This window comes from Rhipicephalus sanguineus, chromosome 8 (assembly GCF_013339695.2).
Source record: "Rhipicephalus sanguineus isolate Rsan-2018 chromosome 8, BIME_Rsan_1.4, whole genome shotgun sequence".
NCBI classification, from domain to species: domain Eukaryota; kingdom Metazoa; phylum Arthropoda; class Arachnida; order Ixodida; family Ixodidae; genus Rhipicephalus; species Rhipicephalus sanguineus.
In genome coordinates this window covers 125044467-125188645 of record NC_051183.1, presented here as the reverse complement: position 1 = coordinate 125188645, position 144179 = coordinate 125044467, and the positions used below count along the sequence as shown (strand labels likewise).

Here is a 144179-nt window from a genome sequence, read left to right as displayed (position 1 = left end):
GTCTTTTCAGAACGAATCCGCCTGACTCTTGTCGACACCGGATTTTATGTGGTCTAGGTGCCTTCGAAACGTTCCCGTTTCACATTTACTCATCCAAGACCTGTGTCCGAGCCTCTCCGTCACCGTTGCCTCCATCCATGCAGGGTTGCCGATGAAATTCCGGATGAATACTGACTGCCCCACAGAAATTTCCCTCGAGGAGTTGTACCCCCTGGTGTTCGAGGGTGTTTCCTCAGGCGGCTGGGGTTTTGGAGAGGTTAAATCCCAGATATCATATCATCAGGCGGCCGGGGCTGGAGTTTTGTGAGCGTGGTGACCATGTCGCGCCCGAACATTAATGCAGCTGGTGTTTTGCCCGTTGCTGTTGATACGGTGCTGTGCTGCTTAAGTAGGAACCGCGCCAGCCTGCATGCAAATGTTCCTGTTTGGTTCTTGGCTAACGCCTGTTTTGTTTCGGACACCATCCTATCTGCCCGGCCATTAGTGGCGGGATGGTAGGGGGCACTTGTGACATGTGCAACCCCATTCTTCTTTAGCAACTCCTCCGATTCGGAGTAAACAAAAGACGGGCCATTGTCCGTCACCAGCTTTTTGGGGAGCCCAAACGTTGCCAAACGGTTTCGCATTTCCTAGATCAATGTGGTAGTCTGGATGTTGCGCATGCAGCGCACTTCTAGCCACTTGGTGTACGCATAGACCACCTTTATCAACATACTCCCCACCACAGGGCCAGCAAAGTCCGCATGAATGGTGTGCCAAGGTGTCGTTGAGCGCTCCCACTGAGGCATAGGTACCTTGCCTGGTGCCTTTTGGTGCTGGCGACATATTACAGTTTCTTGCCACCTCTTTAATATCGCTGTCAACACCTGGCCACCAAAAGTAACTTCTAGCGCAGGCTTTCATGGCGACAATCCCTCTGTGGCTTTCGTGGGCCAGGCCCAACACGCACTTTCTCGCTTTCGCAGGGATGGCCACCATGCAGCCACTAATAAGGCAGCCCTCCTGAATAGAGAGTTCGGCCTCGAGCTTTCTGTACGGTGCAAACTCCTCATTGGCAAGCTTGCGCGGTTCGCCGCTTCCGACAGCTGCTTTCACTCGAGACAACAATGGGTCTTGTCGGGTCATTTCAGCAAGTTGGCTTTGTGCTAGTTCACAGCTTGGCGTGGAAACCAACATGAACACGTCTCCTGGCGGATAAGGCTCATCGGCCTGTGCTGGCAGCGGGAGTCTGCTAAGAGCGCCTGCGTTTTAGTGTCCTGGTGTTTTGGTGGCCTGGTCTGTACACCAAATTGTAATCATAGGGGCTAGCTCTAGACACCAGCGAGTCATTCTAGGCGATAGTACCGACGGCACTTGTTTCTTTTCGCCCATGATACCAATCAATGGTTGATGGTCTGTTATTACGGTTACGTGCCGACCAGCGATGTATTTGTGAAAATGGCTGACACCATATACTATCGCCAATCCTTCTTTGTCAAGCTGGAAATAGTTTTTTCTGCGCTTCCCAATGTTCGCGAAGCGAATGCTATGGGTGCCTGTCGGCCAAGAGCGTCTTCCTGAGCCAGCGCCGCCCCGATACCGTATGGTGACGCGTCTACGGACAAAAGAAGAGGCTTTATTTCATCGTAATGGGCCAGTACTGTGCAAGTGCGGACCATATGTTTGAGTTCCTCGAAGGCGGTTTCGTGCTCCGCTTTCTAGTTCCAGTGCGCATTTTTCTGTAACAGTTTGTACAGCTTGGCTGCGACATTTGCCCTGTTCCTTAAAAAGCGGTCGTAAAAGAATATCAGCCCAAGGAAAGCTCGGAGAGATGTTCTGTCAGTTGGGTTTGGTGCCCGAAGTATGGCCTCAATCTTGGTGGCGTTCACCCTTTTCGCGTCGATTCGGTGTCCCAGAAATTCAACTGACGTGATGCGAAAGTGGCACTTATCCTTCCTGAGGCGTAGGCCTCTCCCGCTTAGCCTTGATAAAACCTGTTCAAGACGATGCGCGTGCTCACAAGCACCTTTCCCGCTGATATGTCATCAAGGTAGACACTCACCCCGGGAATTCCTGCCAGTGTTACCTCCATCATACGCTGGAAGATGGCAGGTGCGGCGGATATTACAAACGGCAGCCGATACACTTTAAACAGTCCCTTGGTCGTGTTCACTCTGAGGAGCGCTGCTGTTTCGTCCTCGACTTCCAGCTGTTGGTAGGCTCGGTACAAATCCAACGTCGAGAAAGGGTTCCGCCACGCAAATTTGCGAACACCTTCGCTGTAGTTGGAGGCGGGTAGGAGGCCTTCTTCACCGCTGCGTTGACAGTGCTCCTGTAGTCACCAAACACACGCAATTTTCCATCATTTTTCCGAACGAGGACCAGCGATGTCGCCCAGTTGGAATGCTGTACCGGTGAGAGGATGCCCTGATGTTGCAGGCGATCAAGTTCATCTTCCATAGGCCCTTGCACGGCAAGAGGTACAGGACGAGCCTTACAAAACTTGGGGCTTGCGTCTTTTTCCAATTCCAGGTGAATCAAGGGGCCTGTGTAACCGTCAATGTCCTCTCTGAACACGACTGGGTGTCGTGAGATGACTTCGTTGATTTCATCTGTTGGATGTTCCACCTGGTTGATTCCGTGGTCCTTGATATGGAGAGGCGCGAACCAGTCTCGTGCCAAGAGGTTTCATCCAGCTCCTTTCATCACCAGCAACGGTAGCACGCAATCGTCTGACTTAAACTTCACCCGGACATGTGCGGTTCCCAGAACACGCAGTTCTGCCGACCAAGTGCGCACCCGCCGAGAGGAGGTTACGTTGCGGAGGCTTCGTGTTGGGGTTGCACTTACCCCATCCGTGACCACCCTTTGGGCGCAAAAGTACCGCGGCCCGTATGGTGCATCGTGCCCATTTTGCGACGCTCCAATCAGCGACGTAACTGTCACACACCTATTGTGGACATGCACGGGTCTACAATTAAGCCGTCGTCGTCACCTACGTGCAACAGGCCTCAGGCCTGGCCGACCACCCGACCTTGACCGCTGGATTAGTGGACCTCACCACCGCTCGTTAAAGGACTTCATACACGAAGCAAATTTATATGTGTATTTCTGAATAAATATTATGCCTAAGGGCAGACTTTCGAAAAAAAAAAGTCGAGTGGCTCCCTTGTAAGTTGGGGGCGTTCCTAGGCGGCGCTTTGTGGTAGGTCTCCTCGGTTATCAGGGAGCGTGCGGCACCCGAGTCAACATAAAATTGCGGGGATTTCCTCTCTACTTCTATGTCTACCAGGAACTTGGGGTCGTGTGTGCGCCCATTTGCTGCATGCAGCTCGTAACTGGAATCACTGCTGCAGCTTCATGATACGGTATTGGGTTGACACTGCGCGTATGTTGCTTGGTGTTTGCACGTGCTTCCTTTCCTTTCTTCTGGCGTGCAATGCACACATCTCCGATATGGCCCTCTTTGGAGGAAAAACGGCACTCTGCTGTTTTGAATTTGCGCGTCGAAGGGTCGTGCCAGCCGTCACATCGGTAGCAACGGCGTCGGGAAGGCGGTTTTTTTGTCTTCTTGCTTGTTGGGAGCAGCCTTGTTGATCTCCCCGTAGTTCGTTGCTTGTTTGACACCCCGCTGCTGCATTGACGCACTCTCCGTTGATAGGGCTATGTCCAAAGCGCGTTGCAAGGTCAGCTCCTTTTCTGCAAAGAGGCGCTGTTGGAGACGTTCGTCGCGGATGCCGCAAACGAACCTGTCTCGAAGCATTACGTCTTGTGGCAGCACTGTTGGGTTCCGTTGTGAAACGGGCTCTTGACTTCCCCCCGACGATGTCGATGTTTTAGGCGTAGCCGCTACACACCAAAGTTGAATTCCACTGTCAAACTCCTGAGGGCTGCGACATAGCTGATGATCGATTCGCCGGGGGTTTCGGTCTCGCCGCTGGAACACGTACCGGCCGTAAAACTCCGATGGTCTTGGATCGAAATGCCGTTGGAGAAGTATGACCAGCTCGCTGAAGCTGACCTCTACAGGGGTTTTCGGCGCGACCAGCGCACACGAAGTCTCGAAGGTGTCCGCGCCGCATAGCGTGAGGAGGAGGGCCCGTTTGTTCTCTTCGGTGCTGATGTCGTTCGCCACAAAGTAGAAGTTGACGTGCTGGATCCATGAGACCCAGGACTTTTCCGAGAAGGGCTCGATAGCGCCGTACATTCCTCCTGTAGCCATCGCACGTAACCTCAAAGCTGCGCTTGCTTCACAACTCCTGCCTCGTCGCCAGTGCTAAGTTGCGGGGTTTGAGTGGCACTCCTTGGGAAGAACCACACCGCTCGGCTGCTGGGTACGAAGTGCTTCTATTTCGAAAACGGCGCCTGTTTGCGAAGGCGCAGTTCGTGCGCTGGGTCCTTAGTGAAGGGAAAAACGTAACCTAATATGCCTTGTCGCTCTGGACGCGCGGCTCAGTGACCCCAAACCGGTGCTTGCGAGTCTCGGAGTGGCGGGACGTCTATTTGCCGTAGAACATCACACAAAGCCCAAAAATACAGCATAGAACTACTCGCTGAATGCTTCGCTTGAATCCGATTCCCACTAGGCGTTAAGCCTGTTATACCTCGGTGGCACGGGCGGAGGCACTTTCTTTTATGTTCTTTTCTTACAGCCTCACCATAACTTTTGTCCCACTAGGCGTGGGATCTGCCGATATTTTTTGTAAAATCTTTTTACTATTATCTTTCATCTCCCTTACCCCTTTCCTCGGCACAGGGTAGCCAGCAGTTCTGAGAACTATCTTCCCTTCCCTCCGCTTGGCTTTCACGGACCGTTTCCGCGCGGCTCCTTCTAATTTTTTGTCCCTCGACCAAAGCAATTTGTTCGAGAAGCAGTCAAGCCAGCTTTCTCATCTGCCATCCGCCTAAGCGTCTGAGTCGCCATTGTCTGCCTAACTCCGTCTTGTCATCCACGAACAAGTCGTAGCGTCGTACCGCTGACTCAAGTGGAAATGTTAATGTCGATTAACCATGAATCGAATATTGTCCCACATTATTACAATATTAATTATCATCGATGTTTACCTTTGGTTTATTTGACCGAACTGATTGAAAGTGTTCGATTAATCTGTGGAGAAGTGACGTGACAGCGTACTGTCATTACTGGCTTTTTGGACGTAGAAGAGATTAAAAGCGCCAACATGGCAGGAAGAAAAGAAAACATGACGACGGACTCTGTGAACCTGACCATACATGAACAAAACAAAGAACAGACACATGAACAAACACTAGGTGAGGTTTCAATCTGGTGAACGACGTCAGGAAATCCGTTACCTAGCTTCACGTACCCAAATGAAATCTCACCTAATCAATGCTTATGCTCGTTATATATTTACTTCTCGTACGTACACATTCTTGGTTTCTTCTATTTATTTATCCGTGGGTGGTCAGCACCGCCCTCGGGTTTTCTTTCCTACGTCCCGTGTTGTCGCTGCTGCTCCCTTTTTTTGACAAAAGTACCATGGCCGTTTATCGAGTGGCCGCGAAAGTACCAAGTACGCCCCTTTCGCCGACTATTGAGACGAAGCTGAACGGCAGAGGCCAAGCAGCTTGAGCTGGGACATCCACCAAGTACGCACACCCTGAGAGAATTCTGTCCGTGTGCCTCGCGCCTTGTTTGATTGTAGCCTGCCAAGTTTGGCACATAACCACTCTGGAGGATTGGCCAAGAGGACGTATTGTAGCCCTTGGATGATAACTACATTGTTGTTCACCTCCCTATCACTAAAGTAGAACAAAAATTACAAAGATAAAGAGCAATAAAGAGAGAAAAATTAAATTAAAAAAGGAAGGAAATAACTGCTAATGCAATAACGGAAGTCGGACATTTTGAGCCGACCAGACAGCTCAGTTTACCTGACCCGACCAAATTCGACTGTATGTATTAGGTACCTTTGATTGCATCTTATAATTATTTAATGAGTAGAATATATTTCCAGTATTTTTTAAAGTAGACTTATGTTCGAGTACGTTTAGTAGTAGAATGTACTTACACACAGCATCAAAAGCATCTCTGCGGCCATGTCCCGAAACAGAGGCACCGAAATTTAGAACATCATCTGCAGTTAAACCTCTCGTCGAAAACGGAATAACCAGCGCCTCGCGGCGCACTTTTTTCGCGAGGCAGTCGCGGCGCTACAAGTCGCATTAAGGGCAGTGACAAGATGTTACGCCACAATTCAGAAATCGTACAAGAAAGCTCAGAAAGAACCGCGACTTTGATGCTACGGCGAGTGAATGGCAGGTGAGTAAGAGGGACGATCTGTGTAGTGCCGACTGTTTTCTCGAGTCCCAAGTAACGACGTAGTCGTCGTGTCGAGCGATTTCCCTCTCTTCAAACTCACTGCGATTGCATTGCATTGCGCAGTCCACCTTGGCCAGCAAAATATCCGTGACAACATTTTCCATGTACTATGTGCCCTAGTTGTACTATGTACTATGTACTACATTTCCATGTACTATGTGCCCTAGTTCCTTCTACAAATTATTTATATTGATGTGTTTGTTATGGGGCACTTTTTAATCGTTGTACATTTCGGCGGCTGTGCTGCCATAAAATTTTTGCAGAGGAGCGTGACAATGTACGGGGCCGGCACTTGTTTTCTTCAACCGTGCAGCGCATCAACGCCTTGAATAAGGTTTTTGAATAGCAATGTACGGGAGTGTGCAGGGCACCACCTTTTTTTATCTCTTAGTTACTGTATCGAGATGATTAGTCACTGCAGATGCAGAGCTATATATAGGGTGTCCCAGCTGTCACGCAGCACAATTTAAAAAGAGGAACGGCGTTAAGCGAAGCACACCTACTGCATATTGTTCGTAGTAAACTGGACTAGCCACTGCTATTGTTTTCGTTAATGAGGCGTAATTAATTAGTCATTATTATATTTGTAACTCGACAAGTACTCACCTAATTGTCAAAATGCCAATGAGGAGTATCGAGGCATGCTCAAATGGCATCAAACTGCGCTATTTTCAACAACGTACTAAGTACGTGCTCATTTTTTCCAGCTGATAAAGAAAGCCCGCGAAATATGAAAAAGAACACGTGACTATGCACCCACCCGCTAAGGAAACCAGCGCCCTTAAATAAGCTTACTACGAACAACCGCTTTGCCTGCTCTCCGTTGCCAGAGACAGCGTTCCGCATTTTAGCAAGGGCGGGTGCCAACAATATGCGTCGCAGTTTCGCTGGGCTTTATTCCGTTTGATAGGACGCCAGTATCATTATCCATATCTCACAGCCGACTGTTCTCATTGATAACGCGGCAGGAGCGCTGTTCTGATTACGGCCTGACTGTTACACCAAGCGGTGCGTTTCCTCGGCCAGAGAGTATTAGATAGGACGATCCAAATATTTTTTCTTTCTGCATTTTTTTTCTTGGTACTGGCTACCTCATAGTGATCTTGTTTGAGGGCGCTGGTTCCCGATAGTCGGTGACAGCCTAAGAATAAATATAAGCTCCGCCCACGAGGCCGAATTTCTCATATTTTGCATGCCTCCGCGCTACAACCGAAGTAGCTCCTAAACAATGGCAATAATTTTCACGCATATAAACCTTATTTTGCGATACTGCACTAATATTGAAATAAAGAAAGCAAATCTAGACAAAATAAATTGTCAAGACACGGAATTCAGCGTCAGCATAACATTATACGTTTTGTTTAAATCGCACCCCTCGCCGCGTTCTTCTCGGAGTCTATACGAAGAAGTAATGTACATCTCAAAGGTGATGTTTCTCAGCAGTACCTATTATGGTATTAAAACAAAGAAAGCTAGATTTAACATAAAACTTAAAATAAAGGAATCGTTATTTTACGTTTTCACAGAACAAAACAGGCACATTATTAACATTTATTAAGGTCGTTTGTAATTTTTTTGCGAAACTCTCGCCGCCAGTTTTCTTCACTGTCTGCCGTAACTATGGCAACTGTGGCTCAAAGCGAAGTATGGCGAAATGGACTGAGATCGCCTTTGTGAATTTCGACTCTTGTGTTGCCATAAATACCGCATTCGCGTCCCTAGTCGCCGTGCTTGTATCGTGTTTAAGGAAAATGCCAAGGCTTGATTTGGCGTCTTGTTTCAACGAAATAAAAGCGTGTAGCACACATGGCGTTTAACTGTGGCGGCCATTGCATGCGCTGCCGTTACGTACACGCCAAGGAGATGTACGCGGCTAAATTGTCATTGTCTAAAAGCTTTACGTGGGATTGTTTCTCGCTTCGACAACTTGCACTGGTACTGCCATTACTGCCTAAGCCCTAGAACGTTCAAGTTTTTAATTAATTTATTATTTCCTTATTACATACCTGCGTCGCCCCAGTGGGCATTACAGCAGGGGGACCCACTTTTGCTAGAAGAGGGACCCCTATCTTCTATATATGTGTGTGTCTGCGCAAAGGTAGATATATATTTACGTAGATTGTGAAGAGGCTGTCATCGGTTGCCGCAAGACTAACAGGAAAAGGATACACGCTTCTCAAAAGACAGTTTATTTGTCAACGTTTTCATCGGAGACCGATCTTTATCAAGGCAAGATTTACGAGATTTTGATGCACTTCTAAGCATTGTCCTCCGTGCAGGTAGAGCGAGAAAAAAAATAAATAATAAAAAATGTTGAAATAAAAAATCAGTAGCCAAAAGACCAGGCGTATACACTCGGACATAGAAAAAACACGTGCGTCCTCAAAGAAAAAAAAAGGAAATGTCTATATAGATAATCTCGGTGGACACAATCAGTAAGTACATTCCTTTCGTACATTTTCAAGCCCCCCCTCTCCGGATCCCCCCTCCTCATTTGTTCGTGAAGCATAGTGAGGGGGTGAGGCTTCAGAAGAAGGGATAAGCGCTTAAAAAAAGGGTCTATGCACTATAAGCTTCACGAGTTTAATATAAACAAATTATCACTGCGTAATACATACACACAATACACACGAATGCTAAAAAAGGCACGTTAGACAAGAACAAGAATTCCAAATATGATATCGTGAAGTATGATGCAACGCCATTAAAAACAAAAGCTTCTTTTCTTTTTTTTCACTCAATAATTTTAGCGGCGTCACTTCAGTCACAATCACAATCCATGCAATCGACATGTCACAGCGAGTGCATCATTTCACGGTTTGTAGACAACGATTACCTCGCACTGCATTTCTCATTGCAAGGCGTTCGTGCATCGAGCGCGATACTTACGCGACGGGCACTTCAAGCTAGCACATCATTCTGGGCTGATGAAACTGTATTCCATTAAGATGACGCAAGTGCGCCAATAGGCACACATCGCATAATCACACACGCACCAAATGACCACAATTATCTTCTTATAATGCACACGCCACTGCATATTCTCCACACCTGGTTTGTTTACTTTCGCACTGTGTTGCGCTAACGGGCTGTGTTGGTCGCTTTATTTCTGTCACGCTTTGTCCGCACATACGTCACTTATATAGGCGAACAGCACGGCATATATCACAATAGATCACCAAGATTCCCACGTTGCGAGCTCCAAGTAACATACACACGCGCGCACATGTAGCAATTCTAATGCCATGGCTTTTGCGGGCGGTAAATCGTACACATACGCGCACATTCCGACTTACTTTCACCTCACTACACACGAATGAACGCGACGACAATAGCCGATGTGGTGACCCTCAGGTGATATTCTTGATGTATCCGAGCGATGGAGGGAACACACGCCATGTTGCAACTTGACGCTGCCGAAACGACGGAACGCACCAAAACGTTGTGAAACACTTCGAGCTGCTGCCGCTTCGGTGCACTTCAAACGCGACCCACTCACAAGCTTCAACTGCATCGGATGGCGACCGGCGAGGATGATGCTGGGTACGTGCGGTTAACAGTAGGAAATAGCTTCTTCTGGAGGAAACAAACACCGCAGGAAATTCGAATTGACGGATCTCGGTCTCGGTGCAGCGGTACCTCGCCTCTCGTCGCGAACGGCGCCATGTTGCATTTTTCATTGGTTCGTCTTAAACGTTACGTCATGGTAAAGAGCAGCCGTAGTTGGACGCGCATAATACAAATGGAGAGCGGTACAGCTTACTTTTTATTCTTAGCTTGTCACCGACTATAGTCACGCGTCACTTTTCATATTTCGCGGGCTTTCTTGATCAACCGGAAAAATTACAGCATATCCACGGGTGAATGATGAAGAGCTTGGGCGAAGCTCCTGAAGCAATCATGGTTACACCGTGAAATGTTCAGTGGTTTCGCCCAGCAGTAATCAAAGCGATACGCCGCTTTGATTACTGCACACCATCTAGCGTGCAGGGTGCCGCTGCTTTTTTTTCCCTTTTTTTCTTTTTTCTCTTTTTTTGTACACACATTGCACACATCTCTATGGGACAGCGCCATCTAGTATATCGTCACCCAACTGCAGTTTGTATGCATCTCTATGGGACAGCGCCATCTAGAATATCATCAGTCAACTGCAGTTTGTATGTACTTTTATGAGACAGCGCCATCTATTATACTCTTCGGGAGATACTGCCGACTCCCGGTTACGCCTGACATGGGACAAGGTTAGACTAAGAGGAGCTACGCCCCTGAAATAAGTATGTGTGCGTGTATATATACACGCGTGTGTTTATATACACACGAAAAATAAGAAATCCTGGGCCAGTCACATACGTATTGCTATGCGCCTGCGTCGTTTTACAATGATCGATGCTCTCTCGTGAATTTGTCGGCGATAAACCGCTTCTGATGCGGCAGTCTCACGTTCTATCGAGATCACTTGTAATTTCACGTTGGCACATTTCATTTTTGCCTGCATATGAACGCATGACATTGGTTGTTGCCTGTAGCAACCGAAGTGTTGCGTAGCTAAGCGCGTAAATTAAGGTCCAGTTACCGGCATGGAGGGTGCATCACGCAATGCGATAGATAGAAAGAAAGAAAGAAAGAAAGAAAGAAAGAAAGAAAGAAAGAAAGAAAGAAAGAAAGAAAGAAAGAAAGAAAGAAAGAAAGAAAGAAAGAAAGAAAGAAAGAAAGAAAGAAAGCAGGCCGCATTTAGAAGGAGGAGGAGTGCTCGAGTCTTTTGTACATAGATTTAGGGGCACGTTGACGAACACCAGATGGTAGAAAGTTCTGGAGCACACCACTACGGCGTCCCTCTTAATCATATCGTGGCTTGGGGACACAAACCCTAAGAATCATTATGTGTCCTTCTATCTCTTTCTTGTTGTCTCTTTCTCTCTACCTTTCGCTCTCTCTCTCGTCTCGTTTTGTCGCCAATCAGAGTTATCGCATCGCACACCGGACAAATCGGCGCTGTGAAAGAGGGCGCGCCAGCCTCACGTCTTCGAGGAGTGAAGCAGAGCATGCAGACGACGAAGAGAACGCGCCGGCCGCTGATGTTAATAGTTTCTTTGCGATGCGGCGCGGAGTTGGCGCAAGCTAAATCAGCTCCGCTGTTTAAATGCTTTATGGACGAAACAACAACAACAAAAAAACCGCATCGATAGTGAATAGCAGCTAAGCCCGTTACGGTTTAACTGTTCAGCGGATTCGGCTAAATAGATTAAAAATTATTTGGAAAATCTTCGCAGAATCTTCGCTTTGAGCTCTCTAAGTGATGCGTAATCGTAGAGTTTTAGGGTCGGAAGGTTTACGACCGTGGAGTTCAGTGGAATTTCGTTTTCGAGCACCGTTGGCATCGCGACGTCGTTCTTCTTTAGAGCCTTCGTCAGCGTTGTAATAAGCGAGGACCCGTGGTCATAGACGTCGTTACTCCGCAAGGGGTAGCTCCGAATCCCCTTACTTCATTTTCATGTCTCGCGCCTCCCTCCATAAGCCCATGTCCCACTTCTGTATTTTCAACAAGCATCTTGAACGGTTCAACGACAGCCCCACTCCACGATCATCGAAACACGCGCCTCGACCGAAATTTTCGCTAAGCCGGAATTTGCGTAATAGTCTAATGCTCGATGTCGACATTACACGTTATCCTACCGAGGGCTTTTATTTCATCGTCACGAAATATTTCAATAAAACCTTCAAAGAAAATGTTGTTCTTTCAATTTTTTTGTTCGCCGATACAACTTATATATCCAATATATTGATACTGAACGCTAATGGGTGTTTAGCCCAGTGGTTAAGGAACCTTGGAGCGTGGGGGACCGGGGCTCGAACTCTAGCACCGGCACGAAGTTTTGTTTTGTACATTTTTGTTAATGTCTTACGCGGTAGAGAGATAATTGATGTTAACATTACAGCGCAGACACACAAGATGCCGACGAGGAAAAGACACGACACAAGCGCTCAGGAATATGAGCCAACTAGACCCAAATAAAGTTTCATTGCATGGCAGAGGGATAGACGCACGAGTGCTATATTCGTCGATTAAGCACAGAAATCTTCGGGCGCGTTATCTGAAGGTTGCGGGTTCGGTCCCTGCCGGCGGTAAGTTGTCTCTTCGTCCGCTTTACGTTCTTGACATTTAAATCGCAATTACTGCGATACAGCTAAAACAGCACAATGAACGTCACCTATATAGACGTTCCTTGGCTTCATTATGTTCTGGCTTTCATTAAAGTGCGCATATAGAACTTATTCGGCCGCCACTATCAGCAAGACCATTGCCTCGTAGGTGATCGCCGAGCTCACTCCACCTTTGGCGTTGTCCTGAAGTTTGGCGCCATCTAATCAATCGCACATAGAGTAACATACAACGATAAAAGACGAAACTTCCGCAGGTCCCTGCGGCTGATTCGGGTCCGCCGCATGCCTAGCGGGTGTGTGGAATCTTCACAGCCTCAGAGATTGGGAACACAAGAAAGCAAATCTCGAAGGCTATTGTCTAGGGATTAGAAAAATTACACGGCCTCAGAGATCGTTTCCGTGCGAGTGCTCGTCCAGGAGGCTATATGTGGCGTTTTTTTTGTCAGGAAGAGCCAAATGCAGAAACCGAAACTGAAAAATTTCACGGGAGCGTAAAGCGTGCGTAAGTATCTAACTTCTAAAACAGTTGGAATTAAAATGGGCAATTCCTTATTGTAACGTGAAATCAAAAAGGCAGTTTCCAATCAAAAATGAGCCAAATGCTGCATCTGTTTCAATCCAACTGAGCCACATTCATTAAACCAGCGCTGCGTCAACAGTCGTGACCCAAACAGCCAACATGGTGTCATTCAATCCGTTTCATTTGTGTCCTCGTTGTTTTGCTATCGTGTTTACGTTCCACAATTAGTTTTTTTAGGGCGGGTTGGCACTTATTGAAGGACATTATGTTGTAAGGGCAAGACTCGAATATAAAGAGTAAGAGGCCGAATTTACTGCCTCTTTTTGGTCTTAGTGTTTCTTTTCAAGTTTAGCGCTACAGTATCATGTCGTTCTTGCGCTCCAAGGCGGCTTAATTGAAATAAAAGATATATGAAATAAGATATTGGGCACCGATCTATTCCTTGAAGAAGAAGAAGTGATTCCAAACGGCATGGCATAAAACGAGCTCAGAAGAAGAAGAGCTGGAGCACTTTTCAAGGCCTTCGATAGATGCCAAGAACAAGAAAACCATGCCGCCAGTCCAGAATACGGCGCCTTTTGCCACAAACCACCACTCGCTCTTCAAGTCTGGTCATCGCCATTACACGCATGAGACGAAGGACGGCACCAACGAAAGCACAAGAACGATGTTAGTTTTATCTCAAAATATTGCTTTACTCTACATTCGAATCGTTTTACACTTCTTTTACAAGCTAATCCAAGCCCAAATGAAATGTTGCAATCTATAAGAGTCAAATACAAAGTTTACTCCTGAATACCGACTGTAGTGGGCCATATAGATTTTAGCCGCAATATAGATTTGAGGTATTCAGTGGTCAGGACCACACTAGCAAAAAAAGTGTTGGAGCAGGCCCAACCATATTGGCAGTAGCAAAAAGAAAGTGCGCTTTTTTAGTTTCGGTTAAAGTGCATTTGGCTCCTTTGAAAAAAAAAAAACGCCCCATATATAGATTTTTTTCTTAACCAGCTGCTTGCATCGAGCACCTTCGTGTAAGTCGCCCCGCCAGAGCGGCAAGCACTCGGCGCCACCGCGTGTATAAGCAGACATTTGAAACAAAAATCACAATCATTGGAAGAGACGAGAACTTTAATTTTCAAGTCACATATTCTCAGTAAGCACATGAACATTTGTTGACAGCGAAGATGTTTTTAGGCAGGCGTAACTTGTGCTGCCTATCTTGTGTGGCAGTCAGGCACGGCCTGCCAGTCCCGACGTGGGAGCTCCACGCGGCGGCTCGTCCCCCGTATGGGGGCTCCGAGTCGCCCCTCAGGACCACATTAAAGTTCATTGTCTGTCTGTCTGTCTGTCTGTCTGTCTGTCTGTCTGTCTGTCTGTCTGTCTGTCTGTCTGTCTGTCTGTCTGTCCTGTCTGTCCTGTGTGACCTGTCCTGTGTGGCCTATCAGACATGTGCCACAGGAATTGGGTAAATACCACTACTCACCACGGGAACACTAAAAATGAAGAGAAGAGTTAGCCCAACAAAGTGGCATGTGTCACAGATATTTGTGCGACCTATAAAAAAACTATCATCCGCATAAACGAGTATGTGCCACAGAAATGGTGTGAGTCTCACTATTCACCACTGGTCCACTAAAGATGAATAAGCAAACAGCAAGCACAACACGCGGAATAGAGAAAGGCAACGACGGCGGTTACGAGAAGACCCCGAAACAATGGAAGACTTACGCCAACGACGACATGCCCCTAGACCTATGTAAGCTGCGAACGCTTGGTTTCAGGGCAAGTTTCTGTCTCTGAAGTTAGGACATCCGTGTCGTGCCTGTGACTGTCGTCGGTTTCACTCGAACCTCTCTGCGCTGGGAATAAACGTAGAAACGACCTAGCTTCACCTAGCCAAAGCCTAGCAATGACCGAGAAGCAACCTAGAAAGAATCTTCATCGCCTACCTAACGCCTAGAAACACCTAGAAGCAACTAGGTAAGCCTTCAGAATCGTCCAATTTTCGATGTGTCGAGCCTTGTACGGATTAAAGCAAGCTTCGACATTTTTTTTCCCCTCAACGTTTGATGAACGCACGGACAAATAAGATAGGTGCACTGCACCATGCGAGACATATGGCAATACAGGTGCCATACGTTGGCAACGAATTTTAGACAATGAATAAACAAATAGTCAACATTATGACTAAAAACAGTAACTGTAACCTGCAGAAGACAGCATTAAAGTAAAGCTGCAGAAGACAGCATTAAAATTAGCATTAAATAGGAAAACAACGCTCGGCTTTTGAAGCCCATAGCCTTTTTCATTAAGGAGTCGTTTCGGGCTGCACAGCAAACAAGAAATTACTCCTTAATGAAAAAGGCTATCGGCTTCAAAAGCTGAGCGTTGTTTTCCTATTTAATGCTAATTTTAACGCTGTCTTCTGCAGCTTTACTTTAATGCTGTCTTCTGCATGTTACAGTTACTGTTTTTAGTCATAATGCTGACTGTTTATTCATTGTCTAAAATTGGTTGTCAACGTATGGCACCTGTATTGCCGTATGAAACTGAAAAACGCGCACTTTTTTTGCTACTGCCAATATGGTTGAGCCTGCTCCAACACTTTGTTTGCTAGTGTGGTCCTGACCACCGAATACCTCAAATCTATATTGCGGCTAAAATCTATATGGCCCACTACCGTCGGTATTCAGGAGTAAACTTTGTATTTGACTCTTATAGATTGGAACATTTCATTTGGGCTTGGATTAGCTTGTAGAAGAAGTGTAAAACGATTCGAATGTACAGTAAAGCAATATTTTGAGATAAAACTAACATCATTCTTGTGCTTTTGTTGGTGCCGTACTTCGTCGCATGCGCATAATGGCGATGACCAGACCTGAAGAGCGAGTGGTGGTTTGTGGCAAAAGGCGCCGTATTCTGGACTGGACCCATAGCCTTTTTCATTAAGGAGTCGTTTCGGGCTGCACAGCAAACAAGAAATGAAGGCCGCTCGCCACAACTGTCAGCCATGCACGCACAGATACACATATGATGCAAGTATGATGCACGACGCAGCGCAGCTGTAGGTGCAGTAGTACGTACTTGACTCCGGATGGCATGACCGAAAAAAAGAAAATTGTTGGCTATCTCTTCTATCCTGCCTTCGCAAAATTTTTTTCCGACGCGTTTCACATCGCCCTTTCGAGAAAAACAGTGACGTGCAGTGGGCATGGCTAAACAGCATATCCACGGAGTGAATGATGATCAGTGGGCGAAGCTGCGGAGGTTCATCGGTAAACCGTGAATCTTCCGTGAATTCTGCCCAGTACATCATCACCGACGTGAGATCGGGCGCGTTTATACTAAAGGTTCGATGAGTTATGACGACTTGCAGCTCACTTTAATTTTACATGTACGCTGTGAATTTTCATTGTTTAGAAAACCATTGCTTTAGAAAACACCTTGCGTCTTTCGTTAAGCAGCTGGCGTCTTTTTCGTTTTGCTTTAGAAACATCTGGCGTTCTTTCGTTTTGTTTTACAAAACATCTGGCGTCTTTCGTTGGTTTATTTCATCAATCAGCGGCGTTTTGAACAAAATTTTATTGTTTAATCACGCACAGGAGAAATCTCACCAGGCACTACCTTGGAGGTAAACAATGGCTGCTAATGGGAATGAGAGACAGAAGAAGTCTGCTTTTAGCTAACACTTACACTTCTACAGAGACAGAAGAATTCGGCTTTTAGTTAACGCGCACGCTGCGAATTTTTTATTGCTCAACAACGCACAGGAGAAATCTCCCACCGGCACCACCTTGGAGGTCTAAGGGTAAGACTTGTTACTCACTACTACGAGCACGACGAGGGACGAACGGGTGCCGCCTTAAGGAGCTTCACCCCTAAAAAAGCAACAACATCGGTGCCATGCAGGCGCTACTGGCTAGGAGTGTTTATTCAGAAGAAGAATGCTTCATAGCCACCGCTAACAAACTTTCTTCTCAATTCCCAAGTTCTCGCTAAATGCGCTCATAAAAAAGGACCTCAAGCAATCTGCGAAGGCCACCAATGAGGATCCTAAGGATAACTGCGTTCTTCCACAGATTTGCACACACAAGCATTGAATTTTAATTATGTGTACCGGCATTGGATTCACAAACACAAACTAACGATGCCCTCGCCGTCTCACTTTCTCGCGCCAAGAAAAGATTTTCTCGCAAACGTGCGCGCAGCATTCCAAATTGGGGTTTCTTAATTTGAAGCAATTCACGAACATCATGCGCGAAGTGAAGAAGACAAAAAACGTCTCTGCGCCGAACAGCACGATGCGAAAAATGTCAGCGTAAAGCTTAAGTGACAAAGGATGAAAAATAGCGGAAAACACAGGACACAGCGAAAAGAAGTCGACGGGACAGGCTGACACAACTGAACAAAAACCTCGTTTGAAAGGCTTATTTTTTTGAAACGCTTATATTTTTTTTGAAAGGCTTATTTTTTTTTTTTTCGAAAAGCACTTTGAAAGGCTCATTACACAAGTTTGTGGCTTGCACCACACGTGTCATCTATCACATCCAAGGTCGATCCAAATAGGTCGCGAAGCTTTGGGCGAAAAGCGGTTGAGAACCTATTGCCAACGACACCAGCAAGGGGAATTATGGGTGCTGCGATTGAAGCGCGACTATGTTTGGAAGGAAAAAACACTAATGCCGAAAAACCAAGTTTTATTCAAGGGCGAAGGAAATTTTATGTTTTACAAATTACATTTATTTCCTGAACAATATTATGTAGGTGCAATGCGCCAAGAATGTAGGATAGTGTTTAATTATTACGAAAAACATTTTTCTTGGCACCCCCTGAAGAGAGGCGCACATCATTGTTATTCAGTGCAGCTCTTGCGGTGCATAGAAAGGCACGCTCGTAAGTTCGTCTGCGGCGACACGCCCCCTCAGGTGTTCTGGTGTTTCGCACTTGCATGCGTTCTGTGAATTATTGTGGTGAGAATTGGATTTTGGTGTGCGCGAAGTTGCGAGGTGCGTTTCATCGTTGGTGAACGTGTTGGCTACGGTGTTCAACGGACAACGGCACGAGGCGGCTAACATTTCACGCCGAACGCTTTCCTCGGTACTCGCGGAAACGATATGGTGTTCCAAGGATGCAATAGCAACACGCGTACGCCTGGCGAGTCCTCTCTTCTAGATAAGACACCGGGGCAACGGTTCTGAGTAGTGTGCTTGCTGGATTTTCATGGATCAGTATTCCTGCTGCCCGGTTTCCTTCGTGAACACGCGGTGCCTACTATATTTTCTGTTATCGGTGAGCAGATCGCTAAGTTATCTGTCGCGCTAAAATCATTGCAATTCGCATGTCTTGATGCGTTACACGTAAGGTCAATTTATCGAAACAAAAGGCAAAACATAGTGCACTTAGTGTACGCACTTTTTGTACTTATTATGAAATTTGTTGCTCATTGTGTAGGGTGTGTTAAATTGCGTTATTGTGATCATTGAATAAAACTGAAATATCATTATTTTGGCGTGACCAGGCGTCATTTCTTCTCGTTAGAACTGAAGCACACATGCAATGCGCTCTTTAGGTCCCCTGCGCATGTGCGAAGCAAATAAGCAACGCTGCATACATGAGAGGTACGCTGTTGCCTACTTTATTCACGCTGTGGAAGATGACACGAACGCGGAATAAAAGCTCAGAGAATAAAGTTTCCTGGTAAAGCCAAGGCGAATTGCATGAAGGTACACTTAAACACCGCTGTTTAGTCACGGGTTGATATTAGTTTAGCTAGCGTTGGCTTCAAGCGCATTCGCCAAGGGCTTGCCGGCTCGCCGTAGCGCGAGTCCTTAGCGATCAGGGGCCTAAGAAAAATATTTTGAGGTCAAATTTCGCGCTAGTGCCAGCAAAATGACGTCACTTTTTTACCAAATATTGCGTCACATCCGCTTTATTTTTTGTTCCGCCAGAAGTGTTCCTTCCTCACACAGATGGCGCTAAGCCCCATGAGCAGCTGATAAGCCACCATTTTCTGAACGTATGGGCTTCTATGGAAGCTTCGCTACCATTTACATTTACCTCGTCACATCCCTTTATCGTGTGGCAAAGCATACATCGGCCAAACTGGCCGTTGTATTAACGATCGCCTCAGGAAACACAGGGCCTCCCTTTCCATGAGTGATGGTGCTCATCTGCCGAGCCACTGCAGGCAGTGCGGGCGCACTCCTGCTTTTGAAAGCACTAGTGCTTTGGGCAGGGGCGCACAAAGAACGAAAGGGAAATTTTAGAGGCATTTTACATAAAGAAACGGGGTATGACTGTGCCAGTGACAGGTCAGTGCATCTATCTAGCAAAAAGATGATATTTATGAACGCGATCATGCCTAGCTAATTTTTTTATTATTTTTCGTTTTTGGGGAAACATGGTTGCTGACACGTGCGCGGAGTGGTTGCGTGATGGGTTTAAATAAGCCTTTTAAACGAGGTTTTCTGTTCAGTTGTAAGTGCCAGCATGTCCCGTCGATTTCTTTTCGGTGTGTCATGTGTTTTCCGCTGGTTTTTGTATACTTTGTGACTCTTGCCACGCCCACTCCCTGTTTTATTATGATGTATTCGGGTTTGACCAGCACGGACGGTTATCAACGCTCGACGCTGTCCGCGCCGCAGTGTTCGAGAAGCTTCGCGATTTTAATAAGTCGTTTTGTTAAGATTGCGCGCAGGACGCGAGTGGTCTAGATTATTCAGGAGATTATTCCGGAGATTATTCCGTCATCAGTGGACCGTTCGGCACGAAGCTGAAAAAAAGTTAGGACAGCTTGGGAAGGCCCAGAAATTCGGACAGCTGGAGGTCATTTAGTAACGCCGGAGGCAGTTTGCACAGGAAGACTCACCATAAACAACCGGATTTGTCCCGCGAACTTCGTAGTCCTGCAGCGTTGCCCGAGAGAGGTCATCCTTGGCATGGACTTCTTAAGCTTTCATGGAGCAGTCATCGATGCAAGTCGATAACATTATCCACAGAAAAAGCACTACTGCCGCACACTTCGCCTAGAAAGCGCGCCTTGAATGTGCTGGAAGACAAGGTCACGATTCCCCCTCGCTCCAGCGTCCTCGTTTCCGTCGGCACACCGAATTCAGCAGACCTGGAAGGCGTCGTCGAAGGCGACCAGCACCACTTGATTAACCGCGAGATTTGCGTCGCCAGATGAGTAGCCGAGTTGCGGGGGGGGGGAAGCAACAGTGATGCTCATGAATTTCAGCAACGAGTACAAGCACATTAGCAAAGGCACGACGGTCGCCTACATCGAAGAAATTGTTGAAGCCACCAGCGTTTTTGCCATCGCTGATTTTTCCGAGCCTACTCCGACAAACCAAGCTCCTCAACTAGTTTTCGACGTGAATCCTACCCTTCCGAAGCATAAGCAAGAACGGCTCAAAACCCTCCTCTTGCAATACAAGGACTGCTTTTCGTCGTCATCAGGAATTCGGCAAACCCCAGTCGCGAAACATCGCATCATTACAGAAGAAAGTGCCAGACCGCTCCCTCAGAGCCCGTACAGAGCTTCGACGCGAGAGCGCGAGGCCGTAAAGAAAGAAGTAGATGAAATGCTGCGCGACGACATCATCCAGCCGTCCAAGAGTCCGTATGCGTCACCCGCGGTGTTAGTGAAAAATAAGGATGGAACCCTACGTTTCTGCGTCGATTATCATCGCCTGAACAAAATCAAAAAGAAGGTTGTGTATCCTCTCCGACGTATAGACGACGCCCTGGATCGACTCCACAGCGCGAAGTACTTTGCGTCGGTGGACCTCAAGACCGGCTACTGGCAAATCGAAGTCTATGAGAGAGACTGAGAGAAGACTGCCTTCATAACACCAAACGGCCTCGTCGAGTTCAAGGTCATGCCCTTCGGTCTTGGCTCGGAACCTGGGACGTTCGAACGCGTTATGGATACAGTACTGGCAGAGTTGAAGTGGCAGACTTGCCTCGTGTACTTGGAAGACGTCGTTGTGTTTGCCTCACACTTCGACGAACACACTTCACGATTGCTTGAAGCTGTACGTCAAGCAATCAAGAGCTCCGGACACACCCTAAAGCCAGAAAAGTGTCGCTTTGCGTACGAGGAGCTCTTGTTCCTGGGCCACGTGATTAGCAAGTCTGGATTTCACCCGGACCCGCGGAAAACAGCTGTCATTGCTGCCTTTCCGCCGCCCACCGAGAAGAAGGCCGTACGCTGATTTCTCGGCTTGTGCGCCTATTACAGGCGTTTCGTCAAATGATTTTCAAGGATCGCCGAGCCGCTAACGCACCTCACAAAAACCGACGTGAAATTCAAGTGGGGAACGGCAGAAGTTAAAGCATTTCAAGAACTGAAACGACGTCTGCAGACGCCGCCGATACTTGCGCACTTCGACGAATACGCCGACACGGAAATCCCCACCGACGTAAGCAGCGTAGGGCTCGGAGCCGTTCTAGTGCAGAGGACTGACGGACTAGAAAGAGTCATCAGTTATGCTAGCCGGTTGCTACCTAAGGCGGAAGCCAACTATTCCACAACAGAAAAGGAGTATCTTGCCATCATCTGAGCTACATCAAACTTCCACCCTCTATCTTTACGGCAGACCTTTCAAAGTTGTGAGCGACCACCACGCCTTTGTTGGCTAGCTAATCTGAAGGATCCTTCAGGTCTCCTCGCACGGTGGAGTCTGCGACCTCAGGAATTTGACATTGCCGTCGTTTACAGGTCCGGACGAAAACACTCCGACGCCGACTGCCTGTCCCGTGCCCCCGTTGACCTCACCGCCACACGACGACCAGGATGGTGACAACTTCTTTGGAACCTTAAGTGCTGATGACTTCGCCGAACAGCGAGCCGACCCGGAACTCAAGTCTTGTGGAATACCTTGAGGGCAAGGCCACCGTTGTTCCAAAGGTATTCAAGCGAGGACTGGAGTCGTTTTCTTGAGGAATGGCGTGCTCCTAAAGAAAAACTTCTCGCCACTCCAGGCCAACTACCTCCTCGTAGTACCTTCAGCATTACGTCCAGAGGTTCTGAAAGCTCTACACGACGACCCGATGGCTGGACACCTCGGTGTTTCCCGCACACCGACGTCACCCACTACGTCAAGACTTGCCGAAATGTCAGCGACGGAAGACACCACCGAAAAGGTCAGCCGGACTTCTTCAGCCGATCGAGCCACCTCGCCGGCCGTTTCAGCAAATCGGGATGGACTTACTGGGGCCGTTCCCGACGTCGACTTCCAGAAACAAATAGATCGTCGTAGGTACCGACTACCTCACCCGGCACGCCGAAACAAGGGCCCTTCCAAAAGGCAGTGCCGGCGAGGTAGCGAAGTTCTTCGTTGAGAACATCGTCCTATGTCATGGCGCCCCAGAGGTCCTCATCACGGACAGTCTGCCTTTACTGCAGATTAAGGCAGGGGATTCTGAGTTATAGCCAGACAAGCCACGGCCGGACCACCGCCTACCACCCTCAGAACAATGGCCTCACCGAGCGCCTAAATAAGACCATCGCCGACATGCTGGCCGTGTACGTCGACGTCGAACACAAGACCTGGGATGCCATCCTTCCGTACGTCACCTTCGCATACAACACGGCCGTGCAAGAAACGACGCAGATGACGTCCTACACGTTGATCTACGGAACGAACCCGGCAACGACGCTCGACGCCATGCTATCCAACATCCCCGACGAAGAAAGCCTCGACGTCACCGTTTACCTTCAGCGCGCCGAAGAAGCACAACAACTCGCCCGCCTACGCATCAAGAATAAGCAGACGACCGACAGCCGCCGTTACAATCTTCGACGACGCTTCGTGGAATAAGAGCCCGGCGACCGTATTTGGGTCTGGACGCCGATACGCGGACGTGGGCTTATCGAAAAGCTCCTTCAGCGATACTTCGGGCCATACAAGGTTCTTCGACGTCTCGGCGCTCTTGACTACGAGGTCACACCGGACGGCATTACGAACTCCCAGCGACGCCGCGCATGACCTGAAGTCGTCCAAGTCGTGCGCCTTAAGCCGTTTTTTGCGCGTTAGTGAACCTGGAGACTTTACTTTTTCCTTTATTATTGTAATTTATTTGTGTATGCACTTGTTTTTTTCTCTTCTATGTTCTTTCACAAGCATCGGGACGATGCTTTTTCAGAGGGGGGCAACGCCACGCCCACTTGTTTTATTTCGATGTATTCGGGTTTGACCAGCAAGGACGATTATCAACGCTCGACGCTGTCCGCGCCGCACTGTTAGAGAAGCTTCGCGATTGTAGTAGGTCGCTTTGTTAAGATTGCGCGCAGGACGCGAGTAGTCTAGATTATTCCGGAGTTTGCGTTACCACCAGTGTGAAGAATGGGAAGTTCTATGCGTGATGTATAAAAGACGGCGCGTCCCAGCCATGAGCAGTTTTTCGACGGCCGACGCTCTGTTCTCCGCTATCAGTGTACAGTGTGTATTGCTGTAGTTTGTCTTTCCTTTTCCCGGCCACAAGTTCGGCCAAATAAAAGAGTTTCACCTTCGACACGCCGGCTGCTTCCTCCGTCGACGTCACGACCCCGTGACACTATGTACCAACTAGCCCAGTCTAACGCCGTGGTATAGCTTAAGTCACATACACAACGAGGACTTTGCAAAATCCTGAAGGTGTTCTTACCAAGCAGCCTCCAAGCAGAGCAACGTTCAGGCAGATGATCCCGGCAAGGGCACGAAGCACGTCAAGCACGTCATGGCACACCTTTATTGCGTCGCCTTGCTGTTGTCCGTACTTCGTCATTGCCTTATATGTTCGTGAACACGGATTGTGATAACGTTGACACTGCGCCGATACCATGCTGCACTTTTTTTCGCGGAACCGTCCAAATTTATAGAACCGTGCAATCGCAGACGACAGACTGATTTAGAGCCACAACTACTATATGAATATGATGCACACAGTAAGGGATGCCTGCGGAAATTTCGACAATCAGGTGTTCTTTAACGTGCACTGAGATTGCACAGAGCACGAGCCTCCAGCATTTGACTTCAATCGAAATGCGACCGCCGCGGTCGGGAGCAAACCCGGGACTTTCAGGTCCGCAGCCAAACACCGTAACCACTGTTCAACCGATGCGGACGAGTCACATAGATTTGCAGATGCATAGTGCACTAGAAAAAGGTACTAGTGTAGATAACTATACGGCCGTTTCCTTGGAGGCAGGTAGTGATGCACTGCGCTCTAGCGGGTACGTTGAAGCTACGTAGCTCCGCCACTTTTATGCCGGAGTGTCCACTCTTGTAATTCGTATGTTAAGGCGAAAACCTTAGATGCCTAACCAACCGCGAAAATTGACCGGCAGAGTCGGGGACAACACGGGGAATGCAATAAATGATCTCGTGATGACGTCAGCATGACGTCACAGATACACAAAACTTCGGTCGTAATTAGGACCTCATCATGACGTAACAGCGACGCCACATGATGACGTCGCCAAATGACATCTTAGCTTGTTCAATAGTATGCCGATCACGGAGGCAGTGCAAAGCCTCGTTAGGTGCAGAAAGCTTTCGGAGGCTGGCGGGGCACGATCAATACATCGACTGAGCGGAAAAGTAAACTTTCGCCTTCAAGTCGTCTTGGGTGAATGAATAAGGGACCCTGCGAGTTTTTACTCTATGAATCGCATGAATCTATGAATCGAACGCCCGCTTTCCAAGCAATGACGTACGCGCGCCCTCGAACATTGTGTAGTTTATATAATGCTCGCGGATTAAAACGAGGCGATTTAGAACTATGTACACAACTATGGCAGAGCAAGCGGCTGTGCCTCACAGTGGCCTGGTTACAACCAGAGTTCTTCAGTCATGCACCAGTAGAGAAACGGCGTTCCGAAAGCCTGACATCTACATGGCCAATTTTGTGGGGGCCTGCAGATCGTCGCGCCATCTGGGAGCTGCAGTACAGAACAATTCATCGCCGGCCCTACGGGCGCTCCTCGCAACGCGCTGAACGCCGGACGCTGCGCTGGTGCCGTCGCGAGCGTTTAAAGTTTGATTTTCAGTCACCAAATTACGCCGGTGTACAGAGACCTCCGCAGTTTTGGCTAATGGCGATTTCGGATTTTGATATACGGATCCCGTGGTGGCGTTCACGAAAAGCAGAACGGGTTCTACCGATGGAGCCATAGAGAAAGAAAAAAGTTAAGAGAGGACACTCCGCGAAATCTGGCCTCAGGAAGTACGTCACGACTACGTAACGAACTAGTGCTCTCACCAAACTCCAGAGGACGCAAGCGCGAAAAAAGAATAAGTTGTCATCAATCCAACAGAATTGTTTTTACGAAATAATAATTATACGCCCAACGTTGGCAGGTTCTTTATACATAAAAACAATTTACTCAACACACCTTACTTGGTTATTTTCATTCAGCCGTATTGTCATAAACACCATCTCAAAGCGACAAACCCATGCATGACAGCGGGAAGGTTTCGTCCACGTCGGCTGCGTCGGTGTTTTCGTGTGTGAGGCAACAGGTGAGGCACGTTTGCAAGAGAAGCTTGTAGAATGAGATGTTGTTGGGCTAGTTGGGTCATTCATTCAGAAAGAGGTTACAACTGCGCGAATAAGACACCATGTAAGTAACATAGAAGCCCGCACACACACACACACGTTGCTCTTCGTGTGTGTGCGTGTTTCTGACCTGGTGTCTTATTCGCGCAGTTATAACCTTTTTCTGAAGGTTGTAAGGACGGCGAGGTTCGCTAAAAAAACAGTTTGCGGCTCTATGCGGCAGCTAGACGTGAACATTGTGCAACGTATGCGTCAATCCAAGGCGACGCGTGCTGCGTCTGCCACCGATGCGAGCGTCTCTGCGCTGAGCTCGGTGCGAAACATTGAGGAGCGTTCGCTGGTCCTCGCATGCTTCACGGCGCGTTTCCCGAAGCCTCGGACCACGAATAAATCCTGGATTTTCTGGTATATTGTGTCCTGTGGTTTCTGTACGCTCTTTTTTTTTTCAGTGCTATATTTCGGTGAAACGCAGTCGTGACTCGCGACTTGATTGTTATGTGTATTTCACTTCTTCCTTCTTCAACTTTGTGCGCTGGGTTTTTGCCAGGGATCCTTACGGCCTAGTGTGTTATACTTCACCAGCTTCTGCCAACTCTAGCGATGTGTGCGTTGTCTGTGTTCTCTCTGTATTTGTTACAAATAATTTGTAAGCCGAGATGCATTTGTTGTCTACCTTGCATTTCTGTGCGGTGTTGTTCTCATTTTGTGCTTTTTATATGCTCAGCCTCTACCGTGCCTTGTAATAAAAACATTGCGGATACGCTGTGTCTTTTATTGATGTATAGATTGACCGCTTGTTCCAAAGAAAAACACAAGCGCGATAAATGAAGCCGTAGTGAATTATGATTTCCTGCATCTCTTTCTATTATAACTTAAATGAAATAAAAATTACGTTACGACATCAATTCGCACGAACCATTGAACTATACAAAATAGGGAATCGCTAATTGAAAACGACAAACAATAGCTTTGCCATTTGGGCGAAGAAATAAGTAACTTTCGCCATAGCCAAACGTCGGTTACGCACAGTAATTCAAAATTCGCGCCAGTGAAACCGAAACAGGAAGCGCAGGCCACTTGCTCTCACCAACCACCAGGTGCGCTAGGGTCGATTGGGCCGCTGGGGTCTATGGGAGTGTCCACTCTTAACTTTTAGGGGCGAAGCTCCTTAAGGCGGCACCCGTTCGTCCCTCGTCGTGCTCGTAGTAGTGAGTAACAAGTCTTACCCTTTGACCTCCAAGGTGGTGCCGGTGGGAGATTACTCCTGTGCGTTGTTGAACAATAAAAAATTCGCAGCGTGCGCGTTAACTAAAAGCCGAATTCTTCTGTCTCTGTAGAAGTGTAAGTGTTAGCTAAAAGCCGACTTCTTCTGTCTCTCATTCCCATTAGCAGCCATTGTTTACCTCCAAGGTAGTGCCTGGTGAGATTTCTCCTGTGCGTGATTAAACAATAAAAATTTTGTTCAAAACGCCGTTGATTGATGAAATAAACCAACGAAAGACGCCAGATGTTTTGTAAAAACAAAACGAAAGAACGCCAGATGTTTCTAAAGCAAAACGAAAAAGACGCCAGCTGCTTAACGAAAGACGCAAGGTGTTTTCTAAAGCAATGGTTTTCTAAACAATGAAAATTCACAGCGTACATGTAAAATTAAAGTGAGCTGCAAGTCGTCATAACTCATCGAACCTTTAGTATAAACGCGCCCGATCTCACGTCGGTGATGATGTACTGGGCAGAATTCACGGAAGATTCACGGTTTTTACGCATGTGAAAACGCAAAGTGACAACGTATAAATTAAAAGAAATACAAATATCTCGCTTGTGTGCACTGCGTTCCCCCTCAAAAGCTACATGTAGAAAATGAAGGAGTATTTTATATATCCCACGCAGAAAATACGGACGCAATTGTGGGACTACATTCATTAGCGTTAGGATACGTGCATTGTGGCTCTGTAGCCTTCGCTTCATTGCCAAGAAAAGTTGTCCGCGAATATAGCATGCCCAACGAACGCCAACGGAACGCGATCGTGGAGGTGCTCCGGCTTCGCATCGCCTCATGGTCCTCCTACGGTCCCCCCCCCCGCCCCTATCTTGCCTCGCGGCGCTGCGGCGCCGACGCAGGCAGCGTCGCGGCAGCGTCTTGATTGAAAAAACCGACCGCTCGCGCTGCACAACCGTTCACTGACCACCCCGCATAAATAGGCACTGGATTTTGACCTCCAAGGTAGTGCGTGTGTGCGATTGCTCCTGTGCGTGATTAAACAATGAAAATTCACAGCGTACATGTAAAATTAAAGTGAGCTGCAAATCGTCATAATTCTCATCGAACCTTTAGTATAAACGCGCCCGATCTCACGTCGGTGATGATGTACTGGGCAGAATTCACGGAAGATTCACGGTTTACCGATGAACCTCCGCAGCTTCGCCCACTCATCATAATTCACTCCGTGGATATGCTGTGATTTTTTTTCTTTCTCTATGATGGAGCCCATATACAATGGAATTTCTGACCTACGTCTACCTAAAGAGAGTCCGTCCCCGATCTGGTTGCACTGCAGCGTTCGACTAAGTATTTAAAAAGCTTTAGTCGTAACCTATGTCACAAAGAGTATCGCAGAAAGGAAATGACATTTCCGTTTTATCTTTTAACAAAAGGACTGTAATTTAAGGGGCAATCTTGAAATGGTACCGTTTAAGTATGCTGCAAACTGAAGCAGGGGGTGGGTTGTATAAAGTAATGTTGTACTCCGTACAGCAAGTGTTGGCAGCGCTGCTTCCACAGCGCTGCCAACGGTGCCACAGCGCTGCCAACGGTGGCAGCGCTGTGGCAGCGCTGTGGACTACATCATTGTGTTCCTACGAGCATGTCGTTTCCATGAATTTGACAAGTGTGGGCAAAGGTGTACTATACTGCCTTTACATTTCTGTTTTTGTAGCAGGTGGCGCTTGGCATCTTTTTTATCTGTTTTGCTTATTTTTGGACGGGCTAACTTCCGTTCTAAGGGAACCGGCCCTACGTCTTCTATTTGTATTCATAGTCATCTGCTCCTATGAGTTCTTTTAATCCTCTAAGTTTTCCTTTCTTCAAATGTTTATGCAACGCGTACTAAAAAGTATTTGCTTCAGTCATTGAATCTATCAATCGATTTAAATCAATCATTGAATCAATCAACGAACGAACGATTGAGTCAGTCAATCCGACGCTGTATATTCCAACATAATGGTAAACGGTTCTCCGTTTTTATTTTCGCTTGCTCACTGCGATTGTACTGAATGATACGGACATGTACGCACACATGTAATGAATTGCAGTGAGCCCGTTAGGAAGGCTCACATCTCATTGTCCCTCATCACAACATGAACGTGAAATGCTCATTGTTTCGTCCTCCGGGTTGGTGACAACACCTCGATGAGGTGAACAGCATCATCGATGAAATGTTAGTTTTCTCACCACACCTGACTGATAACATGCTCCACATATGTCTTTCACTTCTCAGCGGTCACTTGCATGATTCCTGCCATAGCAGAGGCTCCACGTCTTGGAGCTCAAACGTCTTGTTTGCAGTCGCTACGAAGCCCTTGACGTTGTTAAAACAACGGGTGGTAGGGGGGTTGGGTGGTAGGCGCACAACGGGGGGGGGGGGGGGGGTGGTAGGCGCACAACGGGGTGGCCAGCAGCCTCAGCGATGAAGTCCACGCGGTATCGTTCCCATCTTGTGTGTACATTGTCAACAAGCTTCATGAGCTCCGCCTTGACCATGTCGCTGGTTCAAGCAACACCCTTTTCGGAAAGGCAAACATGTATGACCTTTTTAATTCTACTCAAGCGCGGCACTTTTTCCTGCTTTACAGAATGAAATGGTGCGTTATCTATGACTATAACACTGCCTAGTGATAGTCGGGCGAGGAGCATCTGGCAGAACCTCTTTTACTAGCGCTCCACTCTTCATTTCCTATTTCCTCGTGCTAGTCGCCTGAGCTTTCCTTAGCTCGGAAGTCTTCCGCAGCGCCTTCGACGAAACCACGTCCGCTGCCGCAGTGCATCGCAATAAGTCTGCCGCCTTTGCGGCTGGGGTTTCGAAGACCAGTCGACAAACGAGATCAACTTACTTCGTGCGTAGACTGGATACTGCCGCCTATCCACATCCGGCTACGCGCGTAGCCGGCGTTCATCCACGTTTCATCAGCGAAAAAAATTGGCCAGCCCTGGCATCGCAGCTCAGCTTTTTGGCTCAGGTTCCGGCGGCGACGCTGCACAATGTGCGTTGCTTTTATGAGAAGATGCGTTCCGAGAGCGTGTCTTCTACTTGAAGCCAAGCTTGTTCAGCATTCCTCTGCATCGTCGTTGTGGACACTGGTAGGTAGCGTCTCGTCCTCTTTAAAATGCTGCACCACCTTGGCGATGATTGGAATTTCACCTTACTAAAAAAAATTATCCGTTACGATACTGCCTAACGCTAATTTGAGCGCAGCTTCGTGTTGGGGCAAGGCCAACTTTATTTGAAGTTCTGGCTTTCGCCAAAGTATCGACTACGCCATAAATCATAATTTTAAATGCGAAGCAGCTTTTGCTCAGAGATGTGTTCGGCGGCGGTGGTGGCGTCCGCGCTCCACTGCGCGTGCGCCTACTCTCTCTCCACTCTCCTCCTTTACGCAAGCGTTCGGTCGCCTTCTCTCTTCTCCTCCCCCGCGCTGCAGCCGCGATGCAGGCTCTCCTCCCACGTGATACAGCCGCGCCGCAGCCAAATACAGCCTGTAACCAACTCTCTCCTCTCCCTCCTTCATTTCATGCGTATATAAGCGTGTGCGTTCGGTCGGCCTCCGTCATTCTCGCTTCGCTCCCGTTCAGATTAGTTGTAGATCAACGTCGGCGCCACTCGTTCACTCGGCGCTAACGGAAAAGAACGCACAAACACAATATAATGATAACAAAGACACTGAATACAAACTTCACACACTAACGGAAACGCCGAATGAACGTATTTGTGAAGTAGGACAGCACCTACTTCGCCATTATTCGTCTTTCTGCAGATAAGCGAAGTACCCCTTACACATCTGTAAGGTATTATGTGCACTCTGTTGATGCTGCATGTGGCTGACGACGTTGAAGAAATATGGCTGAGGACATTGCAGTAGGTGGGAAGGATTAAACCACACACTCGTTGCGCAATTAGCATTGTGTGATGACTGGTTGTTATTTTACTGTTCTGCCACGCTATATTACATAGGTCAACGGGATTCCTTGCCTTACATGACGGCTATTTAGGGTATTTTTTCAAATAAGGTTCAAGCACCAGCGTAGCTCTCGAATCAATCTTAAAAATTTCATCGTATTTTTGCCGTCTTTGTTTGGGGTTCCACATGGGAGAAGACGAATCTTTTCGACGTGTGCGTGATGGTGGTTTGGGTCTGTTGCATTTGTTTCTGCGACATATCGTACATTGCTTCTTTTACCCTCGTGATGTTCGAGACCCTTTTTTGCGCATGGTCTGCCAAGTGCGGTTGGCCAATGCTTTGCTTGAGTTTGTCGTGTCTTCACTTAGATTGAAAGGTCGAAGACAAGGTTACTTTAAGGAGATTATCGAGTCTTTTCGCTTCCGGTGGGCACAATTTTCCTTTGAATATTTAGGCACTGTTCCCCACAAAAAGTAATATGAGGATTTATTAGACGTTGTTCTCCCCATTCCCTTGTACCGCTCTCAGTACTCTGAAGGAAAGAAGTGTTAATTTCAAGGGCTCGTTTTCTTTGTTATACACAATATTAATGAGAACTAACAGACAATAATGCCAAGGAAAGTATAGGGGATGTTTTAGTAGTAAATGTAAGGTAAATGTGAAGAAAGAAAAGTGGACGAAAAGATAGCTTGCCGCGGGCAGGGACCGAACCTGCAACCTTCGAATAACGCGTCCGATGCTCTACCAACTGAGCTACCACGGCGGCCATCCCCCCGTCCACTTTATAGGGTATATATGTACATTTAAACGTGGGAGCGTCAGTCAGCGCCGCCAGTAGCCATCACGGCGAGTGTGGAACACTCTTTTTCTGCCTGTTGGCGTCACGTAGCACGCGAACTTATTACGAGCTGGCAGCTGACCAATAATCCCTCGCATACTACCTGAAAGCATCAAGTCTGCCAGAACGAGGCCCTCGCTATGAATGAAGGATAGAAGTGTTAATTTCAAGGGCTCGTTTTCTTGGTTATACACAATAATAATGAGAACTAACCGACAATAATGCCAAGGAAAGTATAGGGGATGTTTTTAGTAGTAAATGTAAGGTAAATGTGAAGAAAGAAAAGTGGACGAAAAGTGAGGGGGTCCTGCTCTATGCACGGCTGGTGCAGAAGCCTAGCTCCGGTCCCAGCCGCAAATAGTCGTACCGTGTCAACGTCCCCTTCCCGTAGCGCGCGTCATCGCAGCTACGACGGGTTCGGGCGAATAAGGCAACAGGCTAGCACAACAAACAACACTTTATTGCTACGCTAGCAATAACGCGTAAATGTCGCGTAGAGGGATAGTCCGCTCTCGTAGAAAAACAAAGAGTAACGCTTACACCTTCGGTCGATGATCGGCTGGCGGGTCTCGGGGCGGTGAGGTGTTACTTCGCAGGTCAGCAGGGCACGAGCGACCGTCTGCTCGTATGCCCGGTTGTTTTATTCACCTCCCGTCTCCCTCCCCATCACGAGGGTTGTTTCCCTCGCCGGGCGAGTTCCCTTTCCCGCGAGCCGGGAAGCGAGGATTGGCGCGCGGAGTGACGGGGAAGAAGGGGTTGTCTGGCAGGAAAGGGCGACGGTGCTCCTCTTCTAGTGGTCCCTTGGCTACCACCCTCAGTTCGCGATCGCGCCAGCCTTAAGGAAAGGAAATGGGCGTGTGTGCTCTCCCACAAAAGATAGCTTGCCGCGGGCAGGGACCGAACCTGCGACCTTCAAATAACGCGTCCGATGCTCTACCAACTGAGCTACCGCGGCGGCCAATCCCCCGTTCATGTGCTACGTGACGCCAACAGGCAGAAAAAGAGTGTTCCACACTCGCCGTCATGACTACTGGCGGCGCTGACTGACGCTCCCACATTTAAATGTACATATATACCCCCAGGAGAAGTAAAGAAAGCCCTAAAGGGAATGCAAAGAGGCAAAGCCGCTGGTGAGGATCAGGTAACATCAGACCTGCTGAAAGGCGGTGGAGAGATTATGTTAGAGAAACTGGCCACCCTGTATACGAAGTGTCTCTCGACAGGGAGGATACCAGAATCTTGGAGGAATGCCAACATCATCTTGATCCATAAGAAAGGGGACGTCAAGGACCTGAAAAATTACAGGCCCATCAGCTTACTGTCCGTTGTCTACAAGCTATTCACAAAAGTAATTGCTAACAGAATTAATACGACATTAGAGTTTAATCAACCAAGGGACCAGGCAGGATTTCGTACAGGCTTCTCAACAATAGACCATATTCATACTATCAATCAGGTGATAGAGAAATGCGCGGAATACAACCAACCCCTATACATAGCCTTCTTAGATTACGAGAAGGCATTTGATTCGGTGGAGACATCAGCAGTCATGCAAGCACTGCGGAATCAGGGCATCGACGAAGCCTATATAAACATAATGGAAGACATCTACAGCGCAATCCACAGCCACTACAGTCCTTCATAAAGAAAGCGACAGAATCCCAATAAAGAAGGGCGTACGACAGGGAGACACGATCTCTCCAATGCTATTCACCGCGTGTTTACAGGAGGTTTTCAGGGCCCTAGATTGGGAAGAATTAGGGATAAGAGTTAATGGAGAGTATCTCAGTAACCTGCGATTCGCTGATGACATTGCATTGATGAGTAACGCGGGAGACGAATTACAGCTCATGATTACTGAACTGGATACGGAAAGTAGAAGAGTACGTCTGAAAATTAATATGCATAAAACTAAAGTAATGTGGAACAATCTTGGCAGAGTACAGCGCTTTGCGATAGGTGGCGAGACGCTGGAAGTTGTAAAGGAGTACGTCTACTTAGGACAGGTAGTAACCGCGGAGCCGAACCATGAGAGTGAAATAACTAGGAGAATAAGGATGGGATGGGGCTCATTCGGCAAGCACTATCAAATCATGAATGGTAGTCTACCACTATCTCTCAAGAGGAAGGTATATAACAGCTGCATCTTACCGGTACTTACCTACGGAGCAGAAACCTGGAGACTTACAAAGAGGGTTCAACTTAAATTGAGGACGACGCAGCGAGCGATGGAAAGGAAAATGATAGGTGTAACCTTAAGAGACAGGAAGAGAGCAGAGTGGGTCAGGGAACAAACGGGGGTTAAGGATATCATAGTTGTAATTAAGAAGAAGAAATGGATATGGGCCGGCCACGTAGCACGTCGGCAGGATAACCGGTGGTCATTAAGGGTAACTGACTGGATTCCAAGAGATGGCAAACGCGTGAGGGGGAGACAAAAAATTAGGTGGGTAGATGAGATTAAGAAGTTTGCAGGTATAACGTGGCAGCAGAAAGCACAGGACCGAGTTGATTGGCGGAACATGGGAGAGGCCTTTGCCCTGCAGTGGGCGTAGACAGGCTGATGATGATGATGATGATGATATACCCTATAAAGTGGACGGGGGGATGGCCGCCGCGGTAGCTCAGTTGGTAGAGCATCGGACGCGTTATTCGAAGGTCGCAGGTTCGGTCCCTGCCCGCGGCAAGCTATGTTTTCGTCCACTTTTCTTTCTTCACATTTACCTTACATTTAATACCAAAAACATCCCCTATACTTTCCTTGGCATTATTATCTGTTAGTTCTCATTAATATTGTGTATAGCAAAGAAAAGGAGCCCTTGAAATTAACACATATTTCCTTCATTCATAGCGAGGGCCTCGTTCTGGCAGACTTGATGCTTTCAGGTAGTATGCGAGAGATTATTGGTGAGCTGCCAGCTCGTAATAAGTTCACGTGCTACGTGACGACAACAGGCAGAAAAAGAGTGTTCCACACTCGCCGTCATGGCTACTGGCGGCGCTGACTGACGCTCCCACGTTTAAATGTACATATATACCCAATAAAGTGGACGGGGGGATGGCCGCCGCGGTAGCTCAGTTGGTAGAGCATCGGACGCGTTATTCGAAGGTCGCAGGTTCGGTCCCTGCCCGCGGCAAGCTATGTTTTCGTCCACTTTTCTTTCTTCACATTTACCTTACATTTACTACTAAAAACATCCCCTATACTTTCCTTGGCATTATTGTCTGTTAGTTCTCTCAGTACTCTGGTTGAACATGGAGAAAAGTGCTAAAATGTGTCAAAAGCATGCCTGTGCGTCCGGGAGTTCAAACTAGTTCTTTAAGCTTCACGCTGGTGTCTTGCCAGTTAAGACGTGGCGGTCTGAAAAAGGGTTCTTGTTCCGTGGGGTGACCGCTGCTTTTGATGTCGCAAACCAGAAACCACTGAGCATCTTTGTATGGAATGCTGGGTCGGGGTGTTCTTCTGGAACGTCCAGCAAATGACAATAAAGAAAGATTTTCTAATGGACGCGCAAAGAATAAGGCATTTGATGATTGAAAATGTTTTTTTCTCTCCCTATGATATTACAACGTTATCTGCACATTATTTATTTGGAGGGCCCGTATGGCTGTACATCATGCTGATGTTGATGTTCGATGAGCCATAGAGAACTTTCGCAAGTCACTGACTTCGTTTCTTGAATGGCAAAAATGCAAAAGGATGTACCCGACTGGGTACCTCGCGTGAAAACACTGTTGCATATGAAACAATTGTAGACAGAAGGTACTTTCATGTCACTGTTGAAAACTGAAGCCATGCAATAAACACGAAGAAGAACCAGCGTGGCTCTGCGGTATAATACTCGATTGTCAGGCAGAGGGCCCAGGTTCAAATCCCATTCGATCCTAGGTATTTCTTTCTCGTTTTATTTGTTCATGTCTATCGGTCACGCCACCGACGGCGACGCCGCTCAACGTAGGAACGGGCGCCTAAGGGCTGAGCTCTAGATGCCATGCACAACCCCTCGCAAGGCGCTCAGGTCAAAACCGTCCAGCCTCTTCGCACGATCACAGGCTTTCTGCCAAGCGCGCTTCTTCGGTGGTAGAGCTGTGACCGCGTTCTCAGTGTGCGTTTTCCACCGATGGACGTTCGCTCGCTCCTGGGTGTTTTGCCATCCTCTTGATCAGTGTCTCTCGACCTGCACTGTCCCCGCATTCTACGTGAAACCTCTCAGAATGTTTAAAGGTACCTCCTTCGCTAGCTTGGGAAAACCGCGCAAATTCGTTGGATGGCTCACTGCCGACGCAACTTGTGGTTCTTGTTGCAAAGACACCGCCAAATCGGGCGGCGCCATGTTGCCGAAAGGCGGCGCATTACTACCTCACAGGAAGCATCCGCAGAGCTGCGTCCATGTGGGTTTTCTGGATTAATGTAAGGAATGATTAAAACACTCTGTACACTGCTTTATAAACATGAATCCTAACCATGTTTCCAGTTTCTGTGCAGTTTGCAAAATACACTAGATTTCTAAAGTATTTGAGGGAATATATGCGGTGCTCCAGCAGCCCAGATTGGAAGAGATAGCCTTACCTATGACAGTGCTGCCAACAGCTTGTGAAATGGAGTATAGTTAAAGTTGCCATTTGAAAGTAGGCCTTTCCAGCATCGCATATATGGAAGAAATTCGCGTCAGGATTCAAGAAACATATCAATGTCGATTTCCAGAATGACTAATATCTGGATGCCAATTCTGAATATAGAGCTTTTCTTGTACGGGTATGTTATAACGAATGCTGACCACTTGGGGTGCCTCACAAAAAATATACTTGGGTAACCTTGGGCCTCCGTGAAATCACCTCTTGAACCAAAAACATTCTAAGAGAAAGCTGCCAGTTAGCCTTGCACGCCAAGTCATTTTCTGGTGTGGACAGCTGTCCTTTGCGGGTTGAAGGCTCATGAACACACTTATTAAAAAAATTACAGAAAAACGCAAGGGAAAGACGGTCATGTGTGGGCCGGGCCGTTAGCGCAAGATCCGCGGGACGCGTGTTTGAGACCCCTCGTATACGGCTTCGAATAAGCTAGATGAGGACGACATATTAGTCGGAAAATTAAGGAGTGCTTTCCCTATCGGGAAAGTGGGGGCAAGCGAAGATTTGCGTCTGCGTGCCTGACTTTCTTTATTTCCTTGATGCTCCCTTATACCTGTTTACGTTATCTATGCCGAAAATTGTACCTTATTTCACGTGTCTAGTAGTGCAACATTTCGCTTGCTACAGGCAAAAACAACGGTCATGCATTCATATCCATGCAACAATGAAATATGGCAACGTGAATTGGCGAGTGACCTCAGTAAAAAATCGGATTACCATATCAGAAACGGCTGGATGAGGAAGCATCAGTTACTGGAAAACGTCGCATGCAAATACGCTTCTGTCCGGCAGAAAAACATCGACAAGAAAAGGAGCCCCGTCTTTCTTATCATAATGCGGTGTCTTTCTAGATATTACAAGAATAAAAGTGTGCTGCACACTCATTGCATATCTCACAAGAAAATACTTAGCAGCTTCTTAATTTTGCATTTTTGTGTTTTTAGAAAAGTCTGCAGTATGAATGCAGAAAGCTTAATGGACTTCTTTGCTTGGTATCTTTTTCAGGAAGACTGAACAGTTCTGGCAAAACAGCAACGCTTCTGGTCCGTCTGTTTGTCTACAAGACGGTGCCTTCTGCGAACACTCCTGTGCCTTACAGTGCACTATATTGATGATCTTGTACATCTCTCAGCATTTAGGAATCTGAGCACTTGGACTGCTGCACTATGTTACGCACGGGGATTTGTCCAAGCTTTCCAATAATAGTGTGCATTTGAAAATTCGGCATGGCTTGAAAAGATACTGAATGCAAACTCATTTATTTACTAAACGTGATTCTTGACTGCTTTGCAGCTGTTATATATAGCCTGTTAAATTTTATTCAACCTCATGGCATGTCCAGTCCTTGGCTCTAACGTGCCAAGCCACCAGCTGTATTGATAGACAATTTTTAATTCAAAGCATGTTATTGCCCCATTCCGAGGTAACTTTCCTGTCATGGTGTTCGGATTCATTTTAAATGTGGTACTCTTGCTTGAGCCTTAAATTGAGCTGTTGAAACTGACGAGGAACTAATTCTCTGGTCGCAGTTGATGGCACTAGCTGCCATGTAAATATTTTAAGCCTATGTCGACTGTAAGCATATAGTACGGGTGAATCGTGGTTGTGAAATAATGCCGTTTCGAAGATGAACTTAATACATTTACATTACGTCTTAAAAATATGTGAATAAATGCAACTGTGTTTAAAAACCTTGACACCACAGGTCCTTAAACAACAAAAAAAATGAACTGCACAATTATGTGTAACATATTTTTATGCCTGAGGGCAAACTAATGCAATATAAGGAAAAAGGGTACACCGACATGCCTATTGCACCGTCACACATTTCTCAAAAGTGTTGAAAGCCTTAATTGACTTATCGAGTTCCCTTCATGTGTAAGCAGACACTAAGTTCTTTGTGCATGCCATCTCTTTGGATTGTACTTGCATACTGGCATAGCGAAGTGCGTGGTGCTTTGTGACGATTTTAGATGTGAAGCATCTTATGGCGGAGTTCAATCCGGTGGTGGTGGTGTGCGGCGTGACCACCCTTACTGCGCATGCGCAAGCCCTCTCCGCACACCTCTTCTCCACTACCCCTCTCCCTCTTTCCCCATCTCCGCTTCCCCCTCCCCCTTCCCCTCGCCCCTCCTCCTTTCTCCTCCCTCTTTCCACTTTTCCCTCTCCTCCCCCTGTCCACTTCCGCTCTCCCATCCCCCTTTCCACTTTGCCCCTCTCCACTCCCCGTCTGAAACGCGGGCTCGACATGCCGAAAAGGTGCTTCGCATCACGTCATGGTCACCTTTAGAGGGAGATGGTGTGATATGTTTGAACTTTACTTTCTCATTATTTTACTGTTGTGAATGACTGCTCACGTTGCATTGTGCAGTTTGCTTCATGCTTTTAATAATGAGCGTAAGTTCTGTGTCGTATGTGAAAATGTATATTTTTACATTGACATTGTGGATGGTATTGCTTTGATTCTAATAAAGTACTACAACCAGAATTTCTTGTATCATTTGAAATTTAACAATTGGTAATGCATTCAAAGAAAAACGGCCTTGTACACGTAAAAGAAATTGTTCAGACTGTGACATATAGGTCAGTCGTTCTCAGCCATCGATGTTTCGGGGACCCCTTGTGGACTGGTGGAAGTGATTAGGGACCCCGTGCAGTGAGAGGTAAGGGGGGGGGAGGGCTTATAAATTAGCACAACATGCAGCGTGAAATAGGTGCTCTGTGCTTCTCCGTGGCAAAGAATGGTCAAACTAAAGTGTCACACCAATTGGATCTCAACAGCTTGTGAATAAGTTGTGCGCTCTGCCGCCACATTTAAGCTGTTTGTTGCTACGCTTCCTCTTCAAATATGCAAGCCTGAAAAAAAGCACATGTCGTAGAAAATTGCAGTAAAAGCTTTACAGCCCTCTCAGAGAAGGGAAAGCATAAGTCAGCTCCTTCACAATGCAGGACCGTTATGCGGTGAAGCATACAAAAATGCAGAAGGGGCCGCTGTCACTGCAGATATTGGGCCTTGAAAAAAAGCGTATTTTGTTTTTTGTTCGATGATATGTTTCGGTGACCACCAGAAATGGCATCGCTCGCCCTACTCCTCTCCTTGAGAACCACTGTATGCTATAGATAATGCTTGTGTTCTCCCAGATAGGTTGAACCGATGATTCTTGCAAAACATGGCGCAAATAAGCGACAGGACAGTAAACGGAAACAGATCAACAGTGATCGAGCATCGATGGGTCCATCGTTTATTGATGATAGTATAATTTGTATAATAGATTTGGACATCAACTACAGGTACACGAGGCAGTAGGAGTGCACATGGCACCCACTTCTTTCAGTTTTCATCTGCTGCATTCATGTTCGTGCTCTGTGTAATCCCCAACACAAAAAACTCAAGATGTGTCCTGCCGTGACAAAAATATACTACGAATTAAAATGAAACCGTAATTTCCCAAGAACAGCTGTTTTGCTGAGGCATACAATGATGCCATTTTTTACAGGTACTGCACAATCTCTTTAGGAGGAGTGCCAGCCACACGCGGACATTCGCAATGGAGAAGTGCAACAATATTATCTTTTCTATATTTAAGGAGACATGTCACTCGCGAATTAGTGCACATCGTGCTTGACCTTGGTGCACGCATTTGGCATCCTTTTTAACGGCGGCGTGATGCGTAAGAGTAGAGGCTATTTAGTAAACGTCTCCGAGTATAAAAGCAATTGAATGCTTACTATGAATAATTCCGAAGCACTGTATGTCGTCGTGCTCAGCGCGCGTAAGTGCTGATTGCGCAAATATTCGCCTAACTGCTCACAGGTGTCACTGACCCTGATTGCAGCTCGCAACAGTACCTACACGCGCAATAAATGCACATGCTTGTTTAGGTGCACGCTAAAATACCCTTGGAACTCTGACATCGACGAATGTAACAAAAATATGCGACACATGATGGTCTTCGAACAGCTGAGAACGCGCGGCCGACACTTTCAGTTCGCCGCAAAAACAACCAACCTTGCTCAACAGCACACGCCTATAGAATATATATATACGTGAGTTTCGCTACCTAAAGGTACTTGTCACGCCGGTATCAGCAAATTTTTCGGTGAGCGAGACATCCACGATGTATGGTGAACACACCATACATCGTGGATGTATATTTTCTCTTGCGGCACGACAAACAACGAACCGAAGTCGGAGCCGAAGGTGCTAACGGTTTCCTTCGTGAGTTTATGGCATCGCGCAAACTATTTACTAACCTAATTCACGCGCAAACACATGCCGATGATGCAAGAAAAAAAGTTGCAAGCTTCTCCCTCTCGTTGCAAACCGTGAAAAGTCAACGAAGCATGCGGTGACTCTGTGGCGTAGTGGGTAGTGCCTGCGTTCGGTGCTTGTAGTCATGAGTTGTATTCCCGTGTCGTGTGTGATTTGTATGTTATATCATATGTGCATACTTATGTTGATGTCTATTTTCTAATTATCCCTCGAGGTAAGTATCAGATTGCCAATTTTTTTTTCGCAGCCGCTTTAGGGTCGTCTATTGACAGGACGCCACGCATAATCGCTGCAAGCTGTACGTAGCCAGGAAAAATATGAACTAAATTGCTGCGAAAGCCATGTCAAGGCTAATGTGTTGCATTCTCTGGGAGCCGCCTACGGAGTGTTACGACTCGGGTCCGGCGGGTCATGTCAACGGTAGCTGGCCCCCGCCGGAGTACCCGTTAGCCCATTTTGTAGCATTAGCTACATTGGCCTAGCCGAGCCAGTTTCTCGTGGATCCTCAAGAGCCGTGCTGCGCATGTGCGAGGATCAGTGATGTCACGCACCGGAGCCGGCACCTCCCTCGCACTCCGCCGCCGCCGCGCGCGACTCGCCGTCGCCGGTCTGCGCTTTCCAGAGGAGGGACGTCGTAGCCTTGGCAGACGTATTGGCGCCGGCGCGCGCGTAGCTATTCGCCTTCGCTGTGCAGTCGCCGTCTGACACTGCGCGAGAGCAGCTTGATAGCGCCTCTGACTGGCGTTTGCCAGTATGGTATAGCCATGGAAAAGGAGTACACAAATGCTGCTCAACGGCGCAGAAGAGCGGAGAAGCTTAACTCATCGGATCCCGAAGTAGTTACCTGGCAATATAAATATACATGTGCCACATATTATGTATACCGTGTGTGTGTCATTGGAGCAGCTGTAAGCATGATAATTAAGATAATCCTAGACAATCAGGAAAGCTAAGAATAATTAGCTGAACCTTTGCTAACGCTACGTTATCCTGGCATAGCCGAGCTAAGCCACTGCAACATTTTTTGCTGAGAGGAAGCTGCGTACGTACTAGAAAGAACAGAGGTTTATTTACATAGAGGCATGATGAGAGATATCAAGAGAGAGAGAGAGACAGCTTTCTGAACAAGTCTTTGGCTTTTAAATCCCCAAGTCAGACAACCCTGAGGCACACAAAACCGGTGTCCGCAACTCCCACCAATCCAGTGACTTGCCATCCCGGCGTCTGGTCTCCAGAAAGGATGCATTCCGTCTCACAATACACTCGTAGGTCGAGGAGTCCAATTGGGGAACATCAGTGCACCACACAACTCACGTGCCACGCCCCGATGACTCCGATCGTGAAGTCAGTGAGAAGGTAGTCCGAAAGGAGAGAGGGAAGATGTCGTTGTCCTCGGGTAAGATGGACAGCTTACTTGAGAACGTGGAAACTGTCATGTCTGCGCTCAAGTAAAAACATGTAGTGCTTTGGGGAGAACCCTTCGAGAGCTGCTATCCCATGCCGACAACAATGGCCACAAAAGGGGGGTCCGAGATTCTCCCGAAGGTTTGCTCGGAAGCCGTCTACGGCGGCATTCCACGCTCGCTTATTCCCGCGGGCGTAAGCATTCCCCAGAAAATTGCGGCGCTCTGTGTCTCCGTCCGAGCGTCGGCTTATAGGGCAACCCTCTGCCTGGCCCGTCTGCTTCACAGGATCACGCCCAATGGCACCTGCCAAGAAGAACTGTAGAGCCGGTCGTGACAGGAGCCGTATAACAAAGACTAGCAGCGGCCGAGCGGACTTCGTGCCTGCAGGCGTGGATTCTAGCGAGTATTGACGTAAAAGTCTAGCGAAACGCTCACTAACATCACACCTGCGTTCATGTCTCTCCCTAAGAGAGCGGGAAGGCCCTGTTTGAATGTACGCGTTGTGGTTGCGAGCGCTATACGTGTTTTGGTTGTGTGAATGTGTGAGCGTAAGAATGTGTCATTTTTTGCGCTCGAATATTCTTCTTCCAAAGCTGTTTTAATGTGATAGTTTTACTCCCGTGAAGGAGTGCTTTCACTCTACCTCAGGAGTAGCACTGCACTCCATGAGCAGGCGTTGGTTCACTCTCTGCCTAGCGAGCGTTGTTTCACTCCGGAAAAAGGAGTGCCCAACGGGACAAGCGAAAGCTCTCGCAAAGGGCGTCGGGCACTCCCTCTGTTCTAAGAGTGAAGGCACATATGGGTAATGGACCTATTTACTACTTTGGTTTGTGCAGAAGAGAAAGGTATCAAGTGTTTCCCACTCTTGGGCTCGTAAAACCAACAGACATGGTTATCCAAAAACTAATGTCAGGTCAAGCAACTTAAGAGTGTTAGAATTTGCCATTTCGTGTGTTAGTGTTAGAGGCTGACCAACCGTTCAAAATTTCTTAGGGATAAAATCCGCGCAGCCTTGAAACCAGGTGTAGGGAAACTTGCTCTGTTTCGAAAGAAAGAACTGTTGCAATATCAACCATTGTGGTGGCTAGGTTGCGTGTGCACAGAATGTTGTGTATTGAACACACTTGTCGTGTGGCCGCGCATACGTTGGACAAACTGAAAGGTGCAACAATAAGCGCGTAAAAGAACATTATAATAAGGTGCAGAAACGCGCCGATGGCCACCTGGCTATCCACTGCAATGATCGTGGTTGCGTGCCATACTTTGATAACATTTGCATTTTGTATCGCGACAGGGATATGTTAAAGAAATTGATAGTTGAAGCTGCAGAAATGAAACGGGATGATTTTGATTGTGTTAGCGCACAGTCTGTTTCGCTTAGACAGAAAGAACTTTGTTTTTTGGATGGTGTGTTAGGCAATAATGAGTGAGGACTGGCATGACACGTGGGCTTCTGTGTTTTCTCTTCAATCTTTTACCTTTATATATGTTAGCGTTTTCGAATAAAAGCTTAGTTGCAGTTAAGCGCTTGTGTAGTGTCTCTCTTTCTTGTCCCTGTGTCTAGTTTTGCGCTTCCAACGAAGATGGAATTAGAGCGGACGTAGAATAAACTTGGTGCCGGTATGGACCAGTAGAACCTTCGGATAACGCATTCCTTGCTCTACCGATTGAGCTGAAGGGGTGGTCATTTTCTGTCCACTTTATATGGTATTTCTGGTAATGACGATGACAACATTCGTTTTCGCATCAATACAGTGTAATGTCTGTGCGTGTACTCCTGGTGCAGTTAGCTAGCGCCACTCGTAGAAATGACGGCGAGTGTGGAACACACTTTGTGCCAGTTGGCGTCACGTGACGCCTTGAATAGATCGTTGTCGCACAGCCTTTATTGGCACGTTTTACAAGTACATGAAAGAAATCACGGCACTCATTCTCTTCCTGGTCAAACGCGAATGTATGTACGGCTTGAAAATGTTGGTGGGGGTGAAGAACCACCAAAACCTCGTATGAGAATTTTCGTTCGGGCGCAAAAAATGTAAGTTGCAATGATATATTACAGAAAAACCTCGTTGATACGCTTAAGAAAAAGAAGAGATAACACGAGGAAAACGTACTATGCGGGGGAACTGACATACCGAATTCATTAAACATCGCGCAGTTTCGCTTGATAACGATATCGCGATCGTTCGAAACGGGAACATATGACGACGTTCTGCTTTTCTTAACAACCGAACTGTTGAACCTCTCCATAGCTTTGAATACCTAGCAATTGCATGTGATAGTAACCTTTATCGGAAAATTTCAGTGCACACCGTTTACAAGATTTGCTTACGCTATTACATATTGTGACGTGAGAGACTATCCTAATTTGACCGCAACATGACTGCTGTATTGTATTTATCTTGTCAGCTTAGTTGTGGATCCTACTGCCAAACATGCACAACTTACCTGGTACCGTTATTCCATCCACGAAGGTTGGTTCCCGAATTGCTTTTGCCTTGGTAAATAATCCCAGTGACACACTCTTTCATTAGAATATTGTTTACTATTTGGTAGGTGTTCAGGATCTCCTGCTTAGCAAGCGAAATAATAAGTAGTAACTCACCGGTTCCTTCACATATTTCCTTCCCTTCACTTTATAAGCACATACCACGGAAGGTGCAGCAATTGAAACATTCCTGCGCGCTCCATAGTTTATGATGAAAGGGTGATTGAAATTTCTATTGCGAAAGTGTTGTATAATATGTAAGCACTAGTTGGTTTTTAAGCGAGCATAGCGTTCACTTTTTGTTTTGCTCATTAGTGTGGTGTCCAGCCTAGCACTTCAGTTTTATCGTCAGGTCAATAATGTGCAGTACGAAACAAATAAAAAACATGCGCCGTCACCTGCTGTGGGCTTATCCGGACCAGCCACGCGCCGACGAAAATGCGGCATCTCGCCCCTGGAAACTTGTCGGCTGCTTTTCGCATGAACCACGCAATAGAAAAATTATTATTACGCATATTTTTGTAATACAGTTATTTCACGTTTTCTTCTTTTCTGCGCAACAATCTACTTTGCAATTTACTCTTCTTTAAAAAAATGTCTTTCTCAATACAGCAATATTCGACAGGTGCGCAAGTCATTGGTGCAACGATGAGTTTTACGGGGCGCGTATGCTACCACTCCAAATATTTCTAGATGCGTTTTTGTAATTACGTAATAAATGTTGCAACCATTAGAAAATGATGAGAAAATGAAGGAAATGAGAAAATGAAGGAAAGGCGCTCGAAACCTGTTTTTTTACAGAGCTCATTACTGCTCGTTTTTGTTCTAGTCAGTAAGCATATCAAACGAATATGGGTGGCTATTACTTTCTCCAAAAAGTGACTTCAGTACGGTGGGGAGCCGACAATGTCATATCGAAACACAGAAAAGGGTATTAGTTGGTACAAAATACGAAAAAGGGCGTTACACTGGAGCACAAATAACCTACACAAGCACGACTGTAAGCACTTTGCAACCCTCTTTATTACAGTTCGTCTTGACAAGCAAGAAATGGCTTCTAACGCATTTGCTACTCCAGTTTAATGAAACGGAACCTAGGCGGCTTTTCTGGCCGACTCGTACGCTGTGAGAGGAAGCCTATGTCCCCATGGTGGTTCTCCACTCTGAATTCTTTCAATATCTGTGGAAGAGAATGACCAGAGTTTGCATACGATCTCGAAATATATTTGAGGGTGACAATATAAATGCTTTTTCGCAGAATAAAAATGTATATCAGCGTGTATAGTAATTATTAACTCTTCGCGACACGGTAAGAAAAGAACATTCATGTGTATTATCTATTGAGCATGGAATACTTTTTCGCGCTATTTTAGTTCAGCACTCACTGAATAGTACAGTGGGATATACAGCTTTCATGCTTGAAAATCCTTGAAACTATAACGTTTTTATGCATCACTGACTACATTTCTAAACGCTTTGGGAACGGTGGAACTGAAAATCTTCAGGTGGACCTTAAGATTTTTAGTACCATCACACCACCATTCCCTGTCAGCGTTCTGAAGATTTTCATGAACTGTGGTAGTAGCAGTGGTAGCAGTATCTACATTAACATCACGGACGTAAATGTACTCGGCAAATTCGCGTTAGGCTAAGTGAAATTTCATTAAACTCAGGCCCCATAGGCGTAGACTGCATTGCCGCCACTGCATTGCCGCCAGTGTGGGTGTACTCCTGTTTGTTCTACATCAATTTTGTACAAACACAGGAGCCAAAAAGCACGTGAACTTGTTGAGGCCGCAAATATCGCCAAAATGTCGCAAGCATGTGTCACTCAGTCAGGCGTTGGTGACACTACATGAGAAGGAAATTTCAAATCTTGGAATAGCATGAAGCATGTTCCATGGGTGTGCTTTGCTTTGAGCGAGAGAGAAAAAAAAGGGCCTGAAAATTTTCTTTGCGCATGCACCGTTCGGCGGTGTGATGGATATATGTTTTACTTCTGATTAAAAAAGTTGAAAGTCAGCGCTTGTTCTTGTCATTCCTCCCTGCGAGCGTGTTCTTGCTTTTCGCGCTGCTTCGTTCTATAGGCCTCTAGCATTGCTAGAATGGCAGCACGGGCTAGTCGGTGATTTAGAATCGACGTATTTGCACAGCGCTATGTGAACGAGGACGTACGCAAGGACACAACACAGCGCCTGTGTTGTGTCCTTTCATACGTCCTCGTTCACTTATCGCTGTGCAAATATGTCGATTCTAGCAATGCGCCTCCATCGAAGTGCGGCCACCACGGCGAGGATTCGCTTCCGCAACCATCGGGTTAGTAATTCATAATAATATATGGGATTTAAGGTCCCAAAATCACGATATTGACACCGTATTGGAGGGCCCCGGAAATTTCGACCACCTGGGGTTCTTTAACGTGCACCTAAATCCAAGTAAACTAGCCTCAAACATTTTCGCCTCCATCGAAAATGCAGCCGCCGCGGCCATCGGGTCAGTTGTCAAGCACCATAACCACTAGACCACCGTGGCGGGTTCCTCAAAATGTTGTGCATTAGTATGAACAAAACTACCCTCAAGGTACTATCCATTATCCAGATACAAAATATGTATATGTGTGCACATCAGTACTTGCGCTTTAGTACTCAGTTATTGTTTCCCATTGCGAATGTCAGGAATTCTTTGTTACTAGAAGTTTACGTCAGTTAAACCTCTTGGGATAGTTGTTGCATGCTTCTTTAAATTACAAGACGGAAACCACCAAGAAAAGACAGGCGAAAGGAATGAGCGTTTGACGCTCTTTCCTTTCGATTGTTTTTTCTTGTTTGTTTGCGTCTTGTAATTTCATGAGGATAGATGTTTACGCTAAATCAGAAATACTAGGTATTGTTTTGCTCTCTCGCATGATCTGGAAATTCGAAGCGCCGAGAACGTAACGGCAAATCACGGTCTTAATGTGCTGCTGTAAAGTGGTACCTCCGCTGCTTTTGGAGCATTGCCATTTGACTGTACAAATGAGGAGCATTCATTTGTATTCTGCGCATACAAGAGACAGACAGGTGAATTCATGTCAATGCCGCTGGCGAATGCCGCGAAAGTTCTTCCATTTCAATGTTGTGTCACGTACGCAAAAAAAAATCACAGCATATCCACGGAGTGAATGATGATGAGTGGGCGAAGCTGCGGAGGTTCATCCGTAAACCGTGAATCTTCCGTGAATTCTGCCCAGTACATCATCACCGACGTGAGATCGGGCGCGTTTATACTAAAGGTTCGATGAGTTATGACGACTTGCAGCTCACTTTAATTTTACATGTACGCTGTGAATTTTCATTGTTTAGAAAACCATTGCTTTATAAAACATCTGGCGTCTTTCGTTAAGCAGCTGGCGTCTTTTCGTTTTGCTTTAGAAACATCTGGCGTTCTTTCGTTTTGCTTTTACAAAACATCTGGCGTCTTTCGTTGGTTTATTTCATCAATCAACGGCGTTTTGAACAAAATTTTTATTGTTTAATCGCGCACAGGAGAAATCTCACCAGGCACTACCTTGGAGGTAAAGAATGGCTGCTAATGGGAATGAGAGATAGAAGAAGTCGCCTTTTAGCTAACGCTGCGAATTTTTTATTGTTCAACAACGCACAGGAAAAATCTCCCACCGGCACCACCTTGGAGGTCAAAGCGTAAGACTGGTTACGCACTACGACTACTACGACTACGACTACGACGACGACTACGAGGGACGAACGGGTGCCGCCTTAAGGAGCTTCGCCCCTAAAAATCATCGCTATACCCTGCATAACACAGCGTATCGCACGAACAACCCACACCAGAATAGTGAAGATGCGTGCTGGCACGATCGAAAAGGCTGGTTAAGGCACCAGTTAAGGCATCATGTGACGCATGGTACTGAGAAATGCTGCGTCTCCATTGCAAACTGAATTTGATATTATATGTTTTATTAGGAAGTTAACCGAAACGAGTTCAGCACTGCACGGGCCGTGATTATCATCCCGGGCCCGGCCCGGTCACTGTACGCGTTGAAGTTTGCCCGCCCGAACCCGGCCGGGAGACTCAAAGCGAGGCCCGGGCCCGGTCCTAACCCGAGAAAAAATTTCGCCTACCCGGCCCGGCCCGGCCCGACCGCAGATCGGGCCCGACAGGTGCCCGAACCACTAATCTAGGTGGTGTTGCCCGAACATAGAATCGATAACAAGGTGTTTTAAGTGGCAAACGCTGTGTTGACGCATGTGTCGCTACAATTATACTTTAACCTACGGTAATTTCTCGTAAAGAGGGGCTTACGGTGGAAACAGATGAGCAGAATACTGGGCACAATGGATGTTTGTTCAGCAGTGCTATACTGTACCTCTTTCTTCCGCAAATACATGGGGAGGGCGTTTTGTAGCAGATAATATTATAGGGAGCGCAATAAACACAGAAGATAATACGATAGGGAGCGCAATAAAAACAGAAGAGACAGAGAACAGAACGCCCTCTTCCCTTTGTTTTTGTTGCATTCTCTGTCGAAATTTAAAACATGTTCTAACGACAAAGCCGATCGTGCACCCTTCTGGATATGTAGCATGTGTCTTCAGCATAGTAGCACCTTGCCACAGGAAGAGAAATAGAGGAAGAAAGCCAAATTCCTTACCTTGCAACTACACAAACCTATAGATAAAAATGATAAAGAACCGCGTGCACCACGTGCACTTTTACAATTAGCATATCGATAAACGCTAAATTTTAATTCGCGTATCGTTAAACAATCACACCATTGAATGTGTTCGGACTATTAAACATCCTGGCATTATATTTGATAGTAACTTAACTGGAGAGACCAAATCAATACCGTTTGCAAAAAGTTGTCTTTCAGCTGTTACACTCTCATACGCACACGTTAATACATTGACTTAGGTTTGCTGCGAACATTATATTTTAGTCTAATTCACTGCCACCTCAGCTATTGTTGTGAGTCGTGGGGCTAAACGTACTTAACATACCTTACTCCGCTAATCCGATCATAAAAACAAGCTGTGCGTGTGATTACTTCCTCTCCGAGTCATTAGCCCTCTAGTACTCTATTTCAGAGACCGCGTATACTGCTGTTTACGGACGTACGGAACTACAAGATTTCCTGTTTAGTAAATAAAATAATAAACACAAACACGCCCCTGCCCCATACTATTTTTCACGTTCCCGTCGTTAAACACACGGCAGGCAAGCTTCGGTAATCTTAACCTTCCTTTATGTTCGATTGTGTATGGTGGGATACTAATCCAATTTTCTGGTGCTAAGCTGTAGAAGAGTTTGCCTATTGAAATAAAACTCACAAGAAGTTTTGACATTACCTGCAAACAATACTTCGTTTCTAACCAGGTATTTCCTTGAGCTTTTATTTATTCTTTAAAATTTTCTCATGTATGTTTATTGTGTTCATAGTGAATATATATTGTTACGTCTACAAAAGGTTTTATTGAGCTGCGACGTACCGGTAGACGCGAAGGTGTTGCCCAGACGCGTACCGGAGGCCTCTCTCACTAGCCGAACGTCCTCTTCTACTCTAACCACCCTGTTTCCCACTACACAGATGCTCATACCCAAATCACGTATGTAGTAACATTTCCCTCCGCGCAGACGAAGCCCACCGGGCGAGTCAAACAGTCTCTCGAGGAAGAAAGCGCTTCAAACGCGCTACATGGACAAGTTCAGTCTTTGCAGACCGTCGGCCATTTGAATGGAGACGCGCTACGCGGTAAGTTAAATCACTTAGACGGTCTCAAGGAGGTTAAAAAAAATTTGCTGGAGTGGCGATTATTGCGCAAGAGTGAAGCCGTGCCCACCAAAAGATGGCGGCTGCGGCCGCCATCTTAGTAGGGGCACGATAAATCATCGACATTTGGCGAAGGAAAGCGAGCGTTTTCCACAAACGCCAGACGAGTTTAATATGGCAACTTTGACGGGTCAGATACTGCTCCAAGCGTGTCTTTGTGTTACTGGTTTTCATCAGTAAGCCTCAAAGTCATGGCAAATTTTATTGGAGATCAATCGCCAATACTCCACTCGACGGGTTACTTTTGTCGGCAACAACTATCTTTTATTTTATAATTAACGTAGTATTTATACTAACAGATCAAAGCCATTTGATCTCTTAGTAGGCACCACCAGAAAAGAGCGTGTTTCCGAGCTCTTTGGTGGGCAAAAGCTGGCTTCACTTGTGCTGGCAAGGCGTTGCGAGAGCTTCCGCTCCAGAATTTTTTTTAACCTCCTTGGACGGTCTGTAACAACATAAGGTCCCGCATAGTGCGCCAGCAGTTTTTCGCACAACCCGCGTTTTCTAGTTGGCGTCCACAGCAACACTAGGTCACCGCGATTATACGTCACGTGTCGGCGTCGACGGTCAAAACGTGCCTTCGAGCGATCTTGCGAAGCAAGAGTGCGCAAATAAGCAAGACGTCGGGCTTCTTCTGCACGGCAGACGATCTCGGATATACAGGGATCATGGTAGTCCAAGAACGGGAAGACGGTATCGAGGGTATGACGAGGCGGCCGAGCATAGAGAAGAAAGAACGGACTGTAGCCGGTAGTTTCATGCTGTGCGGTGTTAAATGCGTAAGTGATGAAAGGTAGAACGCTGTCCCAGTTCTGGTGGTCTGATGAGACATACATAGATAGCGTGTTCGTGAGAGTCCTGTTAGTTCGTTCCGTTAGACTGTTTGTTTGCGGATGATATGGTGTAGAGTGCCGAAACGTGGAAGCACACACACGAAGCATCTCTTCCACCACGTCTGCAGTGAATTGTCGCCCACGATCACTGATAACAATTTTAGGAGGTCCGTGTCGTAGAACCACAAAACGGAGCATAAATAAACATACATCGGCTGCAGTTGCCGATGGTATGGCAGCTGTCTCGCAGTACCTTGTTAAATGATCGGTGCATACGACTATCCACCGATTTCCATTAGAAGACCGCGGAAAGGGCCCAAGAAGGTCGATCCCAACTTGCTCGAATGGAGTTCTAGGGGGCGGCACAGGATGTAGTCGCCCTGAAGGAGCACTTGTAGGGCGCTTGTGACGTTGACACTCGTTGCAACTAGAGACGTAGTGTTCCGTCGTCTGGCGCATTCTTGGCCAGTAAAATCTTTCTTGAAGCCGGCTAAGAGTTTTCGCTGTGTCTAAATGACCGGACGTTGGATCATCATGCATAGCCTGCAAGACGGAAACGCGGAGACTCTTCGGAACCACGAGAAGATATCGTGAGCCGGTCGTAGCGTAGTTCTTTTTGTACACTAGCCCGTCGCGGATGCAGAAGCGAGTCGCCGATGATTGTGGTTCGGTAGCAAGGAGCTGCTGTATGGTGTCGTCCCTTTGCTGCTCAGTCTTAAAGGCATTGGTATCAGGAAATGGTAGGTCCAATGGTGCGATGTAGGTGTCGAAGTTGTCCGCGTCACAGTCCGTCGACGGGAGCGGTAATCGCGAAAGACAATCTGCATCAGCGTGACGACGACCACTTTTAAAGGAAACCGTAAAGTCGTATTCCTGTAGACGGAGTGCCCAACGCGCAAGGCGACCAGACGGGTCACGCAGATTGACCAACCAGCAGAGAGAATGATGGTCTGTGACGATGGTAAAGGGGCGTCCGTACAGGTAGGACCGGAAGCGCTGCACTGCGAAGACTACTGCGAGGCATTCTTGCTCTGTGACGGTGTAGTTGCGCTCGGACTTGCTGAGCGACCGACTTGCATACGCGACGACGTGTTCTTTGGTACCTAAGCGCTGAACCAAGACGGCGCCTACACCAACACCGCTAGCGTCTGTGTGTAGTTCTGTGGGAGCCAGAGGATCGAAGTGTCGAAGAATGGGATGGGACGTCAAAAGGAACTTCAACTCAGAAAAAGCGGACGTACATTCCGGTGTCCAGTCAAACCGCACGCCTTTCTGAAGCAGGCACGTGAGCGGGTGCGCGATATTGGCAAAGTTAGGAATGAATCGACGGAAGTATGAGCAAAGGCCCAAAAAACTGCGCAGTTCTTTAACCGAGTGAGGTTGCTTGAACGCCTCAACTGCGGCCGTCTTCGCGGGATCCGGTCGTATGCCTTCTTTGTCTACTAAGTGGCCAAGGACGAGTGTTTGGCGCTCTCCAAATGACATTTCTTTGAATTGAGCACCAAACGTGCCTTGCTTAGGCAATCCAGCACGAGACCAAGGCGTGTGTTGTGCTCAGAGAAAGTGCGCCCGAAAATCACAACATCGTCCAAATAACACATGCAGACTTCCCACTTTAAACCACGCAGAATGTTATCCATGAAGCGCTCAAAAGTTGCAGGTGCATTGCACAGTCCGAACGGCATCACATTAAATTCAAAAAGTCCATCTGGTGTAACAAATGCCGTTTTCTCCTTGTCTTCCTCGTGCATTGGAATCTGCCAATACCCTGACCTCAAATCAACGGACGAAAAATAAGAGGCTGATGAAAGACAGTCTATAGCATCATCAATCCGTGGTAGTGGGTATACGTCTTTTTTGGTGATCGCGTTAAGGCGGCGGTAGTCAACACAAAATCGCCATGTTCCATCTTTCTTCTTGACTAGAATTACGGGAGCGGCCCACGGACTACATGATTCTTGAATGACATTTTTCTTTAGCATCTCGCAAACCTGTTCATTGATCACTGCGCGTTCCGAAGGCGACACACGGTATGGTTTCTGTCGGAGAGGTCTATGGGATGCCGTGTCTATGCGGTGCTTTATACGAGAAGCAGGGAATGATGACGGAGCCTGTAGCTGTGCGAAATCGAAAAGACCGGCATGTTCGCGCAGAATACTCGCCAGTTCATTACGCTCGTTGGTGCGGAGAGACTTGTCAATCATAGCCATAATAGAGGTGTCCCTGGCGTGAAGATTATCGAAATCGGGTTTATCTGAGGAATCGCTGCTCTCTGCAAGTATGGCAAGCGAGAATACTTGATGTTGACGAATCTCGGCCAATTTGAGACCCTCCGGCAGTACCGTAGGTTCATCGGAGCAGTTGACCGCCCATAAACCAGTACGCCCTTGCACAACTGACAAGGTACAGTAGGGTATTAAAACATTCTTCTTTATGCAACTGAGGTGAACAGGCTCCACGGTGGCGTCAAATGTCTCCTCGGTTGCAGGGGAACAGGCGACAGGAACACACTTGGCAGACAAGGGTGGCACAGTTGTGTCCATGGACACACAAAGGGTACTTTCCTGACAAGGCGGGTTTTCTATAAACGCAACTGGAACAGCTGAATCTACTGTCATCTCTCCTGTGCGGCAATCGACAGTGGCACCACAAAGCTTCAGGAAATCGAGTCCCAGAATTACATCATGCGTACTTTGAAAGAGAACAGCAAACTCCGCAATAAATTTCTGACAACCCAAACTAACAGCCACAGTACAGACTCCAACAGGTTGTAATACATCTCCACCAACTCCGCGAAACGTATCAGCACGGTCCCAGCGGAACATAATTTTTCGTCCAAGGAGGTGTTTAAACACAAGACTCATCACTGACACGGTTGCACCTGTGTCCACTAAGGCCATTGTTGAGACACCATCGATAAGCACAGGAACCTTGTTTTTAAGCATGCAAATTAAAGGAGGTATTTCGGTTGAAATCGAAGACTGTCCAGCGACCTCACCTCCAACGGCCGCGCCGACTAGTTTTCCGGAGGAGGCGAGGGATACCGGCGCCGAGGAGACGGTGATCGGTTGGCACGAGGGACCGGTGGTGGTGTCACACTGCGGTCGGAGGCCGGAGAACGGTTTCGTAGCGGTCTTGGTATCTCGTGAGATGCGCTCCCCGGGAACGTCGGGGCTCGTGCAGAGTCGGACCGATGGAATCTCGATGATCGGTCGTACCTCGGCGGCTGCTGGTAGTTGCAGTACCTGGCGATGTGGCCTTCGACGCCACAGTTGTAGCAGACTGGTAGTGGACGCTCGCCGGACCACTGCTGAGAGCGCTGTGCTGTGAAGTGTCGTCTAACCGAATGCAGTGGGCCAGCTTGCTGAACGGGAACTGCCCGCCTCTGTGGGGCGGGGCCGGAACGAAAGCGTTGGTCGTACCGCTGGTCAGACGTGAATGAGTCCTGACGTGGCCACGAAGTGTGAGCTTCGCTGATGTCCGTCACACATACCGATGGTGGCACAGGAGCTAACGGCGCCGCGTAGTAGGTTGGACAGCTAGGCGGACGATGGATGGTGTCGTCGACCAATACGTCTTGTCGCTGTAGCTCTTCGCGCACGATTGCCCGGATAGTAGCGGCGAGGTCGGCGGGCGGGCTCACGTCGACGCTGGCGACCGTTGTTACATTGGCCAGCCTACCAAATTTCGGGGCAATGCGACGAGTCTTCAACTTTTCAAATGTACGGCAGTGACGTTGGACGGCGGAGACGGAGGTGAGGTCTTCCCTACCTATCAGAAAATTGTAGACGTCTTCTGCTATACCCTTCAGGAGGTGTCCGACCCTGTCTTCTTCAGACATCTGCGGGTTCAAGATCTTACAAAGCTTCAGGACTTCCTCTATATAGGTGGTGCACGTCTCCCCAGGAGTCTGAGCTCTTTGAGCCAGCGTTCGCTCCGCGCTTTTCTTTTTCGAATCAGAGTCGCCAAAGCATTTCTTGAGTTCATCAGCAAAAAGATCCCACGTCGTTAAGAACTCTTCGTGGTTTTCGTACCACATCAGGGCGGTCTCCGTGAGAAACAGCGCGACATTTTCCAGTTGGTCGGTGGAATTCCAGCAGTTGTACCGGCTCACCCTTTTGTAATGCGTCAGCCACGCGTCTACATCTTCTCCTGCCCTGCCCGCGAACGAGCGGGGTTCAATATAGTGGTGCCGAGGAGCAGCCGGCGCTGACCTTTGCGTGGTTGAGGTTGTTGAGTCTTGACCTGCGCCGCTCTGGGCCATGACGAATGTTGTCGGCGGCAGACCGGCAAGACGACGGCTCCGGCGAAGTTCAAGCAGCTGTGGCTCCGTGGTACGTTGACGTGCTGTACCTCGCACCTCCACCACTCTGTTACGTCTACAAAAGGTTTTATTGAGCTGCGACGTACCGGTAGACGCGAAGGTGTTGCCCAGACGCGTACCGGAGGCCTCTCTCACTAGCCGAACGTCCTCTTCTACTCTAACCACCCTGTTTCCCACTACACAGATGCTCATACCCAAATCACGTATGTAGTAACAATATTCTTTGTTTTTTAGTATGGGTCATTGAATCTTTATAACACTTCTGGCTTATGGATGATACTTTCGCTTTTGTTTCTTTTTTCTGCACAAGGCTGCTAATTCGTATAACCTTTTTTTCTATTGGACCCATCACTAGCCGCGTAGGCTATGGGTCCAAATATTTGTGTACGCATTTTGCATATTATGGTGTAATAAAATTCTTCTTGTGATTAAAAAAACGTATAAGCAGCAAAAAGGAAGAAAAGAACTATATGTCATGGCAATATTTTCAGATATCACACCACTGCTAGTATAAGAGTGTATAAAAATTTTTTTGGCATATTTTATAGTTTATTTCTTCACATGATATTGTGCAAAAAATCAAATTGTCCAGAGATTCCGCCTTTAAGGACTCCATGCGCTGTTGCATCACATACTCTGCCATGGTAAAGTTTATCGCACTGCTTGCGCTAGCCGCAGGGGCGCACATCAACCTTGCGAATTCTGCAGGCGTCGGCAGTCGTTGTTCTTACCTTCGACCACTGGAACAAATTTAGAATATCTTTGTGGACCTCTGCAGACTGAACATAGCTGTCCAGCTCACCCTTTATTTCTCTCGTTCTCAAACGTCGTGTCATTCTTCAATGTCACCTATAAAACTCCTCTTTGAGGGCTTCTCCTTGCAGTTTTCAGCACTGTATGTCATGCACAGTTTCCACTGTGCTCTTTTTTTCCATAACATGATGGTGTATGCCTTCCTAACGATGTTGTACTGGTAGAAGGTGGTCATTGCACGGCGCGGGTAAAACTGGCATGAGGTTGACGACGCGATTTCGATCAATTTTCGGGGTTCGTCACCAGTTCGTTTATAAAGGCGCGAAGAAGCTTTTCGACGCTTACTCATTGGATGCATATGGTTCGAGGTAAACGAACAGCACCCGGCACGGAATTCGTAATTGTCTTTTTCAAGCCAGATATTTGTCAAGCGAATATACTTTGCTCCACGCCTTGTTTAATGGGCATATGCTATCCCTGCACATTCAAACGCTGTTGCGGCGGTATCGTGTGGCTCTCGCACTATATAGCGAAGGGGTTTCAAACACGCAGCCCGCAAACCTCTCGCTAGCGGCCCGCAAATGACTGTCTTCGTCCCACTCTTTTCTTGATAAGTTCTTTCTTAAGCTACACAGGCATGACAGCGCTAAAGCATTTTTTTTTCGTGAGGCACCCATGCGCCCACCATGTGTTGCTACATAACCGTTAAACAAAACTCCACATTTCAGAATTGGCGTTCGGTTTTTGGTCATTTTGGAGATATGTAACCATATGTTGTTGGAATTCTGCCGACGAATACCCTTCAAAAAATGGCCCATATATGAGGTATAGAAAAGGTCTTTCAAATGGCAACGTTAGCTGACATTTGGTACACTCCCAGTCAGGTCCCGCTTAAAGTGCTATATACAGCCAGCAAACCGGATATTTTTCTTCAAGTTTTGTGGATATAGCCATCATTTAACCAAGCCCTGATTAGCAGTGTACGAGCTATCACCCCCCCCCCCCCGCCTTCCGCTCTTATCTTCGCCACTGTCCCTTCCCCTGCGGGAGTCAATTTACTTGAATACAGCCCCTTAGCTGAAGCGAGATTTAAAACACCAATATAACGGAACAAGAAAGAGCTCAGACGTTAACAATGTGGTCACACAAAGCAGGCTGTGCATGTCCATCTCGCCTGACGTGACCGCTGGGAGCCGTGACGGAACCAGGGAAAAAGAATGTCATTATAGGAATTCTATGTAACGAGACTACGTGCAGTCCTTTCGCTTAAGTGGAAGGCTGAAACTTTCAAGAAAGTGTCCCCGCTTTGGAGCTCTTTGATCATTCTTGCGCCGATAAATTAGAGGTATAAATTCATTATTTTCAATGAATACTGTGATTGCAGAATAACATTTGGAATATAAAATAAACCGAATGCAAATAAGGCACAGAATACCGATATGTTAATTATATAGGAGACTGGTAAATTTACTTTTAGCTCGCCTGTTTCAGATAAATCAAGTAGCCCAAAATGCAACGAGGAAAAAAATTTTCTGTAGGTGTCGGTGATAACATTTCTCCAAATAGCTTGCCCCACATAAAAAAGGCGTTTTTTCGCGATAAAATGTGAAACATTTATGTATGCACGACGTATATGCAACAAACTTAAAGGGACACTGAAGAGAAGAACGATTTTAGTATTATCAGTCAGTTACTCTTTTACAATTGCAAAATCACGACGGTCGCTGCGACAAGACTACGTGACGTCATAGCAGACTACGTGACGTCATAGATTCTGAGTGTCTACTGGGGCCCACATTGTTGCTAATCGGTGAAAATAAAGTCCATTGACCTCCTGAGGGGGCCATACATTTAACATACCAAGTTTCAGGAAATTTCGTTGAGCTAAAGTCCCAAAATACGAAAAATACAGTTTGAAATCCGTGACGTTGCGCGTGGAGTTTTCAGGGCGAAATTTAAAAATGAAACTTTGACCTTGATTTTCTCCTCAATTAATGAACCCATCATGGTGAAATGAATGGCAGTCGAGTTCTCAGAGTACACTTTATCGGTGTAAACCGATTCAGTGTTTAACTTTATAGTGTCCCTTTAAGGACGGAGCAAAGACCAAGCCCGGCCCGAACCGAGCCCACCACCTCAAACCCGGGCCCGGCCCCTGCCCACACCTTCAGGCGCGAGCCCGGCCAGGGCCCACCGTGAAAATTACTTTACCTGGCCCGGCCCGGCGCACAGGCCGGGCAGGGCCAGGTCCGGGTTTTTGTGTAGGCCCAAGCCCGTACAGTGCTCAAGCAACGGCACTCTAAAATAAAAGCAGTATGCGCGAAAAATTATAATATCTTCCCATATAGTAGGTTAAAGGGCAAGACAGACGGTACGATTTTCCATGCGATGCGACGTCCGACACGGCGGTGGGCTAACCGGAATGGCGACCTTTCATATCATCGGACAGCCACCATTCCCCCTCCCCCACCGCTGCGTCGGCCGGCACATCGCATGCAAAATCGAACCGTCTGTCTCGCGCTTAACACTATCGTACAAAAGGCAATGCTATTGCGAAAAGACAAAGACCGAGCACAGGTTGTAAGTCTTTATCCTTGATAAGACAGTGAAACCTATTATCCGCTTGCTCACCTTGGCTATAAGAATAGAGAGTTCTAGTTCGGCTATCCTTCTTCCAATGCACATCCGTATACCAGTGCTGAATGGCAGGGAAGCGAAAGGGTGCATCGCCCAATTTTCCAGAGCTTCGGGTACCCGGCCGCCGATTACACGAAGCCAACGGTCTGGTATGAATTCAGAAGCTCTTGTGAAGTTCTCCTCCAGTCTTCCACTGACGAACATTTCAGTCCGCAAGACGGTCTGTAAGGCAGTGGGCACGTAACGAAATGTGAACAACTAGGGAGGTTAAATATTCGCGCACTCCTGGCAAATGCCACACCGAAGCTGAACATTTGGCCCGATAAGACAAACACCACAATAGGTAAGAAGGGGAGAATTGGAAAACTAACCTGGAGTCTTGAAGGGTGAACTTGTCGGCTAGTTATATGAACAGTGAGAAAGACATAGAAAAAGGCACAGCGCTACTCTTGCCAAGTTAACCAACACGAAAGAGTTTTGCGAAGTTACCCAGCACAGCGCTACGTGCTTGGGTGCCTTTTTCCGTCCTCGCCTCTCGCAATGTTCCCCTACAGTTCAAAGGAAAATTGAAGTTGGTGCCAAATGTGCGTCAACATACTAGATAAAAATGAATCTGCCTTTTCTGAGATTTTTGTATTGTTTATAGCGTTGGAAATCATCAATAAACCACAAAACTTTGTTGAATTATTGCAAAGAAAACAGACACAAAAACGAGGCCGAGGCGCTGCATAGGAATGGAAACTTGAGCAAGTTGGTAGGCGTTCATCTTTGGTTGAAACAGTGCACAGAGGACGAGGACGAAGAAATGGGAGCGCGAGACAGTCGCTGACTAACAACTAAATTTGATTGGGAAAAACAAGCATATATATAGGTGATACACATCGTACGAAAAGCCCGTAGGCAAGAAAATATAGATAAACTGTGGTATCATATTTTGCCAGTGCTGCATAAGTACATAAATTCTGCGTCACTGAGCAAAGTAGATGGGAGGCTGACACACTTATCGCCTTTACTTCGAATGTGGAAGGCCTCAGTGACTTCTCTTGCAATTTGTGCTTTATGATGTGACAGTACCACAGTGTCGCTAAGGAAGGGCGGGCAGTCACATTCCTGACAATGGGCGGCGAGAGAGAATGGCTTTGTGTCTGACAATGAACTTTCGTGTTCCCTAAGACGAACGTTAACACATCTTCCGCTCTGGCCAATGTATGTTTTTCCGCATGATAATGGTATGTGATAGACAATGGCCTGCTTGCAATCTGTATAGTGGAAAGTATGGTTAATTTCGCAGTTGCCAGGAACCCTTTCATTGCCTTTGCTATGTTTACAGTGCTTTTCTGCACTTTCGCGCGTATGGACTCAAGCTTATGTGGGGACGAAAAAACTACGTCTTTTTGCCAACATCTTTTGGCCACGTTTTGTAGCGTTAGCTACACTGGCCTAGCCGGAGCCGATTTCGCTTGGATCCTCACGAGCCGTGCTTCGCACGCGCGAGGATCAGTGATGTCACACAACTGGCTCACCGAGCCGCCATCTCACACGCTCTGCGCCACCGCCGCGCGCGACTCGCCGCTGCTGGTCTGCGCGTTCGGGAGGAGTGGCGTCGTAGCCGCAGCAGACACACTGGCGCCGGCGCGCGCGCAGACTTCGCCCCCGCCGCGCGCGCGACTCGCCGCTGCTGGTTTGCGCCGCATTCGAGAGGAGTGACGTCGTAGCCATGGCAGACACACTGGCGCCGGCGCACACGCAGCTATTCGCCTTCACTGTGCACTTGCCGTCTGACATTGCGCTGGAGCCGCTAGATAGCTCCTCTGACTCGCGTTTGCAGGTGGGTAACGCCATGGAGAAGGAGAGCGCAAATGCTGCTCAGCGGCGCAGAAGAGACGAGAAGGCCACTATTTCGGATACCGAAATAGTGGCCTAGAAATTAACGGTTCAGCGTACAAAGAATGAACAGAAGAAGGCTAATATTCCTAGACAATCTGCAAAGCCAAGAATAGTCAGCTGAACCTTTGCTAACGCTACGTATATCCTGGCATAGCCGAGCTAAGCCACTGCAAATTTTTTCAAACAGTGTGCCATTCGCTGAGTAAACGGTATGACTGTGTTCTTATGACCAGTCGCCCATTTTTTAAACCTGGACGCGCGAGCGTCGACCGCCGAGTTGATAAGCGCCGTACAACGGAGCGCAGCGGCGAAATGAACGAGAATACGCGCATGCGCGCTATGAGCCGTCGTGGGCAGGTGCCGTCTGCTAGGTTTTTCCGGGAACCGGATAACCCTCCCCCTCCCGTCCCCAGCTTTTTTCGAACACCGCTATCGTCATCGTTTCTTTTACTTTTCCAAAATGTGCCATCAGGTTATAAAGAAAAGATGAAGTGGTGACGCTTGGGATGGATGGGATGTGATTCCACATGCCGATTACACTACGTGCCTATCGGCATTTTTACAGCGGAGCTGTGAAGCTTTTCGTTATGCCGTGCGGAGTCGGCAAGGAACGCTTATCAGCGGCCGGCGTGCGTTTTCGTACTCTTCATTGTCTTGGTCAGTATTCATAATTAGTCAAGGCAATTAAGCTAAGCAAAAAGATCAAGCTAATTTAAACACGCTAATTAGGACCATTCTATTTACGGCATTGCTAAAGGTATGTTAATTAAGAACTTGCTAATTAATACAATTAATACGTTGGTACTTAAAATTGTGTTAATTAGGGACATACTTAGGAAGGTCTCGTTAAATATTCCGTTTTAGGCCCTCACTGATTAAGACATCGCTAATTATGATGGTGCTAGGTTACAGTATAATTAAGCCCTGCTAATTGACAACATCTTAATTACCATGACGCTATTCTGTAGGTTCTCAATAAGCATGATCTTAATGAGGCTCTATTGAATAACATGGTTCCTATTAGGAATGATGTAATTAGAATGGTCATAATTAATATGGTGCTAATTAGCAAGGTCTTACTCCGCAAAGGCCTATTCAACATGATCATAATTTGAAAGGTGCTCATTAGGGAGGCCTTATGTAGCATGGCCTTAACTTTCGCGATTATGTCATGCCTTGGCTTATTCAGCTTGACCTTAGCATATCTTAGCTTGACTGTCATTACTAAGCATGAAGACTGACTAAGAACATGAAGAAAACGAAGAGAGCCAGAGAGCGCGCTGGCTGCTGCTGATATTTTTTGTCGACTGCGCAGGGCATAACGAACAGCTCAGCAACGCCGCTGCAAAAATGCTGATACGCATGTAGTATAATCAGCGTGTAATCACATCCCATCCATCTCAAGCGCGACCACCTGACCTTTTTTTATAACTTGATGGCAGCGTTAGGAAAAGAAAAAGAAAAGGAAGACGATGGCGGTGCCTAAAAGAAGTGGGGTCGGGGGGGGGATGTTATCGATTTGGGATTTCTACGAAACATGACAGCGACGGCAAAAATCCGCCGAGAGTGTTCATATAATTGTTATCGCATTAAAAGCACCCGGCATAGCGGCCAAGCAGGGCGCTGTATCAGTGACAGGGTAAGAAAATCTGCAAGTGACTTTTCTTTTTCGTCATTACTATTTTTTTCACTAGTTTTGCGTTTTAGATATTTGGAATACACCGGGTGTTTAAATAAATATTCGAAAATCTTCAAAAATATGACATGTGGGATATTCGCTCACTATCTTTACAATTACTCCTTATGTAGCAATAACCGTCTGAAAGTGAAAAGAGACATGAAAATGGCAGTAGCTATTGAAATTAAAACATGCAACTTTTAATTGAAAAGCCAAATGGTTGGTCGATAAGGGATAAGTGCAGTCCTTCCTACGAAGAGCCTATTATCGCCTTTGCATTCCCAAAAAGCAGCCGCTGGTAGTTATCGGGGAGTGATCCAACGCGGCTAATGGTACAGGAGAAAAAAAATCACACCATCTCCCGCTAAAGGGGACCTGAGACGATGCGAAGCAACGTTTCGGCATGTAGAGCCCGCGTTTCAGAGGGAGAGTGGAGAGGAGAGGGGGAGAGGCAAAGGGAATAGGGAAAGTAGAGAAGGGGAGGGGAGAGGGGGAGGGGAGAGAGGGAACGGGGAGAGTAAAAGGGGGAGATGGGAGAGGGTAATGCGGAGAGGGATATGGGGATAGGGATACAGGGAAGGGGGAGAAGGAAAGGAGAGAGGGTGATGGGGAAAGGGAGGGGAAATGGGAAGTGGAGAGGGGGATGGGAGAGGAGGTGTGTGGAGGGGCCTTGCGCATGCGCAGTAAGGGTGGTCATGCCGCACACCACCACCGGACTGAACTCCGCTATAAGATGCTACACATCTAAAAACCAGGAGCCCTTCTACTGAGGAAATGGGAACAAGCGAACTAGGCGAGGGCGTGCCTGACCTACTTCTTTCTTTCTTTCTTTCTTTCTTTCTTTCTTTCTTTCTTTCTTTCTTTCTTTCTTTCTTTCTTTCTTTCTTTCTTTCTTTCTCTCTTTCTTTTTTTCTTTATTTCTTTCTTCCTTTCGTGCTTTCTTTCTTTCTTTTTTTTCTTTCTCCCTTTCTCTCTTTTTTCTTTCTTTCGTTCTTTCTCTCTTTCTTCCTTTCTTTCTTTCCTTCTGCCGCCTTCTAACGAAAGCGCTCCGTTTTATTATAGTTCCGACAGCCTCTTGAACAGCCCAACGAAAGGACCCCCACGCGATCATAAAAACTCGGGTTAGGATTTCAATTTTAACGCGATAGCGTTAAAGACCTCGTATCGCGGAAATTCCGCCGTCGGCGTCGGCGCCGGCACCGTTGGTTGTGAGCGAAAAATCATCTTGTCCGTGACCGAAAAATCGAAAAAGCTGCAAATAAAATAAATAATAAAAATGTTGGGTCCGAGTAAGAATCGAACCCAGGCCGTCTGCGTGTCAAGCAGGTGTTCTACCACACAGCCACGCCTCTGCTTTTTTTTTTTCTTTCTTTCATGGTATTCATTCAACACAGACATGGCACTTGAACGCAATTCAATACAAAAAAACTAATATGTTGATTATGCTGTTATCACGACACAATGACTAACAGACGGCACTATCGAATTCGAATTCATCTCTATAGCGAATACATCAAGTAACGCTATAGCAACGGCCTTTTCCAATTATATGCTAGAACAGCCTCTGCTTGGAGCTGCGCTGAAAGTAACGTTGATGCTTCCCAAAAATACGCGTCCTGTATACAGGTCGCGTCCTGTTACGCGTCCTGTATACAGTACGAGATGTAATATGGCAGTAATATTGCGTGGTACAAGCGTACATTGCCATCGGGCGTCACACCACGTCAATATCATAACGACGTGGTGGTTTAAAGACAGCCACCGATTACAAAAGGCACACACATTACTGCGCGTATTCGCTTAACACCACGTAGTGGGTGCATCGCAGCTTCGAAAAAGGTTCTCGCGCATAATTGCACCTGGTTTAAAGCATGCTACCCATTACATAAGGCACACACCTTATTGCGCGCATTCTGTTAAACACTGGTAGTGTTCGAAGTGCGCACTAGGGGCAGGATATTGCTATCACGTTCAACTCTTAAAGGCGAAGCTTAAGCGTCCCCCAATTTTTTCTGTAAGTTGGGATTTTATAGAAATGTGCAATTCCTGATATCAATCTTACACGTCGTCCAGCAGATCACTGTTGTTCCGCAAACACGAAAAACTGCAATGGAGCGGCAGCAGCAAGAGTTCTGCTTTCCAATTGCTTTTTTTTCCTTTTTTGCATCGTCAGTACAACGCATTCGTATGCTAGAGTTCAGTTCACATTGGGTAGCTGGGCGCATGGCCTAGGGGTCATGGCAGTCACTTTCGGAGCGGAGGGCCGGGTTCAAACCCCAGAATCGGAAAGAAAGCGTATTAAGCTTTCTTTACTGTTTCATTTATGCGCACCAGCTGTGGGCGTGGATTGTTTCTCGGGTGTAGCATATCCGCCGCCCACGAGCCGGAGCAGTTACGAGGCCCAGACTGCTCGAACACAAAAAGCTTTTATTTGGGGGCGTGTGTTTGCTTTTATCCCTGAGGTAGAAAGAAGGGGGAAAAGGAGAGGAGGACAGAAGAACAATACTCCGCATGCACAGTACACAGTGCACAGTACAACACTGCGCTGTCCTCAAAAATAAAATCGCTGCACTGGCTTGCGCAGCCTTGTCGATCGACGCAGGACTTGCTGCGGAGCTTCGGCCGGATTGGAGGTAGTTGGGAGAGGAGAGTGGCGTGGTTGTGTGTTGTCTTCCCCAACTTGATCAGTAGATGGATGACTTTCCGGGGTGACCGTTTCCGAAGGCAGCGTTTCATTAAAGGCCGCGCTTGTACCTGGCGTCTGGATAGGCCCTGGACCACGAGCAGTCGTATCGGCGACCGGAAACATTCATGACGAATCTAGGCGACGGCGCACTTGATCGACGTGCCGCCGAACGATGGCACCGGGAGTCTCTACTGTTACCATCCGCGCTCCCGTCGCCAACTTGACACGACCTGGAATCCATTTCTCCCCTTGTCTGTAATTGCAGACGTACACGCTGCTGTACGGTGGAGGTGTCCAGTCGTCTTTTTCCCAATTTTCATCTGCAAAATTCACATGGAAGCGGGTGTCAAGACGCGATCGTATTGAATACCCGAGTAGCATTTCAGAGGGAGATTTCCCAGTCTTAGTAGGCGTTCTTCTGTAATTGAGCAGTAGCCTTGCTATATTTTCATCCATATCTCCGCCCTTTATTTTCCGAAGACCATCCTTTGTAGTTCTCACCGCCCTTTCCGCAGCTCCGTTGGATTGTGGATGGAAAGGCGCCGTGAAGAGATCAGCAATGTTGTTATTTGCTGTAAATGTGGCAAACTCTTTACTCGTGAACTGTGCGCCGTTGTCCGAGACTATTGTACGCGGCACACCAAAGCGGCAAAATATGCTTCTGAGAGCCCTTATTGTGCTTTCCACGTTTGCATGCTTCATGGGAATTGCTTCGATCCATTTGGAGTACGCGTCTACTACCACTAATAGCATCTTCCCAGCGATAGGTCCTGCGAAATCAATATGGATCCGAGACCACTTCTCCAGTGTCTCAGGCCAGTTTACAGGAGGTGCAGCAGCTGGCAGAGGGAAATTGGCTACGCAAATGCCACAGTTAGCCGCGCGCTGCTCTATGTCGCGGTCAAGTCCCGGCCACCAAAATAAGGAGCGTGCTACTCTTTTCATAGCCGATGATCGTGCGTTTCGTGAAGAAGTTGCAAGAACCGCTCTCTAGCACCTCTTGGTATTATGGCTCGATTTCGCCAGTATGCGAGATCATGGGCAAAGGACAATTCTAGCCTACTTTCATAATAGGATGGGAAATCGGGCTGCACTTTTGTCTTGCTTTGTGGCGAACCGCGCAAAACGTAACGTTGCACCGCCCCCAATGTCGGATCGATGGCTGTCAGATCTTTCAGTTCCCGTGTTGAGGCCACACCTTCATCCAAACTTTCGCGTGCGAGGACATATTCCGAAGGCTCACCTTCAGCCGAGTCTCCGGTGGCCTGCTGTGGCAGTCTACTAAGAGCATCCGAGTTGAGAAGCTGTTTGCCAGGAACATACTGCAGCTTGTACCTGTAGCCTCCAAGGTACAGTGCCCAGCGCTGAATTCGTGCAGCTGCCATGGTCGGTGACTGCCGGTCAGGTCTCAGTAGGCCCAGAAGCGGTTGATGATCCGTGACCAACGTGAATTCACGACCTAGAAGATAGTCGCGGAATTTGGTTACGCCGAAGATCAGTGCCAACGCTTCACGTTCTAACTGCGAGTAGTTCCTCTCCGCTTGGGTCAGCGCCCTTGAACGAAACCCAATAGGTCTGTGAACATTGTTGAAAGAGTGAAAAAGAACTGCTCCGACTCCGAGCGACGATGCATTGCACTCAAGCTTGAGTTCCTTTGTGGGGTCGAAATGCACAAGAATTTGAGCATTTTTCAGACTTCCTTTAGCTTCATTAAAGGCAGCCTCTTGCGGTGCTTTCCACTACCAACGGCCGTTCTTTTCCAATAGCCGATACAGCGGCGCTAGCTGCGTTGACATGTTCGGCAAAAATTTCACGTAAAATGTCAACATTCCGATAAATGACCGCAGTTCTGTCACATTCCGCAGGTCAGGTGTGCGCATGATAGCTTCAACGTTTTTCTCTATTGGATGAAGGCCCTCACTATCAATGCGATGTCCGAGGAATATTACCGCTGATTGCCGAAATTTGCATTTGTCGTATCGCAACTTGATACCGTGCTCCTGGAAACGCTCCAAAACTACTTTCAATCGCTCTCCGTTATCGCCTTTCTTCTCAGACACGATTACATCGTCAAGGTAGGCTTGAACACCAGGCAAATCGCCGATGATCATGTCAATCTTTCTCTGGAAAATCGACGGGGCAGACAATATTCCGAACGGAAGCCGATTATTGCAAAAGAGGCATTTGTCTAGAGGCACCTGACTATAAGCATCTCGCAAGCCTAGAGTGCTGAAACATTCACCGCCGCTTAAAACGGCGAACATATCCTCGATTACAGGAATCTGATACTGTTCGACTGCGCACACAGGATTCAACGTAACTCTAAAGTCGCCAGAAATGCGCACCGAGCCGTCTTTCTTTAGTACGGGTACTATGGGCGTGGCCCAATCCGAATAACTGACTGGCGATAAGACACCAAGGGACACCAGTCGGTCGAGCTCTAAAGATACCTTATCGCGTAGAGCATAAGGAAGAGATGTAGGCTTACAAAACTTGGGTACCGCTCCACCTTTGAGATGCAGGCTCGCTGGGGGACCCTTCATTAGGCCAAGTTCGGTGGTAAAGATCCCCTTGTAATCCGTGAATATTGCTTGAACCTTGTCGGGGTCCACCTCGCTGGTCTTTTTGGCTTCGTCGGCCGGCGTCACATGAAGAACCGGAGCGCCCGCGTTGCCCAGCAGCATGAGCAAGTCCCTTCCGCATAAGCTTGATCCTTCGCAGTCGAGTACGGTGAGGGAGCACTCCCCGAGCACGTGTTTGAATCCCACAGGTAGTGTCAGGTCGCCCAACACAGGTAACCGGCCTGCGTAGCAAGACAACTTCACTCGTGACGACTTCAGAGAAGGCCAACGGTTCCGATTCTTCGTGTACAGCGTCCGAGAGATGACACACACTGGGGATCCGGTGTCGAATTCCATGGGTATTTGAACCCCACCCCACCGTTGATGGTCTGTATTGACCATCAACGTACTTCGTGTCGTGTGTGTGCAGACATCCCTTTGCCGTGTTAAAGGGACTGTCTACCGCTCGGAAAAATTTTTCTGATTGTGGTGAAAATGAGATAGTCCGTCACATTGGTGGCAACGAGCATGCTTTTTTCCCATAGAAAAAGGAATTATATTTTTAATTTGATGTGGAAAATCGGAAAGAATGACCGCTAGCGTCACCCAACGGCGATGTGGTTCAGTCCACTGGTATGACAAGAAATCCTCGAAAGTAGACTCATTTTGCTTAAAAACAAACATGTATAACTTAAAATTTTATTTTACGCACTTGAGGCACCTTTCGGTAGCGTCAGAGAATAATTTTTTGCCTTTTTTTTTTCTCACGCATCCAAAAAGGCGCCCGGTGGCGCTGCTTGCGGCGCCGTCTTCGATTTCCTCTTCTTCAACTCAGGCGCTATGCCATGCGGCTCTCCGCGCTGGTCGTACTGTGCCGCTGTATTGTTAGGAAGTCTCACATGTGCTGCGCGGTGAAGGCGCGCATATATTGTCTCTTTTGATGAATCGACTTTGCTTGGATTGCGGCTGCAGTGCTAAAATAAACGCATAGACTGCTATTACAGAAAAACAAGTGTTCTGTAATCGTATAATAAGGCGTCATTTAACCGCTAACGCGCTGAAAACAACTGTTACATTCAGTACAATAGTATTCAGCGAAAATAAAGTAATCCTACAGAAATCACATGCTTTCGGTTTTAATTTTTACCTGCACTACAATCGTCATCGTGTCCACCAACCAGTGTTGTGGGCATGTTTCACGCCAATGGAAGAAGACCGAACACAGATCGAAAAATTCTGTTTGAAAAGTTTCTACTCACTTTCCAGAGAAACCGCTGCAAGGTTGAACACTTCAGACGGTACGCTTTCTATTGCGGTACAAAACAGAAAAGCGATGAAGGACGGTAGACAGTCCCTTTAATACACGTGGTGCACGATGAAGAGGCTCGACCCGTTGTGTCTTCCTCGTCTGTGTCTGCTACCGCTATGCCACTTTTTGAGGAATAACCCCCACTGCGTTAGTGGTCAGTGGCACACTCGTCATCTGGACGTCTCGGATGTGTACGGCACTTGTACGCTTCGCCGCTTAGGCTTCTTATGTCTTACCGGTCTAATTGCTCGCATTTAATGACTTCGCGAATACAACCAGCATCTGCCTTTTGTTAATGTTAAAGCGGTAGAGGGATCATCGCAAGAAGCGTTTCAATCTTAGCATTAAAACTGACCGTTTTAGTTCAGATCATTTCTACCATGACGATTCTCAGCAGCGATATTGAAATGCCTGCCGCCAAAGAAAGTGTAATGACGATGTTTCCGAGAAAATATGGCATTTACCACTTTTTAGCTGTTTCCAGACATAATATTTGAAACACCCGATTGCCATACAGTCAAACAGACTTATTAGTATAGAGCTTTGGTGATGGGACAAGCGAAAGTGGTAGTTTACGTCCGCCTGACAATAGTAAAAGCATGACAAAAGCGTGACATTCCAATGTTCTCGTTTCTCGAAATTACACGAACTGCGCTCTCACGTTTTTTGGTATCAGGTAGCCGGACATCACAACGTCGTGATCCAATTTGCGGTGAACTCCGGATATAGTAGGGTAGAGCCTGAAAAAGAAAGTGGTTCTCAAAAGTACTGCGTTCTTGGTTTACCCTTTCGACGCTACATGTATATTGAAAATATGCGAGCAAGACATTGCTCATCAGCCCAAGATTACGAAAATTCATTTCGCCATACTTCTGCACCCAAATATATTGGCGCCCCGCCACGGTGGTCTATCAATATGGCGCTCCGCTGCTGACCCGAAGGTCGCGGGACCGAATCCCGGCCGCGGCGGCTACATTTTCCATGGAGGCGAAAATGTCTGAGGCCCGTGCACTTAGATTCAGGTGCACGTTAAAGATCCCCAGGTGGTCTAAATTTCCGGTGCCCTCCACTACGGCGTCTCTCCTAATCATGTGGTGGTTTTGGGACGTAACACCCCCGTCATTATTAATATAAATAGATTGGCTGCAGCTCACAAAAAAGCAATGTTGCCACCACAACAAAGACATTCTAACGACTATAACGCGCCTGGCAGAAACATTTGTAAGAGTGCTGGGAATGACCATTTAAACAAAGAAAACACACAAACACCAAGAATAAATGATGTGCGATATATTGTGCTCGTAGAAATGGCAGAACCAGAACCCAGCGAAATTGGGAAGGACCTGTAGAATACGAATGCATGACCTAATCATCAGAGATCTCTGAAGCACAATGGCGGCCACCAATGTTCATTTATTCGAGGCCTTTTGCCTGCTGCGGTTTTATTGCACCAACATTGCATAAACCATGAAACGAAAACTCCGGCGTCTGTCCGTCGTCTGTCTCCTTAAGCATTGGACGACGAGAAATCTCGCGTCACCAAGTTAGGACGCCACGTGTTTTTTGTTTTTTTTGCCCATTTCCGAAACTGAGTTGTTCCAATTGGAATGAAGACGAAGTGACCGCGTCGCATGCCAAAGCAATCAGACCACGTGATAACTTTTATGTTGAAGCTGCCATGACCAAGTGATGACATCATGTGGCAGACACGTGATCATGTATTAATATTAAATTGCAAGCGTGACCAAGTGATAAAGTCGTGTGAGAACGCGACGAGACATGGACGTGGAAACAGTGTCCCCGCCCAGACATGTCGGGCTTTCGCCTTCGGTGCACGTAAGGAGATAAAAAACATGGCTGACCCTCCATCAAAATACGAAAGCGAAACAGTCCTGCAGCGGTAGTTGATTGTTTATTATGCGTTGATCTATGACAGCTTGTACAGTGTGTTTTGGTGTTGGGCAGCTTCAGCACCGTTTGACGTGGATGCAACCACGCTCACACTTACTGGCACATCTCCATCGCGGCGACTAAGCTCCATGATCATAATTTAACCGTTGTGTTAGCTGAAGTTGTTAATATATACCTGGATACAGCATATCGCGAATACTGCGCAATTATGACGTCACCAAGCACATAATAAACACTGGTACTCGATATGCACTTCTTCACTTCTTCTAAGCGTGGTTAATTGTGGAGAGGCACGTCACGATGTGCGCTCCCAAGTATAGGGAAACTGACGCCTCTGCTCATGCACACGCTACCACACTGCACTTCAGGAGCTTGGGAGGCAGAGATTCGGAGCTTGAGCCGTGAACATGCGAAGGCGTTCTGCTGGCGTGCGTCTCCCTCCACGAAGGCGCGAGATTCGCCCGTGGATGCCGTTGTCTTTCTGGGGCGCGTATTGCTGCAGTTCTATTAGTCGGTGCTGTCGCACTCGAAGGAGTAGGTGGTGACTAAACTTCCTTGGCGCATGTGGAAGCTCCGCTACTCTGACAACGATTCGTCACACAATAACCTGATGCGAAAGGAAAAGAACCTAACTTAATATCTGGGGCGCATTCTCGATGCCATCGCGGAGAGCTTTCCTCCGCTGGCTCCGAGTCGGCTGAACTGCATCATCACCGAATCGCTCGTTAGAGTCAGGGCGCAGTACTTCACTTCACCGCTCACAGACGGTGATACCTCCTGGCAAACCAAGAGCACCATGCGAGAGAGAATGTGTGACAGATATAAGGCGCGTTTGTGGGAGCCTCGTACCTTTGTGTAAGTGGCGCAGCCGCGCAGTTGAGACCACAACCAGGCGCGTAACCTGCGGACGTGTTTTAGATGCGAAGCAGCTCTTTGATTAGCCTGTGTAACGCTGTCCCTCCGTCCGCACAAACGCAAGGCAACGCGCTTCCCTCGGTGCAGGTCTTGGTGCTGTGCCAAGTAGGTCACGCCGCAGCTGGGCGTTGACGTCACGCAGGTGCGCGCGTACGTCACTCTCTCCCTCACCCGCCGGAGCGCCCGCAGCTGCCGGCTCCAACGCCCGCTCGCCTCCCGTGTCTGCGTTTCAAACAAACGTTTACGCCAGCAAACGCTACACCGAGTTTCGCTTCAAACGAATCTTGCAGCGCTCACCACAGCACCCGCGTTAGCGCCGTTCAACCCGTGACGCCACCCGTGCGCAACGCTGCTGCTTCGCATCCATCAAGGTTTCCTTTGGGGAGATGGTCCAATTTTTTTCATGTCCACCGACGAAGCGCCAATAGCGGCCCAGTTCAGCTGCGGAAACAGGACGACCGTTCACGTCAACGAGGGATATGAAGTGATGCTGCCCCATATCCGAAACGGTCGGATTGTTCGAGCCCGTCCGTGTCGCGTCGTTTATCGCCGACAGTCAAGTTTAAGAACTCTTTGTTCGTGACGAAGCTTCTGGAAATGAAGAGTGCGATTGTTCAAGGATGACGGTTGGGCTGCGCCTTTTTATTGCCAAGTGCGAACGTTAATCATAGGGACCCAGTCACGAGCGCTACCTCGAGAGACATCTGCAAACGGCTTGTCTACCATTGTACGTGCTGTGCTCGCACCGTTTACTGCGCGTATAGACGACAGACAGCCCAAAATCCGCTTCGTTCCCTTAAGCCACCGTATTTCCTTACACCAGCTTTACACGAGATCTTTTTGAAAAGAGTTAGCTGCTAGCCTTACTTCGTATAACATTCAAATTTGTTGCTATCGCATTCATTGCTTCACCATTGCGGCGAAACTATGATTTTTTGTTACGTCGACATCAGTTACATAGGCATCTGAGAGTTTTCCAGGGCGTTGACGGTGCACATTGCCTCTGCGCAGTTTTAAGAAACGAAAGAGACGAGCAGTGCAGTTGTCCTCTGTGTGGTAGCGAACGGCACCTGTCTCTCTGTTAACCATTGTGATTTCACACCTTAGGTTCCGTCGAATGGACTTCGCCGCACTGGTTAGTCCTATCAAAACAGACGATTAAAGCTTGGGCTAGTTGGTTCATATTTGTAACATAGAAAGAACAGCGCGAAATCCTTACCGGACACAACACGCATAAGGGACGACAACAGCGCTGTTTTTTCCCTGTGACACAAAGTGCAGCCCTTCACTATGGCGGTCTCCCCAGAATACTCATCTGCAGTCTGACCCTTCTGACAGTGTGATTGCTTGGATGATTGCTCCTGACCGACGGTGTATGACATATACGCCTTAGCTGGGGATACTTCACGGTTTACTTGCATAGCGTGATTGACCAGATAAAGTAACAAAGACGGGCGCCCACAGGTTCGGTGAGGACAGTGGATATTAGCCGGCAGTACGACGAAACTTCAAGGGAGAAATTGTTTTATTTCTTGTTGCTGCAACCGCCGCTTCGGGAGAAATGGGAGGTGATTTAGCCATGCAGTTAAATAATGTCAGTGGCGGAGAACGCACCTGTTTCAAGCACGTCTTATTAGGGCTACAGAAACACTGTTCTTTCCTCACCTCAATTACTCCTCTGCTTTCTCTCCGGCAGCTGGTACGTCCTACCGAGTCATACACGTGACCATTTGTCATGGACTCCGGTCTCACGTGAAACGCTGGTCTACATTAAAACTCTTTTCGGTTTCGTCGTAGCTCCAATAAATAGTCGCTACTGTTACCTAACCTACACCTCTGTGTCCTTGTAACCTGCTTCTGAAGAAAAACAATTTTGTCTGTCTCTTAAGTGACTCAAACAGTGCAGCAGCAGCCACCACCTGTGCCTGGGACGTTTTACCATGGAATGACCCGCAATTTTTAGGGGCGAAGCACCTAAGGTTCTCAGCTTGTCGGCGGTGCATCGTCGTCTGCTGTCGCCGCGTGCATCCTCTTGACCATTTGCTTGCCTGCATCGTCGTGTCCTGTCCATTTGCTTGAGCGCAAGAGAGGGCACCCCCACCACCTTAGCGCTCACCGTGTGGCGAGAGAGAGGAAACGGCGCGCGTTTACTATGGAAAGGCTCTTTCTGCGATGAACGCTGAACTACCAGCTCGCGAGGAATGAGAACGCGCCCTCGCCTGCGAGCGACAACGCCGACGCAGGCAGCGTCTGCTAGCGAGTTTCTTGAAAAAAAACCGACTGCTCGCGCTGCACAACCGTTCACCGGCCGCCCCGTAAATATAGGCACTGGATCTTGACCTGCAATGTAGTGCCGCTTGGAGATTTTTCTTGTGCGTAGTTGAACAATAAAAATTCGCAGCGTGCACGTTAACTAAACGTTGACTGCGGGTCTCTGTGTGTAATCTTTCTACTGTCTCATCGCCCATTAGCAGTGATTTTGCTATGGGAAGCACCGGCGCACACTGCATGCTTCGCCCCTCCACAGGTTTCACGTTGGTGGAGCTCAAACACCCTTCCATAGATGCTTCGCCCCTCCTGAAATTTTTATTATTAACACCTCGAAGTACCGGCGTATATAGAGGTGGGGCTTGAATAATTACCACGCATCTCTTAGCTGTAGTGCGTGCGAAGATAGAAAGCTAGCTGATAACGTTTACCCTAAGTTTAACGTCTTGTTATGCGCGAACAAGCGTAATTTGTTGTCAAGGGAAAACAGATCAAAAGGGAAATGGTTTAGGCTGCAGGAGCACGCTGAGATTCATTAATATATTTGCTTAGACTTCCAGCATTGATGTAAACGGAAGATAGGCGAGTTGGGAACAGAAAAGGCAAGAAAGGCAACCACCACGTGTTGATTCCTGGGCACAGTGGCTACATTTTGATGTGGATGAAATGCAACAGCACCTGTGTACTTAGATTTAGATGCATGTGAAAGTACAGGTGGTAAAACTTAAGCTCGAGTGCCCGCTATGGTGTGCTTATAATCATATCATTGTTTTGGCACATAAAACCCCAGAATTTATTTATTTTCTATGAGAAGAAAACCAGAAAGTTTAACTAAATCAGACATTTTCGATGGAGGCGAGAATGCTTGAGGCCTGTTTACTTAGACTTATGTGCACGTTAAAGAACCCCAGGTGGTAGAAATTTCGGGAGCTCTTTACTACGGCATCTCATAATCATATCGTGTTTCTGGGACGTTGAAACCCATCGATTATTATTATAATAATTAAATCAAAGTATTCCGTCTGCTACTAGACGCCAACGTTCATTAATTGCTTCTTTTCATTGCAGAATGCCTACCCTTCAATGAATCTCAAGTTAGAAAAGCCGCACAGTGCAGTCGAAATTTCAGCTCAGTTTGAAGGTTTTTCGGCGCAAGTTATTGATGTCATTTCTGGCGTAACTGCAATGATACTATATAGGGTGTTTTTTCGAGAATACAGATCTTTCATAAAAATCCTGTAACAGTCAGGCTCCTGTCGTTTTCGCACATGAACTCTATGTCGAGGCGGAAATACTTTCCCTCAGCTAGAATGACGTTGACGGGGGTAATTAACAAGAAGTCCTCAACTAAAATTTTCATCAATGACCTGAGGGCAGCTGTTTATATTACAAAACTGTAGTGCGTGCCAATTTATGGTATACCTATTTCTTTAGGAATCACAAAAGTTACACGTTTTAGAGATATGGCCCAGTACCTACTAATAGACTGTGTTGCTTCTCTATGACGCGCTGATGAAGCAGCCTTATGTCAGCGACTAATTATTTGGTCCATGGCGACATAATGCACCGGAGGGCTGCTTAGGAGTCGAAGATTGACCATGCCTGTGGCGGTTCTTCGACTACGAACAGCACGGATGGCGGTGAGTTCTGCAGCCGTCAATGATGCCAAATCTGATGTCTTGAATTTTATGGTGATGGATTTCTCGGGAGTGACCATTGCCCCTGCTGAGCTTGCAGAAGAAACTGAACCATCTGTGTAAATGTGTAGGCGTCCACTGTGTTTTTCATGCAGTAACAATAGTGTGGCTTGTTGTAGAGCCGAAGATGAAGTCTGCTCTTTATTTTGTATTCCGGGAATGGTTATCAGATCTTCCTGTGATGTAGACACACACAAAGGTAAGTGCGGTCTTGCTGCGTGCTTGAAGTTCGCAGGAATAACTGCAACGCGAAGCAATCATACCGCTGAACGCAGAGTGTGGCCTAGAAGTTCGATGTGAGGCGAGGTGGTGTGATGGAATCCGGGCGGCATGCCTTTGTGCATTCTTAAAAGGGTCATGAAGCACCCCTTAGGCTTGTTGAAAAAAACACATCCTGGGCAAAGCTTACACGACTGTGAACAGCTCAGCCAAATATTGCAGTCGTGTGTGCCGCGTAAAGGCTACAAGGAGAGAGCGAAGTTGCTGTTTTCTCAGGCGCCGTCTTTTCAAAGAGAGGCTGATTCTCACTCTTGTCGGTGGGCGGGGCGCTTGCCAGTTGACGTCGCGTATCTGTTTCTCCGCGTCACGAAAGACATAGCATCCTCATTGGCCGATAGCCGGCATAAATCGAGAACGGCGTTCGGATAAGGTGCGCTTCTTGCCACGGGGTGCCACCACTTGCCTGCGCCGCACTCCTCCGTCTGCTAAATTTACACGGTAACCACAATCGCACACGCGAATCACAGCGCGAGAGCGATAACGTTTCATGACGCGCGCTGACGTAACTTTTCTCCCGTGCCATCCCTCCCTGTGTAGCTTCCAGTGCGCTCGTCGGGACTACAGAAGAGAGAAAGCGCTGAGAGCGTGCCCCGGACCCTCGTATCTCCGTTCGTTCTTGACGGATTCGAGAAATTTTTGTGGCAATCGATTAGGGAGGCGGTAAACTTCGATAATGTTGTAATTAGATCATTACTTGGAAAATTGGTTCATGACCCCTTTAAAGCGTTGACGCGTAATATGTGTTATTGGGTGTTTACGAGCGATGACGCCAGTCGCTGCTGAGGACGCGCATCTGAGAAGCCCAAGGCGTATTCTCAGTGCTTGAGCTTGAATCGACTCTAGAACGCGCACATTTGTTCTTCGGGTCTTGCCAAGCACAGGTAAGCTGTATCGTATGAAGCTGAGGAAAAGTACAGTATACAGTGGAAACAACTCTCGTACAGATGCATCCCACAATTTTCCCGCAAGACACCTTAGAACGTGGGTGATCATGGTGAGTTTCTTTTTCGTGTAGGTGATGTGAGTGCTCTAAGACAAGTCACGATATATTATTACTCCCAGGAAATGGTGGGTCTTCTCATGGCTGATAGTGCGTCGATTGATTCTGATGACGTATGGTGCCATTACCTTGCGCGTAAACGCAACCAGTGAGCATTTCTCAGACGACTGCTCCAGTCCCCGTCCTTGAATTAGCTTGACGACAGTGTAGCAGCTCTCTGAAGCTTCGCACGTACGTGTAGAAGCGTGACTCCTGACGCCCAGATACAGATGTCGTCCGCGTATATTGACAGATGCACGGACCACGGAAGAAATCAACAAGGACGATGATCGCAAGGTTGAAGAGTTGGGGCTCAGGACTCCACCTTGAGATACACCGCGACAAGTACGATGATGCATTGTTGTACCATCTTCTACCTGAACAAAGAAGGTTCTGTCCTTCAAATAGCTATAAATCCACTGATAGACTGCAGCAAAAGGGAGAGTTGGGCTAGTTGGTTTGCGTTCATATTAAAACAGCGCAAAAGACGTAGGACACAGAAAGACTAGACAACACAAGCGCTGAACTGACAGCTGAATGCTTTATTCAAGCGAAACATAGAAAGGGAGAAGAAGAAAGAACAAAAAAATGCGCACGCAACCTATGCACATGACAAAGGACTACACTAGTAACATCATTATGTCTTCTCCATTATGTTTCGCTTGAATAAAGTATTCAGTTGTCAGTTCAGCGCTTGTGTTGTCTAGTCTTTCTGTGTCCTACGTCTTTTGCGCTGTTTCAATATGAACACTGGCCCCCCAATATAATGTTGCCCAAGGCGTCCAGGATGGTTTTATGCAATGCAGTGTCAAATGCGCCTTTCACACCCAAGAACATTGCCGCAGATAATCTCTACAATTTTTGATGCTGTCGTGACAAGGTCCATAATCTTTGTAGTAAAGTTACTAATTGGCTTAGTTACTAACTACCTTCCAGTAACTAGTAACAGAAACTAGTAACCATCATGTTAGTACAGTTACTAAATTTCTATTACTACCTCCTGGTACTTAGCAACTGCATGTAGTAAATGACATGGTAGTATTGTAACCACCTTGCCGTTTACTACCTGCAGTTACTACTTAGGTAGTGAATGTTGTGACAGCTATTTACTACCTCAAAGTTGGTAAGTAGCACTAGCACTATTGTGTTCTTTTTAAGAATGTACGGGCGCGGGCCGTTGCGACTTCATCTTGTGGATCGTGCCTTGTCAGTGTCCTCACCTAAAGGTATATATTTTGAATCGTACCTAAACCTGACACCTCAGCAGGCTGAAGATCTCTATCGCGTTTCGCTTGCCAACCGTGTGATTTTTCACCACTAGCGGCTTTCGCTTGCGCCAGGCTACTAACACATCGAATAAACACCGCCGATGCTCCTGTTATCCATCAAGGCGTGTATCAGGCCACCGGTGGAGCACCGAGTGATGAAACGGAAGTTGAAGTTGACAGTAGCATCAAAGAACATCTTCGAGCGGTATTGTAGCCAGGCGCTATTCTAGCACGTACGCGTAACGTGTCGCTTGGGTTCTAAAGGAAGACGGCTCTCGGCAATTGTGCTTGGATTGTCGGTACTCTAACCACATTACAAAAAAAAGAAAGAAGGAGAGGTGTACATCCTTTCATGACTGATTTTTGTGCAACACACAGACGGGCGAGATAGAAGTAGACACCACGGGCGCATCTATCTCGTTCACGTGTGTGTGTTGCGCAAAAATCAGTCATGAATGAATACCAACTCGCCCAATTGTCAGTACTGTTGGTACACCCTTTGCCACTCATACATGATGCTGTTTATTGCTTCTGCGGCGCCCCATATTTTTAATTGATTTACGCTCCGGGCATTCACCAATTTCTGTCGACAATATGCAATGTGAAGAGAGCATTCGTAACACCCGACGGATTTATCAATTCAGGCGCATGTGCTTTGGCCTATGTCGTCCTCCACCAAGGTTCGAGTGGATGACGGAGTGCCTAATTATTGGATTTAATTGTTCGACATTTCTGTTTTACTTACCATGTTTTTCTCAAAACTGCACCGAATAGAACATTATCCTCTCTCGAGCATGCTCGACATTTTTAAACGCGTCGGATCCCAGAATAATTCATACAAATCCCATTTATGCATCCCAAACGCGCTATTCGTGAGTGCAATGATTACTAAAATAACTATATTTGCTGGAAAAATACAAATAAGCTCAAAAACGCGACAAGCGACTGGAAAATTCTACAATCGACCCGGCGAAAAAGAAGCCCTAATCCGCTTAATGTAAGCGGAACTGACAACTCTGGCCGCGATCGACCTGGGATAAGCTGTAGAAAACACGCAGATTTCTTGGGCGAGATGGTAGGGTTCCATGACAAATATGAAACAGGGATTAACACACGAGACAAAGGAGAAGTCACTCACATGGCGTTGAACCAGTTGAGCTGCAACTTTGTTTGTTGAAAAATGGCACGTTGCTTATAAGCAAAGGGCTTAAAAGATGTCCGCAGATTTCTAGGGCTATACTCGTAATTTCGCCGCTTTATGAACGACTACGCGGTCATAACAAAACCACTTACTGGCCTTTTGAGGCAAGGCGTCCCCTTTTACACGGGGCCCGCAAGACGCTTTTCTTATCTCATGCCTCAGTGACCTGCCCACGACCTTTCCGGTGCTCGCTCCACTCTGGCACTTCGGTTCCCAAAGTCCTTACACATGCGAGTGGCGATGGAGACGGCGCAGTAGCAGCCCAACACGGCCGCAAGCGTGGCATTCTTCATTGTAGCCGCCTGGTGCCAGCCGCTGAGTGCAACAATTCAATCACACAGCGCGAGTGTATGGCTTTGGCCTCGTGGTCGCAGAATATTGACTTTGATGATATGATAAACCGGCCACATTCTTTAATTAATGATCGGCACTCGCTCTGCTCGCTATCTTATCTCAAAGGGCCGGTTCAGGGCGGTTCAGGCGGTGGACCCTGCACTTAAAAGATTCATATTCACTCGTATCCGCTACTGTAAGGATGCAGGTTGCAGGTGCTGCTATCATATGGAAGGCCATCACGACGATGATTATGACACCGCCCACTCCATTTCAATGTCGGGCTTTGCGCACCTCATTGTGGAACAGAACCCGAACGCCTAATATTTTATATGAATGATGCATTCTGCCAATTTCTCCTACGGGATGGCAACTTATACCACTGTGACCCCACCTCTAAAAGACCTGACCTGATGTCATTGAGCCTAGCACATACACCGGAGCAGACTCACCGAACTTAGAGATACACGAACTTAAAAATACACTAAAAAGACAAGCCATGTTTCTCATACTTCTAAACTACTCTTTCACAATACCAAAATCATATTGTAAGCAATCCGCGTAAACGAGACGGAACACAAGGGCAGGACACAGTACGAGTGCTATCTGACGTTTACAGAAACAAAAATGGACACGACGAAAACCGACACATGCGTGCGCAGAAACTTTAGGTGACGTCACTGAAAGAGTTGAGCTTGCGTACTTTGCAGCCTAGTAGACAAACAGATGGTTCAGATATAAAATCATTACCCTCATTTCTGATAAAGAACCCTTCAACGAGTTCACGCGCCCTTTTGTCTTTATGTTTCAGCATATTAACACAGTTACTGAAAAACGGTTTGCTTTCACAAAATCTGCAATGGGGCGTAAGGTGTCACGTCGGCGTTGCCTTTAAAGTATTGTTGTGCTGGCGAAGTCTTTCGTCGATGCGTTTGCCGGATTGGCCTATACACACATTTCCACAGGAGAAGCGGATCCTATAGACCACACCAACGGAGCAGGAAACGGTGGGATTGCGATGTTTCACCATGCATCCTGCACCCACTGTTGCTCTGTTCCTACGCCCACTGTTCCTACACCCATATTCCTAAAACCACTCTTGGTTTACCTCGTGTTCATTTTTGTTTAAATAAACTTCAGTTGTTAGATAGCGCTCGTACTGTGTCCTATTCGTGCGTTCCGTCGTGTTTGCTCTGATTTTTTACAATATGCTTCAATTCCAACTCGCAAACCTCTCTACCTTCCTGCCACAATCAGCATGCTTGCCGGAAGAAGACGCGCAAAAACGCACAAAAAAAAAATGCCGCCTTCATATTCCCGCACCAAGCGCTCTGACGTAATAGATTTTCACGGCGTCCACAAGGTCCTACGTAGTTCCTAATTGGTATAAATGAAGTAAATTGTCGTCGTAAGAGGCTATAAACTTAACATACCAAGTTTTCAAAAGTTTTGTTGAGAAAGTATCACCAAAATACGAAATGCACATTTTAAAATACGGCACGTCACGCGCGGAGATTTCGGCGCGAAATTTAAAAATGGAGCTTTGACCTTTATTTCTTCCTCTACTAGTTAACCAATGATGGTGAAATTAACAAGATTAGAAATGTCAGAGCATGATTTATCAATACAAATCAATTGGTTCTCTCACTTAAGTGTACCTTTAATTATTCGCCTACTTAAGGACACCTTCGTGCATCACGCACCTACGAGCGTGTCCGGCGGCGTTTGTACGCGCAAGCATACATGCCACATTGGTGATGACGGCGTCGTGGAGTGGGTCCGCTCAAAGCTAAGCCATCTAGAGTCGAAGCGCAAAAGGAAGACGAAGCGTCACGGAGGAGGCACGTGTGAGCCATGAACAACGCAGGGAGGCGGAGAAGATATTCTCGTACATATTCACTTAACCAGCATGCTATTTGTCAAACACGAACGCATATCACTCGATGACCCCGATCACTTATTATCACATTGGTGGAGTCAAGGTCTAGAGGGTCCGCCCCCTTGTCAGCCCCGCTACCCGGAAAAAATTACTGCGATGTTTCACTCGGTGAGCTCTGGCGATGCGCAAGGGAATGAATAAAACGCCGCTGTAATTTTTTAGAGCACCCTACACGCGCAATCCACTGTTACGTGGCTGCTTTTGAATGATGACTGCGTCTCAACACGCCGCCGCTGCTATCTGCTGGTCAACAGACATCCCCACGAAACCCTTCGTTGCGTTGGAATGAACATTTTTTGGATTTTCGCCACATCTACCGGCAATGGATACTACGCCACAGGCTACGCGATCCCTCAAAAATTTCTTGTGAATTGCTCAACTGATATAGCGGAATTTCTGCTACGTGGCACGATCTTCCTTCAAGGTGATCCTCCACAGTTATTGACCGAAGCCGTTACTTTACGCCGCAAGTTATCGCCGACATCCAGCAATCCTCTCCTACTAGGCATAAATTGGTCTCCTCATAAAATTCCATGAGACAGGTTCTCACGAAGCCCTTGAACCGCACCCTCGAAGATAAGTTGACTATGTGCGCTTTGCAAGATCACCGTGATTTGGACATTCTTCTTCTTTACAGAATGCTTGCGCATGTCCCTTCTTCCCACAACACTGCTGGGTTTGCAGTGACGAGAAATGACGTTACATCTCCACATCATGCAGCCTCCTTCGGGCTTTTTTGCTAATCCTTCGGGCACCTCTAACCGCGAGTACGCCGGTGATGCTGTCGCGAGTGCAGATTATGCAAATGAACTTGCCCTTGTCCGCCTTAAGGCGTCGCAAATCCAGGAGCCACGTCGCTTTCACGTTCGACACTGTGAAGCACATATTTCGCCTGGTGTGCTCGTGTTCATCTGGTATTCTCTACGCCTTACGGGACTATTCAAAGAATTATTTTCTGTGTACACTGACCATGCTCTGTGTTTCCCCACCTGACTCCGGCCATTTATGAAATCAGCCCTGTCTGACCTACATCGTCATATATAATGTCACCCGCTGATATCGTGCATGACTCTAGGGTAAACGCCTGAAATTGTGCTTCAGGTGACTAATTTTAGATGCTCCAGGATAGTGCTTCTTCGGCCGAGGGCTAAGCTACATAACAGCGTATGCCGATTATGGAGCACGCTACCACTAATTGCTGCGAAGAAGAGGCTGACTAAGGGATAATCCTATACGGGCTCTTCACGCACTGCAGTGATTCCTTGTGCCTGTATTGTGGCGTTGCACATACAACCCATTGTCTTCAACGCGGCGGTACCTCGGCTTCGCGCTACGTTTGTACGCGTAGTGGCGAGAGGGGTTGCGTGGGAGAGGGCACTGTGCCGCTCCCGCAGCCTTTCGCGCCCTGCTCCCTGGCCCGTTTTCCTCCTTGCCCTTTTCTGGGGAGACTCCTCTCCAGACCCCAGAAACGCGCGTCGCTCTCTTGGGGGCCTCTTGGTCTTTCGACCCGAGGAGCGTTGACGACCACAGCTCGATCGAGTCGGGAGCCACCCAACCACCATCACCCACTGCGCAACGTCCGGTCTATTGTGAGGTGACTTACTGCCTCAGGGCCAGACTGCGAGGCCACGAGACGTGAGTACGAGCCTTATCGCTCTCAATCTCGTGTGCTTCCCATTTTGCTGTTGTTTTGACGTTGTCGTGCGGAACTTCTCCGCCGCGTCGTTCCTAGCCTATATTTTGTTGCGTTGGTGGCGCTTTGGCACAATAAACTGTGTCAGGCAAAGAACTTGTCTCTATTACCACTGGCCTGAAACCCACCGTGGTCGCGACTCAACGCGAACCACGGGTTAGGAGTCCAGCTCTGACTGTTAGGGCTGCTGCGTAGCGCCTAGTAGCAAGTAACTACACTCCTCTAGTGTGCGGTGCGATCCAAAGACGCGACAGTTTCGCATGCGCGGATCTTTTTGTTACAAAGTAACCCCTATAGTATATAGCTTTGTTTTAAGTACTTCTACGTAACAATCCTAACAATAGCAGAATAGACTATTATATTATCATTGGCGTGACAGAAGTCAGCCTTTAGTTGTTAACGCGAAGAAATAATTAAAAACAAACGCGACGCTCTCTACATGACAATAATCAAGCGATATCAGACGAACAGAAAAACTTACCGAAGGGATTCACGAATACAGGCCTTTACATAAGAAAGCTCTGTATACTTCAATCTCACTTCACTGCTCTCCTCGCTCTTAGAAATGGACTGAACTTCTTGTCTGGCTCTTTGCTGAGCGACTGGGTTCATTGCAAGGCAGTACAAGCAATATGTCGCAGCAGAAGCAACCTGAAACAAACAGTGTATGAAGTATGTCCATCAATTGCGCAGACTGAGTTACTCGTCATTATCACTGTTATATACATACAGAAAAAACAGAGTGTAAGATTTGACACATGGACCCACGCACCTGAAAATTATGGATGAATAATGTCACCACACGTGAGAAGAAACCAGGACAGAAAGACGACTGGTCTCACGCTCGGGTACTATTTATCATCCCTAATTATGAGGTACCAACAGGCCCGGCTCCCTACGGTAGTGGCCTACACAAGTTATGCAGTGCATATTTGTTGCATATGATTTCCGCCCGCCTCAAAACATGGTAGTGTATTCTTAAATTATATTTACTAAACACATGAAAGCCCAATATGTCAACAATGTAACCTAGACATTGCACGTAAATTGTGGATGCTACTTTCAGCGAACTACAGGTAAGTATCGGATATACAGCAAGTTTTTTTCTTTCGCAAAGCTCGCGAAAACTTGTAATGCCCCTGTAAATGCAATGCAGGATTCGAATCTCAAACTTGTGCTACAGAAGAATTGACATCTAGGCAAGTTGGAATTGGTTATGCATCTTTGAAATGGGCAGCGCAAGAACAAGGACACGAGAAAAAGTACACCACACCACACAGGGCCTTCTCACAACTAATTTATTAGAAAGGACGCACACTATTTAAACCTTCACCAAGTACCACGTACTCTTACATCATTGATGTCCAAAAGGAGAAGGTACATGTGCTCCTGCAAAGATTAGAAAAGGTTATAAAAACGATGATCATATGTACACTTTATTACTGTGCAATGAAACGATCGAGAAAAGAAATTTCATCGCCATGCAGTGCTATTGACGGTATGCTTACACATATATTGCCTCTTTTTAATGTAATCAGCCTCAACAATTTCGCTAGTAGCGTGATCGTTATGCCTCAAATTACATATGGTGACACGGATGTTAGGGGTGCATCCTTGTTATGCCCAGTGTCAAGCAACGTGCGAGTAGGCATTGCCGTCCAATGAGCGCTTGTGTTTCGACATCCTTACATTCTGCCAACGACCACTTTGCGCAATGTAGATATGACCGCAGCAAAAAGGAAGCTGGTACACAACTCATATTGTGCAAGGCACAAACGGTGACGTGTGTTTTGCAGTGCAGTCTTTTTTTTAAAAGATGAATAGCATTTGTGGTATAGTTGAAAGGAAGCTGGCAGAAAAAAGTTCAGGTGTGACAAAAAAAGGCTGCAATGTAACACGTCACCGTTTGTGCCTTGCACAATGGGAGTTGTATACCACCTTCCTTTTTCCTGCGGCCATGTTTACATTGGGCTAGAGTGTACTAGAACAGGGGAGTGCTCGGAACGAGCTTTGAAAAGTGAAGCCCAGAAGGGTCAATCCACTTGTGGCGCTGCGATCAGTAGTCTGCAATGTGTCGTGGTGCAGGGGTAGAATGCCCGATTGCCACTCAAAATGCCCGGGTTCGACTCAAAGCGGTAGAGGTTGGGTTTTTATTCGTAGCGCCACCTTTTATAGTTGTATTGGTTTTCCTTTGTTTGCTAAAACTAGCTTCAGTTGCTGCGTGTTCCTTCAAAAAGTAACGCAAAATGTGAAGCAGAATAGAAAAAATTTCACAGTGAGCGTAATTACTGGAAGCAGCACCGCCAGGATTGAACAAAAACGTAAAGTATGGCCTCCGATATTTTGCCAATGCGAGACTCAAGACGAGATTTCTCATTTACGTTACTTTATGTAGCAATATGTAGCAACAGAAGCTAGTAAACAAAGGAAAAACAATACATTTATAGGAGCTGAAACGAAGAATAAAAACCCACCATCTACAGCTGCAATTCCAACCCGGGCCTTTAGAGTGGGAAGCGGGCATTCTACCACTGCACCACTTCGGCGGAGCCGCGCGCAACTCTTTAACAACGCCACATTGCAGACTACCGATCTCACCGCCACAAGTGGATTGACCCTCTTTGGGCTTCACTTTCTTTACATGGGTGCTGCGGCCGTTCCGAGCACTCCCCTGTTCTAGTACACTGTAATTGGATAAACTGATCGTTGCCTGAATGTAAGGTTGTCGGAACACAAGCGCTCATTGGACGGTTATGCATACTCGGATGTTGCCCGACACTGTCCACAACATGGATCCACCGCTAACTTTCGCGACACCATTTGTATTTTCAGGCATAACAATCAGGCTACTAAAGAAATAGTTCAGACTCATTAAAATAACAAAAAAGAAACGCTTCACATTTAAAAGGCAATCTATGTGTAAGCATGCCCTGAATAGCACCGCATGACGATGAAATTTCTTTCGTCAGTCGTTTCATTATATAGTAAAAAACTGCACATGTGATCATCGTTTTTTTAACCGTTTCTAGTGTGTGCAGGAGCAGATCTTTTTCCTTCTCTTTTTGCCCATGACTGATGTAAGAGCACGTGGTACTTGGTCGAGGTTTAAATAGTGAGTGTTCTTCCTGATAAAGTTGGTTGTGAGAGAAGCTGCGCGGTGTGGTGAACTTTTTCTCGTGTCCTTGTTTTTGTGCTGCCCATTTCAAAGATGCATAACCTGTGCTATCAAGGCTGCCGATATGCGCTGGTTGTAGCGCACCTGAAGAACTCATTACCCTGAAAATTCAATTAACGCGTAATGCGCGTATGAAACTATTGATAAATATTTGCTGCTAATGATCGTTTGAGCTTTAGAAGAACCTTGCAATCATTGCATTCTTTCATCTTGTATTTTGTAGTTTATATCAATAGTACGAGGTAAGTCTCACAACAAAACTCTTCGATGTTTACGCAAACCTCTAGTACCGTTAATTCCAATTTTAAGAGCCCAATTGAACCGCGCTGCTTCAGGTAATAGACGACTGAGAGCCTCTCTGTAAGGTCATAATAAAATTATGATAGCTGTTTGGATTGATTTTACGCAAACTTCCTCGAAAACTCACCGTTTCTGAGCCCGCTATAATGAAGTCAAAGATGAATGTGAATATTTCTTTAAAGCTCAACTTTCCGTCGCGCTGTAGAGAGGCGATGAGGGTAGAGTTTTTCTTGATCGGATCTTGAAGAGCCCTTTGCGCTGCTTCCGTAATGAGTGGTAACAGCAAGCTGCAAAATAGTAATCATAACTTACTATCGGTCTCCGGTACTCACCAATTCATTGCGTGAGAAAAAATCTTCATGTAGCGTTTTGCAAAACGTGTTGCATACCCAGACGCAGGGAGTACCATGAAAGTGACGCAGGAGTACCGTGCTCTTTTCATCTAAATAAATAAATGTTCACCTTAAGACTGTTTTAAAGGGCACATGTTTGGTGCCGTAGACATCTCCCACGAATAGGAAAAATCAAGATGGCCCTGAGTTCTATTTTATACCACCTGTAAAATAGGCGCCCATTTACTTGCAATCGAGTTTGTGCCCTCCTGTAATGACAAGCAGTGATTGTCCAAGGTAAACCATATTATTTATGACCAGTAAAGTTCGAGATACAGTCCTTTGTGACAGTGGTGATTACAGCCGAATCATGACTCAACGTTCACGCCCGCGTTTAGCATTGAGCGAACGGTTTTTGATGAAAAAAGAAAAGCACGAGTCGAAGAAAGAGCGCTTGTATAGTGTTGAACTTGGGAAAGAGCACGATGTTTTACAGTAATGAAGACAAAGAATTGGAAAGGCATGCGTCCCATATAACACCAGGAATATTAGCAGCAAAGCAAACTTATAACCTCGCTGACTGCTTTGCAAGCGCATTTTATATGGCGCATTCACGGCGTGAATGTGGCTTCGTGACCTAGTTCTAAACCACTTGCCGGGCAAGTGCCCAGAGCAACTTCACTTGTCGCTGTTTTACCAGTTTTGATTTGTCTCATTTCCTGTAAAAATACATTGTATACTTCAAATAAAAATTGGTCGCAAGTCAGCGTTCTTCCCCTGCTTTTTTGCTTTTTAACCATTCACGCGCTGTGCTCAAGACGGCGATGAACGCCTATCATATCTGCAGTTTTAGTCCCTTTGTACTTCAATGTTCGCTTATTTCCGACAATGTGTCTTTTCTAATGCTTTTACGAAACTTTTCTGTCGCGGCCTTTGTTTAACGCAAAGTTTTCCTACTATACCAATGGTAATAGCCAACAACCTCATCTTTTCAATTCTTAGGTGACTTCACCAACGTTGCAATTAGGATCTGTTGGTTTGCCATTAGTGGGTATAACGTTGCACATACGAAAGACGCCAGATGTTCTCTAAGCAATGGTTTTCTAAACAATGAAAATTCACAGCGTACATGTAAAATTAAAGTGAGCTGCAAGTCGTCATAACTCTCATCGAACCTTTAGTATAAACGCGCCCGATGTCACGTCGGTGATGATGTACTGGGCAGAATCCACGGAAGATTCATGGTTTACCGAAGAACCTCCGCAGCTTCGCCCACTCATCATCATTCACTCCGTGGATATGCTGTGATTTTTCAGCTAACTCGGACCAAGCTTTTACCACTTACGGGTTATAAGAATGCATCCAAATGGGTATATTTTATTGTCTCCTTCATAACGTCGGGTATCTCGAAAATGTGCTTAGTAATTAATTAACAATATTTTTTTCGCCATATGTTAATACACTTCTTGAAACGCAATATATCCAATTGAGAAGTTGTTGAACCGAATAAATAATGCTGAAATAATTTATTTAAATGGAAAGAGTCACGCTCCATTTAGCTTTTGCAGGTTCAAAATAAATTTCGTAAGATTAGAACAAGAGTTACATGACTAGGGCTGTTCGCTCAGCGACATTGTTGCCCTCAAACACACCGCCAAGTAATAATGGATGCTCCACGTAGACCGAAAGCATTAACAGGCTTCGAACAACGAAGACGAACCTAGTGCAATGATCCGGGCTTCCACTTTTACTGCCATATATGATGATGTCTTTCCGTTTCTGTGTTTAGATCTGTGGGCGTTCCAACTTCTTACATGCGAAGTAGAGCTGTAGTAGGTTTCTTCGGCGTATAGTGATGTATCGGAAGCGAAGACTGCGACCAAAACTTATAATTTTTGGTTGTTGTCTGTGTATATTTCCTACTTCTGTGCAGCACGTTGGACGGCAGTAGTGTGGCCACATACAAGCGGTAAGTGACGTGATAGATATATAAATCTTGAGCACTTTCTGTCCCGCAAGGTAAGAATAAAACCAGAGAAGTAATGTCAGAGTCATGGCAATGAATTATTTGTACATTATTAAGAAGCTCTCCGTTATTTTATTTATTTACCTAACGTCATTTTTATAAGTGCTCTGAGCGGGTCACGAAAAAGGCAATAAATACTAATTTTTTTCGCAATGTCGCAATACTCATGTTAACTTCTGAAGCTTCGTTCGCTGAAATTCGGTGAAAGAAACTGCACCCCGTAAAACTGCCCAAAGAATGGCGACTTTGTCGCTTCTGTAGGCGCTTCTCACGTGAGCTTGAAATTCTGGCGCAAAAGCATTATTCTTTGCTGGGTACCGTACCACTTCTTTCTAATTTTATTTTAAATACGAAGCAATTCTTAGTGAACCTCAGGCACTTTGGCCGTTTCTATCTATCTATCTATCTATCTATCTATCTATCTATCTATCTATCTATCTATCTATCTATCTATCTATCTATCTATCTATCTATCTATCTATCTATCTATCTATCTATCTATCTATCTATCTATCTATCTATCTATCTATCTATCTATATCAACTTGTAATAAACCAAAATTGGCATAGCAGGGGATCATTGTATGACGAATGCGATTCACTGGTAATGACACGAATAACGCAAAACGCCTCTCGCGTACGTCATGAAACCCTGTCGACCAGTCACGTGTGGCATATACCCGCATATCACAGTTCATGTTATGTGGGTAAGTGCCACAAGTGATTCACAGTCTCAATCAACGTAGTAACCGCGAGCATATGCCACACGCGCTCCATTCCTTTCATGTTTTATGTTACCGCCCCCTTACACGTGTTACTACTGCCTTGCGCAAACCGCGTCAGAATCTCTTGAAACATTCCAAATTGTAGCAGATCATTTTGTGAAGATTACACACATCACGCGAATAGTCAAGATTATTCCAGAGCTTGCGCGACCACCAGGCTGGAAAGTTCGATGCATGATGTATAAAACACGGCGCGTCCCTGCGATGATCAGATTATTGATGGCCGACGCTCTGTTCGCCGCTATCAGTGCGCAGTGTGTGTTGCTGTAGTTTGACTTTCCGTTTACCGGCCACAAGTTCGGCCAAATGAAAAGTTTCATCTTGGACACGCCAACTGCTGCCTTCGCCGACGTCACGACACCGTGATATTTGGTGAAGGTACTCCCAGTCCAATTACCGAACGCCACCCTCCGACCATGAGCCAACCTCCCACCGTCAAGGGGAAATCGGCGCAAACCAACCAGCCACCCGCATGCAGCAAGGTCTACCACCAGAATACGAATCCCTACCCAATAAGACCAAGACCGCGACGATGAATATGGCAGGCAAAACGACGGCTGGTGTGTCACCTGAACGAGTCGTCATGAATCAGCCCAGGGAGCCGCCGACCTCCGCGGATCACTATGTGAAGACCCAAAAAGCTGGTTGGAAATATACGACTGAGTTGCCCAATTCACCAGCTAGGGACTGTAATGAGAAACTTCGTCACGTATACTTCGCCGTTGAAGATGGAGCCGGACCTGGTTCGAGAACAGAGAGGGCACCCTGACGACTTGGGATCTATTTCGCGCCGCGTTCCTCGGAACCTTCACAAGTATCGTGCGCAAAAAGGGCGGAAAACCTGCTGGAAAGCCGTGCACAGCTCCCAAATGAGACTTAAAATACGAGCGCGTAACTGAAGCAGGCAATTCGGAAGACAAAAGCAAGCGCATACTACCGATTGAAAGTTTATTTCGGAAACATTGAGATATATATAACGACAGAGAAAAGTTTCGCAACAACAGCCGATGAGAGAACGCAACGAAGAAATACAAACGATAAAAAGTAAAAATATAACTTTTATCTGTCGGTGTATATATGTCAGTGCTTTCGAAATAAACTTTCAGTTGGTAATATGCGCTTATCCTTGTCGTCCGAAGTCCCTGTTTAAGTTACGCGCTCGCATTTTCAGTATCACGAATCACCAACTCGCCTAATCAGCCATTTTTCACAAATTAGAACGACGGCATGTACACCGAAGAAATGACCCGCCTCTTCCGGCACGCCGACCCCGCCATGTCTGAGGTGAAGAAGCTCCGGTTCCTAATGCGAAGATTTAAGCAAAATCTGTTTGCGGGACTTGATTGGAACCCACCCAAGAGTGTCAATGAATTCCTTAAAGAGGCCACAACAATAGAAAAGGCGCTTGAGATACGGACAAGGCAGTACAACCGTCGCTCTCCAACGCCCGACTGCGCCGAAGTCCAAACACTCAGCTCCGACGACCTGCGCGAGACCATTCGAGCGGTCGTGCGTCAAGACCTGCGTATGATGCTTCCGGAATCGCAGCCTCGAGGGGACTCGATCACCGACATTGTTAGTGAAGTCCAGCAAGCGTTGGGCATTTCCGAACTACCGCAGCTTCATCCGGAGGCTGTGAGCTACGCTGCTTCAGCGCGTCGTGGCACTTCCCCTCGGCGTCCACGGGAAGACGCTGCACCACCAACCGCCGCGAGACACCACCGCCAACAGGCCATGCCGCCGAACTATCGGCCAGCGCAATGCTCCGAGGAAGACCGGCGTGTGGCGTGCCTCCGACCACCGTCCACTCTGCTACCACTGCGGAGAAGCCGGCCACACATACTGCCATTGTCGCCAGCACGAGAGTTACCTGCCTGGATTTGCCATCAGCGCGCCACTTCCTGAACGAGGTGAACGGCCACGTGACATCGCCGGGTATCTCGCAAGAGAACAATCGACCCCCCGAGGACCTTCCCGGTCACCGTCGCCAAGCCGCTACGTCTCTCCCCAACGCCGACCATAATCTTGCCCAACGCGGGGCCGGTCACCTAGCCCGCACCCGGGAAACTAAGGGATGCAACTGTTGGAGGTGCCGTTGTTGTACGACGAACTGCCGACGATCCTTCGCCGCCGACGACAACGTCGCGACGGCAGCGTAAGAACACGACGCAAACCAGGCGGAGCCCTCACGGCGAGACCTCGTGTCCTGAACACCTTTCGACGCGACGTAGAAGCAGCGGGACAAACCGACCTAGCCGTGACCTGACGCCGCTACTTGACCGTAACGCAAGACGACAAACCGCCGACCTTGACGTGGTTATTGATGGCCACAACGTCATCTCACTGATCGACACCGGAGCCAACTACTCCGACGTCAGTGGCCCGTCCGCCGCCAAGCTGAAAAAAAATCACAGCATAGTTTACCGATGAACCTCCGCAGCAAGCTGCGGAGGTTCATCGGTAAACCGTCAATCTTCCGTGAATTCTATTCAGTATATCATCACCGACGTGAGATCGGGCGCGTTTATACTAAAGGTTAATGAGTTATGACGACTTGCAGCTCACTTTAATTTTATATATACGCTGTGAATTTTCATTGTTTAGAAAACCATTGCTTTGGAAAACATCTGGCGTATTTCGTTAAGCAGCTGGCGTCTTTTCGTTTTGCTTTAGAAACATCTGGCGTTCTTTCGTTTTGCTTTTAGAAAACATCTGGCGTCTTTCTTTGGTTTATTTCATCAATGAACGGCGTTTTGAACCAAATTTTTATTGTTTAATCACGCACAGGAGAAATCTCACCAGGCACTACCTTGGAGGTAAACAATGGTTGCTAATGGGAATGAGACACAGAAGAAGTCGGCTTTTAGCTAACACTTACACTTCTACTTCTACTAACGTTTCCTACTGGAACATGCCAATGGCTGCTAATGGGGAATGAGAGACAGAAGAATTCGGCTTTTAGTTAGCGCGCACGCTGCGAATTTTTTATTGTTCAACAACGCACAGGAAAAATCTCCCACCGGCACCACCTTGGAGGTCAAGATCTGGTACTAGCGTTACGACTGGTTACGCACTACTACGAGGGACGAACGGGTGCTGCCTTAAGGAGCTTCGCCCCTAAAAAGTAAAGACCGCTTGGGACGAACCCGAAATCCGGACAGCTGGGGGCCACCTAATAACACGAACTGGAATATGCACGGCAGAATAACGATTGACGGCCAGACTTATCCGGCGAGCTTCGTAGTCCTGCAGCGTTGCCCGGGAGATGTCATCCTTGGTATGGACTTCTTAAGCCTACATGGTGCAGTCATCGACCTGAGACCCGAGTCGATAACATTAACCACGGACATATCACTACCGCCGCACACGCCGCCAGGAAAGCATGCCTTGAGTGTGCTGGAAGACCAGGTCACCATTCCGTCGGCACTCAGAAATCAGCAGACCTAAAAGGCATCGCTGAAGGAGACCAGCGCCAGTTTGTTAAAGCGCGAGATTTCCGTCGTAAGAAAATAGCTCAGGTGCGGAGAGGGAATACGACAGTGATTCTCACAAATTTCAGCAAGGAGTACAAGCACGTGAACGAAGGCACGACGGTCGCCTACATCGAAGCAAATCATGGAAGCCACTACTGCTTTCGCCCTCACTGATTCCGAGCCTACTCCGACGAACCAATCTCCTCAACCAGCTTTCAAAATCAATCGCAGCCTTTCCGACGCATAAGCAAGAAGAGCTCAAAACCCTCCTCTTGCAATACAAGGACTGCTTTTCGTTGTCGCCAGGAATTCAGCAGGCCGCTGTCACAAAACATCTCATCATTACCGAGGAAGGTGCCATACCACTCCGTCAGAGTCTGTACGCAGTTTCGATGCGAGTAGGCGAGGCCGTAAGGTAACAAGTCGACGAGATTCTACGCGACAATATCATCCAGCCATCCAAGAGTCTGTAGGCGTCACCTGTGGTGTTATTGAAGAGGCAGGACGGAACCCTACGCTGCTAAGTCGATTATCACCATCTGAAGAAGATCACGAAAAAGGACGTGTACCCTTTGTCACGGATAGACGACACCCTGGATCGACTCCACAACGCGAGGTACTTGTCTTAGATGGAGCTCAAGACAGGCTATTTGCAAATCGTAGTCGACGAGAGAGACCGAGAGAAGAATGCCTTTGTAACACCAGACGGCCTCTTCGAGTTCAAGCTCATGCCCTTTGGCCATTGCTCGGCACCGGTGACTTTGCAACGCGTTATGGATGCAGTAATGACAGGATTGAAGTGGCAGACTTGCCTCGTGTGCTTGGACGACGTCATTGTGCTTGCCTCAAGGCTTCGACGAACACCTCCGGCGCCTTGACAGCTGTTCTTCAAGTAATCAAGACCTATGGCCTCACCTCGAAGCTTGAAAAGTGCCGCTTTGCATAGCAGGAGCTGTGGACTCTTGGGTCACGTGATCACCAAGTCCGCAGTGCGCAATCAAGACCTCTGGCCTCACCTTGAAGCCTGAAAAGTGCCGCTTTGCATGCAATGAGCTATTGTTCTTGGTATCACGTGATCAGCAGGTCTGTAGTGCACGCAGACGCGCGGTAAACACCTGACATCGCAGCCTTCCCGCCACCCACTGACAGGAAGGCCGTACGCCGATTTTTAGGCTTCTGCACCTATTACAGACGCTCCGTCAAGGACTTTTGACAGATCGCGAAGCCACTAAGGCGACTCACGAAGAACGACGTCGATGTAGGGTGGGAAAAGGCGCAATTTGAAGCATTTCAAGAACTGAAACGACGCCTGCGGATGCCTCCGATACTTGCGCATTTCGACGAATACGCCGATACGGAAATCTACATCGACGCAATCAGCGTAAGACTCGGCGCCATCCTTGTGCAGAAGATTGACGGACTAGAAAGCGTTATCAGTTATGCTAGCCGGTCTCTATCGAAGGCAGATGCCAACTATTCCACAACGGAAAAGGAGTGTGTCATCTGGGCTGCGGTAAAGTTTCGCCTCTACATCTACGGCAGACCCTTCAAAGTTGTGAGCGACAACCACGCCTTGCGTTGGCTAGCTACATTGAAGGACCCTTCAGGTAGCCTCACTCGGTGAAGTCTGAGGCTTCAAGAAATCAACAGTTGCCGTCGTTTACAAGTCCGGAAGACAGCACTCTGACGTCAACTGGTCCTCATTACTGACAGAGGCACGGTCCTTTACTGCGCACCTAACTCAGGCGACCTTGGGATACAGCCAGACAAGCCACCGCCGGACCACCGCCTATCACCCACAGACCAATGGCGTCACCGAGCGTCTCAATTAGACCATCGCCGAGATGGTGGCCATGTACGTCGACATCGAGCACAAGACGTGGGACTGCACCCTTCTGTATGTGACCTTCGCATACAGCACGGCCGTGCAAGAAACGAAGCAGACGATACCTCACAAGTTTGTGTGGCGAAGGAGCCGAGCAACGACGCTCGATGCAATGCTCTCAAGTGCCACCGACGAAGACAATCTCGACGTCGCCGCTTATTTGCAACGCCCCGAAGTAGCTCGACAGCTCTCCTGCCCGCGCATTAAAAACCAGCTGAGGGTCGACAGCCGTCACTATAATCTTCGACGAGGCCACATGGAATACCAATCCGCTGACCGTGTGTTGGTTTGGACGGCGATACGCCGACGGGGACTTAGCGAGAAGCTACTTCAACGACCCTTCCAGTCATACAAAGTGCTCCAACGTCTCGGCGCCTTAGACTAGAAGGATATCCCGGACAGCATTATGAACTCTCAACGGCGCCACGCACGACCTGAAGTTGTCCATGTTGCGCACCTTAAGCCGTTTTTTTTGCGCGTTATCAAACCTGAGAACTGTACTTATTGCTTTATTCTTGCACTTTATTTCTGTATCCACTTCCATCTTCTGTTTAGGCATCAGGATGATGCCTTTTGAGAGGGAGGCAATGCCACACAGGCTCGTTTATTTCCATGTTTTATGTTACCGCCCCTTACACGTTTTAATGCTGCCTTGCGCAAGCAGCGCCAGAATGTCTGGGAGCATTGCATATTGTAGTAGATTATTTTGTTAAGACTGCGCACATGACCCGAACACTGCAGATTAATCCAGAGCTTGCACGACCACCAATGATAAGGCTGGAAAGTTCAATGCAGGATATATAAAAGACGGCGCGTCCCTGCGATGATGGGATTATAGACAGCCGACGCTGTGTTCGCCGCTATTAGTGTGCAGTATGTATTTCTGTAGTTTGACACGCCGACTGCTGCCTTCGTCCACGTCATAATTCCGTGACAATATACACATTGAAACGCACTGCTATTCACTCGTCCACGTGCTCCGCCAGAATGACGCAGTGTTCTGTTCATTTCTTATGAGGCTAGGCGATGGCCACATGATGACCGAGTATGACGTAAGATTGACTAAGGGCCGCTTTGTGACACGAGATGAAGCCCCCGCTAGGTGACCTGACGGCATATGCCTATAGTAAGGCAACGCGGACGTCAACCGCTATAACGCAAGTTGCCTCGAAGCTGCGGACAACGTTTTGTCATCCCGCATGCGATAATATAACTGGCTATGAGAACACGCAGGCATACAGGGATGCCGTGACCAAGATTGCAAAAATGAACGCAAGCGACATGGGTTGCCGGCCGGCCTTAATTTGTCCGAGCATCGGCAAGTCGTACATGATCACAACTAACATCGACTATAGCGACGGCCTTGTTAATGGGAACTCGGCATCTTGTGGTACATCGGCCGCGGCGAACACAACAACATTGTCCGAATGGGGCTCGAATTTCCAACGTCCACGGTAGGCATTGAAGTCCCAGCCAGGACCAAGCAAATCACTAACCTCTCAATAGAACTGAAATGGGTGCCCGTGGTAATGCGAACCACCACAACCACGAGATACGCCAGAAAAACTCGTGTAAGAGGGTACTGTTTCCCCTTACGGAAGCAAACGCCATAGCTATATATAAGCCACAAGGGGCCACATACGACCAGGTAGTCTACGGATACGATAAGCGCCAACCGCTGAAGTTGCTCTACGTAGCACTTTCCTGGGCTACCAGCCTCGATGGGCTATACCGCACCAACGCAAAAGATGACTTCAGGATCCGAGATGTCACTGGCTCTATCGACAGACAGTCTGTAGACGACATGACGCGGCTAGCAAGTAGGGCTCTAGACATCGTCGTGGACCGGGCTACCACTTTCATTCCATGGCACAACCACAACAATCCCCTCAAGCCGATTCAGACTACAGTCGCATCTGTCACAAGTGTCGTATTGCGCAACAGCTGCATCGTCCGTTTGCGCTGCTAACGACCCAGTATGATCACATTGAGCTTTTCGGCAAGGTACGTTTTTTACGACGCACCAATCACCGTTCTGAATGTGCGTTGCGTCCTCGCTACAATTGTTGCAGCCTTGCAAAGTTCGCGTGTTTGGCCTTGGCTGAGCTCGCTGGACTAAAGGGGATACGTGATGTGCGCTCTCATTAAAGGGGTCATGAAGCACCCCTTGGGGAAAAAACACATCCTGCGGAAAGCGGACACGGCTATGAACTGCTCATCCAAATATTGCAATCGTGCGCGCCGCGTGAAGACTACAAGCGGAGCACGAAGTTGCTGTTTTCTGAGGCGCCCTCTTTTCAAACAGAGGCCGGTTCTCACTATCGTTGGTGGGCGGGGCGTCTGCCGGTTGACGTCGCGTATCTGCTTCTCCGCGTCGCAAAAGACATAGCATCCTCATTGGCCGATAGCCGACACAAATCGAGAGCGGCGTTCAGAGCAAATGCGCTTCTTGCCACGAGGTGCCGCCACTTGTCGGCGCCGCACTCCTCAGTGTGCTAACTTTACACGGTAGCCGCACTCGCGCACGCGAATCACAGTGGGAGAGCGATCGCGTTTCACGACGCGCGCTGAGGTAACTTCTTTTCCCCGTGCCATCCCTCAGTGCGTAGCTTCGAGTGCGCTCGTTGGGACGAGAAAAGAGAGAAAGCGCTGAGAGCGTGCGCCAAATCCCCGTAGCTCCGCTCGTTCTTGACGGATTCGAGAAACTTTTGCGGCAATCGATTCACGAGGCAGTAAACTCCGATACTGAGGTCATTAGATCATTACTTGGAAAAGTGGTTCATGACCCCTTTAAAGCATGTCGCGTCTGCCCTCTAGTCCGGCCGAGGTGTGGCTAGGGCGCCCAGTTTGGCTTCTATGAACGCCTGTTCTGACTTCATGAAGCAATTGGGAACATCGCTATACGAGTGCGAAAAATAATTCTAAATTAAGCGACAACCAATAAACGCTACGAAGGTATCGTACTAAGTTATGCCGGCGTCTTCTGCAACCGATACGCGCATCACGGCAGACACTATATGATGCAGCAAGTACTTGGCTTGAAGGGTTAGCAGCTTGTGCATTGTCAAAATCGTTCAGCTGCAAAATTCCAACCTTTCTCAAAATTCCAGCCAGGCGTCGTTCTGCAGCTGCTTGTCGCGGTACTATTTCAGACGCTGGTCGTACAGTGCGAGCCTCTGCCGCACTTCTATCAGTATTTCATCACTGCACAGCGAAGACGCTTCAGCACGGGTCATGGTTACTGGTCACAAGCACACAACGCAATAAACACCGGCAAAGCAACTGTACAGACACGCTATCGCATGACTTTCAAGACGCGCATGAAGACGCGGAATCTGGATAGGACGGAAGCCCCGTGAACATAAAGTCAAAACTGAAACTGCTTTGCCCATTGGTCGTACGTAACGGTCGCATCAGTAGTTGTCGTAAAAGTCGCGGGCCCGCCAACTTTTACGCCCCAAACTTTACGTACTTTACGCTAAATAAAACAACGTCGGAACAAGTTCATTACGTTGATTACGTTTACGGTTACGATGCTTACTGACGATCCGTACTTTGCGCACGTATTCTGAACACGTCTTCACGCTCGCCGGTCTGAACGGACGGTCTGTGCACGCGCACGTGCACGACCTCGAAAAAGGCGCTCTGCTCACAGAAACTGGCGTAATAGCACTTTCTAAAATCTGGAGCTATGAGCCCGCTGTGTCGTCCACAGCAAGCGGCTTCATTGCAGGTGAGGAGGCGTGGGCACGTATAAGAACACGGCGATTCGCAACTTCAACGTAGGCCGCATCCCACTTTGCCGGACTCCAGACACAGAACACACGAAGACAAGCAGCGGAGTCGGTGCAGTCTGCATCGTGCACATCAGTTAAAATAACAGAGACATTGCGCTCGCCGCCATCTACCTGAGAACTCCCAAGAATCCCTTCCACACATGCACACGGGTTCGTGAAACGTGCGGGCGTTCTCCATCATAACGGACGAGTATAATCACTACATATAAGCCTACCGCGTGGTGTTGTTAATACCTATGTGGCTTTTGGCATCGTTACGCAACTGTAGACAAGTGGTTATATAATACAGTGAAACCTCGGTGATACGATCACAGCTCATACACATTTTGGGTGATATGAATTTTTCGTTTGTCCCGGCCAAGGCCTCAATGTAACGGAGTACGGTTGTTGCGAACCGATTTTCACCCAGCGACGTTTGATAAGAACGTTCGCTACCACCCAGGTTCGAAGAGGTGCTGTCCCCGCTGTCGCGGAAGACGCGCCAAGCACGTGCGAGCGCGTCTTCCAACGCACCTGGTTCAAATGCGTGCGTACGGGCCGTATATTCACGAGTGCTGGTATGATTGGCGATATCTAAAAACTTAACTGACAATCTTTGAGGATTCTTCCTGACGTTGCGGCAGCGATGACAAACAATAAATGAAAATGTACGCCAGCTTTTTTTCGTCGTATGCTAATTTTACATGCTTTCTGGTGATACGAATTTCGGATGATACGAATATTTTTGGTGGTCCCGTGAGATTCGTATAACCGAGGTTGCACTGTACATGCACGACTATTCAACATATGTGCGTGCGTATACCATTTGCACACGTTTTTGGCGTCATTTTGTAACGTTTCGCTCAATGTAAAAAATTACGCCACCGTCTCGCCGCGTGCTTCACATTATATCTGTACGTACATTGCGAGAATGTTTACATTGTACCTTCCACTCCTGTAATAGCCCTAAACAGGGCTGACAGTATTAATAAATGAAATAAATGAAAAATGAAATAACAATTCCCTCGGTACGTGGAATCCACCGAATTTTTAAGCAAGTTATCCTTTCGAAATACTTCTGAAATTATGGAAGCTCATCGTCGTACTCAAATGAAACAGTAACAATCTGCTTCTAACCATCAGGAATGCACGAATAAAACAAGAAGTCTACACCAGACTCCGACTCTGTACAAAATATCTAGCGTTTAGACTTCTAGGCCGAGTGCGTACAATATATACCTATAATTAACTACTATTTTCGCGCAAGCATTGCTCCTATTGCTAGTGACAGCAATTTTTGCCTGAATTACTGAAGGTAATTCGCTGGTGTGATGTACAAGAATGGAACATGAAACAACGAATGTTACCCCCATAGTCACGAACGCTCCTTAACTTGAAAGAGTGACTCAAAGGGCTCGTGGGATTCTAACAGGTGTCAAGTAAACGTAATTCACGTCTTCGGCATGCACACTTCAAATGTTACCGGAGCTCTACTTGATCAAGTCACGGATTCAGGTCAGCTTTATATCTGTTTATGGGGGCTAGTTAATCACACTGCACTTCAAAGATTTGAGTACTTCTCGATTCCATCACAATGCTTACCAATTAGCTATATGCAATAAATTACACTATTTTTGCTATTTATACTCTTTTTTATAAATAATATTATTCCATCTATATACAAATCAATTTTACCTGAGCACCAGGAAGAAAGCACCTGTCCACTATGCAGCCTGTTGCAGCAAATGTTAAATTAAAATGAGCGCATGCATGCTGGCAATCAAACGACACACATTGCCTTTAGCAGGTAGAACAATTTATTTGTAATTTAGTAGAACTTAACCTCAAGAGAAATATTTCGTTAAGTTTGATTTATTGTTAATCTTAAATAAATTAGAAATACGAGTGATAAATTGAAGCTTATCAAACACAGCTGAGTGTGACATTATCTCACACTCAACAATGTTTGCTAAGCTTCAATTTATAACTCGTGCTTCACACATTTAACTTATACTTTAAGTCAACGCCATGGTACATTCAGCTAGGTAGGTAGGTGACATCATATCACAACTACCGAAGCGTGACATTATTAGCAGAAGTTATGGTGAAATTATCGTGTTATTGAAGTACAAAGATTGCTCGAAACAAATCACTCGCTACCTCATTTCTTGCGTTAACAGAAACATAGAACTACAAAGCCACAACATTATAAGCTTAAAATGTGCTGCCAGAATGTGGTGCTGTTCTGCCATTAAAATGAGAAAAATCAGTTCCCGATGACAATTCGAGTGTACGAAATAAAAAGAAATGAATTACACTAAGGTTCTCGACGTCACTTACCGCATGGAACTGCATGGCACAATGCGTTCCTGGCATTTCCAGGTATGTCCTTTTCAACATTGTTCAAAACCACCTGACACAAAATTACCCCTCGAAAAATGGCAATGCCCACGAAGAGCGACGCTTTTTTGCCTATACAGCACGCGCTTTCTTCTCGTGCTGCTTCGACATTCAGTTATGTAACGCTAAGTTTGCCTCTTAATTTATAATGCCGCGTTGTCAGAGCTAGGGCGGTCGTTCCGTTTTGAGAAAAATACTCCTGTGTTCAAAGCTGCTGGTCGACCACTTGTCAAAACAAATCACCATGTTTAAGGAACACAAGAGAATTGCTTGATTATTCCCTCTCATTTGTAGATCAATTTTGGCTTTTTGCTGTGCCAAGCACATATTTATGCTTACGGATGCATTATGGCTCCCATGCTTTACAAGTCAGAGTAGTACTGCCTCTGAAGGTTAGCAATCTTTGGGCCAATCAGAACGCAGATGTATTGTGCAAGATACGTGTGTAAATTTACTACCTTAATACTTCGTCTCCTCTGCGGACGAAGCGTCTCCAGGCGGGCGTTGGAATGTAGAGATAATAAGGGAAATTTGTAGTCAGGGTATCATGTATGCAAGAGGCTTCATGGATTTTGGCAATCAGGCTTCCTGCCGCTGAGTGGGCATCAAAACAATGATCCAGAGCTCCAAGTCTCTTGTCCACAGCCAGAAAAAATGTAGCTGCAGTTAGATAAAAGAAAGACAAAGAGGTGATGTTGGATATTTCAATGTTGACACCCATAGGCGTGCGCAGGGTTCCCTATCAAGGGGGGCGAAGGTTCGTCGCAGCGGCCCCCTACCCTACTAAATGTATGGGGCAGATTTTGCGCCCCCCCCCACTCTTAGGTGACTAGAAGGGCCAATGTACGGGGCTGATATTGCCCCCCCCCCTCTTAGGTGATTAGGGGGCCGTCGCCCCCTCCTGCCCCCCTGTGCGCACGCCTATGTTGACACCTCTAATAACTATAAAAAAACCGTCGACGGCATCTGTCAAGAGAAGCATACTTTCAAATTAATAGGAAGTGAGTTTGGGATAATTAGTGTCCGTCATCCGTAACTTCTTTTCGCGCCAAATGCAGTTAGCAGAACACAGAAAGACGAGGCGTGCACAAGCGCAAACTTCCAAGTCTGCTTGATTTAAACAGACGTGCATTTAAATGCATATGAACTGTTATAACCTAATTATGAAAAGAAAAGCCACGCACTATAAGACACACCGTTGACGATCCATACAGGGTACACGAGGCATTCACAATGTTTCAAGCCACCAACTTAGGTAGTGAATTTTTTTTTCCAATACGACAACCGACGGTGCACTCATGCATCCGTCTCCCGGGCGTGATATTACTGAAGCTTGGACGATCTCCCTGTTTTTCTGGCTGTCATGATGACCGAGAGCAGCATGGCACTCTAAGCGGGGCCTTCAAGAAGATGCGCACTATAATCGGGTTCAAGAAGCCAGTCATTGAAGCAAAATTGCGTTTGCCATATATGCTACTTTTCACACATTAGGAGAATTATGTACAATATTTTTGTACGCGTGCTAAAAACTGCTTTTTGTGGTTCGTGCTATAAGTCACCTGGCCGCAGCCAGCATGTTTGTTTAGTCTGCGCAATCTAACCACTCTTCGTGGGGCCGAATACCTTCACTTGGACCCTTTCACCTATCCTCTTGGGCACGTGAGCACGTCATGAGAGTAAGGAATTACTGCAAACAGTTGTGCCCTTTATTCGTTATTGACAGATTACCTTGCATTACCCGAAGGCGCTACAGGAGGGGGCTTACAGCATTGACATCAAGAAATCCTAATTTTTACAGCAGACTTGCGTTTGAGACTTGTTCCGCTCTTTAATTGTAACAAAAAAGATAATGGTTCTACCATATAGGTCCGTCCTGGTATACAAATCGCTTATTTTGAAAACGTAATCAGTTCTGCGCAAATGGTGATGAGATTCTTTAAAGTTCTTTTGTTTGTTAATTGCTGTTTACATCTTCAAATATCTCGACACGAGGAAAAAACCTCCCACTCAAGCTTATTTTTCATTTGAGTGCAGCTTCTTCCCCTTTTGTACCGTCCCGTGATGAATCTAGCCACCCGATGTTGAATTTTCTCGAGTTCATCGATGAATGCGCCCTGCGAAGGATCCCTTGCGGCACAGGCTTAGTCTAGCATGTAAACACTAAACTGTCTTATGCCGGTGTCCTCCAAAGCTTTATTGGCGTACTTCCGTCACATATATGACGTTGACGAATTGCACGCTAAGGGAGGACAATGAAAAAGTAGAAGAAAAAGTTTCATTGACGCGAATCACTTGGGAATCGAGCCCACGAACTTTTTCGGTCCACGACGATAGGTGCTGGGCGCTCTGTCGAGTGCACCACCGTTTTTTTTACTTAAGCTTCGCAATACGTCATCATGAAGGACAGGGAGTAGAACACGTAAGCCTACCTTAGTTTACATCAAACATTAAAATTTCTACAGTTTAGACAATTCGAAAAAAAGTTATCCAGTCAGGGGGTTCTGTCGGAGATTGAAAAACATCACGTACACAACAGACATTTTTTTATAAAGTTCCCTTCTGGTGACCTCCTCTTAACATCAGCCTGTGTCACTGACAAACGAGTCTTCCACAAGCTCAGGAGGCCCAGAACCATGATCATATCAAATGGTATACCGTGTTCATTTTGTACTGGTATCTAATGACAATAGGTGTTATAGGTAAGTCCTCTAAAGGGCTTTTTTCAAGAGCATCCCAAAGAATATCGCATCCCAACATTCAATCAACGCATGCTCAATGGTTTCCGGCTTATTGCACAACAGGCAGTCGATTGTCCATGGCACGGATAAGCCTTTTTCAGCAAGCCACTTTTTGACTGGTACGTTATTACAGGGACGTTTAAAAAAGCATGATTTCATATTCGGTTTTACAGGCATCCGCCTAACTCTTCTTAAAACATCTTGTCCTGGGCCTCCACAGTTTGAGATCTCTACAGAGGAACTGGCAGTATAATATAAATAAAATATTTGTAAAGCTGCTTCCTTGTTACATCACTGAGGTAGTCCAAGCGGAATATAGCCCTTAAGAACCGATATGAATTTACTAAATATTTTCGGCAGCCCGTAATTCTGTCGCTCATTGTGCTCGCGCTAGCTACAATAAAGTCTGGAAGCACACCGCTTAGACGAACTTGAATCATCGAACGCAAGAAGGTGTCTTCCCGCTTCCCCAGGATCATAAGACGGCTAAAAGTTGAGGAATAAAAAAGTGAGTTAGAGCAAGACCAACCGGTTCACCAGATCGAAACAAATTCATCCGACTGGTCCGCTCTAAAGTGGAATTTTCTGAACATTCACACGGAAGAGAGACAAAAATTGCGGGACGTACCACACTTTTCAGGCTTCCGCCTACAATCATTATCTATTTAAAACGTGATTGGCATTTGCAGGTTTTAAAATGCAGTGGCAAGTGCGAAAAGGGATTTGTCATTAGATTTAGATCATGCTCCCTGGCCCGTTATTTATACAGTGCCCCGTCTGCCCGATGTACCGAAAGTCTTGTCATCTTTTTTGCCACATCCCTGCCGACTACGCTCCTCCCGAGTAGTTCTCGGGCATAGCTGAATCAGCTTAAAGGGCGCCGAAAAGGTAATGGGTGCTCCAAACCGGCCTGCAACCTTTTTCTGGTTATGGGAGACCTTATGCACATAAGGAATCACGGCAGGTCTTACGGCTCTGGTTTCTTCATGATCCTCCGTGGCCTCTTTAGTACCTTTACGCTTTGCTTTCCGTAAGAGCGCTTCGCAGACTGCTGTCATTAACGAGTCAGGGAACCTCGCAGCTTTAAGTCGCTCGACCTGATTGTCAAATGACTCCTGCATCATGTGCGTGCACGAATGTTTGAAAGAATGCCCCAGGCAGAGCATATCAATACCACAATTGGCAATTTTAGAGAGGGATGAATCGTACGGCATTACCCATTGCTTTGCACGCGGAAAATAATGCCAACACGTTTGCGCGTTATGAAATGTTATGCTCCGCTCTAAAAGCTACAGGGTGTTACTTTGTGGCGGTTCTTGTGTGAAAACGAGTCCTTTTCCCTGAAGCTTTAAAATATTTAAAATGTCACCGCCACGTTTCAAAGAGCCTTGTCTATTAAAAAAACGAAAAAGTCGTCTATATACCTGAAACTCTTCGCAATATTTCAAGTGTTCTCCTGTTTAAAGGCTTCTTCGAGCAACCGATCAAAACTAGATAAAAATATATTGCGCAGCAGTGGCGCAGTATAAGAGGCAATGCAAATTTAAATACGTTTTAAATAGATAATGATTTTAGCCAGAAGCAAGTATCAGATTGCGCGTGATTTGATGGAAGCGTGTCACATTAAAAAAAAGAAGCAAGTTGTATCAGTGACACGTCTCTTACATTGCATGTATCGGAAAAGAGATTGTTTGATCGCTGGATCGCCTAGGTTGCGAAGAGACTGCGCGTGTATGTTGCCTATTTATTTTTGGGTTAACGCCCAGAACAGAACAATTCACCTGGAAGTGCCACTCGTCCTGTCATCGTGTTCCTCCCTTTGTATATGTGTTCTAGTTTGTGGCCAAATTATGTCCTTAAGTAAATACAAACTAGGCTAACAAAGTCTTTTTAAAGGAGTCTGTTGACTTGAACTTGCATCTGGACTAGCTCAGCAAAAGGCAGACACCGGCGTGCAAGCTCCACCATACAGCCGTGGCGAAAATCCACCAGAGAACGGAAATCTGGGCGAGTTAGTAAGAATGCATCCACGACAGGCTGCGCGCGCATCTTCTGTTGTTCATGGACGGGTCTGTCCGAGAGAGCGCTCGCAGGACCGCGGCTGGCTGAGTCATACCAACGAGTGGGACGACCATCCGGTGCCGCCTAGCCTTCCACGCCAGCTCCACTACAGCTGAATCGGCTGGCCTTGGCAGCCGACCACCTCGCTGGTACAATACCTTAGTTGCCTGTGGCGAAACTCTCTGACTCCTGGCCAGCCCTACAGGCGCCGGTGCTGCCCGACCGAAGAGAGGTCGCCGTCCAGCTGCTGCACCCTAAGCTAAAGGTCATCAGAGCTAGCGGTATGCGTCCGTCTCTCCCCTGGCTTTTCGCACGTTCGGATAGCTGGGAACGAGAAGGCAGACGCCACTGCTAAGGCAGCACACCACCGAGACACGCTAGCACCATGATGGACACACTACTCCCGGCAATGACTGCGGTAACTGCTACCAACAGTCCACACTTACAAGTGGGTGGCAAGTGGTAAGCCACCACCACCCCTACAGGAGACCGCACTGGAGAGACAGGAGCGGTGGCTGCTCTTTCGCCTGCAGACCGGCAGCGCCTGGCCTGCGTCACGCATGTATTCCACGGGTGGCTGCTCATTACGTGCATGCCACAGATCATAGTTCCTTAATAATACACTAGAGGGAAATCTGGCACTGCTCTTTATGGAAGCGGCAACACACATCACTTCAGCCAGCATGGGAATGCTGGGCTGTACATAGATTTGCCTTAGCTTCGTTCTTTCGTGTATTAGTAGTTTTTTTTTTACTTTAAAAACACTGAAATATTATGGTACAAATGAAACATATTTTAATAATTGCAACGCGCGCGGAGACCCTTTCCTTTGCATGGCGATGTTTTAAAAAGATACGATCACCTAAAAATTTGCAATAATGTGCAGTGAAGAGAGGATGACGCCGAAGCACACAAGCATGCAAGCAAGCGTCAGTGTCAATAGCAGCACGCGACACGAGCTCGCGCTTGCCCGGATTTCGGCTTATTATTGACCGCCGCCCATCGACGCCCTATCCTTGACGTCTCTCGACTTTCCGTGAAGATGCGTCAATGAACCTCGTCAAATTTACAGGAGGTACGTGGATTCCCAGTACCAACCTGGACCTTCGCTCCCGGGAAATCCACCCGGTTTGTGACCACATACCAACATCGCCGAACGGAGCCCTCTCCAGTCTGGACCTTTGGCAGTCCACGTCATCTGCGGCGCCGTGTATCGCCAGCGCGATCCACCTATCTTCACCGGCTCAGGTGACTCGGACGTTGAAGGGTGGCTGCCGAAATACGAACGTGCCAGTGCCAGCAACAAATGGGACGACCATATGAAGCTTGGTTGCGTCCCATTCTACCTTGCGGACATCGCCCAACTGTGGTATAACGACCACGAAAGTGACATTCCCAGTTGATCCGTCTTTAGGACTTCCGTCACAGACGTCTTCGGTAAGCCATCGCCTCGCAAGCTTCGGGCAGAGCAGCGCTTGCGCCAACAGGTGCAACAACCAGGAGACAACTTCACGGGCTAAAGTGAAGATGTGTTGAACCTCTGCAACCGGGTGAACCATGACCGAAGAGGAGAAGATCAAGCACGTCCTGAAAGGCATCGAGGACGATGCTTGATGTTCTGTGTCCCCGTCGTTGTTTCGCACTGTGTGTTTCACTATGTTTCAGATGCTGCTCGCATCGAATGCCACTGGTGTCATTATGTCAGAGCTTCAGCCCTCACGACGACCGACACAGAATCTAGCTTGCACGTTAATGCTCACCCTGCCGATCAGCAGCCGCTTCTATTCACCCTCAAGGAACGTATCTGTGAAGAGGCAGCGCGTCAGCTTCTACTACTACCTCTCACAAACGAGCCGGCGAACACTTTGGCCCCTGACCGTAAGCACGTCATTCGGACCCACATTGCTGAGGTCCTACTATCTATGCCCCCACAACGACCCATCACTGCACCACTCACGTACGCTGCTATCGCTGCTCGGCCCTCTCAGCAGCCTACGTCGTATGCCCGACCTGTGATGCCGACCCCTGCCATTCTGCTGACCGCGTATTCTGCGCCGCTTCACTACACGGAGCCCTCGCCTTCTTTTTCCCGCCAAGACGTGTGGCGAACGCTGGACCACAGGCCCAACTGCTTCGCCTGTGGTGCCGCTGGACACGTCGCTCACCGCTACCGCCGATGTCCACTTTTATTCGACACGGTGCCCACGTCTCATCTCTCGTCGTCACGCACACCACCCAGGTACACCTCTGATAATAGATCACCTTTCTCCAACCGCCGATCAACATCTCCTTGAAGACGCTCGCTGTCACCCATGGGCCGCCGCTCAGCTGCAGAGGACGGCAACTGATTGCTGCAGTTCTCGAGGCAAGAGCTGCGTGCAAGTCGACCTGCCCAAGGACTCCACGTGCTTCGCCGCAAAATGTTATTGACGTCGATATTGAAGGAACCGCCGCCGTAGCGATTATTCACACAAGGGCCGCCGTTCCCGTCATCTCTGAGATACTATGCCGCAAGATAAAGAAGTTGACGACGTCGCTATCAGGACTAACGCTCCGTACTGCCAGCTAGTTCATTGCGCCGTCAGCTGTCTGCACTGTGCGAGTCATCATACAAAATGCATGTCATGCTCCCACGACATTATTATCAGATGGGACTTACCATCGAGTCATAATGCCATCATAGACTGTTATCGTGCAGAAGTACCTCTTACTTCGCTGTGACACAGATATCCGTCCCTGAGGACAAAGACATCACACCAAAAAACGTGGGCCCTTGTTGCACTGACCTGTACGACCGCACCAAACGGAACAGCAGTAGTTGCCCCGTCTGAAGCATTCCTCCATCGTCGCGGCTTACGACTGCCCTTTTCAGTACTATCAAATAAATCTGGCGCTACATAGTGCTCGTTTCCAACTCGTTGACGTCCACCGTTACCTTGCTTCGCGGGGAATCTTTGGGGCACGTACAAGACGTCGACCTCTTGCGTTCTCTTGACTTCTCTGAGGACCAACCCTACCTTCCGCTGACCGCCATGACGTCACCTGTTCCCAACTCTTCAGCCTCAGATAATTTCCGGCTTTCTACTGCCGACGATCTACCGCCATCGCATCGCAGCAACTTCTCGCTCTTCTGCAAGACTTCCGCTCGTCCTTCGATTGCGCCCAGCCAACCATATGCCGCACGACGAGCGTCACACACCACATCGACACTGGTTCACATGCGCCCTTATGCCAACGACCCTATCGCGTTTCCGCGGCAGAACGGCAAATTATTAACGAACAAGTCGACGACATGTTTAAGCGCCTAGTGATTCAGTCAGAGCCCCTAAGGCCGAATTCACAAAGCTCACTTACGAACAAATTGTCGCGTAAAGGCCGAACCATATATAGCGTTTTGGCCGGCGTTTTCTGACGTTGCGTCCCTCGGCGTCGTCGCATCAACGCCGTCAGAGAGGGCGGCAAACCATATGAGGAGCGTTAACTCAGCGTCGCACAGTGTGACCAGAGGGAATGAACCTGACACCTCGTAAAGCAGTGTACAGTTCCCGTCAATGGACCAACAAGATATATTCCTGATTATAGCTTTTATGTCTCATTTGCAGTTCTGTGGTGCAAAAAACGAGTCACAGTGCCGCCGAAAAGTCTATTTTTTTTATTCGACTTGTAGCACCAGCTATTGGCATTGAGAAGAACCACAAACTCGTAATATATGGCCTCTGAGCTTGAGGCTGCCGCACATCTTTGAGGCCACGTATTCGGCCAATACACTCATTCCTGCTAAACCTACCGATGAACTTGAGTACGGCTCTCGGAAAGAGTTCAAAGATATCACGAGCGCTTTGCTGTCGAAGCTTCTAGGGAACAAGCTAAGTCAAATACAAACATCAGTTGAGAACTTAAGGGCCACACAGCGCACGGCGACGACTTATTAGATTCTAGGCGGGCGGCAGCCATTTTGGCAGCAGCAACGACGCCGTTACGTAGCGGAAGTCGCTGCCAGCCGCACGCTGATTGGTTCTGCGTCCATCGAACTGCTTCCGGCGTCGACGCTGCCGCCCGTGATGTCTGGACCGTCCAGAGGTGGACGTTTCGGCCACCGTCACCGGTAGCGTCGACGTCGAGGGACGCCGGCGTACGAAACGCCGGGAAAACGCCGGCAAAAATGCTCTATATATGGGTCGGCCTTAAGAGAAATTTTTCGCGTAAGTCAATTCACGAAGCGAAAAAAACACCTCGTAAGAGGCCATCGTTATCACATCGGCCGCTGCGGTAAAGCGCGCTGCGACTGTCCAGAAACATGTCAGCGATGGTGATGCAGTGGCTATATTTGGTGACGTCAATGAAAAAGGCTCGTAAGTAGATTCACGAAACAAAAAAATTGCGCAGAAACAGCGTGGCTACGAGAAAATTTCAAGAATGGTCCGGACCACTCTTACGAACAATATGGCTGTTTAGAAAATGCAACTGCGGCGAGTATCTGGGTGCTGTGGTTGATTTTAAGCTAATTTATGGCCATGCAAGGCTGCTTGCTGATTGCTGGTACGTTTTAATTTATTTCGGCGCTTTGAATTTCGTGTGTTGTTTCGCTTGTACGCTATGCACAGTATTGACACTCGCAGTCGTCCAATAAGCTGGGAGTCGGAGTAATTAAAGAAGCCTATTTTGTGTCAATGGCGAAAAATTTTGCATGCAAAGGCTTGTGGTTGGATTAAAACCAAAGTTCTACTTGAATCGTCGCTGAAGTCGAAAGCGGCGCGGTATTTGGCCAACATTTTTTTGTTATGTTGTTGTGTTGCGTCCTACTTCCTCCAATGAGACGTCCAACTTATGATGATGTACGCAGCATTGGTCGAAATTACCACCGAAGAGATTCAGAGGAGCACATCAGCTGCACGCTATTAGAAAAAAATTGAGCGGAGCAATTCAATTAGCCGTTACTAAAGCCTATTATGTTATTCCGCAACTCGTCTAGTTGAATTGGCTTTACCAGCCCAATAGGCATGATCTCCGAAATGCAGCTGTCGCTATGCACTTTGGGCCGATCCAGGGGGGGGGGAGGGCTTGTACATTGCAAATCACAGCATAGTGTAGATGTGCGTGATTATGCATGAATTCACAAGTAATCGAGCTTTTTGACCTTCACTGTTCGGAAACCGAAACGGAACGCGTTTATATAGCAAGTAGTCAGAAGGAAATGGCTCCAGTAATTTGAAATGACATCGGAAATATGTGCGAATGCTCACGATTCTCCAGTATAAACAAACATTTGCCAAATTAATGTCCCTTTGATTATTAACTGCCATTTAACTTGGCGTGAGAATATAAATAAAAGTGGCTTCACCCGCTCATATATGTATTTGGTGCTCAGAAGTGTCAGCTAGACCTGAAAATCATCCTCTAGCCAAGGCGAAACCTCCGCTGAAGGCTCCTATCGTAGCAGACGACAAACGCTAGCTGACGACGGCTTGGGCGAGAGGCGCAGCTTGTGATTGGTTGGGAAGCAGTACTCTCCACATCAGGTCATTTTATGACGTCGACAAAACACTTCTTTCATCGCGCGCTCCTGTCGTGTTCGTCATATCTCCCCCCTGGCACATAAGAGAAATTTTTATCTCGCCATGAAAAACGCGCAGGAGCTTTTTGTGAATTCTTTTAGCGCTTGCCCCTGCTGCGCAGTTCGCGAAAACAACATGGCGCAGTGAATTGTATGTGTCGATGCCGATTTTCACAAACCCTTGAGTTCCTTCAGCGTTCGACTGGATGTGATGTGAATAACGCTGCATTCTCGGTGCGTGCAAGCCGTGTGAAGACCGACGGCAATAGAGTATTTTAGTTTGACGTTTTTACGGTTCGCTCCACTCCGAGTTGGCCCGCTAAGCTGTAGCGGAGCGGCGGACGATTTTTTCGTTTTAGTTATCCGTTCTCCGCTGCCGAGCGGACCTTTCGCAGTTGCAACACCCTCTGGCCAAGTTCAGCCTCGTTAAATAAAATGAAAAAGAGCTTTGTCACTTTTACAAAGTAAACCAAATATGTATTACTCACTTGTTTACGCAGTATTCACACGTGCGCATGCGTTACCGGTCCATTTCATGGAAAAAAAGTAAAGCGTCGACTGGAGCATTCCAGATCCACACTTTCCGTTTGGACGCCAACGCGGCAGCGATGTTTTCGTCAGCTGTGCCGTCTTGTCTACCTCTCGTCACTTTCCTTAATTCGGCGACTCGAAGTAAGCACAAATGTTCGTCTATTCTCAAGCGCTTTCGCGGCTTCCGCTGGGCAGACGAACGTGAAGCCGCCGTGCACGTGGGAAGCACGTTGAGCACTAGAGGCAGCCATCTTAGAATGTACGGGAAGTCGACACATGCGTCAGGGAGGGCGCGCGCATCGACACCCCTCGCTAGCGGTAACGGCAGCGACGGTCCGCGCTCGGCTTAGGTTCCCTGTAAGCGGAGCGTGGGCCTCGCTCCGCTAGCCCACTTACGGCTAAGCGGAGGGAGCATGCGCACTCCCGCCCCCGTTCCGCTTAGCTGCTGAGCGGAGCGTAAAAACGTCAAACTAAAATACTGTAGGGTCTCTTGAAGCGTAGGGAAGCCTCTGCCTCGGTGTGTTTATGAAGCGGGGATCGGCGCCTGTGTACCGACGGTAACTAGCACTCGAGGAGCCTGCAGTGTGTTTGAGTGCCGGTAACAGTTCGTTTGCTTCGCTTTCCAGTGTCTCAGTAAGGTGCAGTGCGGCATTTCAAATTGACAGCATTTTGGTACGTTACTTGGGTGATTCCGTGCTTGTACGGTAACGCATGAACTACGCTCTGTATTGGGATCTTGCTTCGCCACTGTTTAGCCCGTGCGCTTCTATTTTCTTGTGAGCAGTCCAGGCAAATACAGTGTTCGGGAGTGAAACTATGTGCGTTGTGAACAGTGGTCCTGTCTTGACATTTCCAAGACTTGTCAAGAGGCTGTGCCCGTGTGACAGAATATAAAAGCGTTGATAACCGTGTTTCGCCCTACGAAGTTGCGATGGTGCTTTATGAGGGCTTTAAGGATTTGGCGCTGGGCTTGGCGTTTTCTTTTTTAACTCGTTGCTTCTCCTTCTTGTGATAACCGTAATCCGAACGTCATAACGGGTCGAACCGAAGTCGCGCGCCGAGACATTCTCCTGTAAATGTGGTTCCTTTGGCAGTACGCTTTGACAGTTCTCCGGTGAAAACTTGGACTTGTACCTGGCAGCGAAAGCACGTGGACGTCACGCTTCCCTCCGGACAGAACACACTTCTCACTGGTGCCTTGCCTTGGATGAAGTCTTGGACCAGCACCTGCTAACTACAGGTTTTCGAGTCCATCTGTCCTGTCGTTTTGCACGGCATTGGAGGCTTGACTAGAGCGGCCCACGGCGATTTCTCACGCTTCACCAGAGGACGTACACGTCTTGCTAGCCTTGCATTTCTACGTCAAGGGCAGCTTCCAGTCCACAGACGTCTTTTGCCTGTGGCTGCAGAGCCCATTCGACTCCCGATGACGCTGACGGCTGCTAATATCTTTGTGCCATCGGGGAGTTGAACTTGCGCAACTAATTTCGTTGCACTTCCTGTAGTGCTGTAACGTAAGTTTGCAAGTTTTGCATCCCAGCAGATGTAATGTCACCCCATGTTAAGTTCCAGTACGAAAAGTGCACTAGTACTACCGCTTTATATATACGTATATATGGCCAATATTGTCACGTGCTCGTGACGTCGACGAAGACAACAGTCAGCACGTCCGAGATGAAACTGTTTATTTGGCCGAACTTGTGGCCGAGAAACTGAAAGTCAAGCTACGGCAATACTGTGATAGCGGCGAACAGAGCGTCGACCGTCGATCAGCTGACAAGCGGTCAGGCGCGTCGGCTTTTATACAGGCGCTATCGAACTTTCCAGCAATATCGCTGGTGGCGGCGTTATCTCTAGACAAAGCGGGAACATTCGCGTGCGGGGCGCAATCTTAACAAAGCGATCTACTACAATCGCGAAGCTTCTCGAACACTAATTCGCGGACATCGTCGAGCGTTGATAACCGTCCCTGCCGGTCAAACCCGAATACGTCAAAACAAGACAAGAAGTGGGCGTGGCAATATACATATATTGGAATATGAGCAAGTACACCAGCAGTGTTTATGATTTGGTTTAGGCAGGCTTTTATCTGATTATCAAGAGGAGCCTGTCTGTTTACCACGCTTGACAGTTGAGAGAAAAATATTTGATTCGAATTTATTTTCCAGGAGCCATGTAGCACTTTTTCAGTAATTGCCTTTATATTGCAAAATTATTTGTATAGAAGATTACTGCTGCGGCAGCATTATACTTTACCACTTTACCAGGACATATATATCATACAGTATGTAAAGCTTACATGGGGCTTCAGTTTGTTGCAAATTGAATATGGCATATTTGATAGCTTTGACTAAGTGATAGGCCGCGCCACGGTGGTCTAGTGGTTATGGCGCTCGACTGCTGACCCGAAGGTCACGGGATCAAATCCCGGCTGCGGCGGCTGCATTTTCGATGGAGGCGAAAATGTTTGAGGCCCATGTACTTAGCTTTAGGTGCTCGTTAAACAACCCCAGGTGGTCGAAATTTCCGGAGCCCTCCACTACGGCGTCTCTCATAATCATATCGTGGTTTTGGGACGTTAAACCCCAGATATCATCATTGACTAAGTGATAGTTTTTGTGTTACTGCCAAATATGCATTAAAAGCGCTTTCAATGATGGTTTTTTGAATATATTCTTTTTGGCCTCTTCACAGATCGCAGACTTTCGTAAAGTCCTGGAATCCATCGATTGCAAGCACTGGCAAATGAAGTCACCTTATGACTTGGAGCACCTGCACAGAAATAGGAAGGACTTGTGCTCCCTAAATGTACAAGCCTAGTGCAAGGGTGGGGGTGTCATCATCCAGCCGACCTCAAAGGGGCGTGGAAGCACGCATAGCAGCTTTATCTGGATGGACTGTGCTCTGCGCGGGAGCTTGAAGGGCAGAAAACTCCATAATGGCTGGTTGCTAGGTAAGTTTTTTTTAAAGTACTGATGGTACAGTAAACACCGGTTCATGTATACACCTTCACAACCCAAACATTGTTACTAACAGTGGTTGTTTGTATTATTTTCACACACCAATGCTAATTGGACACTTAAGGAGACGCAGACTATGATGGAATTGACAATGTTGAAAGTGTACAGTCTGCAGCTTATGAATTTTACTCCATACATGTGAGACTGGAAAGTTGTGCTTGTGAAATAGCACAAATACTTTTATTGCTGATTGAGCTCTTGTGCTCGTGACTCGCTCAGTGTATCAAGTGCGATGCATGGAAATAGCACGTGGGTGATAATCGCCTGGCTGTTCGCAACATGCAGGGAGAAAGAGCTCTAGTTCAAGCCTCAGGCCACACAGGAGCAGTAAATGCGCATTTTACCGGCCGTAGCTCATCTTTTTTCAGTGTTGTGGCATATGTTGTATTTCCGCCGTACATGTTCTCAGCACAAGTGCATAGTGGCACGGTTATTTCTACAAATCGTATGTGACCTGAATACACGCTTGTGCATCTCTGAAGGTGACTCTCGCTATGCCTGAGAGCCATGGGTGCTCACCCTCTTGTCCGTGGCTGGCCCAGCAGAGCAGCAGTGCAGTGCAGCGCCCACCCATGCAAGACAAGTCATACAGCGCGCCTTTGGTGTTCTGAGCAGGACACATCATATCCGTCCGGCATGACATTGACAGCAATAATAATGGTGGTGAGTGTTTATGGAATCCATAAGAGCACATTACCATGCATTTGTGGACTATGAGTGTGTTTGTAGCTCACAATCATTTCTCCTAAACAGGTGCATCTTTTTGAAAGTGTACTTTTGTTAGGAAAAACAATTTTGAGTAACAAAAACACACATAAACCGCAAATGCTTCGTGTTTTCTAGTATTCAAAATTGTTCCTCCACACTGTATTATGAGGTGGCTATGTTAGATAACGTTAAAGTCTTTAAGAATAGCGGTTGTCTTGTAACATAGCAATACATGAGTACACTCATGTATTGCTGTGTTAAGAAAAAATCGAGTATTTTGAGTATTTCTGCCGCACAACAATAATCGCAATCTTGCTTGCTCGCGTGTCGTTTTTTGAAAACCCCGCTCTTTGCACTTTCCTATCAAGAATGCCATGTCACTCTGATAACGCGCACGCCATTCGTGACCGGGATGTGCCCGGGACCGTGGTTATAGCGCGAAAAAAGTACGTGAGATGGATGACGATTATAGCTGTGGGGTAGCTATAATCCCCAAATACTTGATTTTCTCTTAGAGTGTAGCATAGTGGACTCATTTTTGGTCGGCTTCTTGCACCTAATGTAAAATCGAAATAGAAGATACTTTATTGACTTATGTCTCACTATTAGGCAGAAGTTTGTTGCCTTCAAAATGAACATCATAGTTATACATTTATATCATAAAAAATTTTTTAGGCTTCACTGTTGGTGGCTGTATGTTGAGACGTTTTTTCTTGTTTTTTATTATTTTTTCATACTTATCATCGGCTTCTGAAAATACGAGAGCTGTAGTTTTTAGCACATATCAGCTGTTCAATTTTACACACAGCACGCATGTAACAGTCATCTGTATTTGTCTATGTTCCAGCAGTATCACGGGATCAGGTGCCCCATTGTCATGTAATTGTACAGTGTATCTTGGACAAAACGCACAAGGACAACAAGTAGACAGTGACTGCCAGTGACCGTGTCCTGCTGTTCAAGGTGCACGTCAACAGACAGAATGCATTGTGATAGCTGGAACAGTTTGAATTGTATGGTGAGAATCTGCACAGCTGCAGTTTAATTGTTGAGCAGTGCATCATTCGGCAATTCCTTGCACTGGAGGATTTAAAATTTATATAAGTTCTGCATTTAATATACCAAACCCTGACATTAATGTAAAGCACACAGTAGTGGTAATGTAGAAATTAATTTCGGCTACCTTGAATTTTTAACATGCACGTAAATCAAAGTGCATGTATGTGCCTGCATTTCACTGCCATTAGAAGCAGCAGCCACGGTCGGCAACGAAGACCCTGTTTTCATGTTTTGTAGTGCAAGAATGAAACCATTCAGGCGGGTAATTTCGTTCTGGTTCGATATAGTCGTTCAAGATACACGCATTAGTATAGCACAAATGATTTTATGTTTATATAAGCTCTTGAAAGTCCTTCTCCACGGATTATTTAGATGCAAGAGGAGCGTCACTATTCCTAGTATGTCCAACAGGCTTTAGCACCTGTGTAATTTTATCCCATAGCCTGTCTGACCTCTTCAACAGTCAACCTCTCTGCATGTACTGTGCAAGTTAATTTTTTTATATAGTGTTTGCTGCCCTAGGTTTTTCCATATAGTAATTGTATACTCTGCAAATAGTTTATCATCTATGCAGCTTTGCTCATATTACTGCTGAAAGTATTTATTGCTTTGTGTAGGGTGACTATCGCATGCATTTACTTATGCCTTTTGATGCGTCTGTACAGTGGTTTAGCCTGATGAGGGCTGCTGGTGTGCCCTAATCTTGAAACTGGTGACTTCGAACGAATCTGAAGGCTCATAACCATTACTACTATTTTCAGATAAGTTGTGATAGCTCCATGAAAATGTATTTAGGATTCTGTAAACAGCGCCAGGTAAATGTTCTTAATTCTTTTATTGTTGTCGATATTTTATACGCCTAAAACATAATTAATTGTCGTGGTACATTATAAAATGTTATCCTGGACATTTCTGCTGATAAACATAGCAGCTGAGGCCAGCAGGAAGATATAAATGCAAGGCACTGAAGCTTCACATCACATGCCTTGCCCAGCAGTGCACTGAAATTTTTTTCGAGCAGAATGAGAGGCTGCTATACAGCAGTCTCTCATTCGAAGGAAGTCGGCACATGTGCACACTTTGAAACCTATTTGAGGAGTGTTTTCAGGAGAAGCAATAGAGGCTTGACATGTCAACAACAGCATTATTTGTACCGAGGAGCTTAGTAACAGCGAATTGTTTTATTTATGTATTGTCCAGAATTTGTCCGACCTGTGTCAATTTTTCAGCCCACGTCACCTAACATGGCTTGTTACAGTGTTGTCAATGTGCTGGACTACGTAAATAAACTGTGTGTCATATTGCAGATATGTACCAAAATGTGATGCATTGCGCTTTTCCTTGGCATCACATTGTCAGGGGCTCTCTTCTTATATATCGTCGTGGGCTGCCACACAAGAAAATGTAGAAAAATTGCTTGTGAATGGGCAGCAGCAGAAACTATGCATGAAATTGTTCTAAGATGGTTCAAGAAATGCCGAGTTCGCACCTAAGAGTGATGAGAGATTTCTCTCATAAGTTACTGCCTTGAAACTTCATGTGCTCACGACTGAGTGTATCAGCATTGTCGTTTTATAGCAGTTCATCCTATTTACACCTCAATGTATGTATGTACAGTCAACCACAAAAGTTTGCGGACCACGCCAGCGCGTGCCAAACTGCTTGTCCAAGCCACCTAGCGACGCGCCATCTACCGTCGACCGCAGCGTTGTTCTATTGCATACTAGACTGCATACTATCTTGTTCTATTGCATACTAGACACCTCTTCCAACGAATCTCTCAGGCGATCTGAGGAAATAATTATTCACCATTGCTCTGAAAATCTAAATTTCAATGTTAAAACGGAAGACATCGAGCGTCCCATTGGCTTAGACGCCACAATCCAGACCATAACCGGCCCAACATTGTGTGATTCGGTAATTTTAATACCAAGGAGGCAATTTTGTGCAATGGCCGAAAGTTAAAAGGCACTGCGTACACCATTGGCGAAGAATTTTCAAAGCAAACTCAGACCACGCAAGAGCATCTTGTGTTTTGGAAAACCAAATCGACACCTTCTACACTACGGTATAGAACCTTACATACCGGTCCCAAGCAATAATTTTTTGACAAATCACGGAATTATAGCTAGCACGTAACAACCGACGCCCAACTAAACTTTCTACACATGATCATGAACCACCCCTTTTTCTATCAGTTATTTTTTCTAACGTACGAAGGTTTCTTCCGAAACGCGATATAACATCGGGTCTTTTGCCATCCTCTGAAAGTAACCTTCTTGTACTCACCGAGACATGGCTTAGTGACGACGTGTCCGACGCGGAAATTCTTACAAACTTTCCTAACATTGTTGTCTTCTGCAAAGATGGACAAGGATCTAGAGGAGGTGGTGTTCTTATTGCTGTAAATAAACGATTATCCTGCTCTCTAGTAAACGTATCCTCGGAATTGGAAATCTTATGGTTGAAATTAAACGTTAGTCCACAACTTCTGGGTGTTTGCTCTAGCCCTCCAAACTCTCCAGCTGATTTCCCTTACAAACTTAACAGCATCTTAAGCCAATGAACTAAAAAGTATCCAAATGCCCGCATCATACTTTTTGGTGATTTTATTTACCCAAACATCGACTGGTCTTCAGCGCTGCCACGCTCAAACCAAGCTGCTTCTAAGGATTTCTTTGACGTTTGCCTGGCCTTTAACCAAGTCAACTGGTCACGAAACTAACACGTGCAACCGAGGCTACCGAGAAAATTTTGGATCTTATACTAACCACTCATTCCGATAGCCTTACTAGCATTGACTACCTTCCTGAAATTACTGATCATAAAATAATCCATGCCACCTTCACTTTAACTCCCATTTTACGCCGTCCATATAGAAAGACAATTCGTCTATATGATAAAGGCGATTATGACGCAATAACCCGGGAACTAGATGACTTTTACGAATCATTCGAATTGCGCTTTCATTTGCAGTCAGTAGAAAATAACTGGTTTCTATTTAAAGACACACTTAACAACCTTGCAGATATGTATATACCAACATGCATCGTTCCATCAAACCGAGATTAGCTATGGTATAATAAATACCTTACGAAACTCGAGAACAAAATGAAACATTTGTTTAGGTCTGCAAAAATGAAAGCGAAACCGGGAGCATGGGACAAATACTATGAAGCAGAGCGCGCATAATATTTAAACGCCATTCGCACAACTAAACACCCCTTCTATCATAATGACCTTCATCGCATGATGCCAGATAACCCCCAAAAATTTTTGCAAACCATCAATCCTCAGTCGCACCGAGCAATCACTATTCCTAACGAAACAGATGACCCCTTACCAGAGTTCGAGTGCGCTGATATCGTAAACTACCTTTTGATCAGTTTTCACCCAAGAATCCAACTCATCCAGATTTTTCTACCTTAGTCATGCCAGAGATGCCTGAAATTTTCTTTTTCGTAGACGGTATTTGTTGTTTAATTGGTAAGCTAAAATTGTCATCATCCGCTGGCACCGACAAAATTACTTCAAAACTGCTCAAAAATACCAAAATCATTTCTACTTCTTCTTTAAATTTGCTGTTTTCCCAGTCGTTAACGACAGGTAACCTGCCAACAGAATGGAAGGTGGGAAAGGTAGTTCGGTCTACAAGTCAGGTAATAGAGAATCACCACTAAACTACCGCCCATTTTCCATAACAAGCATCCCTTACAAGCTCACGGAACATGTCATATTCTCTCACCTAATGGATTTTATTGACTGTAATAACTTTTTCATTCTTTACAGCATGGGTTCCGAAAAGGACTGTCATTTGAAACTCAATTACTTATCTTCTTTCATGACCAATACTTCAACCTTGATACAAATACACAGACTGATGTCATTTTCCTCGACTTCACTAAGGCATTTGACAAGGTAGCTCATCAACGGATACTGCTAAAACTTTCACACCTTAACCTTGATCCTAACGTTCTAAGGTGGATCAAACAATTTCTGACTAGCCGTTCTCAATTTGTGCAAATAAACAATACCACATTTAACACTCTTCCAGTAACATCATGCGTTCCACAAGGTTCTGTGTTAGGTCCCTTCCTTTTCCTAATATGCATTATTGACTTAGCCCTTTGTGTATCTAGTATTATTCGCATATTTGCGGACGATTGTGTTGTTTTTCATACGGTAATTAATACAAACGACAAAATTTTGCTTCAAACTGAGCTGAACAATGTTCAAAACTGGTGTGATGATTGGCTAATGTTACTAAACCTTGTAAGTGCAAGGTTATGTGAAAAATCCGTCGTCGCATTCCCTTTATCGCATATTATTGGTAATGAACCTACATTATCAGTCAAATCATTCAAATACCTAGGCATCACTATATCCAATGACCTAGATTGGTGTTTACATATTAACAACATCATAGCATCTGCTAACAAAAAGCTAGGTTTCTTTAAACGTCACTTAATAAAAGCTCCCCCTCCCACGTAAAACTTTTAGCATACACGTCATTCATCAGACCTAAACTCGAATAGGTTTTTGCTATCTGGTGCCCACATAAAACTTACCTCGTCAATGCCCTTGAATCTGTTCAAAATCGTGCTACTAGGTTCATTCACTCAGCATATTCATACATCAGCGTATCATCATTAAAAACAGCCTCCCATTTGTCATGTCTTCGTACAGCCGACGCATTTCCAGCTTATCATTATTTCACAAATTTTTTACAGTCCCCTAGCCTTCGCACCATACATCTTACCACCAGCACGGGTATCACATCACACCGGTGATGCTTTAAATGTTGCTTGCTACAAAGTGCGTATTGTCACATTTGTATCTTCTTTTTTCCCTCGTGTAGTTGTAGGTTGGAACGGCCTTCCGTACGACATCGCTGCTATCACCGGCTCATCTGTGTTCACGGAAGAAGTGTCTGCATTTATCTCACCATAAAATTTTCTATTCTTTGTAATCCCACCCCTGATGTAATACCCTTGTTGGGGCCTTTAAGGAATAAAGAATGAATGAAAAATGAATGGATGAATGACCTCGCTTCTATCATCGCCCCTCTTACTGATCTTCGGACAACCTCTAACAGCTTATCTGCTTGGTCACTCTGCGGCGCTTACTAATATCGCCCCCAATACTTCTTAATTTTGACCATGATGCGCCAAGAGAAATCCACAGTGACGCCAGCGGCGTCGGCCTTGGTGCAGTATTGGCTCAAAAGAAACCGGGACATGAAAAATACGTGTCGCTTACGCGAGTCGAACTCTCAGAAAAGCTGAGTACAATTATTCGGTCAGTGAGAAGGAATGTCTTCCCATAGGTTGGGCTTTGGCTAAGTTTTGTCCGTAGCGTTATGGCTGCCGTTTCGACGTCGTCATGGACCACCATGCTCTATGTTGTCTCTCGTCGCTGAGAGATCCGTCGGGACGCCTCGGTCATGTGACACTTCGGCTGCAAGAATAGGACATTCGTGTTGTGTACCGATCAGGCCGCAAGCACTCTGATGCTGATGTGCTCTTACTCTCACCGCTTGCTTCCAACACGGCTTATCCGTCAGCTTCCTTGTCGCTAATCGACGTCGCAGACGTCTCGTCGCAGAAACACATGGACGCGTGAACTTATCACATTCTCGACTTTCTGGCTGATCCATCAGCTTATCCCCTTCAAGAACTCTTCGTCGCCAAGCGCCCCATTTCGTTATTCGAGACGGTCTTCTCTATCGGCGCAATTACGCGTCTGGTGGCCGAAGGTGGCTACTTGTGATGCCTCGCCACATGCGCACGGAAAGTGCGCTGCTTTTCACACCGACTTGCAAGCGCTCACGCCGGCGTTCTCAAGGCCTACAACCACCTGCGTCAGGGATACTATTGGATCTCGCGTCATGCTTGCACTCTCTTGTTATGCGAATATCGACTTTACAGGCGTATAAAACCTGCTGCACGAACACGTCCGTTCCGGCGTGATAAAGCAGCCTTGCCGAGCGTAAATTGCAGGCGCCGAACGTTTGACAATGTGCTCAGTTCAGTTGAATGAAACCAACCGCGCAACGCTAACCGCGGTATAACGCCAGTGTTCGACAACGACGGGTAGGTCTCACGAACACGGGGAATCAAAACACAAAGTTTTTTCAGCTACAACCGTAACTGGACTTTCACAATGCGAGAAGACAACGAGTAATTATTACTGTAGTCGTTGCGTGCATGCGCCGCGTTACGTACTGATACAGGTAGTCGAAACGAACGAAAGCGGTGAACTGAGACAGCCAAAATAGAAGGCGAGACAGTGCTATCAACAAGGACATACTTAATTCTCCTTACGGCGGTAATCCACGCTTGTCGCCTTTATTTCTCGAGCAACATGCCCGGGAACCGATATAGTTTCACACGTGAATCGCGTACCTTGGCGTTGTCTGCACTGTTGTGGCAGTTCACGGCACAGCAATACTTCGGACCTCGCTTCCACGGGGTCGCTTCTAACAACGCGGAAATGCAGCTTTGCAAAGCAAGCCTCTCGGTTCAGCGCACCAAGGTGCCGACACGGCGCCCCAGTTCCCCGCACCGACTGAGGAACGCGCGCGCCAGCGTGTTTCCGCTGCCGACAAACAGACTGAGTCGGCTGCGCATGCCCCAAGTTGCACCAGAGATTCTCTCCAGAGCCGTTGCGCGGCGCTGTCGTCGCGCCGCAAACTTGAGCATGCGTTCCCTATAGTAGCATGGGACACCACCTCGCGCTTGCTTCGATTTTTAGCTGCTTGACTCCCGCCGGTTTTCAACGCCCTACTTTTGATGCCTCGCGACTTTCACTGAAGACGCGTCAATACACCATGTCAGAGTTGCTACAGTTTCAATGTTGCTTTTTCTGCTGACGTCTAGAATTAGCAATTTCTGGTGGCGATGTAGGAAATGCGAATACTTCCTTTATGTACGAAAAACCTAGAATTGAGATTGGTTGAACTTTATTATTTGTTTTAAACGCGTAAAAAATGTTAATGTGCATTGCCAGTAATGAGTCTGTGTTCATTTGGATCTTCGTATACAGTCAGATGATCGGGCCACTACTCAGTTTTTCAGCTCAAACCATACAATTTCCGCGTTTGGTAGTTGTAGTAATCGATCTCAATAAAAAATATTGTCTTTTATGAAAAAGTGCGTGTTAATGCTGAGGCACGAAAGAAGTCTAGCATAGTGGTGAAGTTGCGGAAGCGATGTGTTTATCGTGTAAAATCTTTCTCGCCAGCCCACGCCTCCTTGCTCTTTTCTTTCTTTATGTGATACGCAATTAAAATGACTGATTGACCGACGTATGTCTTGATCTGTAACTAGCGATTACAGTTGTCTTTATAACATGGTCTAAATTAGCAAAGTCTTAATGAGCACGGTGTTAATTAGCGTGCGTCTGTGTCGCATAGACATAATTAACGAGGTCTTACTTGATAAAGTCTCAATTAGCAAAGCCTTGTTGAGTACGCTCTTAATTAGCATGGTCTCAGTTAACTTGATGTTAGCATACCTGGGCCTAGTTAGCTTGACCTTTGCATAGCTTGGCTTAAAAGGCTTGACTAATCAGGAAGACTGACTAAGAACATGAAGAAGAGAGCCAGAGGGCGCGCCGGTCGCTGACAGTTTCTTGTCGACTAAGCACGGCATAACGAAAAGCTTAACAGCTTCGCTCTGAAAAAAAAAAAAGCCACATCGCCTGGTACAAGTGACGCCTGCTACACTGCTACTTCACACCCCCACCTCTGCACCAATCAAGCTTCACCGCAGCTGAAAGGGTGAAGAAAAATCTTAAACCAGCCAAAAATTTGGAGGCACAAAGGAACAAGGAGAAGAAATGACAGGACTGGTGCCATTTCTTGTCCTTGTTCCTTTGTGCCTCCAAATTTTTGTCAGACCATGCACCAACTAGCCCAAGAACGCGTTTTAGTCTTAAACCAGCGCTGCACCTGTCCGGCACCTTTTGTTACGAATGGCGATGTGCAGCACCTCGCGAACTGTTCAGGCGCATCAAACTGACGCCGTGTAGCAGCCGCCTGCAGCCGCTTTGTCGCGAAATGAAGTTCACGAAGTTGAGCAAAACTTCAGCAGTCCCAATTGATCACCTTGACCCTGTCAGGCTGACGAGTCCAAATCCGCTCATGAGGTTCGCAAGGAGCTATTCCTTTACCCGAAACAAGAAACAAAACACAACACCAAACAAAGGCGCAAGCGCGTTCGAAGCCGCAAGCACGAAGACTAGGAAAATCCATGTACTACCCACCTTTCCCACGGTGGCTGAACGATCGTAGCGCAAGAGTTCCCTATCGTAAATATTCTAGGAAACTGTATGCCGCATATGCGGGGACGCCGAAACGATGGATCATATGATTTGCAGCAGCCTTGCTTCGACCGCTGAACCATGCCAGATGGCTAGCCGCTATCGTCTGCTCGGTGTCCATGCGACCATAGCGGATTACCTCATCCTTCCCGCATGGTAAATGACACCAGCCCTGCACGCCTCCACCGAGTTCGCGGCTCCTACGGACCTACATGGCTCGGTGTCTTGGCTTCGTGCTCCCGCCTACACTGACAAGATACTCTCTTGCCGTGCTACTCTCTCCTTCTTACTACCAACTTCACTTCCCCTTCCTCATCCCTAAAAGCGCTGAGCCGTGCTGCCACGAAGAGAAGCAGAAAATAGCGACATTTTCATTTCTTTAGTTGGTGTAACGTCGCGCAGAGACGACGCGATACACACAGTGCGTGTGTGTTAGTCACGTCATGTCTTCTTTGCCAGTGTACTCTACGCGCAACGTTAGACCCACGAATGGCAAACTAAAAAGCCCAAATTGCAAGCTTGGTGAATTTTCATTTTTTTTCTTCTTTCTCGAACCACTCTACCTCTTCGGCGAGATAAATGTGGGTACCGGCTTATCGAAAGTGCTGCGTCCACTGAAGGAATCTCGAGCGATATTTTGGTGGCAGCATCTTTGCGGCGCATTCGTAAAATACAGCTTTGCCACAACGCTTTTCATCAGTGTGTAGTGTACATGAAGATAAAAGCAGCAACGGCTTGCAGGCCCGCGGCCTGCCATACTCGCTGGTTCGTTCGCGCTTAAAGGGGCCCTGTGACACTTTTGCGACTGTCTTATTTAGCACAGCAAATGTGTGTAGTAATGAATGCCGAGACGAACGCAAAAAGAATTATACGAATTGGTGCACGAAAAGTGAAGTTATTAGTCCTCAAAGTTCAAACCACAAGCAGGCGACGACGAGAAACGTTCCCTTTCGCATTTCACTCTCCCGCTGACGTCAAACGCCGGTTCCAATCACCGCGCGCGTCTTATAGAGACATACCGGAAATGTCACCTCTTGGTGGCCTTCACGCAGTACATTGCTACCCCTCTTTTTGACGGCGTTGTTACCATGCTTAGGACAAACCACGTGCGTCAGCTAGCAGACTCTCCCATGATTTGTCGTGTAGTGCACAAAATGAGTCTGGACCTCGAGCGAGACCTCTTGCGACTCAGCGATTGCTTGCATGTCGTGCACGCCATTGCAAATTAAAAGTGCGTCTCTGAACACCGAGCGACGCGAGGATGGCTCCATGGGTCCAGACGAAACGCTGACGCCCGATGTCGCGGAAGGCGTCGGCAGGTAAGCGTACGTTTAGAATTTTTTTAGATGTGAAGCATCTTATGGCGGAGTTCAATCCGGTGGTGGTGGTGGTGTGCGGCGCGACCACCCTTACTGCGCATGCGCAAACTTTCTCCACTATTCTCTCCCCTTTCCCTCTCCTCTTCCCTTTCCCACCCCCTCTCCACTACCCCTCTCCACTCCTGCTCTCCCCTCCCATTTCTCCTCCCCTCCCCTTTCTCCATCTCTCCTCCCCTCTCTCATCCCCCTCTCCACATCACCGTTCCCCTTCCCTTTCCCCTCTCATCTCCCTTTCTCACACCCTCTCCACTTCCCATATCAACTCATATCTCTCCTCCCTCCCCTCTCCCCCTCCTCCCCTACCCCCCTCCACATCGCCCCTCCCCTTCTCCCTTCTTCTTTCCCTCTCCCCTCCCCCTCTCCTTTCCCCCTCTACCCTTTCCCCCTAACTACTCCACCTCCGAAACGCGGGTAACGGCCGGGCAACGCCGCTAGCGTGCTAGGGCTAGCTAGGGCACGTCACGCGCACGTGACCGTGCTTGCGCATGACGTGTACCGGTATGCGCCATGTGATCCTCCGAAAAAGAAGGCAAGCAAAGTATTCGGCTTGCGATGTCTGCACGGGGCGAGTGGCAAGGGGGTGGAGCACGCCTCCTCGAATCATGCTTTTTTTTTCGTTGACAGCATCGCGCCGAGCTGAGCGTTGCGTGTTTCACAGGTGCCGGTGTGGCCGGTGTCGCTCGATGCCGCAAAAGGCAAAACGCGGAAGAGTATCGTTTGATTACCATTCCACAGCGCACCTAGCGTCGTGTTCGTTGTTTTGAAAATATATTAGCAACAGGAATCATTTGTTTCTGAGAAAGCATAAAAAAGGGGTTTTGTTCCTCTTAGGGCTCTGTAATATGGCCTAGCTACCACCATATGAATATTGAACGTCACGTGTCGCGTCAAGCCAATAAAAACGAACGGTCTTTGTCGTCACTGTCACATGACATCACGTCACTTCCTGTAACAGAAATAGCCGATGTGTGTCGCCATAGTCCAAAATCGAGGTAGTTTATCCTGTGAATTAAAATTATAACCGCTTCGATTTCGACGTTGCCACTTGCGCAACAATTTCGGTGCATTCCACAGTACCAGAAGAACCAATGAAAAAGACATGCTCAAATTGTGTCGCAGGGCCCCTTTAATTCAATATATCCCTTAGTTACGTTTCGATTTAGTTTCGCCCCTCGTGTTCTTCTTCTCCCATGCATGCTAAAAAATGGTGCTTAATGGTGCCTAAAAATGCTGCATGCTTTAAAAAATCAAATAAAGACGATTATTATTATATGCTTTATCCTAAGCAAAGTGAAGTATGTGGCTAATTGGTTTTTCGTGATTATAAAAACTGCGCTACAGTTACTGCGAAATACGAAGCTAGGGGGGAGACACGAAACGAAGTGGACACTATTGCGCTTGTCTCCCTCCTAACTTCATATTTCGCAGTAACTGTAGGGCAGTTTTTATAATCATGCTTTATCCTAATTGTTTCAATGTTTCTTTCTCAAAGCAGTCTGCGATTTCATAGTTCGAACGGTTTTGACCATTGTACAGATGTTGCAGTTAACTTGAGTTGTAAGTCAGCACCTGTTTTAGGGGCGAAGCTCCTAAAGCCGTGGGTCTGTACATGCATGTCTTTCGTGGTACGTGACCACCTAGTTCTATGAAGTGCACTTGCGAGCAACCCACTACGCTATAAATCATCATAATTTTAGGGGCGAAGTGCACTTGCGAGGAACCCACTACGCTATACATCCTAAAGCCGTGGGTCTGTACATGCATGTCTTTCGTGGTACGTGACCGCCTAGCTCTATGAAGTGCACTTGCGAGTCTTACGAGTTGCGAGTTCTATGAAGTGAACTTGCGAGTCTTACGTCTTTCTTAATGACGTAATGGGGGAACTTACACGGGAGTGTTACGGTTTTACCGATGATCTCCCCTCTCGAGCTTCGCCCCACTCATCATCATTAATTCCGTGAATATGGCGTGATTTTTTTTCAGCTATGCCCATGGGTTTTTCGCGACGCTTTCTTAGACGCTGGACTATGTACAAACACGCCCAGAGTAATGTTGTTTATATCTGTCCTCGAGCACTTACATTCGAAAGCCCATCTTTTCATCAGGGTGTGACAGTCTTCCACTTCCCCTTTATCGTCCCGCGCTGAAGAAATAAGAGAGATGGTGTCCTCAACAACCCGAGCGACGCCATCGGCGTAACTTTGCACCGTGTTTAGTGCAGAAACGCTGTTGTGTGTCAGAGATCTGATCCGCCGCCATTCTTCACCCTTGCTGAAAAAACAAGAACGGTTAAGTAGCTTTACAGCAGCAAGCTCGCCTGCGCAAAAAAACAGTGCCTGCATCGTCTAGCACAATTGTTGGATGAAGTCTTGTCATCTCCAAATTATAGTGCACTTTTGCTAAAGCTTCGAGTTAACCAAAACATACAGGCGCTAGGATTCACATATGCACCACACATCCAATACGCCAGGTAAGACAGCCTTTCTTCAAGTCTACCAGGGTTGCCAGGTTTGGCTACTTTGCGCCAATTTGGATACATTTTTAGGCTGGTGGCGGCAGAAAAAACGTATTGGCTACTTGGTTACATTTTGGCTATTTTCTTGTTCTCTCAATTAGAACCAAATTATCAATATCTTGTGACGTCGCAGCCTGTGATGTTCATGAGTGCGGGATCAAAGCATGGCTATGAGAATACGTGTTTACTGCCCTCGAAATTGAACTTGGCGCTTTTATTCCACAAAAGAAAAGATACGTGGTGGAGGCTACGAGAGGATACTGTTGCCTGAGGCCTCATTCAACAGCTCACCTTTTGCTGAAGGCGACATTAAACCGTAATTGAAAGCTAACAGGACAATATAAAGGGCTCCGAATCCAGGATACTCTGCAGTCATCGACCTTAAAAACCGGATATCCGACGAACTGTAATCCGAAGTTGTAAGAAGGATATCCGAAGTTGTAGGAATTGCAACTCAGAAATAATAACTGCTCGGACTTCGTCATCACGCCATGAACGATTGCATAAGGCACAACAATTAATGCTTGAATGCCAGTCACAGTGATTTTGAACACACTCATAGAGTACTCATGTTTATTCTTGTCACATTGCTAAACAGCCACGACTGAATTGATCAACTCTGGGCTGTCCATAAGGCCGACGGTGAGGTTTGGCCTTCGTGTTCCAACGTAAAAGCGGCCTACAGTCTTGCCCCTATAAAAGCGGGATGAAAATTTTTCTGGACCCTAATGAAGCTTACTACCTACCCACAAGGCAGGTACTTCTAGTCCTTTTATGAAAAGTCACGCGAAACACGTGAAGAAAGTGTCATTTCTGAAACAGCACAACAAACTTCGTCATCCGGCGCGGACTGATTGCTAAAGTCAACTATTCATGCTTTAATCTCAGTCATTGTGGTTTTGAAGGGTGCTTGCAGCACTTATTTACATTTCCACCGAAAAACTCCCGCACTTATTCACTTAAATGAAAACGACGCACTTGTTTTGGCACAACAGTGGCTGCGTTTATTTACATTTACTGCCCTCGGATTAACTTGGCTACATTTTGGCTACTTTGATCTCATGTTTTGGCTATTTTTGCTCCTTTTGACCTGGCAAACCTGAGATCTACTAAAACTGGCACGATATGGGATGATATATGAAATTTTGTACTGAAACAGCAGTTTTGCAACAAGAACTGCTGCAGAACTGCTGGTGATCTTCATGACTGATCTTGATTAGTGTAAAAGAATTCATGGTTGATCACCCGGTTGACACATGAAAATATTTTAGCATTAACCTTCCGCAAACGCGAAGTATCGAATAAGACGTCATCTTTACGTCAAAAAGCTTCTGATTGACGAATAACGCATGTCACTTCAAGCGTCAGGTTTCATTTCGGACTTCCGTAGGATAAACCAGTTAATCGGCCGTTAATCTTTGCGCGATTTTGTCCTATGTCATTGCTTGACGTTGAACTTCTTTCTGCAACGTAACTCAGAAGTTTGAATAGCACTTACCCATGGTGTTGCATTTCTATTCGACAACGCTTTGAAACGCGCCTTCGCAAGACGTGCTGAAATCCGACAAACGGCACAAGTAATCTGTCACTGCCCGCCACAGCGCGCCACAGTGTAAATCCCTCCTCCCTGCGTAGTGGTGTCACACCTCTTTTGCTATTTGTTCCTAAATAAAGTGGCTGACTGGGCTAGTTGGTTGTGCATACTTAAGGTTAACAACGCGAAAATAAGACACGGCGGACAGGAAAAAGACGAGACAAGCGCTTGTCTCGTCTTTTTCCTGTCCGCCGTGTCTTATTTTCGCGCTGTTAACCCTTGTTCCTAAAGTTTGATTCTCCAGCGCCTTCTCCACCTTTCACACACCTGAACTCAGCTCTACATTTATTGTTATTCAGCTGTCCTTTTGACGTTACATATTTTGCTCCCACTACACTCGACTGTTTCATGATTTGCCAAGGCATATGGAAGCAGATGAAAGCTGTCCTGATAATAAAGGCATGATGATAAACATTCGTTTTGTCTAGGTAGATGAACATTCAACATTGCTTAACATTTTTTTTTTACTTTCATAGCGTAAACAAGTGGACGAACGAACTTGTGCGAGAAGTATTTGTGCATTGCACGAAAACCGTATAGGCAGCCGTAGCATTATCGCAATGACAGCTCTGCTGGCAAATAACGGGAGAAACTACCTAGTATCACTTACATATCAAGGCTGTTCCTAGCCACATCACCAAACGCGGAAGTCCCAGTGAAAATGTAATTAACCGCTTGTGGAAATGTTTGCGCGCTCCAAGCGATAACAACGCAAAAAGGGGACACGGAGAGCTTCGCAGATTAACAACTAAACCTTATTCCTAATGCAGCCCATATATACTCACAAGCTTCATTACGGGACGACCGCGCAAGCGCAAAAACGTGTACCTTTTTGAAAATACAGAAAACCAACAACACACACCAAACACGGTATTGCAGCGCATTGTAGAGCAAGTGCATTTCCATGTCATTCAAATGAATAGACCGGTGGCTTACACGTGCTCTTTGAAATCTAGATATGTGCCTAACATGGAAAATTTTCCAGGTAGTTTGATTATTATTATCACACAGTATGGTTAGCTGAGCAAATATTCCTTCGCTTGGTCAATGCAACACTGCGCACAATGCGTTGCCAAGCTTGCCCGGTGTTCCTGCAGTCTGACAATTAAACATTCACTATTCTCACCAACATTGTGTTGCACGCACTTTGAAGGTACTTTACAAACCACGTTTGTTTTATATTGCCAAAACTGATGCGTGAGACGCATCGAGCGCCTTACTCACTGGGATATCATACATACTGTCCACTGCTGGACAAATACTTCCCAATTTGTTTCTTTCCAGAAAAAACGACTTTTACTTTGCACTTGGCCGCGACTTTTATCCACCGATACGAAAAAGCTTGCCCGTAAGGAAGTAACCGAAATTCGCGTAGTTTCTAGGCTCCTGTCTGTGGTCAGTACCCTTGACTTTACACCCCTCATTGGCCTTTTGCTTGCAGTTACTAGGGTCGACTACGGTATAAAGCTCAGTTGTTAGTCTGCAGCTGATCCACGTGTCCTTCCTTTATTGTTACATTTCATTTTATTCTCAACACAGTACATGTCAAGGGAATGTACAGCTAAATGCAGGGTAGACTGTCTCACAATGAACCTGCCACATGTGCAATGCTCAACAGTTGCTTGAACATTCATTTAGCGACCGTTTATAACAACACAAGAGCAAAACTTCTCTGATGCCTCGTGTTGTACTCGTTTAGTGTGCGCAAAAATTTGCACAATGGAAGTTAACCTAACTAGCCCACCTTTCTGTTTTGTTGTAGTTAACCGATAACAAATTATATTGTTGCGTCATCGGCGCAGCAAAAAAGGGCACTACCACAATTTCGCGTTTCAGTAAACATCAGTGCACGAGTGGACACTCGCGCCACTACATTTGAAAGCCACGTATTGGCGCTAGGATCAACAACTGCCGGTTTTTTTCTGCACCACCAAGGTACCTTCTTTGCTGCGGCCTTGTCCTTCTTCAATAGGACGACGCGGTTTAGATCTGAGGTGTACCCTCGAGTTACAGTAGTTTTATATAGGAAGTGTTGTTTACGGGCTTGTTAACAAACCATAGATGGGCTAGTTTATCCCATTGTCCTCGGCTACAGTATGCACCACGAAGCTGGTCATAGATTCGGCACTTAAAATCCTAGCGTAACACGGAACAACGCAAGAGTCTCACGGAAACCGGCGCAATGACGCCCGCTTGGCGACGTCGGCGCAAAGAAATGAAATGTTTCGCTGAAAACCCTACTAAAATCCTGGCACTTAATAGTTACATATTTGATTATTTAACCATTACTACGGCGCATTTCTTTTTCACTTCGTGGGGCACAGTGGTGAACACGGCGTTCAAACTTTAACTTATGATGGGACGTGTTGCCATTATCTCAATGGAGGGGCTTTTTGTATGCAGCTTAAACTGATGCTACCGGGAATCTTTCTTTGCCCGCACCTGTTTCTGCCGCCTTGAGTAGTCTCTAGACATTCTTCACCGTATTGCCAAGAGGCCATAAGGATGACGATATATACTTCGTATATACCTCGGAATTCACCTAACCAATAATCTTCCTTGGCATGCGCACATTGGATAAATCACGGACAATGCTAACAGATACGTCCACTACATAAGCGGAATTTTTTAGAGCCCCGTGCTATTAAAAAAAAAATCTTATCTATAAAACACCAATAAGACCGAATCTATAGAGTATGCATCACCTGTTTGGGACCCCAGTCAAAAAAGATCAACAGCTATAATTAGGTCAGTTCAAAATCGTGGAGCACGTTTCATTATTTTGCATTATTACCGGACAGCTAGCGTTTTACTTACGAAATCAGACCTTGAACTCATTGATTTCAACTTCGAAGAAATATCTGGTGTGTGCCTTTTCCAAAGAAATCCTTTGCCAAAAACACTCACTTCAACAGGAACGCATTTCAGAACCTTAGTGCATATGGTGACGTCTTCATCATGAGCCGATAGTTTTCATTCCTTTCTGCCGCACTAGTCTTTTTTTCAGACTAGTAAGAGACTAGTCGCACGAACCAAAGCCTAGTCCCCCCTCCATCCCCCCTCCATCGCCTGCCTTGAGGACGCGTCATCTTTCAAGACTGCACTAACCTATTACAGATTGACCTGTAATAACTATTTATTGTTTTAGTATGCGCTCTTGTTAATTGTTGTGTTTTATGTTCTATTTATTACTGAATTCTTTTTAATGCTACCTGCCCCCTGTCTAACGCCTTTATGCGCCTTGAGGGTTATATAAATAAATAAATAAATAAATAAATAAATAAATAAATAAATAAATAAATAAATAAATAAATAAATAAATAAATAAATAAATAACTGCACATCATGTTTCCACAATTTTGGTTATCATCAGCGGACTATTATACAGGGTTCCTCGACTATCCTTAGCCGCATTAAAAAAATTTCTGACGCACTCTATGACGACACGACTAAGTGCATGTTGACGACTTTTGCATGGAGTAAGTCACACTCTTTCTTGTTGTCTTCTTAATTGCCAATTTAGGCATTTTTAATGATCTAACTTTGGAAGCAATGAAACTAGATAAAGAATTACAATGAGAAAGTTCCAAATCGGTTTGCAATATGTCCCCTTGGACAGTTTCGAACATTCTACCTATTAAGTATTAGACTTTTTTCGATTGCTGCAAACGGCCGCGAAATAAAAAAAAAGTACACCATATCCCGCTAACGGGGACCATGAGGCGATGCGAAGCCGGAACACTTGCACGATCGCGTTCCGTTGGCGTTCCTTAGGCATGCTGCCGACCTCGGGCATGCTACCGATCTCGCTTCGTGGAACGCGAAGAGGAACACTATGCGCGTTTTGTCTTTGCTCTAGCCTGGCCGTTAATTCTCAAAGGGCGAGCGGGGAACGCGGCCGACAGGCGCGCGAGAGGGGGTCAGCATAGGAGAGGAGAAAGAGGGGGAGGGGACGCGCATGCGCTGGCGCTGGCGCTCATCGTGTCGTTGCGCAGGAGAGAATTTCGGCATGCCCAGCCCGCATTTCAGAGGAGTCAACCGATGAAAGCGCTGGGCGGAACGTGCGCAACGCTCTGCCCGAGGAGAGGAGACTAGAGAAGGAGAGTAGCGCATGCGTCGCGAGAGCAGAAGCGAGAACGCAGGAGAAGCGCAAGCGGGTACTGGGAGGAAAACGGAGAGTAACGCCCAGCTGTTGGTGAGAGGAAAGGACGAGAGTTGCGCATGCGTAGTGTGAGTGCGGACGCCCAGGTCGCGGGACATACCCCCTGAGCAAGAAATGCTTCGCATCTAAAAAATGCTGGAAGTTTGCACTAAGTTGCACAAGGCGTGATCCGCAGCTCCTCGTGCTGCAGCATCAAACCATAACGCCGGCGGCGATTGGATACAGCGTACCTGGCCGAAGAAGCGGCAGACAAGAGATGGCGACGGGCGGATCCAGAATACGCGCAAAGCTTGCCACTTATGTGTAGGAGTCGCTGTCCTTTAGCCACGGTGTAAGAAACCGTTTTCTGGTCGTCCTCGTTCCTTCGCGCGTTTTATTCATTCAAGATAAGAAACTGTGGCGGTTTCTATGGCGACGGCTCGGCGATGGCTGCTTCTCGGCATGGACGGCGGCTTGGGGTTGCTATGGCAACGACGCAGCAAGTGCTTTTTTTTTAACGGACGTCGTACTTCCAGCTTTAACAGCTTCGCTGTTAAAGAACAATTACCACGTGACATACCCGCTTACGCACATTGCGTGCCGTGATTGCATTGCTCCCTAACGTTCCGCGTGCAAACGACTATTGGGGGCGAGAAGTTACGGAGTCGCTCTTTATCGGACGCGCCTCGATTGCGTGCTAGGTAGGATACCGCCGGCGCTCTCCCCATAGGTCTTGCCGTCGGCGCTATACAAAAACACCTCGCGGGAGCCCTACAGGGTGACTCTGGAAGTAGTTTCGAAAGGAACTGTGTTCTTTACTGTCAAAATAATGATTTTCGACGAATGGAAAGCACAAGATAGTCTACAGTAGCTGTCTCTTTGCAGAAAACCGAGCACCCGCTTCACGCGGTCACCACGTTGTAGACCCCTGAACCGGCTTCTTGCGTGAAAGGTTGTCACTCGCTCAGTGCAAACTGTGTGAAATATCTCGTTAGAGTAGACTGTCTGTATAACCAAACGGAACATAACAGAAACAAGCCCCAAGCCAGCGATCGCACGGGTTCGTGACGACTGACGGTGCCTCTGCACATATGAGCGTCTGCATGTATGTTAGTACTGATGGTTTCGCTTTTGCTACGAGTGCGTCCTGGCACCGCGCTGTGAACTTTAGGCCGCAAAATATGAGAATTTGTGAGTACACAAACAAGTACTGTTGTGCGGACGCTATCAGAGCAGTTCAAAGCAATTAAGTTTCAACTACGGCTTCGGTGCGCATGGCAACTTTGTGATGTGCCGTCCCGACGATTCAGTGTTTTTTCGTGTTCTACACGATTCAGTGTTCTACATTCGTGTACGTTTCAATGTCATTTGACAAGTTGTCTCGCACTGCGTATTGATCTGTCTTCTCAGCGGGCTAATGCCACTGCTTCTGTTTATTCAGTGCATTCGTTTCGTTTGGTGCTCACACAAAACGTGAACAAATGCGACGCCTTTTTTAATGCTCCTTATTTATCGTTACATTTGCATTCCAGTGAACTTGCTGCTCGCTGTCATCAACAAATTCATATATCAAAGCTTCACTACTGCGAGATTGCTGGTGGAAGGAAAAGCAATCTACGATACCAAGCATGTAGTAGCATGCAACGCCAAGGAAAAGAAAGAAAATACAGTAACGATCGCCGAACTTGTTCTACAAATGTTGGCTGTGAACTAGGGCCCACGTGATCTTAAAGTAGCGGTGAATAAAATAGAAGTTATTACAGCAACCAGCAGCCGCAAAACAGGATAGTATATATTTGACGAGTACCCCAGAAATTTGGCAACAGTGCCGTGTCTAACGCCAACAAGGTGGGACCTTTCCCACGTAAATAAATGAGGCTCAAAGAAAATACATGCGGTTGAAGAGGCTCAACGTGAGTTTGAGAGGCGCACAAATGAATTTGTGCTTGTGAGCACATAGTGTTTGCATCAGGGGAAGGCAAGCTTGACTGAAAAAAATCGCAGCATATCCACGGAGTGAATGATGATGAGTGGGCGAAGCTGCGGAGGTCCATCGGTAAACCGTGAATCTTAGGTGAATTCTGCCCAGTACATCATCACCGACGTGAGATCGGGCGCGTTTATAGTAAAGGTTCGATGAGTTTTGACGACTTGCAGCTCACTTTAATTTTACATGTACGCTGTGAATTTTCATTGTTTAGAAAACCATTGCTTTAGAAAACATCTGGTGTCTTTCGTTAAGCGGCTGGAGTCTTTTCGTTTTGCTTTAGAAACATCTGGCGTTCTTTCGTTTTACTTTTAGAAAACATCTGGCGTCTTTCGTTGGTTTATTTCATCAATCAACGGCGTTCTGAACAAAATTTTTGTTGTTTAATCACGCACAGGAGAAATCTCACCAGGCACTACCTTGGAGGTAAACAATGGCTGCTAATTGGAATGAGAGACAGAAGAAGTCGGCTTTTAGCTAACACTTACACTTCTACTTCTACTAACGTTTCCTACTGGAACATGCCAATGGCTGCTAATGGGGAATGAGAGACAGAAGAATTCGGCTTTTAGTTAACGCGCACGCTGCGAATTTTTTATTGTTCAACAACGCACAGGAAAAATCTCCCACCGGCACCACCTTGGAGGTCAAGATCTGGTACTAGCGTTACGACTGGTTACGCACTACTACGACTACGAGAGACGAACGGGTGCCGCCTTAAGAAGCTTCGCCCCTAAAAATGTTATTGCCAAGATAGGTGCAGCACACAGCCGCAGCATTTGGCTCTCTCGCTATGTACCTCCATCAGCAATTGTCGCATAGCTTATGAAGCCTTAGATGCCTCTTCAAACGGGAAGATTGACCATCGACGGCGTCAAGAAGGGTGACGCAAAAAATAATCGTCACGTGAAGACGGCACCATATGACGTCATCATGACCTCACAGATCTCCTATATTTGTAACTTCATTATGACATCACCATAACGTGATGTCACATGATGACGTATTCACGCGACATGGTCCATTTGCATTGCTTCCGTGATCGTGGGCCAATCACGGAGGCAATGCAAATGCGAAAGCCCTAGATGCGTCATCAAACGGAAAGATTGCCCGTCGGCGTCCCGCGTCGTCGGCGTCAACTCGAGTGATGCAAAAAACAATCGTCACGTGATAGCGTCACCATATGACGTCATAATGACGTTACAGATCGCCGAAATATGTAGCGTCATTATGACGTCACATAACGTGACATCACATGATGACGTATTCACACGCCATGGTCGCTTTACATTGCCTCCAGGATTGGTCACAGAGGTCGTGCAAAACCGCGTTAGGTGCACAACGCTTTTGGAGGGGGGCGCGGCAGAATCAATACATCGACTGACAAGAAGAATATGGCTTTTGCCTTCCAGTCATCTTTCGCGAATGCACCAGGGACCCTGTGAGTTTTTTCATTCAACGTATCTGAACTTGCGCATCTGCAGCCGATATTGTGGGCGCTGAGCACGGGGCCGACGGTCGCACGGGAGGGTTCTGTGATGGCATCGCACGTGGTAAAAGGTAGCGCCTTTTCCATCCTGTGGCAGATAAGCATCATTTGCCGGCTGGAAGCGCGCGTGAGCCATCGTCTCAGTGCGCGCTGCCTGCTACTCACCGAACACCGCACACCCGATGCAGTAGCGAAACTCTTCGTCGCGGAAGTGCTTGTTGCACACAAGACTCGTAGCTGATGGCTACTTGGCGGTTCTTAGCTTTAAAACCCATGCTTCACGCAGTTTCCTGTCCCGCGGGTACCTGGTGAGGGTTGCAACGTGGTTTGTTGGTTACTCATTTGAAAGGCTTTTAGTGTTGCGCGAAAGGAAACACGGACACGAGAAGGCACACAGGAACACCACACAGCGCCTTTCAAACCGCGGGTAACGGTGCAGGCTGGCACTGTGCTCCGTTGAGTAAGCCCGGCACTGCGGAACCGAGTGGTAGAGTCCCATGTTCGATGCCTTCAGAGGCAGCCACTCTTACAATGGTTTCATTTGAGTAGAAAATGCGAGAAAACTTCCGTATTTGAACAGACCGCAGCGCATGTGGGACTTGAAACTCGTTTTCAAAGCACGCGGCAGCGCTCCGCAAGCAGCCGACGCGGCCGCTGAGACCACGTGATCCTGCCAAGCACGTCACGCCGACGGTGGCGCCGACGTTTCCAGTTGTCGGTTTCGCGGCCAATAGCACTTGGCAGGGTCTGCTGCTTCGACTAGGTAGCGAACATGATGGTGGCTGCGTGACCGCGGACGTTTTGCTAGCGGCAACGCAAGCGAAAACCACTGCGTCTGCTTATCGCTTTCATGAAGTGTCGGAACAATAATATTTGTTGAAGTTTAACGTCCCAAAACTGCGATACGATCGTGAGGGACGGCGTAGTGGAGGTCTCTGGAAATTTCGACGACCTGGTGTTCTTTAACGTGCAGCTGTATCTTAGTACACGGGCGTCAAGCATTTTGGCCTTCATCGAAAATGCGGCTAGCGCGCGTAGCGAGGGCAGCACATCGTTTGTACGCGGAACAATTAAAGAGCACTTGCAAACACGACGCGCATAGGCGCGCAAGCGGCAATGTCCACGTGGGATTTTTTTTTGTATTTCACGGGTATCTGAAAGTAAGCGGAAAAACACTGATACTTGTCAGATATAAAATTATAAACTGTTTATTCGGATGCTTTGCAAATCGACTGACAACTTTATCATTGAAATTTTCGGCCAGCTTCGCTTCTTAAACATATCTAATCAGACAATTGAGGGGCGAAAATTGTGGGACTTGCTCCATGCAACAGTCAACAATATGCATTTGGTCGCGTCTTCATAGAGTACGTCGGCATATTTTTAAACTCCGTCCAGATATAGCCGGGGCATCCTGTAGATACCGTAACTAAATGTGTACATGTTGCACCAGGTTATCATCACATTTTACCTTAGCTTAAGCACTGCAAAGAAGCTCGCAGAGTCTTCAGTGGACAGATGGTCCAAAAAAAAGGTAAGCATCACTTTGGCGTAGCTCTTATGAATTGCGCAGTGGCATGTTAGTAAAAAGTGCTCACGCATGTAGTAGCCCGTCATTCGCAAAGAATTGCGGCTTTCGGCTTTGATGTAAGAGCTTCAGAGGCAGCGATCCAACATGGTTTGGCGTCTTTCCTTCCTCTTGGTACAGCGTCCGAATGTCGTTTGCGTTAAACAGATGCACAATGATCCTTCTTCCAGGTAGGCGCTGAGCCACGATGGGTCCATACCTTTGGTGCATGTCCCACGCAGCACGACTGCCATCGTCGATGGCATACCTACCTGCAATGAAAATGAACACGTGACCAGGCAAATTACGTCTACACCTACTGAAGGCTAAAGAACCAGCGATGAAAAATTGTGGAAAGCCATTACGATGCCTGTGTAACTTAACATAGGATATAGAGACAACCCTAACGCATGAGGCAGTTTTCATGGGCTATGTAATAAACGTTCCTGCTTATAACCAACACCGTTCTGATACCTGATCTATCGAAATGCAGAACCAGTTACAATAATTGAGTGTAGAAATTTCAACTGTCTACACTTTGGGACATCATAACAAATGAAAATAGCATTAACATATATAGTGTGTCCCCAAATGTACTGAGTTTAGTATTTGTGTAATGATGCGATATGGTGACAACATTTCAAGGGCGGAGCACTTTCGGTACCCGGGTTGTCGTATGCTGTCATCGTATGCTGTCATCGTATGCTGTCACCGTACGCTGTTGTAGCTTGGCGTGACGCAGGCAAAACAACGAATAGCATAGCCATCTGTAGCATATTCAGCGCTCTCTCGCACCCGGGGGAAGTATTCGACCGCTTTGGCGATGAGTGAGCGCGCGATTGCGCCAAGGAGAAGTCTTCTTCCTCTTGTTCTGCAAGCGCCGTGATATCAAGTGCAGAGCACTTCTGAGGCCCGAGTTGTCATATGCAGTCGTATGCTGTCGTCGCTTGTCGTAACGCAAGGAATACCACGTATAAAAATAGAAAAAAAGAAGGGAAGCAAACGAGAAATTGAAAGAAAGACCAAAAAGGGGGAAAATACTAAGGAAAATAAAAATGAATAGAAATACAGAGAGACAAAGAGACAGAAAAAGAAAAAAACTGCAAAAGAGAAAAAGAAAGAAAGAGAGGAGCAAATAAAGAGAAAACTGAAAAGAAACAAAGAACGCTGCTTAGCTCCGCACTTCCTTCAGGCTTGACACCACTAGTCCGAAGCTGCCTTACATTTTTTTTACTAAAAAGAAAGATGACAAAAGAACGACGCGGAGAAGCGCTTGTCTGCGTCGTTCATTTGTCCTCTGTTTTGTTTAAGAGTACGCTAAAATAGTAAAATGTGTTACCAACATGCCCAAGCCTACGCTCTGTCATGTTACCTGTCCTCTTCGTAACTTCTGCTTATCGCGGAAATAATTTAAATTTTAATCAAAGGATGACAGAGGAGGACACTCAACCACAGGCGTAATTGCAATCATTGCATTAGAAAAAAAAACACAGAATTTTGCTCAAGGTGTTCTTTTACAGTGAAAGCTGTTATGAGATCATTTCAGCGGCTGTTTTTGGCGCCGTAGTTGTCCGCCGCCGCCGCCGTTGTCCGTAACCACTATCACTCGAAATAAAATAAAAACGAAGTAAGAAAAAAATTCCACGATGTAACGAAGTTCGAAGATGGGCCGTCTGCGTGGGAGCCCGGTATTCAATCTCTGAGCTATGCCGGTTTTTTTTCTTTCTTTCATGGTATTTCCTCAACACAGACATGGCACTTGAACGCAATTCAATACAGACAAAGAACTAATATGTTTATTATGTTCTTATCGCGACACAATGACTAACAGACGGCATTATAGAATTCGGAATCATCTCTTTAGCGAATACACCAGGTAACGCTATAGTAACGGCCAGGGCTGGGCAAAGATACATTGAAATTGTATCGCAATACGACACAAGATACTCGGGCAAGAAGTATTTGAGATACAGATACAAGATATGTCCGGAATAATTGTATCCCATACGATACTTCCCAATTGTATCTTAAGATACTTCGATACATTTGCAAATTTTCTATTATAGATCTACATAATGAAGCAGCAAACGCCTATGTAGAAACGTGTTTACTTGAAAATTTCTCAACTGCGACCAACTTTGTTTATTTTTAACAAAATAAATGCTTGTATCACAAGATACCAACTTTCTTGCTCAAGGTATATTAGTTACATTCCTAAACAACATATTGGGATTTGTTTGGCTGCTTAACATGACAGCTCTCTAACCGCTGCGCTGTTAGTGGTTTTTGCGTAACACTTCTGTAATTTATGGGTGTCGCTGCTCTACTTGGCGACCAGCTAGCTGGTTGCCATCTGCTTGCAAGAACGTCATTAAGAAGCCTCCGCACAATTACGTAAATACCGCTGTGCAGTCTTACCTTGTCCGCAAGCGTATCTTTGCTTTCGTAATACCGCATCCACCGACAGGTGTAAAGCAGCAACAACGTTGGTAGCGATATTGTTTGTGACGCATCGTTTGAAGACGATGAACTACACAGTCGGCGCTCACAATTAATTGAGGACATAAAACTGCAGAGATTTTTCATATGTTACTTATCTGCTCGCGTAAAGCGTTCGCTGGGAGCACATTCACTAACGTGCACTCTTTTACCGTTTCTTCGAGAGAAACTGAGCCGCCAGGAAACGCCTCAGACGTGTTCTAGAAGCACAAAGCGCCGCAGGTTATCAATGCTATATTCACACTATTGCCACTTCTGGTTCTGCTACCTACAGATTTGTAACAACAAGAATACTTTAAGGGGACCTAGACAAAAGAAAACCAATATATTCAAGTCAAGTAGCAAGGTGGTTCCGTACGAAACAATCAAAGTGAATAAGTATACAGGGTGTTTCATGTAACTAAAGCCAAATATTAAAAAATGGGTTAATTGCCGCTAAATGAAACCGAAGGTATTCGGTTTACTGTCATGTGGCACTCGTTATGGCATGTTTTGTACTAAGCTTAACAGGTTAATTAAATAAGGTCAATTATGCCACATCCTTAATATGCACTTTAGGGCCAACTGCGCTTCGAAACATCGTAGACGGCATTTAAAAACGACCGATCCATTTTCTTTTCGCAGCGTATATGCTGCGTGGTGAATATTTTCGGGCTTTTAAAGAAAGTCCGCGAAATATGAAATAAAACTAGGTTCGCAGAATAAATAAGAATAGGAAAAAAATAAGAATAAAGCATAGAACGTATTTTAGCAGCAGGCTACAAAATACGTATTACAATAAGCAGACGGCCGAAAAAATTGGCTCAAAGCTTGCACTCAGCCGCGCAAAGCTCGATACACAGCGAAGCTGATCGGTCTCATGCTTCTTTGTTGCTGTATCTAGGCAGAACTTGGCTGTAGCGAGGCTTGAACTTGACTTGAACTTGGCTGTAGCGAGATTAAACTTGGCTTGAACTTGGCTGTAACTTTACTGAACGTTTGCTTTAACTTGGCTGTAGCGGGGATGAACTTCGCTGTTACTGCGCATGAAGACCGATCAGCTTATGTCTAGGACCAGTCTTCGTCTTTCGAGTAGAAGAGCCGGACAGCATCAGGCGCCTTCCATCGTCATTGGCGTAGGCCTTCCATCGCTTCGGGGTCTTCTCGAAGCCGCCGTTGCCTTTCCCGTTACCTGGTATTCTCTCGTTGTACGTACTCGGGGTCTTCAGCTCGCCGCCGTCGCTTCGCAGCAATTTGTTAAGGTAACTGTTTCCTTCTTCAATTTTAGGGGACCAGTGATAAGTAGGAAAATTCACCCCACCTATGTGGCACGTACCCGTTTATCATGCAGATAGTTTTTTGGTTCGTCTGACAAGGAACGATTTGGTGAACACCTTCGCTGTTAAAACTATGCAGAGGACTGGGTAATGTGCGGGATGCAAATGGAGGACAGCAATGAGAGCACTCGTGCTAACAATCAAATTA

The 144179-nt window shown here is 46.9% G+C and overlaps 1 protein-coding gene across 1 annotated transcript; it reads right to left on the bottom strand.

Moving 5' to 3' along the window:
• Positions 1 to 45366: 45366 nt before the first annotated feature.
• LOC119402349 (cytochrome P450 CYP12A2-like) lies at positions 45367 to 129188 on the bottom strand. The gene is made up of 7 exons (XM_037669496.2): positions 129004 to 129188; positions 102010 to 102211; positions 87003 to 87162; positions 83882 to 84051; positions 69519 to 69597; positions 58731 to 58958; positions 45367 to 45539 (listed from the first exon to the last, which is right to left on the bottom strand). Exons 1-7 carry the CDS (start codon positions 129023 to 129025, stop codon positions 45429 to 45431), a joined length of 972 nt encoding a protein of 323 aa, XP_037525424.1. The 5' UTR covers positions 129026 to 129188; the 3' UTR covers positions 45367 to 45428.
• Positions 129189 to 144179: the final 14991 nt, after the last annotated feature.

What these genes read in the sequence shown, in the direction of transcription:
- LOC119402349 (XM_037669496.2), bottom strand. Translation starts at nt 129,025, where the DNA reads ATGAAAAGATGGGCTTTCGAAT. An exon ending in AGAGGAGACGAAGTATTAAG is followed by an intron (nt 87,163 to 102,009) that starts GTAGTAAATTTA and finishes ACTATTTTGCAG; the next exon opens with CTTGCTGTTACCACTCATTA. An exon ending in TGTATTCGTGAATCCCTTCG is followed by an intron (nt 69,598 to 83,881) that starts GTAAGTTTTTCT and finishes TTTCTTTTTCAG; the next exon opens with GCTCTACCCTACTATATCCG.